This window comes from Sparus aurata, chromosome 9 (genome assembly GCF_900880675.1).
Source record: "Sparus aurata chromosome 9, fSpaAur1.1, whole genome shotgun sequence".
Classification (NCBI taxonomy): domain Eukaryota; kingdom Metazoa; phylum Chordata; class Actinopteri; order Spariformes; family Sparidae; genus Sparus; species Sparus aurata.
In genome coordinates this window covers 6,149,848-6,294,026 of record NC_044195.1, presented here as the reverse complement: position 1 = coordinate 6,294,026, position 144,179 = coordinate 6,149,848, and the positions used below count along the sequence as shown (strand labels likewise).

The 144,179-nt window shown below is 41.2% G+C and overlaps 4 protein-coding genes across 11 annotated transcripts; 1 reads left to right on the top strand and 3 right to left on the bottom strand.

The window, feature by feature from the left end:
- Positions 1–17,008: 17,008 nt before the first annotated feature.
- On the bottom strand, positions 17,009–23,493 carry LOC115587596 (uncharacterized). 3 transcript variants are annotated; one of them, XM_030427512.1, is made up of 6 exons: positions 23,424–23,466; positions 23,198–23,306; positions 22,485–22,608; positions 20,713–20,924; positions 20,259–20,398; positions 17,009–17,642 (listed from the first exon to the last, which is right to left on the bottom strand). In XM_030427512.1, exons 2-6 carry the CDS (start codon positions 23,268–23,270, stop codon positions 17,550–17,552), a joined length of 642 nt encoding a protein of 213 aa, XP_030283372.1. In that variant the 5' UTR covers positions 23,271–23,306; positions 23,424–23,466; the 3' UTR covers positions 17,009–17,549. The 3 variants fall into 3 exon arrangements, with proteins under 3 accessions (XP_030283372.1, XP_030283374.1, XP_030283371.1); XM_030427514.1 differs by having other exon boundaries at positions 22,485–22,605; positions 23,424–23,440; XM_030427511.1 differs by having other exon boundaries at positions 23,198–23,493.
- Positions 23,494–31,734: 8,241 nt separating this feature from the next.
- cd28 (CD28 molecule) lies at positions 31,735–36,673 on the bottom strand. The gene is made up of 5 exons (XM_030427562.1): positions 36,283–36,673; positions 34,299–34,519; positions 33,307–33,463; positions 33,044–33,207; positions 31,735–32,903 (listed from the first exon to the last, which is right to left on the bottom strand). The coding sequence occupies exons 1-5, from the start codon at positions 36,353–36,355 to the stop codon at positions 32,805–32,807; spliced, it is 714 nt and encodes a 237-aa protein (XP_030283422.1). The 5' UTR covers positions 36,356–36,673; the 3' UTR covers positions 31,735–32,804.
- A 19,172-nt stretch (positions 36,674–55,845) lies between these two features.
- raph1a (Ras association (RalGDS/AF-6) and pleckstrin homology domains 1a) lies at positions 55,846–130,815 on the top strand. Of its 2 annotated transcripts, XM_030428191.1 has the most exons (20): positions 55,846–56,090; positions 77,669–77,733; positions 91,595–91,729; positions 91,906–92,014; positions 92,126–92,265; positions 92,983–93,228; positions 94,096–94,248; positions 94,536–94,712; positions 101,691–101,765; positions 112,194–112,271; positions 113,533–113,607; positions 114,245–114,329; positions 118,268–118,389; positions 118,552–118,617; positions 119,363–119,506; positions 119,609–119,719; positions 121,310–121,408; positions 121,596–121,716; positions 121,958–122,088; positions 123,867–130,815. In XM_030428191.1, exons 3-20 carry the CDS (start codon positions 91,595–91,597, stop codon positions 126,231–126,233), a joined length of 4,434 nt encoding a protein of 1,477 aa, XP_030284051.1. In that variant the 5' UTR covers positions 55,846–56,090; positions 77,669–77,733; the 3' UTR covers positions 126,234–130,815. The 2 variants fall into 2 exon arrangements, with proteins under 2 accessions (XP_030284051.1, XP_030284052.1); XM_030428192.1 differs by lacking the exon at positions 101,691–101,765.
- Positions 130,816–132,428: 1,613 nt separating this feature from the next.
- On the bottom strand, positions 132,429–141,927 carry LOC115588344 (collagen alpha-3(IX) chain-like). Of its 5 annotated transcripts, none has more exons than XM_030428914.1 (15): positions 141,819–141,927; positions 140,572–140,658; positions 139,937–140,049; positions 139,780–139,821; positions 139,656–139,682; positions 139,501–139,572; positions 138,511–138,576; positions 137,346–137,372; positions 137,220–137,264; positions 137,101–137,136; positions 136,942–137,022; positions 136,394–136,490; positions 135,295–135,404; positions 134,398–134,517; positions 132,429–133,395 (listed from the first exon to the last, which is right to left on the bottom strand). In XM_030428914.1, the coding sequence occupies exons 2-15, from the start codon at positions 140,645–140,647 to the stop codon at positions 133,378–133,380; spliced, it is 930 nt and encodes a 309-aa protein (XP_030284774.1). In that variant the 5' UTR covers positions 140,648–140,658; positions 141,819–141,927; the 3' UTR covers positions 132,429–133,377. The 5 variants fall into 5 exon arrangements, with proteins under 5 accessions (XP_030284774.1, XP_030284775.1, XP_030284776.1 ...); XM_030428915.1 differs by lacking the exon at positions 141,819–141,927 and adding an exon at positions 141,487–141,551; XM_030428916.1 differs by lacking the exon at positions 141,819–141,927 and adding an exon at positions 141,510–141,545 and having other exon boundaries at positions 140,572–140,654.
- Positions 141,928–144,179: the final 2,252 nt, after the last annotated feature.

Sequence of the window (144,179 nt, the reverse complement as noted above, 5' to 3'; positions counted from 1 at the left end):
CGAGCTTTGTGAAAGCCTTATTATGCAACCGCTTGAGGCAGGAGAAGGGGGCTGTTATTTGTAACAACATGGGGGAGACGACCAGTAAGCCCTTAAAACTTCCATAAGTCTATGCAGTAACATAAAAGTAATTTTGAGGTTACAATCTTAAAGGGACAGCGTGTAATATATCAAGTATTTAGCGCCATCTAGCTGTGAGGTTCTACATTGCAACACTCCTTTGCTCACCCCTCCCGTTCTGAAGACGTCGGAGACATTCCGGAAGCTACGGTGGCCCTGACGGACAAGAAATTCATTTTCAAAATATGGACTCTTTCCCAACAGCGTGGAGTATTTCTACTGATTCAAGTAATGAGGTAAAGATGTAGTTAGTTATTGTTATTGTTAGTGACGAGCGCTTTCGCTGAGCTCCCTCTCAGTTCCGCAGTCAAGCTGGCTCTGAGCGAAAACACGTTTAGCCTTACTACGTAGTACCACGTAGTGCTTTGAGTCCCTCTCGGCAGTCCATAGTGTTTTTTAAAACTGGAAAGACATGGTGGCCTTCATAGAGCTTGCGCGTGCTATGTACTGTATATTCAGATAGGTAATTCTTCGCTCAGGAGGATAAGTCAGATTGTTGGCAGAGGTAATTGAAGACTTACTTGTGAACGAAGACGTTGATTTGAGTTAATAAATTACCTAAATCGTTACACACTGTCCCTTTAACTACTAACCACTGAGAAACATCCACGTTCATTCTTGGCTGCTGATTTTCTTCCTGAGCCCCTTCTTGTTCTGTGTCAGACTCCAGCTCGAACATGTATGGTTCTACCACAGTTTGTTGTCCGGCAGCCATTTCTCCCACAAACTCAACCGTTGCCATGGTCACACCATGCCATCCTCATGTCTTATGCAAGGCAGGAAGAGGTGGGCAGCGCAAATACCGTCTTCAGTCAAGAGTACCCATCTGCAGTCAAGACGGCCGACAAGGGCACTGCCATATATCCAATACATACTGGGGGGGGACATCAGTCATGCTGGTTGTTTCTTCACCTACCAGGGATCTTCAGGGATGAGAGGGGCATCATGACCAACACAGTGGCCCCAGACAAGTGTGATGTTCCTGGGTCTGGAGATGTGTTCATTTTCATGTGTAACTATTAAATGACTGTAATAATTAGACTTTACTATTGTCAGATTGTTAGTATTCTATTAATTCTACTTAATTTCTGGAATACAGTTAAACACAACATTACACTATCATGCTGGCAACATCAATAACTTGACTCAGACTTTTTTTGACACATGTTTAATTGTGTTTCATCACCAAATATTCCAAAGTAGAAAAACAAACATACAAAGAAATAAAGCAAGGGAAATACATCCACACACTAAACACTCGAATCTGAAATAATAAACCAAAACAGAATCAAGCTTCCACTGGCCATCATGACCTCTACGGGGTTAGACCTAAAATAGGGTCCTACTGGCCATCATTATCTCTGCCTGCAGTCGGGTCCGGCCCTCTTCTTCCAGGATTTTGATGAACACCTGAAAAACTGTTAAATGATTCAATCCTACTTTGTGATGCTCTAAAGAGTGCACTGTTTTATATTTATATTTTCCAAACGAATAAAATATTGACCACAATAACCCAATAATTTCCTTCCACTGACCATCTAAACTCTGGCAGCATAACATGGAACACAAAATCTAGGAGTCTTATCTACCCTGTCTTTATCCACGCTTCTACACCTGTGACCTGCTCAATGACCCTAAGTAGCTTAAAGATCTATTGGAAAGAAAAGTACAAATCAATAAATTCATCTTTTATATGTTATATCTGTGTGAAAAATATACACATGACTGATTGACGAATACTGCATTTTAGTATTCATCGAATACTTCCCAAAAGTCGACGAATAGTCAAATTTGTTTTTTGTTTGTTTTAATCTATGCGGCACCGCTGCTGCCAGACCTAACCCTCATCACTGAGTTTGCCTCCTCTAACGACCATGAAAACACAACGTAGGCCGGAAAAATGGATAATGTCCTTAAAGCCATTTCCAGACACTGCAGCAAGCGGTCGCATATTCTTCACAATGAAATTCACCAACAGACCTGTTATTTTACTTTTTCTTTGGTCGGATATCTGACGTGTGGAGAAGTCTGTCATTGTTGTCTGTTGTTGGTGCTTCTCTCCGCTAACGCCGCCGCTGCTGTAGCTAGCCATGACCGGGTGTAGCTTCAAATGGTTATGTATTGTAGTCGTACTGCCATGGTACTTTAGGGTAGCCTTGCATATATTGCAGTTAACGGTTTTATAAAGTATTTCCAGACCGTGGATACTTGCAGGCGAGTATTGAGAGCCGCCTCAGCCATGTTACTTTCATTCTCCTTTCTCTTTTTTTTTTTTTTGTCTCCTGTCTGCTGCTTGGCGCCCCTTGCGTGTTGACGTCACACACACGCACACACACTGCACTAGTCTCACATGCCCCCAGCTGCATATCTGCGTTAGATCATTAATAGTTAGATGCCTTTTCACCACTTTATTACAGCACCGGGCTTTTGAAAAAAAGAAAAACAAGAAAAAGATGAATACTCGACTATCGCGCACAGCGTCGAATAGTGGTTTTGATAGTCGAATATTCGATTATTCGTTGAAACCCCTAATGACTGATGACCATTTCATTTACCCACTGGTCACTAAGGTTCAAGCCTCAGTTTCAAGTGCTGTTCCAAATTAATTGACGTGGATGGGTGCTGCCATAGGAACATCCTGTTAGAACGGATCGTTTCATTGAGTAGACCATGATATAAGCTCTGTAACCAAAGAGTAAAGGGTGAACATGTAAACACTGTTATGGGGCGTTCAGACCGAACGCGACAGACGCGAATACAATCGCTTCAGACGCTTCATTCACGCCGTGTGATCATTTTGGACTATTCGCGTCAATCGCTTCATTCGCGCTTGCCCGCTCATTTTTGAATTGGTATTTCTCAACCCGCTGTCTTTCCACGTCTATCATGGCTGATATCACCACTGTTGCTGCACTGTACCTGCTGTACAAGTCCCAGAAGTCCTCCGGAGACACACGGAGCTGGGGGAATTTCACTGCCTCAGTCTCAGTCTCAGAAAGAACAAACAATACAATAACAACCACAACAAGGCTTCTGGTTCAAAATCAAACACTTTTATTTAACATCACTTCAAGGTTATCAGTCAGCGGGAGCGGGGTTGTTCTCTGTCTCTCTCTTTCTCTCTTCCCTTCTCTGCTGTGATGGGGAGAGAATGGAGGGGGAGAGATTAGCATTGAAATTAATTTCTAAGAAGACTAAGGCGTGATCTGCGTCTATCTGTTTGTCTATCTCCCTGCCACTTTCACATTTTTGTTTTGTTTTATCCCTGCTTGCGCGCACAAGGCTGCTGTCCATGGTTCTGAATTCACAATGAGTAGAATGAAGTGTTCAAATGAATGATTAACAATTGCCTTACCTTATTGCAGTAACATGTGGCGTGTTGCCTTGGCATCGTAGGCATTGATGATCTGTTCTGCTTTTAGTTTATCAGAGAGATCACTCTCTATGTGCGGCAGACTCAGCGTAGAAAACCTCTCCTGGCCCATTTTCGTCCTCAGCCAGTTGCATATGCGCCTCATCGCCGAGAAGGGATCGCTCACACCTTGCAGTGCCGACTGGTAATGAGAGAACCAGTCTGTACAGTTTCTCGTAGTTGGGATGATATCCAGCAACAAGGATCAGATATCCATGTTGGATTTCAAAAATCACGCGCCAAAGCCATTATAAAGCCATTATATTATAATGTGTGCATATTATTATACATGATTTTCACAATTTTGGGAAGGCTCAGCCTTCCCTAGCCTCCATTACCCGCCACCCATGGGGTGGCTGACAGAGTGAGTTGTCATTGCTGATGTGGTGGTTGATGGCACAGTCTTTAAAAGGTGTTTTTTGTGTCTGGAAAAGGTGCCACTTGGCAATGTATTTATGAGCACAAGATGCACGCACCTTAGTGCAGGGACAATGCCAGGTGTTTTTCTTAATGTAATGTGTTACAAAGACTCTCCCCAAAGTGTTGTAATGGTGTAACTTTGGTTCATGAATGGAAAGGCAAATATGATTATTAGAACCAGTAAGTTCAAGATGTAATGTGTTACAAAGACTCTCCCCAAAGTGTTGTAATGGTGTAACTTTGGTTCATGAATGGAAAGGCAAATATGATTATTAGAACCAGTAAGTTCAATGAGGACAGACAGGGGGACATGTGCTTCTTTTGCTTCTCGTTGTCTTGTTTTGCACACTGCTACTTCTTGAGTCAGCAAAAACAAAGTTTTCCACCATTTCCTGGAGGACTTGGTGGTCCAGTTATTCCTTGCTGGCAGTGGTGTTGCAATAATCTAATGAACAGATGTGATGGCACAAGCTGTGAGAGAGGCCACTTCGCTGTGCAAGCAGGTGGTATTGCCGGGAATCCTCCATCTCACATCTAGTCACATATTGCTGTTCCCATGTCTTACGCTGCACATGCACTGGAACACTCAGTCCTCTGGAAGTTTTTCTGACGGCATGGAGGCCGTTACTTTGGTCAACGGATGTACTTTGTAAGTGAGATTGTACTGTCTTTGACTTGGACATGTTTTCTTTGGATATGTAAAAACAAATTCCCTTTTGTGCAAAACCACTGGGCAGTGCGGGCACCTCACATAGGTTAGTGGCACATCCCCCATTTACGTCTTCGGGGAGGCTGTTTGTGTGTAGGAATGGTCAATTTTGACGGCTGACACAGAAGGTGGGAGTGTGTATGAATGTTCCACCCTCATTGATGATAAAACAGTAGGGTGGGTCTCTGGTGAGGGCGGTTGAGAAGGTGTAGCCAAGGTGAGTTGGGCCATATCACATTTATTTTCGCACTGTATAAGATGGGGCATAATGGTGTCTTTCCGGATTATTGTAGTTCCACAAAATAGACAGTGAAAATGGCCTCCATCTCTGCAGGGCAGATTGCATCTGTAGATGATCTTTTCTGAAAAGGGAGAGTTATCATACAGTACCTGAGAGACAAATATTTACTTAACATCCTATACAGTATATACATATGTATTTTTCCTTAGTGTAAACAGTTATGTGTACTTCAAAAAGGGAAATAACTCCACTGACTGCTACACAGTGACGCGCAAAATATAGTTTTAAAAAACTTGCTGTGGTTTATTCATTCATTAAGAGAAGGAAAACTTCTTAAGCTCATGACTGTTCTATAAATTTGTTTGCTGCATGATTTCAACATTTCTATGGACAAAATCATTAAATTTGCACATTTCCTGTTCACATACATGAGAGAACGGTGAGTTGAGGCAGCGATGAGCCGGGCCTCACCTCTGATGGCGCTGTGCCACACACACTGACTAACGCAGGCATTTGGCGCATGCCCATTGCTGTCTCTCTTTATATCGCCATTAAACATGTTTGATTACACATGTGCTACACATGCTGACGTTCCGAGGTCTGTCTGATATATTCAATGAATGTGTGTGACGTATTATGTCTTCCCGATCGGCCGTAAAGGCGCAGTGAAAATGCCCAGGGTGAGGCAGAAAGTGCTGACCTGATAGGGGGCAGTGTGGAGCTCCATAGGCACAACGCACATCGCTGGTTGCTCTTCTTCTACGTAGAGAAAATTTAAATACAGTGGTGCCTTGACTTACAAGTTTAACCTCCTTAACCCGAGCAACCCCCGGTACCGGGGGCAGCTGCGCAAGTTGCATCATACACCCTATAAGAGCATGCTAACCATGTAGCAACATATTAATGCAGCACACCCACTTAACGAGAAGAAGCTTGGCTAAATACTCATGATAACCATTTTCACCTAATCGAAACACAATTCCGACACTAAGCAACTAAATGAGCACGTAGAAAAAACACGCTTAAGGGGCATGTCCACAAAATCAGCGCCAGTGATTACACTACTTCATGCTCACGATTAATAATGACAGCATGTCATATGAAAGCTGGGACTCTACAAATTCCAACGGTATAAGTCTCATCACTCTACGCCCCAAACTCACTGAAAAAGCAGCCGAAGAACAGCAAAAATAAACATCACTTTATACAGACATAATCATGAATTATGTGTTACATTGGCTGTTTTGTGATTATAAATTGTGTTCGAGTGCATGACACCGCTGCACCAGCTAATCCAATCTGTCTGTGTCACTTTGGAATGATTCCTGACAGTTCAGGAAAGGTTTCGGTTGCAGGAGCACACGTATAATGTGGAGTAGGTAGGGCCCTTGTCTTCGCACACAGTGTATTAGTGGCATTATCATGGACTTGGGGACTGCACTTCGATTCTATTGGCTCTGATGGTTCGATAGAGGTGTCAATCATCCAAATTGATCAATGGTTTCCCAACATGTCGCTAAGTCTAACCTGTTGTAGGTTGATTGACCTCTGCCCCCTATACGCACCAAAACACAGAGAGCACAGCGGAACACTTTCTGCATCAATTTTTTTTTTTTTTTTACATACGTTTATACATATATATACACACTATATTATTAAATCTGCTCCAGTTGCAGTCAAACCAGTTCCTTTGTATGGTTTCTTTGAATGGGAAAATATTACATTATATATATATATATATTATGTGTACATTAGGTCGCTGTCGGGCAGAATCCTCGCATCTCCAAAACCATTATTTTTCAGGATATTTAGAAAACGGCATATTTTTTGAGTTATTAAAAATTGCATCGTTAAAGTTTGTATTATACCTTACCTCAAATGTATCTTACCTAACTATTTTCACTGGCTGTTGTCTAAAAAACAGAGTTATCCAAAGTAGACAGTAGATGGCGCCAGTAGACAGCCCTTTTTTCTCCCATAAATTAAAAACCTTGCTACTTGGGGTATTTCACATGCACATTGCCAAGAAAGGCATAGTCTAAGTAGGTCTAACAGCCGAACTTCGAGTCAGTAAAACAAAAATAAAAACAATTTAATGGTGGTACTCAAAACAATCAATTCAAGTATTATGTTAGATACGTTTTAAAACTTCAATGAACACAGATAATAATAATAGTGATAATATGCCTTCTAATAGTAACAGCAGATATTTAACATTCATCAATAACTGATAACTGATATAACTGATTAAATCATTGTTGAGGCTTGCTTTACTTAGCCCATTACTGAGATAATTTTGTGTTTGTGAGTAGGGTGAGCCTTTATCTGTCTGTGTGTGTTGTTACATTGCCATCATATTGACTGTGTTAATACTGCATCCTACATTAAGCTAGTGAAGCAAATTGTCATAGAAGCTGTGAAAGTCCTTTGGGATGACTTCCTTCAGGTCTTGGAGGTGTTTGAATTTCAGCTCTTTGATCTTCAGGCGGTCTGAATAGAGTGGGGTGACTGTGTGGCTGTCTGAGGTTGAGTTTCAGAGTTGGTGACTGGGATGTGGATGCCAGTCATCAGAGTGATTGATTTTGAAGTCCATCATTCCATTGCTGTTGTACCTAATAGCAAAAAATATAACACGACAACGTAATCACTGTGAGATTTCATAAAACAATATGCAACATCCTAATTTCATGCCTACAGTATTTGTTAAGACATAAGATTTACATTAGTAATTACCTGATGGCTCTGATATCATGGACAGTTGGGTCACCAGGCCTTACTCCAGGGCGCACAGACTTGCAGAGCCTCAGGTCGGTGAAGTCCTGGAAGAAGGTGTGGTCGATGTACTTGACCTCATATGGGTGAGGCTTCACACGGGCCCTCTTCATCAGGTTAACATATGCCGCTGGGAGATACACATCCTGGTCCCTCAGACGCCTCTCGATGACGCTGTGAACCGAGTCTCATTCCATCTGATTATGCCCCTTCTCGAGGTACTTCTGACGGACTACTTTGTTTTTCTTCATGGAGAACAGAAGAAGTGCATTGCTTAGAGCTGCATTACAGTTCTAATACCCGCAGCCAGTCACTCCACAGATAACTGGATAACTTTTCGGCGCAAGCCTCTTCCTCTCGAAGAAGATGGTGCTGCCACTTGTCATCAGGAAAGTTGCCGGTCTTGAGGGCACAACAGATGTTGCACTGGTCCTTTTTGGGGTGATAGAGGCCTAGGTTGAGACACTTGAACTTATCTGTGAACACTTGCCTTGACAAAGGTGTTACATTCTTCTCTGCTGCAGCGCGACAATACACTGCATACAGATTAGCCATCGACTGAAATGCAGGTTTCAGATACTGTTTGGATGTTGTGGATCTGCAGTAGTGTGAGGGCACCTTTGGGAGGTCCTGCAAAAAGTTGCGAATTAATTCATGGCCTGCCACTGAAAGACATGCGTTGCTGTGTGTTTGTACCTCTGTGTCTGCTTGTGCGTGTCCCTCCTTTGCCCGGTTAGGGTAGACCACTCGCCTATGTCTAGGGTAGACAAAAACATACCTTTGCAGACACGTCTTCTCTGCCCGCTGACCTGTAAAAAAAAAACAACAGGGAATTTGATCTTTGGGAATTTTCAGCCCCCCTTCTCCTTTGCACATGGACCACATCAATTAGACCACGCACATACATCCTCTTCTCCTCCCAGGTCATATGTTGCCAAAAGTCCTTGAAAATGTTGTTCCTCTCGGGCTCACCGATTGCACTGCAGTGATGTTTTGCTGACTTCACACAAGCTGCTGATGAACATCTAGGCTGCTTCTGTTTTCCAGTGTATGACTCCCCAACCATTCTTCTTTTCTTGTTGGTAACTTTCTTCCAGGTGTGGCGATACCAGTTGAACTGCGAGTTGCAGATCTAGAGAATCGATATAACACCAACAACGCCACCTTAGCACTTGCACCTAAAGAGTATACTCCTTTAACTTTAATTTCTCTGAGGGTTTCCCAAAAACCACCCATACACAGGTTCGTACACAAATGAATACAGGCACGATGTAAAATAATTTAACCAACTTTATTACTCACAATAAAACAATCTCATTTGTCAAGTTATGTCTCTAAAACAAACATTTATATAGTTATTATCTTTAATATCTAACACATGTGATGTTCCACTCACACCAATACAGTGGTTCAGTTAGGAAGAGGAAGGCAGACTACCACAGCTAGCTCTGGCAGAGGTCACTGCACTCGACTAATTCCGAAAAAAAGAAACAAAACAAAATACTTATTTACAAATCACTGCAAACTCAAAACGGAAGAAGAGAAACCATACAACAGGTATAAATTTGGCAGGTCCTCCACTATAACTGCTGCAGTAACCCCTCCCACTCCCACTTACGTCTCGCGATCTGATTGGGGCGGAGCACACTTGAACTCAACTACACTTTTTAAGAGAACGTCCAAACGGCGACAACAGAGCTACTGTTTCCTGTCAGCTAACTAGCAAGGCAAGGCAAAAAGAAAGAAAAGAGGTTAGAGGCAAGGCAGGGCAAACAGCAGCCTCATGCCAGACAAGCTTTAAAAAGAAACAAAGTCAACTGTTAGTGACAACACCTAACCACACTAGCAGACACAATAGCATTTAGCTTATAGCACTGCTTACCTGTGTCCCGTACAGATCAGTGCTTGTAGCTGCTAGCGGCTACGGCAGCAGCAGCAGCTAACCAGACGGGGACACACATACACACCATCTCGGCCCAACGCGCCAACCCACAACAGAGGACCGTCAGCACAACATTGTATTACATCTTCACATCACGAGACTGTGCTACATACCTGCGGAAAGCACACGGCACATACACGCCTGGACACTACGGCGTGGCGGAGCTGCAAGCCAGCAGCACTCGCTTTGGCAGAGGAAAGAGAAAGACTAAACGACGGGGGGGGGAATATGAACCGCCCCGCATTAGCAGGTGAGGACGCGGCTGCACTACAGGTGCCGGTAAGGGGCGTGTCACCCACCTGCCGCGATCGCCATACCTGCTGCCAAATAAACAGACTGAGGGACACCAGAGAACTGAAATGCATAGACAACATAAACCATCTGGTTACACAGGTGTTTTCAACTCTCAGTCTCTTCCTTGGAGGTGTGTCTTCCTCAGCATCCGAGCATGAACTCTCGCTGCTGGATTGACACAGGTAGGTTGACACGAGCATGAACTCTCTGCATCTGAGTCCTCTACGCTATCACCATGGAAAACTTCAAAATACACACACAAATCAAACGTGCATGAATGAGTTACATGTTTATAAACTTTCAACAGTGAGAGCTACTGTATAGTTGAAGGAACTCATCCAATATAATGAGAAATTGTAGAAAAGCATCTAACCTACCTGTGTCAATCTGCACCTGCTATGCATCCAGCAGGGAGGCGTCCTCTCCCTCCAGACCACCAGAGGAATCTTTTCAAACACATAGTACAATTAATTATTTTAACAAATGTCTATGGTTGTGAAATCCATCTGCATAAAACTCATCCATTTTGGCATGTGAAATTATGAGTATCTCTCAGAAATTCACTCTACCAGCATGCACCACTGTAGCCCCCACCACTGTTGCTTCCTCTCTCTCTACACTCTCTCCATCAGAGCTCTCACTCTCTATTAGGGCCCTTGCCTAGTCATATGGCACATTGGCCATCTGACAGAGTTCCTTTAAGGACACAGACATGGTTGCTGCAAAAAATAAAATGAATGAAGGTCAAATGATCGTTTCCCTAAGTTATACGGCATGTTTACGTATGATAATGAGGCAGGAAGCCATAGTTTGCTTAATAGACAATAGAGACAGTGAAAGCAGCAAACCCCGTGAAAAATGCAACAATGAAACCCTGCGAAAGGATGTGTATCAGCAGGATCCGGTTATGGCCGAAATAGGTCAAGTATTACCATATTTTACTTGTCTTTTGTGTAATTTGTATAAAAAACTATTCTAAATTAAAACACAGAAACTTTTAGAAAAGGTCATATAACCGCAGTACTGCATTTTTTCATTCAGCAAAGTTATTGCACATATAAATTTGAAAACGGTCAAAATGACCGTCTTGGCTGTTCTAGTGTTTTGCCCCACGAAAATCACGTTAGCTATCTCACCAAACATGACGACAAAACCTAGTGGTTAACGAAGTCAACAGCAAGCATTTTTTTGTGCTTAGATTCATCATCCTTGTCAGAAACAAAACCATGGGAAGATTTCAATCACCAAGTTGGCTACCATCTAATGCTGGACCTAGCAGAAAGAAACATCGACTTTCGACTTTCCATCTTGAGAAAATATGACATAATGCAGGCCTAGGGTTTAAGAGGTTAATTTGTTCCGTGACGGAGCTCGTATGTCAAATCAATTTGCTAACGTGCATGTGTAGGTGGGTAAGAATATCGATTCATCAGTGCATTGCAATACATTTTTTTCCCAATTCAATATCGATTCAGAAAACCCTCTGCCAGCAGCAAGCAGCGGCCCCCGACCACCCGCTGTCTCTCGACTGACGCCTCTCGGTTCCCGCCTCCAGCAGCTGGAAGCGCCTGTCCCGCGACCTCGCTCGAGGGTCGGAGGATGATGCGCTGCGGAAACACCATCGGAGCTGCAGAGTCAGGGAAGCCGATGTCTGATGCACCACTCTTTCGGAGACTGTAAACTCCCAGCGCAGGGTAGCACTCTCCTCCGGGGAGAGGGGGGGGGGTCAGTGTCAACGTTTTACCCCCTCCAGTCTAGCCAGAGGGCGGAGGGACGGTTATGTCTATGTTAATGTCAGACAAAAATAAACACATTGTGTGCCTTTGTTTACATTTTAATTTGAACTAGAACTTCCTAGAGGAAAGATTTATAATTTAAGATTTAAGATAAGATTTAAGATAAGCTCTCTAGTACCATGACCGGCCAGTGCTCTGTGTCCTGGTCCACAAGTTCATTCTCTCAGTTCAAACCCATTTCTGCTGAGGCCTTGGCCTCAATGGTTGCCGCCTCAAAACCAACAACTTGTTCACTAGATGCCATCCCTTCTGACCTCTTTAAGGAACTTTTTCCTATTCTGGATGCCCCTATACGTGCCATCTTGAACACTTCCTTCTCTGATGGGTGTGTCCCCTTAACCTATAAATCTGCTATCATTAAACCAATCCTCAAGAAACCCAATAACGATCCACTGGTTCTTGACAATTATCGACCTGTCTCCACTCTCCCTTTTTTATCCAAAATACTTGAGAGAACTGTTGCTGATCAACTGACTGCCCACCTTTCTGCCAATTATCTCTTTAACAATTTTCAGTCGGGTTTCCACTCCTGTCACTCTACCGAAACTGCCCTAACTAGAGTAGTTAATGACCTACTTGTCACTGCTGACTCTGGATCAGCCTGCTTAATTTTAATTCTTGACTTAAGTTCAGCCTTCGTAGATCATTGTGTGATCACCGACTGGAGCATTACGTTGGTGTTCACGGGCTGGTGCTCTTATGGTTCCAGTCCTACTTATCTAGTAGAACCCAATGCGTTAGTTTTAATAACTCTTTGTCTGAATGCTCTACGGTAACTGCTGGTGTGCCCCAGGGGTCTGTCCTGGGCCCTCTGTTCTGTATTTATATGCTCCCTCTGGGTAGGATAATTGCAGAATATGGTATAAAGTTCCATTTCTATGCTGATGATACACAGCTATACATGCCTAATGACCCCTCTCAAATACAAAATCTGGAAACATGTGTAAACCGAATCAAGATCTGGATGAGTCATAACTTTCTCATGCTTAATACTGCTAAGACCGATTTGCTGGTGATTACGCCTAATAACTATAAGTTCTCTTCCGAGAGTCTTTGTCTTAATATTGATGGTTGTTCGATTTCTGAAAGCATGCACATTAGAAACCTAGGTGTTATCTTTGATCCAACCTTGACTTTCCAGACTCACATCAAGGAAATCACCAAGACGGCTTTCTTTCAACCGCCCGCTTTATCCTGGCATAGCGCCAAGGTGGTTCTTCATGCCCTTGTGTCTTCCCGTTTAGATTAGTGTAATGTCCTTTTTTCTGGCCTCCCCATCTGTACTACTAGGAGTCTTCAGCTTGTCCAAAATTCAGCCGCCACCCAGAGGAAAATTTTACTGCTCAAAGCTTGCTCCTTTATGGCTATGGAGCCGTAAAGGAGCTCAATGAGTTCTCATTTCAGTCTCGTTGTAGTCTTTTTTGGTCTCAAACATTTCTCATTTGTTTCTCCTAAAATTCCTTAGGAGCAATAGGTGAGATTTGAGACTTTACCGCTTAAACCTTGCTCCTTTCCAGCACTGGGGAGACATTCTGAAACTTCACTGAGAGCTTGATGAGATCTCCTTTGAAACTTACAGGGAGCCCAAGTTGAGATTTTCTGCACCTGTTTCTCACGAGAAACAATTGAGAAACCGGAGAAATCAGCCACAGCCTCACTTTGGTCTCACACAGATCTCATAGTTGTCTAGGAGAAATGAATGAGACACTACTGAGATCTCTTTTCCAATTTTCATTTCCCCTGGGCAGACTTTTAACAAAAACAAGCAGATTCTGTCACATAACTCCTGTCCTGGCATCATTACATTGGCTGCCCATTCAGGCTAGAGCCGATTTTAAAGTTCTTCTTTTAACTTATAAGGCTTTAAACGGACTTGCATCATCTTATTTAACTGAACTACTTTCTCCCTACATTCCAACACGCCCTCTTCGTTCTCTTACTTCGAACCTCCTTGTCATCCCATCAATCAGCTCCTTTTCTATGGAATGGCCTCCTACTAGATATCAAAGAAGCTACATCCACTGCAATTTTTAAGTCCCGTCTTAAAACATACCCCTTTACCCAATATTTTGGTTTAAACTAATTCTTAACCGTTTTATCATTTCCCTCTGGTGTTTTACTATTGTCTGTTATTATTGTACATGATTTTATTGTAAAGTGTATTGAGACCATGTACCATGGTGATTTTGCACTTTAAATAATAAATTGATTGATTTATTGATTGATATGCATGTCTGTCTAGCTATCACGTGAGACACAGGATGCTGGGCGGATGTTACAGAGTTCACTGTGGCTTTCCTACGCCATCTTAGTGGTGGGGTATCTGAAGCTGGCTCGTAACCCGAATTTTTAGCGTGCATCTCAATGCAAAAAAATCGGCTGTGAGACGGCTCGTATCTTGAAAAATGCTTTAGTTGGGACACTCCTAAGTCAAGGTACCACCGTATAACTTTATATTATGGGTTCATATTTGGGTTCATATATTTTTACATCTGACTCCAGTCAGTGCCTCACCAGTCTTGAACCTCACCGCACGTCACCGCTGCTACAAGTAGGGATCCTTGAAAGTAACTTGCTTGTGCTTGCTTAGCTTGCTGTGCTAAAACTTATCCACAGGCCTCAAAGGAGTGCAACCTAGTATAACACTGGTTACAATATGACCTTAGACATGCAAAAACACAAGTATCATTCAAAATGACATGTAAAGGCATATGATCTCGAAAAGAAACTTGATGAACATACCCTTGAAATGCACTGCATTTGCCACATGATTCAGCAAGTGTCTCTGGATGACACTTTCACTTGTGGTTGTGAATTTGGGGCAGACAGGACAAGCAAACATAGATGGCGACATGGTCGTGCACTTCAGCTTGTTGCCTTCCTCAATTATAGAAGGGTGCATCTGGAAGAAAATAATATATATAGATATACATTTATATATATATATATATATATATATATATATATATATACATATATGGTGATTTATATGTTAGCCTGGACAATCCAGTCAAGCAGATAAACAGCCTTCGCGACACATGACACTTTAATTCTTCGATGCATCGCATTTATAAATATACAAATTACATCTTAGACACCATACCACACTCATTGGATTATAATTAAAAGACTATTTCTCTTACCGTTCTCTTGCTCTCTGTTCATAATCAACTAATCAGTATGGACGCTGAATAAGCAATACATTACACGAAGAAGAAACTTCTTCCAGCATGGATTGGATATATGGCGGCGCCCTTGTGGGCCATCTTGACTGCAGATTGGTGCCTCTCTCTTTGGTCGGCGCACGCAGTTGCTCATTAGCATTTAAAGGGAAAGGTACTCAAACCATCCACCTGGAGCAGGGCTGTGAAACTGGTGTTTATAGTATAGAACCCTGCTGTGCTCAATACTTGACTTACTTTTTGGAGCAAAGCATGTTACTAACATTCCTTTCAGACGTCAAGGAACCATGTCGAGAAGCAGAAATGAGCCTAAAATGGGACCTTTAAGGACAACTACAGGAGCAAGTGTCAGATCCAGTGCAAACCTTGTGTGAACTTCGAATAAAGGCCATTATCAAGTGCGTGTAGTTTTAAGTACTTTTTGTGATGATTTAAAAAGACGTGCATGCAAAGGTAGAATAAGAAGTACACCTGTTATATATTAGACTAGCATATGTGTGCATAACAGATGGAATAATTCCATATTCTGCTGCAGTTTATAGTCGTACTTTCAGTATTGTCCCTATTTTCTTTTTTTTTATTAGTTTTGTATTGCATTGTATTGCATTGCATTTATTCTACCCCCTGCTTAAATCTATGATGTATTTTTTTTTTCTATACTTGATATTTTTATTCTTTTAAAGAATGCCTGTGATGCCTGTGAAGATGTGGCTAAAATAGGAGAACATATTTTTAGTAAAAGCATTGAAAAGAAAAAAAAAAAAAAACCTGAAATGGCAGCTGATATTGTCTTGTGTCTTCACAGTATGTGATGTACTGTGTGTGTAGACACAAGTCTGTTACATAAACAGTGTCTCCCTCTGCTGTCCATTGTCGATGTTGCATTTAAAATGCGACTTGCTGCTGCCCTCTCACCTTGGTCTTATTTCACGTTATTGTCTTATTGATTTGTATTATAAAGACACTGCAAATTTTCCAAAGGGTTAACATATCTGGCAGTAGTGTGGTTGGTGTCCAGTCTTGGTATGATCCAGATCAGGGGTGCCCAATAAGTCGATCGCAATTGACCTGTAGATCGCAAAGGTAGTGCGGGTAGATCCTATCTCCGAAAAGCGAAATTGAATCTATGCCACCTGATTGAAGTACAGGGCGGCCAGTCTGAGATATCTTCTTTTATCACATGGCTCGTCTTAATGCTTTAGAATGCTCCATTCACTTGAATGGGCCTTCCATATGTTCAGCGGTCAAATACTTTTGTATAATTGACCGCAGGTAAGCATGTTTGACCGTCGTCAAGGAAACTGGCTATTTCTCCTCGTATTCGCATATTTCGTAGCACTCCACGCTCTCAAATCTTTGCTCCGCAAATAGTCCGGTCACTTATCACCCCAGCGTATTTGGTCACTTAGTGACATCAGCTGGTCTGTAGTCTACTTCATATTGGGAAAAAAACGTACTCCTAGGGCACTAGTATGGATGAGTTTCACACAAACTTTGATATTTTGGAAAATACGGTGATTTCGAGTCTTGGCTGAGTTGTCATCACCGGTCAAGAAAAGAAAAAGAGGGGAAAGCAGCGAAGAGGGAGAGACAAAATGGTGTCGGTTTGGCAAACTATATTTCCCTGCTGAAAAACACTATGAAAGGTAACACATTTTTTTGATTTTTTTTTCGTGTTTGCAAGTAACTGTGTAATGAGCGGGATAATGTATAAGAACGCCAGTCATTATAAGGAAAACAAGTCCCTTCAGGACAAATCAGACCCTTCCGCTTCGCATCTGGACGCAGTTCTTGCTGTCAGGACTTTTTCTTTTTTTTTAAAGACAACAGAACATTCAGACCTCAAGACAAAAAAGAAGGAATAGTTGATACATTTGATAGTGAATACAATTACAGCAACATAGAGGAAGGACAGTCAAACTTCATTTTGATGCGTTATCTTTGCATTTATTGGAGTCCTCCACTTGACGTTATACTATTTTTAGTGACAGAATCGCATTGATCAACACCCAGACATGTAGTGGGCTGGCCTGTTGCAGGTCTTTCCACCTTGAGTCACTACCTATCAGAAGGAGGATCATCCACTTATGAGTAAAAGCAGAAATTTTTCCAAAAATTGCTTTGTTTTTTTAAGAATTTTAAACTTTAATGTGCAAGTGTATAAACACAAAACAATAAATTGTAATACAAAAAATCTGAATCAGAAAAAAAATGTGGAATTATAAAGAGATACAGATAAATAGAGATACACATGGTTGAGTGTAAGCATTATATACAGTAACTTCCATTAAGATGGATGTTTGAAACATTGATTGAAAAGGTTAATATCAACAATTGTACATATCTATAAAGAAAATATATCATGGATGATACCATGGTTGAATTGCATACAACTGTAAAAGCAGAGACAACAGTAGCAGACAGCGCGGTCTCTTCAGACAGTCTTTGTCTCACCCTGCTGTTCATCTTAAGTAGTGCAAGAGTTTAAACTCATGTAAAGTAAGCGATGAGATGCAAAGCCAAATCCAGCAAAAGTTGGGATTTAGAATACCAGCTGCATGAGAAAAGCAGTCTCATAATGGTTCCAGATTCCCTCCTGAGATGACCGTGTTTTCCATCTCATTACATCCAGCATGAGACAGGTGATGAAAGGTGACTCTGCTAACCACAATAAACGTCGAAAGCTGGATTCCTTGGCAGAGGAGCTTTCCTCATGATTACATAGGTGGAGTTCTCCGGGCCTCCGTTGGTTAACTGTAAGTAAGAGACAGAAAAGGGACAAATTGGGATTTTTGTTCTTAATCATAGGTCAAATGTTAGTAAAAAAAAAACAAGCCTCCGATTCTGCTGAAAAGAATATTCTCATTGCAATGTTGCAGACAACCATTGCTGTTCTGTACCTTTGATAGAGTCATGGAGGATTACTGAGTCACAAGGTATACGTTACTACATGTTGTTACAATTGAAAGTTAATGAAAGCTTGATAACGGAATAGCAAAAAACAGATTTGTTTTGGCTTCTGGAGTGCTTCTATTTTAGTGTTTATCTAAGTTATTGCCCTGTTAAATTTTAAACTTATGGATAAAATGTATAACATGTGGGCTAATATCCATAATGTGCAATTTGACATATGTGTTCCTCTCCCTGTTTCTGAGTAATGTGTATAGTCAAAGCCTCTTCAGAATATTGTTATGTAAAGGGGCTGAAGCCTCCAGCTATGTTTGTGGTGACTAAAGCGGATAGTTTAAGCCCAACATTGCATTTTCTTAACCTTAGATACTGGTGGCCCCATGTTCGAATAGACATTGCTAATGTGCGCACTTGGAAGCCACTTTGGTTGGTAAAATATGATGTAGTACCCTTGATGGTGGCCTTAGAGGGAACCAAAATGACATAAAGTGCCCTCTAGGCTAACCTTCAGTGGGAAAAGTGTGATAAAGTGCCCTTGAAGTGGACAAAATGTGGTGAAGTGCCTTCCAGCCAAAAATAACTTGGAAAGTGCCCAGTAGGCTGGCCTTCCAGTTTACTACAAATGTATCTAGACTGTCTGCACGATGGTGCCCCTTTTTTTCGCCCCTGCCCCTCTATGGAGCCAGATCAAGGCCAAAAGGTTTGTTAATTCAAAAATAAAATTTGATTTAAAAAAGAATACTTTGAAACTCAAAGTTCAAGATCTTGATCTATGAAAATATAAAAAAAAAAACATTTTCAAAATCAAAATGAGTGTAGGAAAAGGTTCATTTCAATTTAAATATAATTTTGATTAAATTCTGATGATCAAATTATGTATTAATAATTTTAATTCTTAATTATGTATAATTTCATATTCGAGGTCTTATTTTTCTCAGTTGTAGATAAATGTTTTCAGATTTGTTTCACTTTCAGTAGTTTCAGAGTTTGAGCACTGATCTGGCATTGGGTGCGTGGCATCCACTGAGAGGAGCGTGGTTTGTCAGTGACAACATAATAAAGAAGGCCCTTCTTTATTATGTTGCCTTCAAGAAATGTGGGGTCTTTGAGAAACATATTTTTTTTAATCATGGCTGTTAAACATTTATTGCGCTTATATATTGACAATTGCCAAGAGTGGTCTAAAACAGCTTGTTTAATGTAACTTTGTCTAGAGCATCACTTAATTCACTGCTAATCATGTGAAAACAGTGTATAGAAAGTGTTGAGTCATGTTTCTCAAAATACCCAGATTTCCTGAAAGCAACATCATTTGAGAAGGTCCTGAGCCTTCTTAATTATGCTGCCAGTCACAACTCACGCCCCTCTCAGTATATGCCATGCCCACAATAAGAGATCATGGCCAAAACCCTGAAACTTAAAAAAAAAAAAAGGATCTGAAAGTGAAAAAAAAATATCTGAGACCGAAAGAAATTTGATTTGAATGCAAAAGAAAATAAGATTTGAATCTGGAAACATAAAATCTGCAACTGAAAAAAAAGACCTCAATTATGAAATTATATATAGGTATTAATTTAAAATAAATAAGTTATTCAAAAGAATTTCAGAATGAAATCAAAATTATATCAAAATTGAAATGAACCTTTTCCTATTAATATTTTTTGTTTTTAATTCAAGATCAAAACTTGAACTTTCAGTTTTAAGTTTTGAGCTTTTTACTCACATTTATTTTTTTTTTTCAAAATAACTAACCCTTTGGCTTTGATCTGGCTCCATACCCCAGCACACCAGATCAGCTCTGCAACTCACACTAACCAGTGAGTTTTTGTGCCTACACCTAACCAGACTATAAGCATAGCATTGTCACAACATAAAACTGAAAACTGTACCTGTAACCAATATAAAGCTGTCTGTCTGGCTGTCCAGGCATGTGAGTGCATGTGTGTCCCTTCCTGTCCTCCAGCATCCTTTTACAATATGGCAGCTGGGTTACAGACTTTATATATAAAAGCTGAAACATTAACTAAAATATGTTTCTGAATCATGATTTATTGTTTGATCTATATAGTTTGAAAGTTTGATCTGTGTTTCATGAGCGGTGTCTTCATATGCTGTTTTTCCTTTTTTTTCCAATTTTATTTTGGTCTGAGGTGTTGATGGTCACCTAGTCAACGTGACTGTCATATATTGAACCTATAAGAAGTAGTAGTATTATTATTTAGTAGTATTTACGTATGTAGTGAAGTAGAAGCATCACATTGCTTAAAGTATAATATTTGATTTCAAGTACTGAGTTATGCTCTCCCATTGATTACATTTAGATTAACATTTATGGCATTTAGCAGACACTTTTGTCCAAAGTGACTTACAATAAGTACATTTGCCAAAAGAACCCACAACAACAGAAAAAAAAATAGAAACAATGATTATAGACATTAAGTGAGAGGGACAGGTAGTCACCCTCATTCTGATGTAGAAGGAGGTGATGATACAGCTGTACACGAGTATCAGAGCCAGCAGACCAATCAGAATCCACCTCAGGTGATCAGACTGAGGAGTAGGAGGAGAAGGATGAGCTGTAAAGACCACTTCCTTGTCACCTAATAAAAACAAAGTCAGGTGATTTCCTGTTTGTGCTTTACTACTTTACACAAGTGCAATGTCAATGTGTATGACAGATGCATCATTTACTTTTAGTACAATCTCAAACACAGTTCTAGTAACATTGAAAAAAAAAAAAACAGTGAACTCAGAGAGGATTTCAGCTTTTAACCAGGACTTAATAACCAGGAAGTACATATTTAAAATAAAATGCAATTAAATATTTAACCCCCAGGAAACTATTGTAGTTCACGTTATTGTCTGACTGATTTGTATTATAGACACTACAAATCTTCGAAAGGGTTAAACCTACCTGGCAGTAGTGTGGTTGGTGTCCCAGTTTTGGTAAGATCTACATCATTTTCCTTCACTGTGAACTCACACTCATATTTCATGCTCATGGCCTCTGGCCCGATGTTGAATATGATGAAAAGACACTTGTTGGGACTCTCTAGATCCATGATAATGTTCTCACATTGGTCTTTGTCTCCCTTCTGGCAGAGCAACTTTTTCGGATCGCTTGTCCTGAAAAGTACATGAGACTTGTTAGACAGAGTACAACTACCAGAAGGGCCAAGTCTTCAGTCTTTGATTGGGTTAGGAGATGATTTAAAGGAATAATTCAATATTTTGGGAAATACACTTTCTTGCCAAGATTTTGATGAGAAGACTGGTGTTCAGCGGTGAAATGTAACCAAATACATTTACTCAAGAGCTGTACAAGTGCAATTCTGACATATTTTTACTCGAGTATTTCTATTCTATGCTAATTTATACTTTTTTTTTACATTTATGACCCCTTTCCTACTTCCTGCAGGGAAAGGCAGGAACACACTGGCCCAACCATTGGACGTCTGAGGCGTTTGGGGATACTCGGACAAGGTCGGGAACAAATCTGTTCGGTGTGTTCAGCTGCATTGGTAGCTTTTGGAAACGCGCGGACGTTGTCTGCTCCAATTCAACATGCAAAGTCTGAGAAGGTTGGCTGTTGGCCGTCCGAGCCATTGGATTCTCTGATTGGTTGTGTGCTAGCGAATCAGCAGGGCGTGTGGGAGGCGCGGAATACTGTGTGCGCTTTGTTTTTCTATGCACGTACACACTACTGTGGAGTTAGCAGCAAGTAGAAGCGGTGTGTTCAATGCAACTTTTCTGCCGATCGGTTCAGACGAGAGGCAACGGAGTGGTCGGATAAAGGCAGTTGGCTGTTGGTTTGAGTGTAGGCGGTGTGTGGGGGCCTTAAGGCAGCCCGTCTTTGAGTTTTATCTGAAGCGCTATGTTTCACGTCACCAGTGCACTGTAAACAGTTGTAACTGAAGGGAAAACAACAATAGACCACATCCCATGTCTACTGCAGAGTCAACTGACTTGGATCATAGTGGGTTTAATGGGATTTTCGACAAGTGGTAAAGGGGTACTCGCAAGGAATGTAGCCATGTTTTAGTCCAGTATTTTCATACTTTAAGTACATTTTGCTAATAATATATGCATCCAATTGATCATTTTAAATCAAAAGACTTCAAGTAAGAAGTTTAAGAACTCATGTTTATAAGTTCTGAAGTTGTCTGAAAATAAAAAAGATTGAGTTTCATTAACTTGAAACAATGAATACTTCTATATTTAGGTTGTATTAGTTGACTCCAATAAACAGTGTGTATATGATCTAAGTTCTTCCACCATCAAGAAATAGTCCCACATGTAACATCCAATATCCAGTGTTTGTGCTAAGCTAAGCCAGCAGCTTTAGCTGAGTGCGGACATGACACTGGTATCAATCTTAGAAAACATTTGGACTTTCAAATACAAAAAAACACAATAAAAAAAAAAAACAGTATATGCACTTTAATGTGGAAAAGCATTAATTCATTTTTAAGGATAAGTTCATCCAAAAATAAAAACTCAGTCATTATCCTACATTGCTTTGGAGCATTGGAGCATGCTGTTTTGTGGACACAGAAACCATACGACATTGGAATCGGGGTGAGGCGATAACCCTTCCTTTAATTTTAATTCATAACCTATTATGAACTACTATTAATATGATGAATTACTTAAATACTATCAATTGAATTACACCAGGATACATACGGTGGTATTCCAAAGAGTCGAATATCTTCCACAGAGGTGACGTTTGCGGTGTGTTCACAGCTGATGGAGGCTACCCGGTCTGAGTTTACAGTCTGACTGTGTGGCTGAATCACCTTAAAGCCTGCTGAATGAAAAGGATTCATTTCATCAAAACATTAATATCTAACTAACTTTTCTTTTTTTTTCTCTAATTTTCATCAGAAAATAGTTTCAGATTTCATTTAAGAAGTTAAATCAGCCTGTTTAAGAAATCGAAGGGCATTTTCAGACTGAACAGGGTCATGACTTATACTGTATTCACTATGTTAATGTAATTCTAAGTGCTACGTTGCAGGCAAGTGGACTTGTTTCAGTTTCTTGAAGACGTTTCACCCTCTCATGCGAGAGGCTTCTTCAGCAAGAAGCTTCTCGGATGAGAGGTGAAACATCTACAAGAAACTGAAACAAGTCCCCTTGCCTGCAACGTAGCACTTAGAATTACCATGAACTGGACAACTGAGAACCTTCATCAACGTATGTTAATGTAATGACTGTGTCTGAAATGATTACAAAAAAATTTACAACAAAGCAAACGCATATGTAAAGCAATGTTTGATCAGGGAATTCACATTCAGTCGTTAGATTAATTACTATTATTGGTCCTATTAATACATAAAGAAGAGAAAAGAACTATGTGAATTCCTATTGGCAGATGGTGAAATGAATAATCCTACCATTGCTTGGGTGGAGGATGAAGCTCAGATGAATTGTGAAGATGGTGAAGATGTTGACGCTGCTACCTGACATCTCAGCGTTTCTGCTCCTCTTGCGGTGTGTTCAAAACTGGATCACAGACACCAGTGGTAGCCAACGTAAGTCACAAACAGCTCATTCTGATGCTGACCTCATTATTAAACAGTTTAAAGGAACTTTTGAGGTCGGAATAAATGCTGATCTCACCACAGTCTGTGCTTCTATGGTGCCTGTTCTTAATTGCTGTCATACCTCTCACTCTACAGTTATCAACTGGAACTCAGCTTGTTTTTGTAGTTTCTGTGGGTGGCACTGTTTCCTGTTGCTAACTTTCGTCATGCAATGGCTTCTCATTTTCTTTCTTTTTTTAAGAAGCAAAAGGAAGCGTAAATCACACAATTTCCTGCGGGGAGTGTCAGATTTCCTGCAACTTAGAGGCATCACCACAATCACATATTCAGAGAATTAGAGCTAGCTATTAGATTTGGCGGGGAGGAGGCAGGGGAGGAGCAAAGGACCACAGGAGGGAAACACAACAGTGGGCACTACTTTGATATCACTACAAAATAAAACCGAAAATAATAAACCACAATGCATTATAACACTCTCCCATTGCATAAGGGTCTAGATTCTCTCAGTGTTCTGTTGGATTGTGCAAGCTTGATTAAGCTAGGACCAATCGTTGATATTGTGTGGGTGGTTAATTTGTTAATATTTACTTGTTTTACTATATTCTTTTTTCCCATTGTCCAACACTTTGTTTTATTAACTGTTATTATGAACACTAAGATTATGATTATGCTTTGTATCACTCTTGGAAAAAGATACATCTTTCATTTTCTTTCAGTCTCCTGGCTGAAATAGCATTGTTAATGCAGTCACAATTTCATGTTGTTGGGCCCCACCACATGGTTCTTAAAATAAGGAAGCCTGCATGTAAAACTAAAAGCAGAACATGCAGTTCCTTTGCAAAGTACTCCTAAACCACAGCTGTCCAGTAAACCTGAGTCATCTGCTGTCATTTACAGAAAAGATTTTAATGGCACGCCTGTTGTACATGGTAGTTTTACGTCTTTTGAACATCTTGGTTTTGTGGTTCACTCAAAGGTTTCAGTAATAATTTTAGCACTCTACAGACCGCCCAAACCAAACCAAAGGTTGCAGAGCTTTTGTCTCATTTGATGACAAGGTAAGACAGAATTCTTCTTCTAGGTGATTTTAACATTCGTGTTTGTTGCTATCCTCAGTCTTTCACTCCAGATTTTATGGATATTCTGGAGTCTTTTAACCTCACCCAGGCAGTTCAAGAGCCTACTCATTCAAAGGGTCACATCCTGGACCTGGTTCTGTCCAGTGGCCTCAGTCCAGATAATCTAACTATTAATGATATTTGTGTGTCGGATCATAAAACTGTTTTATCATTTAAAACCAGACACCTTTTAATCACAGCGCACCAGTCCGCGGCCGAGTTTTTAACACCAGCTCAGCTAGCAAGTTTTCAGAGCTGTTAAGTGCTTCTTTGACTGCTTTGATTTTAACACACAGGAGCTGGTCTCCTTTTTTAACCATCCCTGTCAGTCTGCCCTGGACGTCATCGCCCCCTATAAAAACAAAAAAAAACAGTAGAGCACTGTAACCCTGGCTAAATACCCACACTCAAGCAATGAAAAGAGATTGCAGGAGAGATGAAAGAAAAAGGAAAAAGACAAGCTTACACATGTTTTATCAGACCTGGAAAGATGCCATGAGAGATGATCAAAAAGCAGTTGGAGAAGCAAGAACGTCATTCTTTTCTAAATTAATTTTAGCTAATCACTCCAACCCCAGAATTGTAGTTAAAGTTATAGAGTCACCCCCCCAGGCTAAATATCACCCCCCAGACCGAATCTTACAGACCAGCAGGGTCCTGCACCTGCTTCTATCAACTACGCTCTGTCTGTAGAATAAAACACATGTTCACACCCCCCGATCTGGAAAAAGTCATTCACGCATTCATCTTTTCCAGACTAGATTACTGCAACGCCTTTCTCTCCGGCATAAATCAAAAATAACTCTCTCGTCTCCAACTGGTACAGAATTCAGCAGCAAGGCTTCTAACTGGTTTTAACAGATGTCAACACATCACTCCAATACTAGCTTCCCTCCATTGGCTCCCTGTCTGCTTTAGAATTGAATTTAAGATTTTACTGATCACTTTTAGAGCACGCTCAGGTCTGACGCCGGGCTATATTACAGATATTTGAATTCCCTATGAGCCAGCTCGCAGCCTTAGATCCTCAGGCGGGGCCCTCCTAAGATCCTCAGGCGGGGCCCTCCTAACGGTTCCAAAGTCGAGACTAAAAACTAAAGGGGACTGTGCCTTTTTTATTTCATTTATTCCATCTCTATTATTTCACCTACTTTATTCATTTGTGTCATTACCTCTGTTATTTCAGCTATTTCATGCAATCTATTTTATCGTCCTTTGTAACTGTTAATTGTATTCTTGTTTTGTTCTGTCGAATCACTTCGTAAACCATTTTTTTTTATTTGCTATACAAATACAGTTGTTATTATTATTCTAAAAGAAACGGTATAAAGCCTATATTACCTCTTTGTCATTAAAACCCTGATGTATGTAAATGTGATTTTTTTGCTTTCTTCTTCTTCTCTCTGTTTTATATTACTGCAAATGTAATAGTTTGGGTAAACAAGTGATTTAAGATCCAAGTGTCTTCTAAGTGTGTGGCAAAATTACAGAAACAATTTGGAGACAGACCTTTTTGTTTAATAATAAGTGATCTGTTTTGTTAGCGACTTCTTTGGAATTCTCACAAGAGGTAAGCTTGAGCTCGAGTTTACCTCAAGGAATGTGGGCTAATTTGATGATTTTGATGGTCTACATGAGACAAAACGTATCTTTCATAGCAAGACTTCTCTGTGAGCGAGACTTGTGTTTCTGGTTACAAAAAGGATTATGATACTTGGCTTCAATGTCTATCTGCATTAGGCCTGCAGGAGGCTTTGTAGGGTATTAAGAGACAAACATCGTCATTTAATATCGTCAATAAACCCACAAACGTAAAAATCTGCAGCATTTAATGTAATAAACCCACAAATGTACATTTTCCACAAGAGCCGATGCTATAAACGTAACACACGATTTCCCACACATGTAATAACTATTACGTTTGCAGGGATTTGTTTGTGGGGACGTGAAAATCTTTATTGGAAAAACTTCCCACAAATGTAATAATACAATGAATAATGGTCATGGTGGTTGTTGTTTGTTTGTTTGCCCATACATCTGCTAATACTACTGACCGTGGGTGCAAAATCCAGCTGCTGACTCTCCGCTGTCACACAACGGATCCCCCGTGACCAAAGTGTCAGTTGGACTTCAGAAGGGCCAGAATTCAACATTACTAGAACTGCCGTAAGCGATCATTTGGACCGCTAGATTTAAACTCTATAATCTGTCATGTAAATACCCAACTGAGTGATGAATGCATTCATTGTGTCATGATATTTAAAAAACTAATTAACACCAAAGTGTACATTTTAATAAGTTTAATTACAATCAAACTTATTAAATTGTACACTTTGGTGTTATTTCGTTTTTTAAATGTATATATTGTGTGCAAGGATGTTGGAGAAATACTTGGCCCCTCTATGAATATTGTGGCCCCTTGATGGCCCCTTACTCAGAAAAATCCTAGATCCGCCACTGAGGAAAGGTAAAAGTCTTTACTACACAGGCTGAATGGGTCCTGTCAGCCTTATTTTGAACAAAATAAATAAAAAAAAAAACATTAGTGTGCTTGTTGTCCCATCACTTGGATGTTTGAGCTTGTGTTGTGACATCACAAGTACTTTGGAGTCCAGTTGTTGTTCGTTATGGAACTTACGGTATGTGGAATGTGGAAACTCGATGTGGAAACTTGAAACTTCCAGTGCACATATTTTGGCAATTCACTTTTCAGTGATCTAGAGGACATCTTTTTTTCCCAAAGTTAATCTTCTGAAATGATATTTGTATATTCATATATTCTAGAATTTTCAATGACTAACAATAAGTGGATATCATTTTAAAGGTCCAATTTGTTAGAATTCCCAACTCATCAAGCACTAACCCTTTGGGGATTGCAGCCAATCCTACTTACAATATCAACACGTCAGGATTTGACCAGTTGGGAATGAGATTAAAAAGTCAGCTTTCTTGCAGTATTGACCTTTAAGAATTTAGAAAGAAGGTAATTAAACTTCTTTAAAATATATATATATATATATATATATATATATATATATATATATATATATATATATATATATATATATATATATATCCAAAGCATAGTGTACTTAGGAATCATTACTATTTCATAAATTATTTATAAATTTACTGCACACCATAGTGCATATAAGGGTGTATGTCTTATTATAGCTGTTTAAAATCTCAGTCTAAAAATAACTACATTTTTACTTTTAAATGAATGTACAGATGAAGAAATATATATATATACATATATATGTTTGACCTTCACTTGTGGATTGCAAGTATGCAGGCTTTATAATTTGAGATTAATTATTAAGTGGGATAAAATGGAAATTACAGTTTTTGTTTGTCTGTTGATGTGGTTGTCTGCATTTTAGACTTCCTCTAAGGAAACTGACTGTATTCAGAAAAAATCTTAATTTGAGTTCTTTTGCTCAATCTGTCACTGCTATCTGTGGAATCTGTAAGTGTCTATTGTCTATATCAGCAACAAATGTCTCAAAAATGAACTCTTTGATATGATCTGGGGTAACTAGTGTCAGCAGTGTTAACATCCTGTTTTTCAGTGTTTGTGCTTCTGTGAAGTCTTTGTTCGTGAGAGTCAATGACAAGTAAAACCACAGACACCATCAGTTTAGGAGCCTGCTTTTTCTCTGAACTTCATTGTCCATCACTGGGTTATTTGTATCAGTTTTTTATATTTCGATTACCATACCAATTTTCCATTGATAGGCAAGTCAAATGAAACAAATTCAATGCTGGGGGGACATAACCACTGATGAGTATTTTTTTAGCAATGCTGGGCTCGATGACATCCACTAATCACAGGGTTGTCGACTTATGGCCCTTCCCAACTGGCCTAGGCCATCAGTGAGTTTTTGTTGTGTTTCACAATGTTCGGATTCATTCAATGAATGCATGAGCAGGGAGTCAGAACAAGAAAGGAATAGCACCTTCAGCCTCCTGTCCTTTCCTCTCCTGAAGCCTCTCGTTTTCCACTGTAAATTAACTTCTCCCTCACACACACACACACCAGGGTTATTATAGGTAACTGAATTAAATTCCTAGATAAAAAAACAAAAAAAAAAAACTAAATTAAAATGAAAACTCATAAAAATGTTAAAACTACAATAACTCTGTCACACACTAGCCCAATTCACATTGTGAAGCCGCATTATCGCCGCAGCGACGGTTCGCCAATTCGCCACCGTTGGTCATTCATACAGAGCAAAGCATCTCGCCTTTAAGACAAACGGCTGTGTAATTCGTACATCTCCCTATTTTTCTCCTCTGCCCCTATGCCAGAGCTATGACTTACTTCGAAATAAGCCATCTGTATGCCTGGACCCTCAGTCAGCAAGTCAATGTATCTTGTGCAAGAAACCAAACTCTGTTTCCCTAATGGTCTGACGAGCATGGTGGCTCACTCACTGGGGTGTATGAGTGTGTGTCTGAAAGCTTTTTGGTTAAAAGTGGAATGAAAACACAACACAAACACAAATTAGAAACTGAAACAGAGATAGTAGCAGTTGTATAACTGCTGAACATCTGCATGTAATTATTGCGATTGTGAGCATTGTTAATGCAAAAAGTGTTCACAGGTTGTTTTTTTCTAAGTCAAGTCTCAAGTCTCTTATGGCTGTAATGGGCATTCTGTCATTGCTGTATGCCATGTGGTCTGTTTAGAACACTGCATAACTATATATAAGCAATTCAAAGCATGTATTGTGTTATTATCAGTCCTTTATCTAATGGCATGCTGCTGCTGTTAGCAGTGATCAGTTTTTTGGTATATGATCACTTTAAACAGGTGAATTGCGTTTCAATATGAAAAAAACACAATGATGTCCTTTTGAGTTCATAACTATATTTTGTGTTCTAACATGAACATACAGCTATAATACAAGTATTGAGGTCCTATTTAGCTACTTAGCGAGCAGATGGTGGCAGCAGAATGTTGACTATTAAATGACCTAACCATTTTTACACTCATGGCAAAGCCAGCACCGAGTGTTGCAAGCAAACATTCATCTTTTCAAAGTATTCAGCACCTGAATGTCAATCTTGATAAGCATGCTATGCTAACCTTAGATAGCTTATTATGCTGAGCTAGACATCTTTGCTAACCATCCTTGATAGAAAGATTGTTCTATGTCCCAGATCATTAGTCCAAGTCCTTTGCATATGAGTCTGTTGAAATATTTCCAACGGAAATATATAATATTTATAATAATGTCCTCGACATAACCACCATAACAGTTCACTGAAATTGTTCCTATTCAAAGAATATATAAGCTTCTATCATCATCTTTAATTCTAAAACTGTTGAAGTGAAAATCTGGAGTTCCACAAGGGTCAATCCTTGAAGCTTTTATTTTTGTTTTACACATGCTCCTTTTGGAAACATTAAAAGGAAAACTCCTCTCCTTTCATTTTATGTTTCAATTCAGTCTCCTCCGATAATCATATTCCGAGAACCAAGCTGGTAAACTGTACTGATGATTTTCATGACTGGAAATCAAGAGTTGACCTGTGTTTCTTCAGTGCTTGCTAATGGTTAAATATCTTTGACCTGGAGGTGAGAGAGCAGTCAGGGTTTGAACACTGTAACTCTTTCTCTCACTTTTTGTTGTGACAAACTGACACTATGAATGTCTTCTCCCAGAGTCTCAAAATGTGTGATAATGTCCTTATTTTAACTATACCACAACTCCTCTTTTCACTCTACCTTAAAGTGTGGCCTTTGACACTTTTAATTTCTGATGTCGGACAGCATGAACTAGTTCTAATGCAATACAATAAGACTGACATACTTTTGGTAAAACCCAAGACAGGAAGTTCATTCACACAAGAGTCACTGTGGCTGGTAAACAGCCAGCAGGTCAATAACCCGAAAGTCACGTCAGTAACATAACCAGGGAAACTTTAATCAACTGAAAAAACATTGCAGAGGTTGAATAACTCGCATCTCAAGCTGATTCAGAGGAAGTGGTTCATACTTTTATCTCAAACAGGTTACAGACTAGTGTCATGCTGTTTGCTTGATAAGCCACACAAATGACAGGAAGGCTCCGGCAAATGCAGCAACCCTCACACAGGGGCTACTTGCAAAGCCAAACATATTCTTCTCATGGCAGTGTAAAAGAACGTTCTTGGGGTCATTTTGATCAAAATGATTCATTCTTCTGAGGAATGTGGATGTGCTCTTCAAGTTCTTTTGACCATGTGGAAATAGATTAGGGTCAAGTTTGTCTTACATCATGCCTCCTTTTACAGTCACTGTCCTGATTTCATTTTCTCAAATCAGTCAGATTTCTTTATGTTTACTGAGCCCTTGTTAAACTCAGGCGAATGAGTTGCACTCAATGACACATGTCATCGTCTGTGGTGGAGGTGGACATGCTGTGGTCCACAGAGAGAATTTTTACTTATTTTCCAGGAAACTTTTCCTTATTTGAAACACTCAGTTAGGCGATAACTGGTGACACCTCTTCCCCTTGTGTTTTAAAGATTATGTATTGAGATTTTGTATTTAGAAAGCTACTGAAAATCCATCCCAAACAGCAGATATACGGCATAATACAGTGAATGGGGATACAGCCATTGTATGCTCGAGGGAATGTAGTCCCAAGGGAAAGGTCTGTCTATGTATTGTAAGTGTGCCTCCTTTTAGATGGCTAAAATATGTCTTTTTTTGTTGGTGCCGTTTAGCAGTACAATGCCCTGTTGTCTTCTCTGTTGGTGCTATGCGCTGCTTCTCCACACAGGGGGAGAGCCGATGGTCATCCACTGCAGGTAATACACTGACCAGGGATAAGTACCTCATACAACCCCACATCAGAAGACCCCAACTATCACTTTAAGAGTGAGTGTGAGAATACAGTAAGGTCCCAACTTTTTATTGAAGGTCTAAGTACCGCAACCTTGTTGTCAATAAACTTCATTGCAAGTAAAGTGGTCAGTTTCCTGATTTTGTCGGCCTTCGGTCTTCTCCTACAAGCCTGTTGACCTTAAGGTGAGCAAAAGCTGCACTCTGTGAATCCACAACCCTTACGAATGTTCTGCAGCTGCTACTTTGAAATTGAATTTGAAATCACTCTGTCTACAGTATCTTCAAATCATGTTTTATGCTCTATGTGCAGGAGACAACTGATGGTAAAGATTTTGGATTGGATTTAAGATCTGTGTGGTTCATCCCTGGGCAAGTTGATATTTGGTATTGGTATTTGTGTTTTAACAAATAATAACAGACAAACACAAAAATACATTTTAAAGTCAACAAAACTTTAATTCAAGAAAATATCCAACATGAATATTTGCCTAACATTGCAATGGCAACAAAAAATACAAATAAGGTAACTAGCAATACGATCACAGGCAAGTTGCTTCAATTGCCATGATGCAGCCTAATGATATGAAGCATTTACATTTTCAAAGCTGAAGCATGAATTCAAATTAAATTGTTCAGTCTTTAATCAAACAACTATTTTGTACATTGTATTAGCCATACAAGCCTTCCTAGCTGCAGTTAGGATGAGAGCTCATAGGTGCCTCCACAACTCAAGTCCACTCAAAAGCTTCAGCTTTTAATAGAATTTGTGTTTACGACAATGTAAACATTATATTTATACTTAATAAGTAAAATATGCACAGACACTCAAGTATCATTTTGGTGTTTCTCCATAAAAGAACCTCAATCATAACAGAGGTGATGTATCACAAACAGCCAATACTGACTTACAGGCCTCTAACACTACATTTAAAATCAATGGTGTTCTAATGCTTCAAAGAAGATAAAAAGTCTGATTTGGATATGCTGGCCCCAAGGTGACTTATTAGAGATTTGGAAAGCACTGACGCACAGTTTGCTTCCAGCCCAGTCTCATGCCAAAGTGTGTAATAGACCAACTGATCCACTAGAGGACAGTGTGAGTATGACAGTTTTCCTCACCAAGGAATGAAAAGTACCTGTGTGTTTGAAGGTGCATTATCAGTAGGGGGCTTAATGATTTGGGAGAGGATTATTGTGATATGAAGAGGAGGTCAGGGGTTGGTTGATTGGTTGGTAGGTTTATTAATTAGACTTTCCACTGGGTAACCAGGGTTTGAGTCCTGTGTGAAGCCAAGTCTCAAAGGACTGTTTTGAGGAAGCAGTTATTTTAAGCAAAATCATGATCTAACCAAGTACTTTTGCTGCCTTTATTTTGAAATTGTAACCAGACATTGCATGTTTGTTATTGCTAGCCTGACTGTGTTGTTTTGAGGGGTAGACGAGGGGAACGGGTGGACCTTGCGGGTCTATTACACTGTTTGGCGTGATACCAGTTTGCTTTTCATGCAATGTTTTCATTGCATGAAAATGCAGCAGCATCCGCTTTGTGAAGCACACCAGGCAAGACCATCTCCCTCTTCCTTCCTTGACACTGGAGAGTCTGCAAATGGAAAACACACAGGTTTCAATCAAGTAAAAAAAAAAAAGGATTACCTTATTAAGATGAAATGTTTTGTTTATGTTCTTTTATAATGTTATTTTATTTATGACATAAATAAAAAAATATGATAATGCTCTGACCTGAAAAGAGATGATGATGATGAGGACAATGATGATCATTATCATCAGTGCACCCACAGGAACACTAAATGTTGCCATCTTCTCCTTGTCCTCCTCATCCTGTTCTTCATCATCCTGGGGTGCAGTCTGTCTGCGTGCCCCCTGCATAGGACAGTCAGTGTTTCCTGTGGATAAAGGAAATGAAGGACAGAAGGTGAGTGAGCTGTGAGCTCAGTGTGTAGACATGCAGCGGAGCATCCTAATGTCATGTGTGGGGGTCTCACCTAAGACATGAATGAGTGTGCCGTTGCCAGTGAGACTCAGGTATGGTGGTGGGTAGAAGACTTCTATCTTACAGCGATACATATCTGTGTGTTCGGCTTTCAGTCCAGACACTGTCAGCTCCACAGCACCCCCTGTCACCTGAGCAGAGCACTGCAACTGAAACACATGGGGAGAAAAAAAACACATTAATCCTGATTTAGATTGTGTCATAAATTGAAGTCATGACATAAGTTTATGCAATTTTAGTCCACAGATTTGTGACTGCAGACAGAGAGACGATGCAGAATCATTGCCAAGAAGAGCAATATTAAAATAAATCAATTTATTGGCACAAAAAACAGATTCAGATACTTGATCAAATTCTGAATATCAGATCAGATGATTGGCCAGGCCTCTCATGGACAGCATGGAGGTAAAGTTGACCCTACTTGACCGTCTTCATTCTGCCATCATTTTAATAAAAAATGTATAATTTTTATAAATCTCTTGCTTACTTCTTCTTAATCAACTTAGGCTTCGAATCCCATCAATATCTTACACTAATAATGATTATTATTACTATTATAATATCATATATAATATAATAATATATCATATGATTATTATTGTTGAATTTGTATCATTGTTTTTATTATTATCATAATTGTTATTGTTTTTATTGTTATTATTAAGTGATTGCGCGTTATATTATGATATTATTGAGCAGATCAAATAAAACACATGATTTACAGTTTAATCACAAAAAATCAGCAGAACTGCTTGATTAGATTAGATTGACAAAAGCAACCACACAACTAAAACCAGATTCTGATTTGAATTCTGCAAAATCATGACTGGTGCAATGGATGGATGGTAAGTGATGTCATCTAAGCCCTGTAAACTTCAGAAACACAAATAGAGACAACCTCTAATGGAATATTGAAAACTGTTCTCACTTTAACAAAAACATGTGTTCATTTAAAAGTATGTGCGCTGATTGAATGGAACTCACCCTCCCATCTCTCTCCACACCTCCCTCTCTCTGCTGTGTGAAGTTGCACGACCAGACTTCCTGGATGTTGTGGAGACCTCTGAGCAGAGTCACGCGTAGCACCTCGGGGTTAGGGTTTTGGTCATAGAAGCTCTGGTAAGATGGTTGAGGTTGGATGAAGCATTTGACTTGAGCTGTACCATCAGTGCTCACCACTCTATAGGGCTGGATCACCTCCACAGCTGGCAGAAGAAAGGGAGAATTGGGTGGAAGTAGTTAGAATTGGACTCTTTAACTGTATGGATAGTTTTCAGAGCAGGATTACACAGGAGGATGGGTCTCAGCCCAGAAAAGACCACATTAACATTAACTTAATTTACACATTTTGTTGATTTCTCAGAGAATAATGCATGGATCCTACAGTTGTGCTCGGTAGGTTTGAGGAGTAAATTTCAAACAGTAGAGCACCATTCTACTTATGTAATGAATCTAAAAGACAAGACAGACAAGGCCTCAGACCTCATCAATCACCTCAGCCAGAGTTACCTTTCCGAACAGAACAGAACAGACCTGATAGCAGCAAATATCACAGCCACCTTTTAAGTTCACAGAGAGTGGTGCGCAATGAAACATGTTTTGTCATTTACTTCAAAATTGTAATCAATCATTAGATATTACAAATTGACAATGTAGTCACACGCTGTACTTATTACTCAACAGCAGAAGTTATTCATTTAATTTCTTCGCTCTGTCAAAAGGGACTTTCAAAACCCTATATCTCCCGACACCTACAGGTCACTTCCTCTGTGTTTAATACATATAGACATTAAAAATGAAACGATGTGGCTTTACTGCACACAGCAGCTCTGCAGAAGTCCTGCTCTCACAGTGAATCTAAGGGTTCACACACACTTGCTACAAAACAAGAGAATTCCTAAGATAGCCCGATGGCTTTATTGCTTGTCTATATAAATATAGACAAGCTATATAAATATAGACAAGCTATATAGATATAGACAAGCGATATGTCTATAAGAATATAGAAATATAGTGATTCCTTAATGTAGGCTAAAGGCTGATATAAGGCAGCTCTTTTATCAGAGCGGACAGGCAAAGAGTCTGCAGGGAGGGCAGCCTCTCCATACAAACCCAGCTTGAACAATTTGGTTTCAGCAAGCCTGCTACCGGGCTACTCCTTGGGGGGGCTGCCTGCCCCTCAGACATTCAGCTTGTCCATTCTCTCTTGCCCTGAGACACTCTGGCAGTGAAAGAGGCTCCAGAGGAGAAGTTTGATCTAAGCAAATCAGCAGCCAACCAGAAACTAGGGACTGCAACAACTGAAGAGTGCAGTGTGTTTATTGGGGAGGCTACAGGTGACAACTCCCATTCCCAGAACCTACAAAAGGCAGCCGTTGTGGTCTGCCTCGCTACAACGTGCAGTTATAATTCTGGGGAGGTGAGCACCAGGCTACAGCATAGGGATTTGTTATGGAAAAAAGTTTACACAGCATTAAATCAGTGTGTATCAACCCTGAGGCAGTGAACTGCAGTGCTTTCAGGTTCCAGTTCCACAGTAGGACAGTTTAAAACTATGCCCACTAAGACCAACAGTTAATTCTAATATGACATCTCGAATTGATTGAACAATACCGTTCAGGTGAAAAGCAGTTTGATGAGACAGAAAAGTTTATAAGCACTCAATATAAATCCCAGTTTCTACATATTATTTGTGAAATCTTTTTAGAAATGAACTCCATTCAGAGTGATTCAAGCTTTGGCTAAGGTCAGTTCATCTCAAACTGAGTGTCTGAGAGGTTCTGGAATAGATTAACTTAAGGCAAAGGTCACCATTTAAGTTGAACGAGCCTGCAGCTGTCAGGCAAAATGATCTGATAATAGCTTGTTGACCATACACCTTTTGTCACTTGATAGTTGTGGATTAAAACAGAGCAAATACAATGTCACATCACTTTTCTCACAGCAGGAAAAGTCTTGTTATACTCACCACACAACACAGGCAGGCAGAGGCTGAGGATTGTCAACACAGTCCAATCCATCATACAGTGAGCCGGGAACATCCTATAGTCACTCTCACAGTTACACGAAAAGCCACAGACACTTAGAATTCACAAAGATGCGGTGAGCACACACCTTCACAAAGAACAAATTTCAGCAAAATACAGCAAAAACAGTAGAACTAAGCTTTATAGTGGTGTGTTTCCCAGCTGTCATGGAAACTCTGTGCCATCACAGGAAATGATGATGATTGCCGGTAAAGAGAGACAGCAAGTTTAACCGGCTGCAGTACTGCAGGAAACCTGAGAAGGACAAATTTCAGACTAACCACTTTAACAAACCAGAAAACTCCTGAAAAAAAGAAGAAGCAGCTTAAAACGAAATGCACATTAAAAATAATGTGTTTGTCAAAAAGTATTATTCATAATTTAATATAAACAATATTGAGTCACATAAATAAATACAAAAATGGCCAAAACATTTCCACCTGGACAAAGGTTTTTCATTCAAAGTGCTGAATGTTGTTTTCTCCTCTTGCTCTATTCAGATGCCTCAACAATGCTCACTTTGAAAAATCTCTTAAAATTAGTGTTGCACAGCACAGAAACATTTAGGCAGGTTACATTTTTGTTTAAAACGCTTTGGTATTAAAATTTCCCAACTTGGGTTACTTGTTGCAGGTCAAATGTGTCTACAGTGTAAATGATCAAAAGGATTAAATGTAGGTGGCAGTGCTCCCAATCGACAACCTCATTATTTGGCAGCCAGCTGGAGCTGGAGTACTGTGGAGGAGACAGCCGTGGGCAGAGACAGGGCTTCCTGAAGGAATAATAATATTTTTACTTTTGGGATTACAAAGTGGATTTATCTTCACTCTTGCTTCTGAATGTGTCTGCAGCAGCAAAATCCATCGTCACGTGATGTAATACTATCTCTGAATGGAGCGGAAATGTACCTTACTTCATGAACGTACCTTCGAAAGAAATCTATTCAACCTGGAACCAGGTGGAAAGAAATGTATCGACTTGTTTGTGTGGAAACTTTTGCAGTGTTAATACTTAGTTGGTGATCACTTGACTGAATCTCTGTGAAATTTGCAAGATTGTGATGAAATGGAAAATATGCATATAGGCCTATAAGAAGACAAATTCAAATTCACAGCGGTTTTGATTGAACAGTCACATCCGTTTTCATTTTTTTGTCGCCATGACTGATGTGTTCAACTTTGTGAATAATGCACAATCTTCCTAAAGTGTAGTGGTGATTATACCACAACACATCTGTAATCTTCTGATGATTTCATCTTGCGGTCGGAACAAATATATCTACATATAGTAAAACAGCCCTCTTCTTGAGTACGTAAGGGGAGTCGAATGTCTTTCAGATGGATGCATCTTCACTTCAGTCAGTATTTCTCAGAGCGAATGGGAATCAATCTAGATCAATCATCTAGAGACCTAATATTCAACTGAAGGGCAGCATTCACCAGATTTGCTAAGGAGCAGAATGAGATGTTTCCTCAGCATGAGCAGAGAGATGCAGAGAGAACTCCTACGCCACGCCACAGTCACTTACTCTGGCTGAGAAACGTCAGTAACAGCTCGTCACAAGCAAGAAACTATTACTTAAAAACCTGGAGGAATATTACGTAAAGTTTTACCTGACAATGACAGCTTCAAGATCATTTGGATGGTACAGGACATGTAGTAGAGTGCATTTATCACTGATTTTGATGAATCTGGAAATTTGATCATTATAGACATTTAGGAAGTTTCCTGCCTTGTGTTGTTACACTTGCTTGGTGTTTTGCTGTGTCAGCAAAGTTGAGGTTCGACTGGTAGCGTGGTACAGCCAGGTGTTGATGTCTCTGGTTCAGGTTACGTTTGCTCGGCATGCTGTTATTGTTCTGAGTTGTAGGCCTACGCAGCGCTTGTACATATTCTGACTGCATGTTTACTTCAATACATCTGCTTTAGAGACATAACCTAGTTATGACGTGCCAAGTTTTGTTTATGGTAAGCGAAATAATGTTACATTACATCTGACAGATTGTCACAGAAACCTGGGAACTGTATTTACGACAGATGTGTGAATAAAAATTACAACTCAATGTTGTTTTAAAGAAAGGAAAGGGACCATGACATAATAATGTCACATGATACATCTGGGATCCACAAAATACCATCGGCTCTGGGAGAGGGCCATGAGAAGTTAGCTGATTAGCTTTTATCTGCACATGTGACAAAACAATGGGTTGTAATGCATCAGTGGGTATAAACGATGATTGCGCTGGTGAGATAAATACAAATGATCGAATGCGAATGTTGAAGGATGATGGTCATATCATCCCCAGCTCTATAAATCTGGTAACGTTGTTCATGGGTCTGGTACAGGTTCAAGAGACAGGACTGGCAGGGCCCTCTTATGTCTTGAAGTTGGACACCATCAGCTTTAAATTTTCCCTTTAATGAAGTAAAACCTTTTTCTAGACAGTAAACTCTATGTACAAAGAGTTAACATTATTGCTTATTTGTTAATTAACATCACCTGTCACTTATTGATAGAGCAAAAATAGCTAGATTATTTCTCTACATTTAGACCACCTGTAAGCCTTTAAACAGCTTTTAAAAAGAAATCCTGTCATTTGTAATGTATATGTTGTATGTTGAAATTGAGTGTGTGTGATGCAATCAATGCTAATTTCACATGTTTGAATGTGATGGAATGTCACAAGCCGTATATCAAACAGTTTACGTTATTAAATCACTAGTCGTCTTTGGAATATTACAATCATTCTTGCTCTTTCATCCGTCACACTTGCAATGATCATTTGCATGCAGTGGAAAATAGCTAATTCTAGTCACTGTGTTTTCAGATAGATCACAGTGGAAGTGCTGATGTTATGATATTTGGTGCCATCCTGACGTCACATCTGTGTTTTGCCTGGAAACACTCTGTGGGGTTAAGCCCCATTCTCACAGAGCTGACTTGCAGAAGCTGCAGTCAGCACTACAGTCTTCACTCAGCCGGAAAACAGTGGTTTATTTTTGCTGCTGTCATTCTTTCAGTATGGTTCAGTATGAAGTGCAAATTTATCAGAAGCTGTCAGTAAGTCTATCTGTACATGTGGAAAATTCATCATGAAGCTAATCTCAGTGCAGTTCACATAATATCTGATCAAAAAAAAGAAGAATCTAACAGCAAAAGCACGCTTTTCTCATGTTAAAGTTCTGCGTTAATGCTTGGTTGTTATGAACTGAATTTAAAGCATATCAAGGAAAAAATGCCTTGAAGCATGAAGCCTTACGTAATCGGAAATTGTGATGAGGGAAAATGCATTTAGTGCAAAGTAGCAGCTTGAAAAATGCTAATTAGCCAATAGAAAGTTGACAAGGACTGTTTGTGCAAACCACGGGTATGTTGAAACTCTCCATCTCTCTATGTTCAGTTTTAAGTTTTATTATTTTGACAACTGTGATTATGATCCGATAAGGTTTAGACATTTGCCTGTTTTTTTGCCACAAACACGGCCGGAAAATGTCCCAAAATTGTCCTGACACACTTGACACTTGATATATACCTGGAATATATGTTTTAGTAACACTAATTCAGTAGAATTTGAAAACCTTTGATAAACAAGTGTACACAGTACGGCAACTGTCAATTTTCATACAGCTGCAACCATGTATACATGTATATGACACCTATTGTAGAAATTGATAACATACCAATGACAGATTGTATCCTTGCTTTGCAGAAACATACAATGTCAACATTTTATTTGGGCGACTGGCATGATGTGCTGGTACTTTACATGTCCAAGTGTAGTGAGCTGTTTCCAGCCAGCATTTCACTGTCTCATTGCATTGTTGAAATATAAAACATTCCTTAAACAAATTAAGAGAGATCAGCAATATTGGATTCATACTATTGTCTGTGCTGAGCGTCAGGCCTGACATCCGTTCATTTCCTGCAGAGGCATGAGAAGAGTTCTCTCAAATAGTGATAACTTGCACATTATTGCACCCAATCTGCATTTTCATCATCCACAAAATTTCTTACAATCATTTCTAAGTAAAGTGCCGCATGACACATGTCAGTACTGTTCAAGTTGTGATTTGACTAAACATGAAGGAAAATGAGTCATGACTCACTGTAACCAGATAACCAGATAATTAAATCCATTTTGCAAGTACTCAACAATGAAGGTGTTTTTTGATGAATCTAAAAAGGATTAAACTTAGAAAGGTTCAGTGAATGCTTTACAGTTAAGCAAAGCTGTTTTAATCTGTTTCTATACTGACGTTTTGTCACGTTGTTTAATGTTGTGAAACTTTCAGTTTGGTTAGGTTTAAGCCATAAAACTACCTGGTAAGGTCAAGGAAAACTTATTGGTTTGGGTTAAAATTAGGGTCTACAGAGCAGGGGCGGTTCTGGGGGGGCAACAGGGGCCAGTGCCCCCATAAATCCAAGTCTGGACCCCCCTGTGGCCCCCCTGACAGGGAGTCTGCATCAATAAGACAATGACAGATTTCTTGCAATGATTTTGTTTTGAAGGGAAAGGCAGAAATAAAGTGTCTCAGCAGTTTACCACCCAATCAAAATTGCTGAAATTGTAAACACTGTTTTGTCTGAATGAGGGATTTATCTTTTTTTCCGGGTTGTATATGTCCCCTAACAAAAAAGCCGGCCCCAACCTGGCCCCACTATTAAAACTGGTCTATAACCGCCACTGCTACAGAGGCCACATTATCAATATAGTTCAGAGCTGATTTGCTCATCTTCTGCATCTGTTGCTAGGATAAGTACATGTTTGTAGTTACTTGACATGTCAGTCTAGTCAATTACACAGCACTGCTTACATATATATAAAGAATAGATAATATTCTATATATTATTTTGAAGGATGGAGCTTAAGTTAAATTTAATGTGGTTGTATTTCTTTTAAAACACTGTTTTCTGTTGACAGAGCTCATAATATGTTTAACAGCAGTGCTGTGAGATCAGCTAGTAAGCCAAAGACATGGACAGCAAAAGTCAGCAAAACAAAGAGTCCTGTGTTTGACCCATCACCTACCTCCACCTTCTTCCTACATGAACTTTATAGCTCTTCATATCACCTGACTTGCACAGAGCGCCTAACATTGCCACAGAGGGGTTAACACTGGAGTTGTAAGCCTGTTGTGACGTAGTGTGACAAAATGTCAGTATTTAGTGATCTAAGAATGTGAACAGCTTGGTATCACTAAAGAGAACAGGATACTAAGATTAACATGTTAATATTTTTATCCTTCAATTATAATACAGCATACACACGTAATAAAAGCTGCGTCAAATAACTTACTAAGGCAGCGTATAATTATTTTTGTTAGTAACATTTCAGCATTAAATAAAGGTCAAGCAGCCCTGGAAAAACACAGATCAGCTCACTGAAGACACAAACATCAACTGATCAGATTAAGTTTTTAACTGTAACTGTTGCAGCTTTTAAACTGTAACACCAGGTACTGATGTTTACCTACGTTTGTCAGCCCCTTTGACACACTATGTTCAGGACAACTGCGCTGTACTGACTCCAGCTGAATGCAACCCAAACAGATGGGCAGGTATAGAAAACAGATGGATTGATATTGATGTTCATTTCCCTGTTTCAGAGAACATTAACTCAGTAGCCTTGGTTCAAAACACGCTTCAAAAATCCCTTTTTACACTGACAAAATGTATTTCTCACAAATATTATAAACATTTACATATTTTTTAAAATTTCTTTCAGTGGTAGGTAATGGCGTATGAAAAAATATGTGATTATAGTTGCATTGTCTAGCAACTGTATCTGACATAATACAGATATAGCAGTTCTGGACACTTTGTAGATTTTTGAAGTACCCCTTCACAAATGACTTTTTGCTATTGTATTGCACAGTTATTACAGATTCTGTTTAAGTAACTATACTTACCTTTCCTTAATATGATGCTGACTTACAGTAGGATCACTTTTTAAGGTACCTCCTTATTTAACCCTATTTGTGATGCATATTTTTTGTGTATTTATCACTTTTTGATATAAAAACTAAGTAAAATAAAAAATTCAAACATGTACGGAGTAATTATCACCTATCATCATGATCACTTTACAAACTGAAAAAATAGACCTTTAATGTATATTTTTACATGTTTTGCATTCAAAGTTTTTCACAAGCACTAACTTCCCTCGCTACACCTGAGGATGTGGCTAGTGCCTAGAACAATGCAATAGAAACATTTTTCACTTCTCCACCAAATAGGATGATCCTTAGGTACGACTTCAACAAGAGATAAACTAGTGTGCTCTGCTTATGGTACCTTTTGGCTCAGCTATTAGCCAGAAAGCTAACATTATGCCACCAAGCTTCAAAGTCAATAACACTTCATGCATCTCACTCACTGTAAACCTAATCTGAAAGTATGTATAAGAACAAGACTAGCTGGCTGCCGGCCATGTCACTGTCCCCGAATCAAGATCAAGATTTTCACAAGAAATGATCTTCCATGTATGCTGTGGGCCACGGTGTGAAGTACAGAGTTGACTCATGTGATGCTAGATGATGCTTGTGTTCAGAGGGACAGTGTCAGCTACTTCCTGCAGCTTGTGTGTTGAAGGCGCCATCCTGTGGTGTTCAGAGAATGAGCAGTCTTGTGTCTGTTCCCCTGTCCTCCTGTGTGTTCCTGCTGCGTTCCCCTGTGGCTTTCTGGTTTGTCTTCAGTTTTTTTATTCCTCTTCAGTTTTTCTTGGATTCTACTTTGCCCGCCCTTTTGTTTCCGGCCTATCGTTATCTGAATGACTACATTTTGAATAAGAAATTCCGATTATATACAGACTTTAGAACAGCGAACTGACAGTTTCCCTTGAACTGCTTAGTTCCAGTACGATTAATTATTACAATCATCACAAGCTCTCTAACTATCCTTCAACTACCAACTACCAGTTTTTCATAGACCACATTCATAGCACATTTCTAATATCAGCAGTGGTCATACTTCTTTATAATTGCTGTAAGCTGTTAAACTTTGGAGGGTTTCCTGATCTCTCCCGGTCTGGTGTTAACATACACACATGTATCCTCCTCATCTGTCTTCAGCTTTCTCTGAAGAATACAAGAGAGAAAGAGAAAAGCATTTTATGTTGGAGTTTATCAAGCGAGGACCCAAACGCCAAAGACACAGAGGAAGGTAGGTAGACAAAAAAAAAAGGCGAGCTCTAATAACATACTCCAAAAGACAATTCAATAGCAACTAAGGAGTACTACAAAAACCAAGGAGAAACCAGAAAGCCACAGGGGAACAAGACAGGAACACAGAGCACACAGGAGGAAAGGGGAACAGATACAAGAAAGCAGACAAACCAAGAGTGAAGGAAGGGCACAGACTTTCAGGAGCTAATCAGCAAGTAAAACACAGGTTAAGACAGGAAGTGGGAGGTAAAACATGACTCATAGGGAGAGACTTTAAACATAAAACAGGAAATTCCTTAAAACGCCATGAAACTCAGGACTATAACGTTTCACTTATAGTTGCAGGTAGTTTACATAATGTGTGCAAGGAGAATACATGAAGTCAGTCCATGTTTTTTTTACTTACCCATAAAACAATGGTAACACAGGTGATTGTCAGGCTGTAGACAAATAATACACCACATCCCGCCCACAACACCACGTCTGGGATGAATGGAGACCTGTCTGGACAGCTCTGATTGGCTACTGGGATGTTGCCACTGATTGTTGGCTGTTCTATGAATTAAATAGAACACAATTCATTGTACTTTAATAAATCACATACTGTATGGATCAATATGACAGTATGTCAAATAACTGAGTATATGTGAGTTGTTGGTCTTGCATTTTACCTGCCACTATGACTTCAGTGGAGAGACACTCCTCTGCGTATGGTGGAGGATAAATCACTTCACTCTTGCACTTGTACTTGCCACTACTGCGGACTGTGACTTCAAACTGACCGGAGAACAAAGCCTCTGCAGAGCCCGACTGCTAAGTAAAGGAGGAGAGAAGGAGAGAGTCAATTATATGGAGGGACATTGATTGCAGACAACTTGTGCACAATTTGTGATTCGATGCATCTGTTGATCCCTGTAACCATACCGAAGTGTGAGGTCAGGGTGTTTTGACCACATCATGAGAACATGCCCTCATCCCTGCTGCAAACTTCCGGCAATTCTGGCAAATGGCAGATGGGTCAGCCCACTGAAAGTGTGGGGAATAAAATATTTGACCTGCTGGCTGTGGCCTAGGCTGTTTGGAAAAGGGCAGGCACCTGGCAGGTGATTGCACAAACAGTCACTGTCTTTCACCAGATAATTTCAACCAATCAGATCAGCAGTAGGAGTGCACCCACCATTGTAGCCAGTTGCCAGTGCCAAAGCCAGTCAAGAGAAGAATAAAAACATCCTTTCCCTCGAGTCAAACAGTGTCGTTCTTTGCTCTTCTTTAACTGAACTAAACTCTCCAGTTCGGATATGACTAATGCTACAGCAGCTATGCTAACCTCTTGTGGAGCCTCCATTGTTGTTTTCAAATGAGCTTCTCTAGCTGGCCGTCGCATCTCAACCACACCTGTAGTTGCCAGTAGTACTTCAAAGGATGCTGATTATTTCCACCACTGTGTGTTCAGCAACAAGCGCAGCGCATGAAACCTGGAAAATTGTTAGGGTTAGGGGTTAACCTCACATGATCACGTGATTTCGCGAATTAAGCTTCCCAGCCCATTTGATTTTGCAGAGACCATCCTTTTGGGGTTACACTATCCCAAAAGTGTCAATAGGCTACCCACAGTATGTTGTAAGGCAGGTGCAGGAAGTGGTACTGACCATCGTCACCTCCGTCCACTGTTAAAGCGCATCTGTCCACGCATGTAATATCAGAGGTCAAGCAGGAAATAATCAAATATAAACAAGGCGGAAAGAGCAGAGTATGCAGTGAAAATTCTAATGAAAAGAACAAAGGGAAAAGGTGGAATGAAAAGGTCAGAGACAAAGAATAAAGACTTCAGGGCTGACGCTGTAGAATGTTTTAAATGAACACAGTTATTATTCATAAGACACATTGCCACTGTCAGCATCGTGTGCCTGCAAGCTGCAGTGTTAACATTAAAGGGTAACTCCACTAGTTTTACACATCAAAGTGGGCTTTATGGTCATGTGGAATTCTACTACATACCTGAAAAAGGTAGTATGAAGCCTGTAGTGGCTCCAGAGGAAGCTGCAAGTAATCTGATGAATTAGCTTCAGTGACATCACCCAGTGGTTATGGTGCATTGTGGGAAGGGCTGTCACTTTATCAGATTTTTCTCTCCGTAATCATTAGGGTCAAACAAATTCACGACAGCAATATTATCATGAAATCTATAGAAGATTGAAAACAAATAATACTATTATTCAAATTCATCTTTAACCCTGTTTACATCCATGTCAGAATCAATAAAGCAGAGCCAGGGATTTTATTTCATTATTATTTTTTTATTCCATTTCACACATTCTTTTTTAAAACCTGGAGCCTATGTTACCCACAATGCAACTCAGCCACTGAGTAACAGAGTGTGTAGTCAGAGATAAACCTTGTAATTCATGAGGACCAGTGCGGTCAAATGCATGCAAGAGTTCTTGTAATCTATGTGAGTCAATGTTCACACAGTTGCCCTCAGGGGGTTTTACAACCTATACAGCTAACCCCAAGTTGCAGGAGATGGTAGTGCATTGCAGTCCTGGAGCAAAGGTGAGATAGTGTGGCTTCCTCCTGTTTGTCAGGGTTCAGCACGTGTCTTTTAACTTGTCACTCAAGCTCAGTTAAATTTGCTTTGGTAAAACAATCTATCTAAAATGCACAGTAATAAACTGTAATGTGTTAGTTGTGGCTGAGAAAGCCTGATGATCCGTTTCACATGTGCCAAAACCCCATTAACATGACATGACACATAAAACTGAGGATATGAAACTGGAATGATACAATAAAAGATCTGTGAAAGGTTAGAAAAAGTCCAGAATACAGACGCCTATCAGCACAGACACACACACACACACACACACACACACACACACACACTGACTGACTGACCTTATTCAGGTGTATTTCACTGATGCAGCTGTCATTGAAGTACAGCAGGTACTTGATCTCTGAGCTGCTGGCCTTGATAGATGGACAGGAGATGTATGCCTTACTGTGATTTGACACCATGATAAATTCCTCATCTGAAAGACAGAAAAGAAGCACATAGATGTGTTATTAAATTACTAAAGAAATCATAAAGCTCAGCACTGTCCACTGTATATAATAATTATGCTATTGTCACTGATTTTTAGTTAAAAGTACGGGAACGATCAGACTCTCACCTCTTATAGTACAAAGTTGTTTTATGATACGGGACCGGGCAGGGCTAGCACGCTAATGTCAATAGACATTGCTACAACAGAGTACAGAGACAAATTTGACATAACATCAGCAATGTTGTATCTTCACTTCCGTTTTTCATGTTTGTTCACTTTTTTAACCAAAATTCTGGCCATATTTTACAAATTGCCCCGTAAAATATGAATCCTAGTTTCATCATATTTTCAAGTTTTGCCATTCTGATTTGTAACTTGCTAATGTCTGGAAACACTGCAGACACAGTCCAACGAAGCAAGAAATGCAGCCCTTCAGATGATCGGATAAAACCAACCATCAGCTTCGATTGTCAGATTATATAAAGCACTTTATCTGGATCATCATCTGGGGCATCCAAGAGGACACTTTATGACATTTTGTCAATTAGACACCCTATATAGGGCAGGTTGGAGCATGTTAAAAAATGTTGTCATCGTTGTGTGTCGAGTCTACTTAACCGGCCCTGCCAATCTAAGTCATGCTCATGGGAGAAGAGGAGGCGTCACTTCATAAGACTGTCGCTTAAGTTCTAATTGGGGACCCAGTTTTCTTGCCCCCCAAAAACATAAAGCAGCAAGGTAGAGTGACTGCAGCTCATGGTTGTGTGACATCTGTATGGGAGCAGAACTGAAACTGTGCTGCTCCTGTGGTGATGTTTGTCGGTCAGAATGGCTCTCTGTGCTTAGTAGAAAGCAGTAGACAGGCTGGATCTGCAGGTCTCCTTGAGCACCCCAATTTGCTTGCTGTCACCACATAGAGAGAGAGATATTCACCAGAATGTGTTATCATTGTAAAGGAAAGCCATGCTAACGGAACTGACTCCGAGATTTAATCAAGGTGTTACTTTGGTGTGTGTGATAAATTTTCTGTAACAGCCTGAGCAGTATTTATTGATAGTGTTGTCCAACAATGCAAAGCACGGAAGTAGCAGAGGTCATAGTCAGCCGCAGCTTTCCATTGTATAGTTTCACAGCTATCATAAACAATGGAGTGTGGAGAGTTTGTTCCGTGTTTCTTTTTTGCAATGAGGAGGAATGAAATTATTGCTTTGGATAATCCCTAAACGATTACAAGCATTATCATTTTAAATTGTATTCTTCTCTGTTTCTGAGGGTTATGAGCTGCAGATCTCGGAGCACTGCGTTTGAAAGGATCCACTCAGTATTATTGAAGCGAACGGAGAAATGATTCAATCGCCGGGATGTATTTCACCAGCTCCACTTTCCCGGTATGTTGATCTGACTGTAGATTATTGAGCGGGACACATGACATGACAGTCCTTGTAGTCATTCTGAAAGTTTTGAAGTTAAAAATCTCCGTCTCAGCAGTTTCACTTTTAACAGTCTTAATCCAGAAGCAATTTCACCAATGAAGTGCAATCTTACCTGAACATCCTGTGACCTGTCCATCACTCAAACATGCCATCATCATCACCAGGACCCCCACGCTCATCTTGTCCTCCTGCTCGGTTGCTATTGATTATCAGTGTTTGACAGTGGTCTGCCCGGAGGGAAGTTTTCTTCTTTCCTCACAAAGGTGCAATAAGGTAGAAACTGTCCCCTCTGTATAAAGGTAGCCGGTCAAAGAAAAACCCATCGCTGTTCAACATTACAGAGATGTGAGATTAAAGTGTGTCAGTCTGGTAGGGGTACTTCCTGTGTGAAGCTGTGAAACCAAGGCAGAAACCCACACACCCCCACACACACACACACACACACACACACACATACATGCTTACAGGTAAGCCTGCAAACAAAAACACAAACCCACACACACACACACACACACAAACACACAAAGATATACATTTACACGTCTATGTACATGCACAAACAAACATGCATGCATGCCAACATATTAATGTTCATAAGAAATGTGCATGCAAAACATACAAATATAGTCTTACTTTGAAAACACACGCATACAGAGAGATAGAGGAGAGAGTGGGTGAGGGGGGTTACAAACCACAATATCGTTTAACACTTACAATCACACTATATTTCGAGAAAAGCATTCTATCAGCCTGGTGAAATGTTTTTTTTTTTTTCCTTTTAAATTAGTCATTGTGCAAACACCATTAACTCTTTTTTAACTGTTGCCTTAAAAAAAATAACACATTGATACAGGTGTTGGGTGGGAGGATGAACGTTGAGACTCAAGTCTTTCTCTGTAATGGGGGTGTTGTTATTTTTATTCTTTCCAGAGAAAGGAAAATAAAGCACAATGATGTAAGAGAGTAAAAACAATACTCCAAAGCACCTTGTCTGACTTTGGCAAGTGGAGGTTTATGTTGCAGACAGCACTGCACACACATCAAAGTACAAGTTACATTTATTGTCATTTTTTAATGGGGTTTAAACAAAGGGATACATTTTGCAACACAGACAAGGTGTAATGTTATGACCTGGGAGTATGCCCACTTGTATGTGTACTGTCAGTAATAGAATGTAACTAATTGCATTCACTTAAGTACGGTACATAACAATTTTAAGGAACTGCACTTTCTATAAATATTTCCATTTTCTGACATCCACTCCACCACATATTGGAGGCAAATATTGTACTTTTTACTCCATTATATGTATTGCATACCTTAAATTAGCTACTTTGTGGATGCATGCTGGATCTGAGCCAAAGTAGCACATTTTATTATTAATTTATCAGCAATCAGTTAATAAAAAAAAAACATAACAAAACAAAGAAACCAATTCCAACCATGATTAAAATTGTGAATATCTGATGTAATAATAAGTCAGGCAGCTAATTGGTTATTCCATTGTATAAAGTATATATACATGCATATAATAAATGTATAATTTACTTTTACTTGTACATCTAAGACTAAAGTACACGTTAAACCTTTAAGACCTTTTAAAGAATGTATGTATACATGATATTTTTTAACACAATATTTTACTTTTACTCAAGTATGACTTTTGTGTACATACTCTGTAAGGCAATTGCAAATATTATACTAAAAGAAATAAAAGTTAAAGTATGCGATTGCAGCTAGGCTTTAGGCTATAGGGAAGTTGCTCTATGAAGAGTAACTACACAACATTGGCATCGACAATTATAACACTAACTCAAAATAAATGTATTTTCTCTCAAAAGATTAGTGAGTCTTATTTTTCAGCCAAATCCTTACATTTTCAGGGATCAAATGTTAAAATCCTGCTCTGCTGCCATCTATTGGTTGATGTAATCACTGTCCACACCCTCTGCAGCTCTGCACCACTATGAAGAAACTTGTGCTTGTCACGTCAGTGTTGTTTGTGGCCGACCAGACCAACTGAGATAACGGCTGTGCCCAAAAGTGCAACCAACTCGAACCTTGTAACTAAGTAAGATCATTGTAGCAATTCTTTCCCCACAAGTTAACTGTAAAAGTAGCTCTTTATATGATACATATGAGAAATTGATTTTCATCTCTGTTATACCAGTTACTATGGGCAGGCCGTCCATCTCGTTCGCCATACCTTACTATCATAGCTGAGTTTAAGGGTATAGTCATGCCATACATTGTTAGAACGCTTAGATTCTCATGATTCTATCAGGGAAAACTATTTCAAGATGTAAATGCATAGGCTTGTCTTGGTTTTTCAGTAGTGCATCAAACTAAAACTAAAACTGCCTTCTCTTATTCACAAATGCCCAGAAGATCAGTTTTAGTAACACATTTAGTCCACAACATACGAGAACCTGAGATGACAGCTGTTTAATTCGCAGCTCATTTTAGCAGATATGAGCTTCTATCCCGGCCCTAGAGTCTAAATCGGTCAACGAATGATTGTGTAGAAAAATAACCCAACTCTGTCTTCAGTCTTCTCCTTCCTGAGCCACTTACACTCTAGGTTTAGGTCTGAGGTTTTAAATCCAGTAATGTATAGTTTATATCAGTTTCTAACTTGGAAGTTATGCAAGTTTATGTAGGTTTATGCGTTTTGCTCTTGGAGGCGGCAGTTTTTTCATATAAGCTCATGTTTTTGACAATTTTATATGCACAAAGTTAGTGTAAATAACAAAATAAAGAACTATAATTAAATGTTGTTGTATGTTGTATATATCATAAAATGTCATTTTTAAGCCAGGTGCCTGTTAAGCAGCCATGTTTAATGATACTGTAAGTAAATTTGAACTTGGACCATGTAAGACTATATGATCTGGACCCACTGTGTTTTCCAGCGAACAGTTGCAGTTACAGGTTATGCCCAGGCTCATTTTTGCATTAAAAAATGTAGGCGAACAATTTAACCCAAATAATTCAGTATGTTCAAACGCCTATACTTTAATGCTAAAACCATATCTGTATTCCAAATGGTTCAACAACAGCTTTGAATTTACTTTGAGATAGACTGGGATAGGCGTTTTAGGATCATTTTACATATATTCCAATGAGAAGGGGCTCAATGTGTGGGCCATATGGAACTAGACCTGCTGGTGACAAAATCAGCTGGCCGACAGAGTGCCCTCAGCAGCTCACCTGGTAGAGTATGTGTCCCATGTGGACTGTGTCACTACCACAGTGGCATGGGTTCAGTTCCAACATGGGCCACCTTTGCTGCATTCATCCCCTCACTGTTCTCCATTTACTGTCGCCGTGGCCTATCCTTTCAAATGAAGGCTCAAATAAGCTCAAGGCTCATTGATTTATCATTCTACAACACAGCATTTTAAACAAAAAATTTAATTGTAGTCCCTTCATGCAAAAATTTTAACTTGAATAGATTTTAAATAGTGGAGTGTTGACGATTAGTTCAGGAGTGTGACAGCAAGAGGTAAGAAGTTGCTACATAGTCCATAGTCTGGTGGTACAGCAGCAGATACTTGTGTATCTGTTGTCAGGTGGCAGCAGTGTGAACAGACTGTAGCTGAGTGGGTGTTGTCTTTTAGTATCTTGGGGCTCTGTGCAGACATCTCACTTCACTGATGTCGCTGATGCTCTGTAGATGGTACCAGTGATGTTCTGGTGGTTTGAATCAGCTGTAGAGCCTTCCTGTCTCGGGTCGTGATGAAACATGTCAGTTTGTGATGTTTCCAGGAAGGATACTTTCTACAGCAACTTTAGTTTCCTTAAGAAGTACAACTCTTTTGTCCTTTTTTTTTAAACCAATAAAGGGAAGAAAAAAAAAAAGTAATGCTCACCTAACGTCATGAGATACGTCATGCTGATATTTTTTTCTGATTTAAAGGCTTTCTGTTCTACAGAAAACACCCTTGTGGAACAATTTTAATTCCTTCACCCTTCAGTTATTTGTAAGCCACAGGGAACGTCCCGCTTCAATTTACTGCGCCTCTAGATTTGAGTCCGCCCACCTCTGTGTCTGTGTGCTTGTATAACCTGCGGCTCCTCAGTGTTGGGTTTTGAAATGATGGAAAAATTAAGTTTTTGTTTGACACGGCGTCTCTTTGCACTGAAACATCAAGGTGATTTTAAGCTGTGCTGAGCTGCACAGGTGGTTGAATGTTTTGATTTGAATAACTTTCGTATAAATTTCCAGGGAAAAGGTCAACACCAATGAGGTTATGGCAACAATGACTATTATCCCCACCTCCTCAATGCAAAGCAAAGCAAATTTGCACATGCACACACAAATGGTTTGTTCATCTGTGGTTTCTGGGTGCAGCTTGTATCACCTCCTCTTCCTTCCTCTCTGCTGTCTGCTTTGCTCTGCTGTAGGATACCTCAACACATACAAGTGTACAGTTAGTACATTGCTGGCATTGACAGAGGAAATCAGATACAGTCTCTATAGTGTGTGTTCCTAAAACCTCGAAATCAGTTAACATTTGAGCACTTTCGGTTCCATCTAGTCAAAGTCTGTGAGTTTGTTTACTTGGTTTTCAATGAAATGCCTGAAATAAGGTCTGTTACCACAGGCTAAAGATATTTACACATTTCGTTCTCCGACATTAAATACATCATTAAATGTCCCACAATCTAATGACAAACCTCTTCCGTGTCTTAAAAACTGCTATTGCTAACAAGTGTCCAAATTAGACTACAGAGGCTGTCTGGAACATGAAACGTCAACACAGAGACTCATCTACTCACTAGTCCGTCTTTACAGGCTGACTTTAGTAACAAACTATTCTAACTCTGACTTTACAACTTGTACATTGATCAGTTTACGGAAAATGTGTATAGTAATTGTGTAGTAAGGCGCTTAGTCGTGGGGACGTTGAAGTCGTGATTGTGATGTTGTCCGTTTACAGGCTAACGTTAGCTTTTTGCTGCTGCTGATTTAAGTTGAGCTTTCAAAATCACAAAGTGGTGTTCATCTTTGAAGATTATATTGATGAACAAAAAGCGTTGGATCATAAACTTGTGTTTGTCACAGAGATTATTTTCGGTGATATTCAAAAATCCAATTCAGAAATCCCATAGGCTTTTTGTGTAGGGAACCAGGGCGATGCTCAGTTCTTTGTTAGCCAACAAACCTATGTCATCCATACACCGCTCTGTATACCAGTACATCAATATCACAGTAATATGTTGTGTTCAAAGTTAATGGATTACATTTAATAACTGTGCAATGAGTGATGCCAGGTGCAAGCAATTGAGAATACAGTCGGAAAAAATGACACGACTGTGTTACAGCTGAGTTTGCTGCACTGTGATTAAAGTCCCCCTCCCCTCAAAAATGTGGTTTGATTTGAGCTTCAAAGCGCAGACAGAATAACGTCTGTGAAGGGTTTGACACCAAAAGGCTGTTTCACTTCCACCTGCTGAAGGTGGAAAGTTTCTCTGTGCTCACCTTAAAATCTCTGTCCGAGATGTGTGAATGAGCAGGGTTTCATGACGTCATTACTTGTCATCGTGGTATAATACACCTATAAACACCTCACACAAGTGTAATGTGGAAAAGCAACACCTCCCGCACAGATGACGTGCTGTTAACATTGTTATATGAAAAAACATATACATTAGGATTATTATTACTGATTGATAATACTTTTTTTTTTGGGGGGGGGGAATGAAAACAATCAGATATTAATATTAAACTGATACCAAATGAATGTATGCACCAAAGAATAGTTTGAGTTTAAGATACTGATATGATACTCAGAATACCTCAGGACTTGTAATTATTTTTGTTTTATACCAGTATTGATTAGATTTGAACATTACATTGCATTTTGCTATATATTGTCCTACATGTCAAGGCATGCAAATTGGTTTTGGTCAGTTTTTCATACATATACAGTTTAGATAGACAGCAGAGATGACTCACACATACATATACGATACACATTCATACTAACACAAATTATGATAGCTGATAGATAACATGACCCTGACACCTGTCCTCCTACGTGTCTTTGAGAAGAGAAATTTAAAAAGAAGGGGAAATGAAAGGCATCCACAAGACACTATTTTATATATATATTTGTTTCTGTTTTGAGAAAATGCATGAAAGAATGTCAGCCAAAAGAGCTGAAGAGGCTGTGCTATTCAACAGTGGTTTGTCAGGTTAAAATCTTATGACGGTACATTGATAGTCCAAGAAAAGGGCAAGGTTCAATTGTCCAACATACAACGTCTAAACAAACTTTAAACATAAAGGACCAGAATGCTATTAGCTTGTGACATGACCAACATATATGATCAATTCCAGCAGGAGCTTGTTTTGTGTCACAAATAAACTCAGGGAACATTTTTTGAAAAGCTTTAAATAGCAAAACTGAGTAAAGTGACTTCATATAAACTGAATAAATGGCTAACAGAATGAGTGATGTGTTGGTGGGGCAAACTCATTCCTAATTTGATCAAATGACATAAGAAATGTCAAAACTCCCCTTATGGACGACAAGTCAACTGCATCCTCTGTGAGGGAGGCTAACTACACATGCAGCCTCTCACCACTAGAGGTCAGACTGGTGTAGAGAGCAGCTGAAACACTGAACAAGGTGCTGACCAACAGAGAGAGAGAGAGCGAGAGAGAGAGAGAGAGAGAGAGAGAGAACAAGAGAGGGAGAGGGAGACAGAGAGAGAGAGAGAGAGAGAGAGAGAATAAGAGAGGGAGAGGGAGACAGAGAGAGACACACACACACACAGAAAGCAATAGAGAAAGAGTGAGGGAGAGAGACAGAAAGAAAAAAGAGAGGGAGAGAGCTCATCTAACCTATATATGAAAACTAGACCTATATAATAGCCTCTAATAAAACGATATGCTAGAATAGAATAGAATAGAAAAGAATAGAATGACCTCATCAGTCTGATTGGTTGAGGCTGATTTCTGGGTTGGGCAGGACAGGAAACATGGCACCGGGAACGCGTATCCATGCCCTGCGCGTTCCCGGCAGAGATTTTGGGATCCGGTGTAGAGAGAGAGAGAGAGACAGAGAGAGAGAGAGAGAGAGAGAGGGAGAGTGTGTGTGTGTGTGTACGTGTGTGTGTGTGCGCGCGCGCGCGCGTGGAGTTGTGTCAAGTCAGACTCTAGAAGACCGGAAGTGAGAAAATTTCAGCTATAAAATAACATAGAATTTGACACTTACCTTGTGCCTGAAAAAGGGTTTGTCATTTCAATAAATAAGCCTCTTGGCTTTTATTGTTTCTACATGCTGGTTTAACCTCGCCATACATATGGAGGAATTGGATATTATGATTGGTATGGGAAAGCATAAAATAATACTTTTACCTTTTCCCTTTTTTTTTTCCCTTTCTTCACCTGGCTCAATTGAGGTCCATTCAACTGGAAATGCATATGACAATGCAGGATGCAGTAACGAGTTGAGGAATCAATGAGGCTTTCAATCAATCAATCAATCAATTAAGAGAAGCATCTGAAGGATGTTACCGTCGTGACAAATGTAATATAAGAATGTGTTGCACAGAGACAAATGAAGGTTATGAAATGGTGCACTGTGGTACAGAAGACACATCTGAGCTTGAGGCATAGCACCGTGATGTTCAAAGTATTATAATTTATTGGTTTTATTATAGGCTATTAATATAGGGTTACAATAAAAATACACATAAATAAATGAAAAATAGCGTTGATTTGAAGAGTTATGGGTCGTTCTTGTGTTTTTTTACGTTTATATAAAATAAAATATTTTATTTTATTTTCTTGAATAACTAGTTGCTAGTGTCATACAGCAGTGGCGATGGTTTATTGTGAAAGTCTTGCCCGGAAGTCCTCCACCTTGCCTGCCTCTAGCTTGACATCAGTGTGTTGGGATTCAGTGTGGCAGCAGGGGAAATCAGGGAAATCTGGGATATCTGGGAAAGCGGAGTCGGTGAAAACCGGGAATAAACCGGCAGATATCCCGACGAAGCCTTGACCGTCGCACCGCGGGGCTCCCCGCCGGACACCTCTCCTCTGTCTTCCCGCTGCTGGCTGCGGTTTTTTCCTCCAAGAAATCTCCCTGGATCCGCACGGTAAGTAGCCCGATTCCCCTTCACCTAAACGCATCTCTATCCCACCACATTCACCCCGCTTTCTCTTCCTCTCGCTGCTGTTTTTTTCTTTTCTTTTTTTAATGTCTGTGATGAAACTGGCCGAGGCTAAAAACCCCGACATCGGCCCTTTATGCTGTGAATAACGGAGAGCGGAGCCGTTAATTAACATCCGCTGGAATAAAAGCCAATTAATCCCGTCAGCGGCTGCATGTGTGCGCAGAGAAAGGAGAGGGGTGGGGGTGACGGAGAAAACCACCAGCTCCACAGAAAAGCGGCTCCGATTCACTGAATTCTCTCCAGTGGCGGCTGCTGCATGTGCACACGCAGGCTCGGTCTGCGGCCGCTTTTCATTGTGCATGTGTGTGTGTGTTTGCGGCGCTGCATTAATCGCCGCGGGGCCTGCAGGGCACACACTCCCGGCCTGGATGCGCAGGTCGGCCGGGGAGCTGCAGCCGGCTGACAGCGCCTCTCCAGCCGGAACATTGGCGTGGAGCGCTGCAGCTCGGAGGCCGGGCGTGCTGAGCTGACACAAGCAAGGCGTGGCATTCATATAGCATTACACAGCCATGGGCGTGTTCCCCGCAGCTGCCACACAACTGACTGACTTACAAAATGTCTTAGTCGCTAATCAGGCGTTAATTGCGCTGACGTTGAACCTGCATATGTGACGTCATCGTTGGTGTGGCGTCTGCATCTTTCATTTTATTGTATTGAATGAGCAGCCAGGCCACAGTTCTGCCTCAAGACTCATTTAAGGATCATTTAGAATTCAGCATCATCAGACATGCAGGCCTGCCATCTGTCTGTCTGTCTGTCTGTCTGTCGGTCTCTCTTCCGGCTGGTCAGCCTGTCTCACCCTCTTGTCCTCCAGCTACAGTGTACTGTACACTGTTTCAACTGTCTCACTTCTAAGAGGTTAGCCCGTCTGTCTTCCTGCTGGCAGACCTGTTTCTGTGTCCAAATGAGGAATTCCAACATGGGAGGTCATTGGTAGAGATATTGTGATTATTCTGCCACACTGAGCATTTGGCTTTATTAGATCACTTTGTTATGTTGGGATAACGGTCTTGGATTGGATACATGATAGATACTGGATCAGTCTGGATGCAACAGAACCCTCTGCAGGGTTTGATATTGCTTCAAAGCCTTCCGCACTGGGGAAATGTTGATCCCTCTTATTTGAATGAGCATTTTTTTTTTAAGACAAGGCCAGACTTTTAGTTTAAAACATTTAAAAAAAAAAAAAAAAAAAGGTCCAACATTCACAACACAAGTGTGAAGAGACAACGCTGTCAACATGATGTCCAAGGCGTCGATGTTCTGTGTTTCAGAGATGTCTACTGGAGTTAGCATGCTAACCAGCTAGCCCTGACCAGTTCCGTCTCCAAATACCACTTTGTACCTCAGGAGGTGACAGTCTGACAGACCGTAGTCTGTAGTTTCAGCTGGGAGATGGAAAAGCGGCGACTTTGCTACTTTTTCTAATAAGTAAAATTGCAAGAAAGGAAACATTTTTACATATATTTTCTTTGCTAAACAGAAAAAATACAACTGTCCGCCTGCTGAATTTAAGTTTTCTCTCTGTTACCGAAATGAGATGGGCTTGATTTCCACATTAACTCATCGTTAAACACAATCACACAATAATGCCCTCTTTACTGTATTCCTCTGCCTTCAAACCTGCCTCAGAGGCCATGTTCAGTCCCAGTCTGGTGTCCGGTCGTGTCCACTGGAAGGCAGCTGAGTCCCGTTGTGCGGGCAGACTCCACTTGGCTGATATACCCACTTAGCTTTAAGGCTATCAATGCTACTGACTGATGGCAGGTAGTTGCTACAGCTAAAGCTAGCTACACCGAAGAGCAGCAAGTCAGGTAGAGTGAGCAGCAGATTGTGGTCATAGTGCCCCCTATTGCTTTTGATCTACTTCTTTCTGTCCTAATTTCTTTCAAATTAAACGTTTTAGTGGTAATTAAAAAATCTGACTTTGATGTTTAAAAATGTAATTTTTCGCCAATTTCCTTCATTTACCTAAAGGACCAAAGTTCTCAAATGCTACATTGCAAAACGTTAACCTAGGAATTATCTGATGGGTAAATTAGTACCCATAGACTTGAAAGCAGCTTTCAGTACCTGACAGTTTTTTAATGTAGAACAGACACATTTAGGTCAGCACCAAAGAACTCTTGAGATTTTATGCACCCAGTCCTGACCCCCCTTAATGGAAATTAATTAGATATTAGAGGTTGTATGTGGGAATGTTTGTTCTTTCCATTGAAAGTGGCCCTTGAACATATTTATCTGCCTTTTGTCCAAAGCAAACTGGAATAGTCTTTGACCTCTCTGTGGCCTTTTAAAAGGGGAAGTGGGCACGGAAAATAAATCTTTCCGTGCATTAACACATATCCTTGTATACAAGAGCACAGGAAATAATCACATTATCTATCCCATAGAACTGCATTGTGACTTCAAGTGTGATTTTGAACAAAGCAGATAATTGTTTCTTCCAGCGTGTATTACTGTGTCTGAATATAATGTACATTCACTGGTGATGAGACATCCTCTCTCAACACTGATGTCTGCAACCAGACCCATCAGAGGTGAAGAGTAATCATTCAGACAGTCTTGAGACGTCCCACCTCTGTAACACACTTGCGTACTGCAAAGTGGGGCACTATCTCGCAGTGGGTTAACTGGAGTATAAAAATCCCTGCTGCCCTACTTCAACTGAAGGCTGCTCTGACTGTATCCAACCAGCCAGTTAGTCTGAGCCTCACGTCTGAGACCAGCAGGGTCCTGGTTAAGCGATCCAGTATCCTTCACTGTTCCTCCTCCCAATGGCCCAACTCATGCTGATCCAGCAGTGGGGCATTATCTTTTGGGTTATCTGTTGATTGTGTTGTCAAAGGTGTTCTTTTCTTCACATTGATGTCATTTAAGCAGCTGGTTATCACTAATAAGAAGGCGAATGATGAGAGAAATCCTAATGGAATTTGAAGATGATTACTAAAGATGTTAATTATCTATTATGATGTAGTGATATTGTCAATTGACAAGTTTCTAGATCTATCTGGTTACTTCTGGTCCTAAAGATGGCAATACTAGTCCATCACCTGTGCTTCAAGATATAATGGCAACCGGCTTAAGATTGCCTTACAATTTGCTGTTTGTATTTGCACTCCCCTCATGGTGATACAGTAGAGCAGAGTTTTTAAAACCCCACCAGCAGCTCAGAACAAGTTGTCTCAGAACCACTTAAGTCTTGCTATGCTGTTGTCAAATGGAACAATTGTCCTGGTGGTCACGACATGGGAAGTCATGGACATGATATATGCGACAAATGGCCTCTGCCATTTCTCAAAACATCATCACAAGATCAAACTCGTCACAAGTTGTGAACTCAGAGCTTTCAGAAAAATTCAACAGACGAAGTCATGCAAACCACAATATAGACTCGCCCGGACTCTTCCAGTGAACACTAAAATTGACCTCATTTGAATTTGACTGCAGCATCAACATTTGCAGTAGATATTCATCTGCTGTGGCCAACCTCCTCACCACATACTAATTATATGTAGTGTGTACTACATAGTAAACAGTTTTTTTCTCTAGTACAGGGTAAAAAAAGTCAGTGTTTTGCACAGACAGGAAATGTCATGAGCCGACGTCAATCAAAGTGTGACTTTGGAATGTCAAAGACAGCTCTCTAAACAAACTAAAGTTTATTTCTGTTTCCAAGATTCTCCTACAGCTCCTCCATTTCCTGTTTGTATGTGGGAAAATATGAAAAGTGTTTATTAATATGAATACTGGTATTTATGAGCATCATTTTTTGTCAATCTTTCCAACATAACACGACCACCTGCGTGGTAAGTATGTCGGACAGAAAATAGGTCAGTGAACCTTTATTTACTGTTGTCTGTTCCCTTCTGGCCTTTTACGTCCACTAATACACTGGAAATATCATCAAAATGTCTGAGTAGTTGACATGAAATGAATAAGCACATTCATGCTTTCTAGAGGATGATTTTAAATCCCAACATCGCCTATAGATTGAGCCACAGATCAAGATATTAACAATATATTACAGTCACTGTCAAGGTAATATGCATATTCAGTTTGGACAATCCCCAGCTATGCTCAGACACTTAAATACATGACTGCTGTGGGAATTGCACATCTGCATTTCCAGGCTGGCCTGCGAGCATGAACAGACCATGTGGGTCTTGTGTTCTTCCTCTGGCAGCTCTGCAGCCATCTTGTAAACATCAGACTCACTGCGCTGGTTACATCTGTATCAGCTGCTCTGGTGCAGTTCGTCAGAAGATTCTCACTGGTGGCTGCAAGAGGTCAGCCCAGGTCACCATCTGATGTTGTTTTCTTCTCCCTCTCTGTCTCTCTTTGTGTGTCTCTTTTCGCCAAGTGTATGGAAAAGTCATCCCTCCTTCTCTCAGGAAATTCCTTCTAGTCCCAAGGGTGAGACAGACGGAGAGGGTGTGAGGGAGCAACAGAGCAGCTCTGCTTCAGAGGGACACTCCAGGCCTCGCTTTCTTATTCATCTTCAACATCTTTTATTTGGTTGCATTCTCTGAGCATGTTAAAACAGTTGTAAAAAGGGACTGTGATGACACTTTTCAGCCTCAGTGCATTCAAGAAGGCTCTCAGACGCTTGAGATTCAACATTTGGCCTCTGCAAAGCCGTGAGTTTAATGCACAAAACAGTCATCGCTGTAAGACAGCAAGTGTGAAATGAATGTCTTCACACAATTCACATGATTATTACCTTAAATGAGATAGAAAACACATTAGCACATATATGTAAACAGCTGTAACCTTCAGTGCAGTGTTTTAAGCTGTTGAGTACACTATAGCGTAATGCAGCACTACTGTGTAGTAGTCTATAGTGCAGTCTGTTTTGCTGCGTCAGTGCTAAACCTGCAGAGACACTCACACATTAAACATTGGAGCATGAAATTGGAGAGAGAGAGTGTGTGTGTGTGTGTGTGTGTGTGTGTGTGTGTGTGTGTGTGTGTGTGTGTGTGTGGAGTGTGTTCGTCATTCATGGCTATGTCTGTTGGACTGTGACCAGTTAGTCTGGTTGGCAGCGATGTAGAGTAGAGTGCTTATCTGCTTATTTCAATGCTATGGTAAGGGTTGCAAGGCATTCTGGGCAGATTAATTCAAGGCGCCAGACACGGCAAACCTACATCAAAGATCTAGCTGCAGTGAAGGCTGACTGTTGCGTTCGCCTCGCATCACCTGTGTCCCGATGAAAAGCTGCACTTGTTCACGCCGCAAAGACTAGAGCTGACAGTCAACTGCTCTAACTAACTCTGTAAACCACCAGGTGACAGTAGTCTATATTCGTCATTCCTAACGGGAAACTGGAAGACTCAGGACAGCGGATATGCAGATTGTGGTTTGATGGAGCAGCGTTTGCATTTTCACACCATTTCTGTAATGTAGCCGCTTCTAATCGAGGAAATGTCTGGACAAAAGTTGCAAATTGCACTAGCAAAGAGGTGACAAAGAAAAATTAGGGGAAACTGCACTAAATGGGTGAAATCATGGATTCTGCAGCGCCAGGCTCAACGAGCTGTCCCTTTCCTCTGAAAGCTGTAGACAAGGGCTGACTAGTGCTGGTGATGTGGGACACACAGCAACAGCCATGCTCACCGACGGTCCGGACATTGGCCCACGGCGTACTGTTAGTCTAGTGTGTCAGGGCCTCGAGGCTTCTTGGCTAACCAGTCTAATGCAGGGTGGCTAGTATGGTTATTTTCAACATGGAGGTCAGTCACACTGATGGGCTCACTCAAATGCTACATACTGTTTGATTCAATGATTGTCATTATTGCCCGCCATTGCTTCAGTATTCATTGTGAATATCTGTCTTGGTGAATTTGATTGCATGTTGTCTTTCTTATAATTTCAACTAATTTTAATACACTCAGTTACCAGTTTATCAGGTGTGCCTCGTTAAAACGAATTTAGCTGAATACAACAGCATTAACTGCTCCCATTGTAAAGGTTTGAATGGTCGGTATATGTTGAAATCATTTTAGAAAGGACTTCATTCAGCTTTATGCTCATTTTGGTGGCTGTTTGTGGTATTTTTTAATTTAGTGTTATGTGTGATTATTGCATTTAGAGGTGTTTCTGATATTTATTTGATATTCCCATCGAGGGTAGACTTTACTGAAGCAATTGGGAGTGTAGCACCTTTAGTGGTGTTAATAAAGTGTTAATGGTTGGTCATGTTCCCCAAACAGATTTTTCTTATTTTAATGGACTAAGGTAACCTTTGCAACATGAGAGTGCCCAGACCAAGCATTCTGAGGGTTTTTGTGATTATCCATCACATCTTCTGTTGCCCATGTGTCTACTAAGTTGTACCATTTGTATTTCTGCAAACCAATAAAAAAAATAATAAAGATGTCGAAATCAGAAATTCTGGCTGCTTAGAAGCTTTTGGTTGTGGCTCAGCGTTTCAGAGCCATCAGTGTGGGTGACACAGATAACTAAAGCACCTTGATGGAGTCTCATGAGCCTGAACCAGCTGTCTACCCTAGGTAGATTAACAGCCATATTCACAAGTATTATAAAAATGGCCTAGTTTCAGTCAGGTTGAGATCAGATATTGGATTAAATATTAAATGAAAGCTGGAGTAGAGGCTGAACAAAGAAGCAGTTTAATTTTTTTATAAAGTTGAAATCCAAAACAGGTAAAATCTAAACAATGACAGCATCAATCAGAACCAGTGATATGTTAAGCTTAGCTGTGCAGTAACAAATGCATTAAAGTTAACTTGTTATTAAAAAACTGTCCTCATACGATGCACAAGAAGGTCAGAAAGCAAAAGGTAAATAACTGATTATTGTTGTTTAAAGACATTTCAGGACATGTTCAGGTCACACAGTGTTATTTCAAACACTGTGCCCTCTGTGTAGACTGAACCTGACTGTGAGACGAGCAGTGTGTTTGAGTGTGTGATTCGCATCTGTATCTTGTATCTTCTCTATCTCATATTAATGTCGATCTGCATGTGTGTCTGTGTGTGTGCGCACTGATAACAATGAATGCTTTTTCTGCTGTTTGTTGTTGAAACAGGCAGCTGGCAGCTGAATGCAATGACTCAGCCTGTGTGTGCGTGCGTGTGTGTGTGTGTGTGTTTGTCACTGTGTGTGTGTGTGTTTTCACGCACACACACACACACACACATTGACAAACACACTATTAATGGAGTATCCAGATGAGGTAACAGTACTCCAGTTTCCTCTGTCTCCCCTTTAGTTAACTGCTCTGTAAACTAAACACTAGGAACAAACAGTGTAACAATATAAGAGCCTGGTGGTGCCTTCACTCACATAGTATCTTAAAATGTTTGTACATTTTTTTGTAAACTGTGACGAGGTGATAGGATTTCACTGGTTCTGTGATACTGTTATTGTGGTATGTGCACCGGGGAAACCCTCAGAAGCCCATCAGGGTCCAGAGGTCAGGGATGCCATTTAGAAAGCTGGTGCTGGTCTGAAGAACATTCCTGTAATAGTCTCAGTGACGTGGTTAAGAACAAGGAAATCTGGGAAAACAAACTAAAAGAACTGGATGTTTCACTGGTGGGCGCAGTCGTCACTATGAAAAATCCAGTCAGCTGATCATACAGCCAGCAAAAACACAGGCAAACAGATCAAAAGACCAAAAAAAGAAGAGTTCTAGATACTCAAACAGCACAGCATTCTTGCTTTTTTCAAATCTGATTGGTATTTAACAAAGAAGATGTTATAACTGATGTATAAGAACGTAAAGTTTTGGATCAGATCAAAGAGTGTGCAAATAAGGACGCAACAGATTTTTGGGGCCAGTGCTGAACTCTGACTCTGCTGAAGTATTAGGGATTTAAAAATTCTGGTATCGATATAACGTCCAATATTCCTGTATACACACGATATACATAAACACACATTTCTGCAACGCTCCTTCAGATGTGGTAATAACACATGTGACAAGAGGCAAAAAAAACCAGTTCTTACCAAAAAATAAAAATTGGGATTTGATACCCAGCCACCAGTGTTAGAACATTCAGCAGTAAGGATGTTGTGTGTCCTCACGTCTGTGTCATTTAATTATCTAAATTAACTTAATTCTATTAGTCCATTTAAAAAAAGATTAATTTGACAGTTAAAAGAAAATATATCTTCTGTATATAACAGCATCATGGCTTTACTTTGAATTTTTAAAACTTCCCTTCGGTGACTTAGTGTGGATCTGTTGTGGCAGGAAGCGTTGGGCAGGATTTTGTACAGACTCCCTTCATCATCATTTTGAAGAAAACAGCGAAGTTCAAACAGAGTTTTCAACCAGCAGCAGCAGCAGCAGCAGCACTGTCTGTCTCTGTCTCTCTTTAATTCCAGACAGATGTAGAGTCACTCTGGCTGCCGTTGCTGTGGTACTGCACAGCCCTCGTTGTTGGAAAATTTAATCTCATTTCTTCTTTTCTGTTTTTTTTTTTTCTATTCTTTTATTTTCCCTTTCGTGTTTTTCCTCAGCTGCATAACTCTGGCCAAGGCACTTTTTCGCTCCTTCCCTCTCTCTTTCTTTGTCTTTCTGTGTCTGTGTACCTCGGCCCTCATGGAGATCCAGGAGCAGGCTGTGCAGCTGGGGATCAGGACTGTCATTTTGACTGTGTTGAATGGAGGCTGACTGTCTTCCCCTCTGAATACCGTCTATGAATTTTCTGCCATAGCAGTTGAGGAAGATCCTTTACTCGAGATCCAAATTGAAGAAAAACAAACGGTGTAGTTAGTGAAAGTTAGTAATGCCACAAACTAAAAAAGGAAAAAAAAGTTTGAGTTTCTGCATTGAGAATTGTACTTTTGTTAAACAAAAAATGTAAGGAGTAAATGTATTTATGAAGGCAGAATAGCTGCATTTTGCAAATATTACAAGTGTGTAAGACAAATGTTAATGTATCTGGCTGGAGTGGAGTACAATGGCCAACATACAAGGGCCAATTAGTAACGAGAAATTGAAGCACAAAAAATGGGCACTCCACCAGTAGGCACTGACATTTGTAATTTCCAACAACAAATTTTGCAACTGAAGAGAAGAACAAGAAGAAGAAGAAGAAGAAAGAGAAGAATGTAATGGATTGTAATTTGTCTCTTCTTTTGAACGGACAGTCCAAAATGTAGGGAGCCCTTGTAGCTTATTAGCTCTGTTTTATTGAACCTCCTGGAGTATAAACTGCTCCACAAAAGTAGCATGCTTGTAGACAGTAATCATAGAGGAGTTAATTGTAGAAACACTTTTCTTGATCCGCCCTAACCAGCTTGCTGCCAACTAAACGGTAGCTTACTAGCTAGTTGAGAGAGCTAATGTGACATTAGAAGCATGTTCAAGTTTAGCTAGCATGTTAGCAGTCACCATGCCAGCTGTGCCTTTTTCATGATGGTGGTGGATTATTTTGTATTAATTGATTCTGTACTTTGCTTATGTTGTGTTAGTTTTTTTAAATCAAATACTAGGGCTATAACATTGTCCAAATAGTCGATATCAGTATCTGCCTCAAAAATGTTACCTCCACGGTTCCGAAAAAGACAAAACAGATGTTATAAGGACATTATAGTACAAAGATATAAATCAAGTCACAGAAGGGCAGGTTATGTCTTGAGCGCTGCCACATAACCTTCAATGTGTGCGTCTGTGACGTTTGAAGGAAATAATGTTTTTATAAAGTGCGTGTGTGGTGGTGTGTTTATGTGTGCGAGAGGGCGAAACAAAGTGAGAGTGTGTTTGGGGTTTGTCGGTTGGTTGGTCAGCCTGGTTTGAAGTAACTGTTGACACAGTAAGTTGTGTGTGTGTGTGTGTGTGTGTGTGTGTGTGTGTGTGTGTGTGTGTATGTGCGCGCAGGCTTGAAGAAGCTGTTGATACTGTAAGCCTGTCTGTTTTCCATTGCTCATACTAAGAGAGAAAAGTACAGGCATTGAACCTGTGTGTGGGTGTGTGTGTGCGTGTGTGTGTGTCTGTGGATGTGGTTGGATGTGTGTTAATGTTATGGCTTGGAGTACGCCTGGAACAGCTACTGTTTTTCTCTGCTGGCTCTTTCATACATGAAAACACACACACACACACACACACACACACACACACACACACACACACACACACACACACACACTCTCTCTCACACGTGAACTTAGTCCAGACCAAACCACAGATACCTTCTATATCCAGACAGCTCTCCAGTTGAGATGGAAAGTATGTGAGCCTTCTTTCTGTCTGCTGACTTTTGTCCCAGTGTGAATCAAAACAGTATGGCTGTGGATTTATTCTGCGAGGCTCTCTGTGCTCTCCGTATGGAGCGGAGTGCCGCTGAGCTGTGAGACGGGATGGGCTGTGACAGAGTTCACGATTCAGACCCACACCACTCATGGCAGTACAGAGACACAGAAATTAATCTACATTTTTGTCTTGTTAGTTGGGGAAATTGCAGTCGAGTCGAGTGTGTGTGGCTGGCTTGTGACTGGAGGGTTGCCAGCTCAAATCCTCTGGCCGTTTTGGAAAAATGTGGGGATGGAAAGTGAATAAGGAATATGCTCGCCTACCTCAGCAATTACTGTGTAGGTGTCTGTCAGCAAGTCAGCCCAAAAACTCGTCAACTCTGTGAGAAGACAGTTGCACTGCATTCAGACCCTGTTCAGCAGTTCAGCTTATGTTGCCTCCTCATGTGGTAAACCAGCCAAGTACAGGCCTATAGAGCTGACCATGTGGCTCCATATCCAGCAGTTACATAGTGCCATATTTTTCTCATGGTTTGATATCTGTGTGACAGTTCAGCTGATGTGTATTGGTAGCTGGATGAAGCAGGTGGTTGTTGATTGTGATCATCACACTTAATTGGTTGCGTCTGCCTATAAAGTGTGAGCTGGCTTGGATCGGGGCTTGGTGACGTGGCCCTCAAATATTATTTCAATATTTGTAGGCTATATGGATCTTGATATTTTTAAAACCTCCGCAAAAGCACTTCCCTAATTCTTGGACTTGGATTTCAAAATACCTTGAATGTTGTGACAATATTGTAGGGATGACTGTTGTCACTTTCACAATATATGAATACAATTATATTTTTTTGCAAGTATAAGAACAAGTAGAACAGTCTGGTTAACTCAGAAAAATGACATCACTCTAATGTGGTGCAGCTTTTAAAACAAGAAAAAGAGAACATTTATGACATATCATGATATAAAGGAGTCCAAGACAATAAATGGTCTCATGTCACCATGTAGGGCTGGGCGATGAATCGAATTTTGATAGCGATTTCGATTTTGGCTTCTCACGATCATGAAAACACTGTAATCGAAGAAAAACGATTGACGTGCCGCCGCGAGTCGTGTATGCAAATTACTGCGCTGTAAAAGCACAGTGAACGCACCTGTGTCGCCTGCAGCTGCAGCAGTGAGTGTGTGGATCAATTTGTGGAACGAGCGATGGACAACATGGCAGAAAAGCAGCCTGAGCCTGTAGTTGAAAAGAAAGGTAGGACAACTTTGGTCATTTAGAGACATTTTGGCTTTAAATCGTCGGACGTGGAGTAGAAGGAGATAGTTTGCAAAGTTTGTCACACCGTCGTGTCTGCACCCCAGGGCACATGTATTTAACCATAAAGTGGTCTATGACAAAGTATTGAAGGAGCAAAAGACCCAAAAAAGTGCAAGAGCGCCAACTTCAGCCACAGCCACTGCAACACAGTCCTCCACTGACGACACTCTTTACAATGCCGCTCCATATCCCACCGGCTCCAGGCGACAGCGAGAGATACGGAGGCTGTGACGTTCATGCTAGCTGAGGACATGTGCCCTATCAGCACAATTAGAAACCCAGGCTTCAAGACACTGGTCAACACTTTGGACAAGCGGTACGTGTTGCCATCGCGCAAACATACAAATATTATCATCATTTACTTTTTTACTAATCTATCTGGTTGTTTTTCTAAAAGTTATATTTAAAGTTGAGTTTTGGTGGCTCAATAAATAGGCGACTTTTTTTGAAATCAGTGAATAATCGTGTATATTAATCGTGATTTCAATATCAATCAAAATAATCGTGATTATTATTTTTAGCATAATCGCCCAGCCCTATCACCATGTAATATCATGATGTATAGAGTAGAGTAGAATAGAATAGAATAGAATCACTTTATTGATCCCAGACTGGGAAATTATTTTGTTTTAGCAGCGGTGGGTCTGCAAAAAAACACTCTGTACATAACATAGACAGAAAGTAAGATAATAACATAGATAGAAAGTAAGATATACACACTGTATATATACAGTGCAAACTATACTGTAAACAATAATACTATACATAACTATACAAGAAATAGACAATTCCTATGAATGTGCAATAGCAGGACCACAGGTAAAATGAATAGATAAATAGACTTAAAAGAACATAGAATATGCAGATGTAAACATATTGTATACATATATCACCAAGTCCTAGTTTTGGTGGTTTCTGACTAAGACGATCGTTATAAATGAGTACAACATCATAACTATTTGAATGCTGAGGAAAATCAGCAGTCTGGACCAGGTTTTGATGATTTTTACTGAACGGGCATATGACAGGGTCCACAGTGAAACATTGGAACTGATGATGACATCATTGTTGGCAGATGGGGGTTACTTTATGTTACTGAGTTTGATCAACACTGACACTCAAGCCCCAAGGAAGAGCACCAGGCCTTGAAGGCAGTTTTTTAGTGTCCAAATCATGTAATTACATCGTCATGTGATGCACTGCCGCCCAGAAAGACGTTTTCCCATAAGCTGACATGGTGAAAGAAGCGCCTGTGAAACGGTAGATACATTTTGTAAGCGCCACAACCAGCGTGGAATGAAAATCATAAACGGGAATGGAGACTTAAAGTTAGTGCATTAAGCAGCAACAAGCTTCTTTTCCTTTTTCCTGCTTGTTTGTGCTCTGTGGGGGAGGGCCTGTTTAATCACAATGTTACGATGGAGCAGGACCTGGTAGTTGATGAACGTCAGTCATTGGCAATTAACGATGGCATCATCCATCGTCCCAACCAACTGATGCTATTGGTGTGTAGGAGGCATACGAGGCTGAGGTAAGTGGGTTTGGGTACTTTAATTCTTTATGACAGGTAGGTGAAGCCAGCCTGGGATGGCTTAAGCTGCGGACTTGTTAGAACTGGAGCTGCTCTGATGGTTTTTAGCTGAGTCAGGCTCAGTTGCCCGTTCTCTGCACTGTCATTATACGATTAGCTCCATTACTCTGTACAAGTGTGTGTCATTTCTGTGAATGGGTTTATGTGTCTGAGCAGGTTTTTATACTTGAACTGAACATTGCAGTGTATGTGTGTGTGTCCTTCTGTGTTGCTTCTAAAAGACAGAAAAAGTCTCATGGTCATACACATTTCATACACAAATTCAGATTTGTTAAGAAAAAGTGTACTAAGTACCCACAGAACACTTTCTGTCATTATTTGTTCACCCTTGTCCTGTTTCTCTCTTGTGTTGAAGAGATTGTCGTTGGTTCCTACTGCAGATGTTGTTTCTGGCAATGAACGTTTCAAATGAGGACAGACAGAAGTGGAAAGTTTTACATTTTCATACCGTGAGGAATTTAGTTTGGGTGTCACTGTGTGTGTGTGTGTGTGTGTGTGTGTGTGTGTGTGTGTGTGTGTGTGTGTGTGTGGTGTGTGTGTGTGTGTGTGTGTGTGTGTGTGTGTGTGTGTGTGTTGTGTGTGTGTGTGTGTTGTGTGTGCGTGCGTTGAAGGAAAATTCTACTCTTCAACCATAGTCATGTAATAAGAGCTAAAATTGGTCTGTTATTGGAGGTTTTTGGTGGGGTTGTTTAATGTCGTCAGTGTAGTGGGTGTTTGAAACAAACTGTTGGTGTTTGGGCTCATTCCCATTTCCAATTTTGACCCTTAACCTTCATTTCTCAAGTGCCCCTCAGAACAGAGTTACATAGGGTAGTGGTTGAAATCTGCCACTATGAAATGGGACACTGTTCAATAACTTAATACGTGATCAGAGATTTTTGATGGCATAAAGATGTTACATTTTTAGTATGCTTTCTTCAGGTGTGGTGATTTCTCTTCTGCGTTATTGTGGCAAACCTGGTGTTATTTGCCATTTATCTGATGGAGATAGAAAAGCATGGACACTTACAGCTTGTTTACAAGTCATCAGTTAAAAAAGAACATTGCTTCATTGCCTGAATATTAGTCAAGCTAACATTAGCTACCATTAGCATTCCATGCTAGACCAAGTCCAGCAACTTTGCTCCTGAACTCAGGTTCAATTTGAGGCATCACATGCCACGAAGATGGGGAATGCAAAATGAAATCAAATACTTCAGCAGAAACAATGTAAGATTAGCTAGCTAGGTAGTTAACTACTGAGACTTCAGCAAGCTTGTAGTGATTGTTTTATGCTTGTCATAAAGGAGCATAGTATACAGTAAAACACACTCATAACCCTGGTGTGAAGTTTGTCTTTCACAGACCTCTAGTTGGAGGTCCATGTAGCCTACCCCACTATCCCAACAGGAATCGGCACACCCTACTCCTCTTTGCTCTTCCGATATTTTTAATGTTGATTTGGAGTGTGTAGTCCATGTTGCCACTAAACAGACTAACATAACAGCAAACGGCGATATGTTTTTCTATAACTCAGGAGAAGATCAGATTGAATTCCTTACAATAAAAGCTCTGTCGAACAGCGACTGAGAGTGTTTCTGAATCTAATCAAACAATCATGTAGAATGGGGCTTGCTGTATTTGATTGGTTCATACTATGCAGGGTCCATCTTTACATTTTGCTATCATGTGTGCTGTGTGTCCTGGATACGGTCACAGATGCAGTCAACCTTGCAGTCTTACTATCTTTCTCTTCCTTGCTCTCCTTCCCCTTCCTCTTCTTCACATCAGTTTAACCCAGTAGCTCATTGACCTTGTATAGAATGTATGAGGGTGTGTGTGTTTGTGTATGTGTGTGTCTGTGTGCGTGTGTGCGTGTGTGTGTGTGCGTGTCAAGGCAGCAAAGCAGAGTGCTGCGATTGTTCCTGACAGTTCTGCAGTGCGACCGACTCTACTGCAGCAGCGGTAGACTTGTGTGTGTGTGTGTGTGTGTGTGTGTGTGTGTGTGTGTGTGTGTGTGTGTTGCCTTCCATTCATTTTTGCTGTTGTCGTAATAGTGATTAAGAGGGAAACCTTTTAACAGCAGCCTTGGTTGTGAAGGATTTTGTGTGGGTTCAAAGTAATGTAGGCCATTCTGAGACTAGGTAGTTTTGCTGTGTTCTCACTGCAAGACTCAATCAGCAGTCACCCATCACATTTCTGTATGTCACCATCATCACAGCAGGGGGTCGTTATGCTAATCCTTGATATTGTGGCGTTGCCAGGGACAAAGGTTTAAGTTCCTTGCCCTTACTCAGGCTGTGCTGATATGAGGACTACAATTATAATGAAGCTATGTCATATTCCACCATAGAAGACAAGGAACGTTTTGAACTTTTTGTAGTTTCCAAAATAAATCCTCAATATACAGAGGAAGATCTACATGCTGTTGTCGCCTTCTGCCACTTCCTGTCCCTGCCTGCCATGTCTTCTCATCCTGAAGTCTTAGACCTGGCCAGCACCGGTGTAAATCCCCTCCATACTGTATCTTCAAACTGACCTCTGTCTGTCTTAGAGGTTGTGTTCAAACCCAGTATGGTGTTCAGCTGTGTTCAACTGAAGGCGGCTGAGCGAGGTTGAACTAAATTGAATCAGAACTATATTTTCTGCTTTCTTGTCAGTCTATAGAGAGATGAAAATTTTGCATATGTGACCTTAGCCGAAGAAATATTGTTCACAATTTTACGTGTCAGCAAAAGTTTCCCGGAAGCTGCTATGCCTGCTTGGACACGGAAGAAATGCCACAGCACATTTACTAATGGCTTTCAGCCTGAACGCCCTCTCACTTCCTGAAAAGTTTATGTTTTGGAGATGTTTTACACCAAACAGTTACAAAATCAATATTGTGAAACTGTGGTGTCATTTTACGTTTTGCTCACTTAGCACAACGTCTCATTTTACATTCATTTCATAGTTAAGTTCCACTGAACTCCACACTGCACTGCCAACAGAGCAGGACCGCTTCTGCTCTCTTCTATTCACTGGCCCTCCGGTGCTGGCAGCTTGTGCACTATTTGAATAAAACAAATCAGGCTGCAGATTTGACCAGAGGGTGTGTGTGTGTGTGTGTCAGTGCAGTAGGCCGTGCTGTGGGATGTGAGTACGTGTATTAGCTGGTTACCAGGCACACCAGTATAGAATAACTTCTTGCAGCACAGCAGCACAGCAGCATGGCGCTGACTCTGACAGGGTTGAGGGTTTGATTCCCACCTGTACTGTTATGTACTTGCGGCAAATAAGAGTTCTGTTTTTAAAGCTTGCCTCAGTAACGATGTCTCATAATTTGACTATTAACTATGATTTACAGCATTGGAGACACTGTGGAGGAGGTGGCTCCAGATTTAAAATGTCAACCTGTCTCTGGAGTCTGCAGCCCTCAGCTGCTGCAGACTCCAGAGACAGGCTAGGTGTGTTGGTGGTTATCTACTGCCCATATTACTCAAGGTTCTTCGTTGCAAGTCTCTCTCTCTCTCTCTCTCTCTCTCTCTCCCTCTCTCTCTGAATCATGGTGTGGGCTGCAACACAATGAAGAGATTTGGAGTCACAATGAGCATACTGGAATTTACTTTCAGTTACCCCCAAACCTCCCTGGACATGGGCTACATGGATACAACCCAAAATATTTTTACAGTGAGTTTTATACTTAAGTCTGAAACTTAGTCAACTTCTTACTGACACACTGTTCTGTTTCTCTGAATGTTGAAGCAATGCAGGCAACAATGTCTGTATTGTTTCTAAGTAAAAGTTTCCCAGTTTGCCAGTTATTCTGACAATTGATTGTGGAAAATATAATCATGACAATCAAGACACAATATTAACTGTACAGCCCTCTTAAATCAGTGTTCCAAGTCTCATTATGAGTGAAATAATGGAGAGGTAAAGCTGTTGTTTTCAGTCCGAGATTTTAAAGCCTCTGTTTTGGCTGGCCATGTTGTTTCATAATATCCTTTAATGCGGCCTGTTGGGCAACAGAGGAGTCATAAATCTGCTGGGAAGGAGAAGCAAAGCTTCAGCATCATAAGCCTCAGCCAGCATATTACAAACATATTATTCACGAGGAGCAGATTATCTCAAAAATTGAAATATGAATATATGTACCATGAGAGGTTAGCTAGCTCAGAAGTAAAGAACTGTTAAGTTGTTAATTGTTAATAAAAGAATGAGCAATTGTTGTTACAGTTGTTTACATGATTTATAGATAACAATGCTAAATGTTCTCTGGTTCCACCTTCTTCAATGAGAGGATTTTCTATTTGTATGTTATATGATAGCAAAGTAAAATGTGTTTCACTCTTTCCTGATATTTAGACCAAACGATGGGTTGATTAATCATAATACTTGGCAGATTAATAAACAGTGACAACAATAGTTAGACACAGGCCTAAATAAAAAGATTTGATTAGAAGACTAAGTAAAAAAAAATCACCCATGCACCCTTTTAAAATCTAAGTTTGGCAGGTTTATAAAAACTCATAATTCATGTTTATAATATTTACCAACCAAGTTATCAAATTCTGAAAAACAGATGAGCAGCAATATTTACCAGGAGCTCCATCTAAAAATGGTGTGAGTTTGGTTACTTATGTGAGATTGCCACTGGACAAAATGAACCTCCATGCAAGCTGTTGACTGCACTAACAATGCTTAGGTTTCTTAAAGGTCCCAATTCACTTTCCATCTGACCTTTCTGAGGTTCAATAAATACAATTGCAATTAAATGCAATTTATTATTCTATCAGCTGATCCCAGACCTTTCTATTAAGAATATTGTAACTGTAGTAATTTGCCTTGTTCCACAGAAAATCAAGTGATCCTGCAGTGTATACTGAAATAGAATCTTTGAAAAATCTATTGCTTGGTTCACCACAAAGCAGAACTACAAGACAATATCACGTTAGTAGTACAAACATTACCACTATCTGCGAAAACTTAAGCCAGCACATTAAGTCCAATTATAAACTCCTGTCTGGACTGTCAGTGAAGGTTTGAAACTAAGGTAGACTGGCATCCCTAGCATTGCTTTCAGTGTCAGCTGGCAAAAGTTAAAGAAACTGAATTGTGAGCCATTTCTCAGCTGATATCAGTCATTAAAACACGAGTTCGATAATAACTACACTCTGTGGAAATTAGCAAAATGTGTTGCTTTATAAAACCAGCAAGATTGAGTGACATCTGTTTGTGGCAGGGTAGTTGTGTCTGGTTTTGAATACAATGTACTTTTTTTTGTGTGTACTTTTAGAGTTAGTTAAACCCAACAGAGAGGTACAATTATCTAGCTGTTGACTCTAAATCCTGGATGACAAAGTCAATAAACAAGCCCAAACTAACAAGCCAATAAATAAATATTTGCAGAAAAGATGATTCACAAAGTTACTGGGGAAACCCTGAGTCGATGATAATCATTAGGAGGGACAAACCGCAAAAGAATGATATTTATAGAACCAAGAGATTGTGATTAACCCACAATCAAAGACATTAAGCACACCAATCCCCTCAGAGTTATTTACAGAGGGCAGATGGTCAACCACGAGCTGTTTGGAAACACTGCTGTTGGCTAATTCGTCCTAACACTTCCCTGTGAAGTAATCGGTTGCAACACAGCGGGGTGAGGAACTACTTTAAATCATTTTTGAATCCCTGGAATGAGAAGGAAATGTGAAGCTGTGTGTCACAACCACATTAGTCCAACTGAACTTCACCACATCAAGAAAGGACACATCAAGTATGACAGATCATGGAGGGTTCAAATTGTTCTGGCACAGTAAGTTGCCTCTAATTCAATATTCTGTTGCTATAGTAACCCCCAATGACACAGGTCCCGTATAACTAAAATGGACCTTTTAAATTAAAACATCACATTATGGTTCCAACATATTTGGTGCTGGATTTTGATGGCAGCTGTATTGAGGGGAGATGCATGGAGAAGCAGACTGAATCCAAGGCTACTTTACGATGATTGACAGGGCTACGGTAATAACTACTAATAATAAAATACTAAGAATGATTAATGTAATGGGGATATTACACATTCAAATGAAACATTCACAAACCTCCTTTGATTATTGATTGTGTTATAAGCTAGCCTTTAGCTGTCAAACAACAAAGGTAAACATTGTTAGAAACTTGTAGAAAAACTTAAACGAGAAGCTTCAGGCCATGAATCTAATAGTTCCCCTAAAACACATGAAACATGAGGTAAATGACGACACACCAAAACATCATCACCCAGACTGGTGATATGCGAAACTGAGAAGGGAGAGATTAATTAGTGGTCTGCGCATTCACCACTATAGTAAATGTGCTGAGAACAAACAGGTCTGGTACGAGTGATTTAATCACCCTTCCTTCTTTTATGGAGGGCCATTTTCGCCCCTTCCGGTTTCCCTTCCTCTGGACCTTATTTCAGAAATAGATGTATGGTAGTGTATGAAGATAGACAAATAATTTGTCAATCCTGTTTGATGCACGACCATGTGGTTCACTGAGCGGTTTAACAAAAAATTTGATGATGTCTTAATTAATGAGAAACTGGCATTCTTGACTCGGAAATAAGGTCCCATGAGGTGCACTTGAATGGGCCTGAGTTTGGCACTCCTGATCAAATCAAATATATTTTATTTTTATAGCCCAAAAGCACAATCAGTGTCAGTGGACTTAACAATCCCTACAGTGAATTACATCCTCTGTCCTTAAACCCTCAAATGTTATACGTATACTAAATACATTAATGCATTGAACTCCCAGTGGTGATGCGTCAGCCTATCCTTTTGTGAAACTAGTTGTCTTGTTGCTCTGCTTTCTCCAACTCTATTCGTCAGAATTGTTGTAGTCATTGTCGTGGTTTTTTTCAGTACTGTTTTCACCACTGGTTCGAGCGAAACCTTGAATGGCCAACCCATCTTCAAACTTCAGTGGAACTGTGTTTGGCTTGCATAGCTGTGCACTTAGAGGTATTATGAGCAGAAGAGCCATTCTTTGTATCCACGTCTGATCTTTTTATTACTTAGTAAAGCCCTTCAGGCTTAACAGTGGATACTTTTGTTATGTAATAGTTTCTGGTCAACAATGAAGGGCTATGGCACAAGGCCAAAAGCTACATCAAGTCTTTTTATAAGATTTGTTGACAATAACAAATAGTTAAATAATTCCCGCATTGCATGTTGCAGTCAGTTGTCTGGGTTTGGGATGTTGCTTGTCACTGGACAGGTTCTGGTTTAGTCTATGATGAGAAGGTCAATGAGTAACACCGGTGTACTGATGTACCCATGAGCAATACACTGGTAAAGAGCAGACAGCTGTGTGTTTGTCCCAACAACACTGTTCTTGTTGTTTCAGCCATCAGCTACTGATCATATGAGAGCTGCTAATGATCTTATGCAAGCAAGGATTGGAGTGTGTGTGTTTGGACCACAGTCATTTTCTTCTGTGCATGTGATGTATTAACATTTTTGTGTTTTTGCACACTGTTTATCAATCTACCCACAAACACATCCATGTGATAGATGAAATCATATACACTAAAATTTAAAAAAAGTCAGACACACGCATATTAGTCATTTACATGCTGTTTCTTCACTCGTTGTGTGTATGAATTCCCAAGAAAGGTCGGATTTCAGCATGACTGAATTTGCCTGGATGGATTTATGATAATAACTGTGCTGATATCAGCAAATCCAGACCAAGAGAGACGCACTGAAGGAGAGTGAGTGAAGAAAATGAAAATGGAGCGAAAGGGCGCAGAGTTACTGTGAAGGGGGGCAATGGGTCGAGAGAGACTGAGACATATTGGGAGAGAGAGAGAGAGCGACTACAGCAGTGTATTATGTATGTTTTTGCCTGTCAGTTATTTTTAGGTCACACACATCCAGCCTGCTCAGCATGACAGAAACCCACACAAACACTAGTGCCACCTGCTGACAGTACATTAAGTGTAGACAGCTGCTAGGTGTGTGTGTGTGTGTGTGTGTGTGTGTGTGTGTGTGTGTTTGTGTGTGTGTTTGGAGTTGTTGTAAGTTGCACCTTTTTACCTTTAATGGAGCTAGGCTAACAGGTCCCTCCCCTCCTCCAGCATTTGTGCTAAGCTAAGATAAGCTAGGCAATAGAGAGATCTCTGAGTGAAACACCAAATATGCATTTCCCAAAATGACGGAACGTTCCTTTAAAAACTATGACTACTTTCAATCCCCGATATTTTGGTATCAACCTTGCCATAGCCAATAGTTTGAGGCCCAGTGTGGTTTTCCTCCATTGCTGTCGGCAGGAAGGAAGAGTATGTGTATGCTTCTACGTCCTTCCAAAGGAAATCTGATCATGTATAATGAAACATTTTCCCTCTCTGTGTCTCTGCAGGGTGATCAAATTCATCCACTCTGTGCTGTGTTGGAACTGGACTGAGCAGTGTTAGCAGACCAAAGGTAAACAGCATTATCATTTCATATCTCACTGTCACGTGGATAGTTCTGCTCTGTGTTTGTGTGCGCTGGTCTGTGCTGGATTCCTTGATAGTATTCACTTTACAGACCCGTGTAGACGTGTGCTCTGTACATGTCCTAACAGCTTTTCTGTTGCACTATATACCCATTAAATATGGGAATAACAAGCTCATCCTAACTCACATCCTGCACTGTTTCCCTGTGTTTCTGGGAGCCAGGCCTCTCCGATTACATATAAAAACAAATTTAGAACTTTATCCACTTATTTGGGTGAACTGGATCGTAATTTAATGGAGAAAGTATTTTCTGATATTCTCCAGCTGCTCTGCCTCAGCTCAGGATAGATAGTTTGATTTGTTGTGCTTGTGCTAAATTAACTGATATGTACTGCTGACCACTTAGAGTACCAAGGCGAATTATGGAGGTTTCCGATGGACTTTTCCTGTAATTTTTGTTGCTAAAGAGATCACTAACTGTGACAAAGCACTTTAGTTGCCCTAACCCTAACCTGGGGTGCCAAATGCCAAACCTGGCAAGAAAAACCACCTCGGTCCTGTATTCCCTGGTGTTAAACTGGCCCCTGTCTCCTCGGAGGCTGTCTTGTTACATCCTGGACTGCTAGCTCCATGAGGGGTGGTGTGACACACATTTAACAACTACAGGCTACTGGAGACGCAAATCAAAATCCACAAGTCCCCGTTAGCTGCCTGTTTTTAGATGAAGCACGTTACTATGCCGGATTCATGGAAACTTAAATGATACAATATAGAATTATATTTTTGGACGATACTTTGTCGGTTTGGGGAACCCACTCTCCTGTATCAGCATAACACTAACCCTGTGTAAAAAGCCTGGTCCATGAAGAAATGGTTTTCCCAGTTTAGAGTGGAGGAACTTCACTGCCCTGCGCCGAGCCCAGTCCAGCAAGTTTGAGATGAACTGGAATGCTGAGTAAATCCAGGCTTTATGGCCCAACGTCAGTGAGTGACCTTGCTAATGTTCTGGTGGCTGAATGTGAGCATATCCCTGCAGCCAGCTTCCAGAATCATGTGGAAAGCCTGGAACATTTGAAGGCTCTTATAGCAGGAGATTAATGTCCACATTTTGGAAAGGAGATATTCAACATTAATTTCAAATATGGATATAATGTCTTGGCTGTAATATTATTTAAACTGGCCTTTGGTGTCTGGAAAGGTTTTTGCTGACATCTGGTTCAGACACACTGTGTAATATATGTTATTATCCCACCAGGTTCGTCGTTGAGGCGAACCCAAAGTACAGCATACAATATATTCCAATTAACGGCCTGCACGTCACCTCTTCTGTTTCAGTGCGTAAATATCAAACCAGTCGTTAAAAAAAACAATCAGGCCAGCACTCAGCTGATGGTTAGAAAGCTATGTAGAGGTTTCCAAAATAAATGCACTTCGAGTGACTTTGACTATGAATCACTCCGAGCCTCTTGTGGGCTCCTGTAGTCTTTATGCTTATGTTTCATCCCTACTGAGCTCTGTTGAAAACCGAGTGTCTCTGTGGTGAGAGGCTCCAACATTCATCCACGGCCAACTCTTGAATGCCAGAATTATAAATCTGTGGTCGGTGCAAACTAATTCCTGGATACATAAGACAGAAGTCATGTCATTTTAAGTCACAGCCTAGAGGGTTCTGGTATAAATGATGGAAAGTCACATGATACCCTTTGTGTGTTGGAATTTGAGTTTGTCTTACTGACAGTAGAGTCTTTCTTTTCCTGACACCAAAAACAGCTCACTGTGAACATAAGTTAATACACATTTAGCCTGTATTTGTGTTTGATTTGAAGAAATAGGTTTAAACTGTAAAACGTTTTTTTTTTAAAAGGAATCAAGAAAACATAATAGGACACAGTATTCTCAACAGTAACACAGGGAAACAATCTGTGTGCCAGTCTCAGTCGTACTGAGGTCTGTGTGCCCTGAAGCCTCGACTCCACCACCTGCTGACAGCTTGCATCTGGTTACTTTCATCACTGACAGCAGTTTGGTGAAATGATGTGAAATGTCTGTAACACCAAGCTCTAGTACTTTGACCCCAAACTGTACTCTGCCAAAGTACCTCAGTTCTTTTATTCAGTGTAGACTTGTTCTCTTGTCACATGGTGTTGCACTGTCTAACACTTCATGTCAAGGCTTTTGCACACCAGTCCATTTTTTTCGAATGCATTTTTTGAATCCGTCAGGCGACAGAAAAACATTTCACACAGAAATCTTTCACGCTGAGTCCCCCGCTGATGCACCGGTTACTGTATTTGTTGTGAAAATTCACAATACGAGACATGATAGAGTCATCAAGCAGTGAAGATAATTTTGTGGTCCTCACATCATGAGAAAAGAAAAGACAATCGAGATCTACTACATCCGTCTGATCCGGTAAACAAGACATGAGCAAGGAGAGTTTCACCTGCTGATAAAGGAGCTGTGAAATTATCCTGATCACTTCCTGGTGCATTTCAGGATGTCAGTGGTTCGATGTGATACCCTGCGAGCCGTACTGGAACCACACCTTGACTGACAAAAGTCTGAGTCAGCGTATAAACATGATTGACACAACATGAGGTTGTACTTATTTTTAAATGTGCAGCAGTTTCTGATGGAAAAAAAAGCAACCGGGGGTGCAAAGGCCTTTGCTTTATAGAGAACCTCTGTCCTGCTGTAAGCTATTAGCTTTGTTAGCTGTTAGCTCCTTTAGCCAAACACACTGCAGGTCTCTGCTGCTAACGGTCAGCTACCTCTACTACTGCTGATTTCAATATGGATTTGCAGTGCCCTTTCGGTGTAATCAACATAACACATTTACCAGGTCCTGCCAGAAAGCAGTTTGTGACTGAGGGGACAGATGGACCGGTTCCACAAAACATTTCAGTAGCCGTTTTTTGACAGGGCAGCAGCTCGGTCCGCGGTTTTAGACAGAGGCCGGCAAATTGGGGGTCTGTTTTGGATCGCCGATTTTCCGCCTCGGAGGGTACACTTATTTCCGCCTCGCCTGCTATCTAAATCCGAGGTGTCAATGTGCCGGCCCCTGCGTGAGGTGGGCGGAGGTGTCAATGACCTGCACTGTTGTGCGACCCACAGCCGGGGAGTTTTAAAACCAGAAAACAGCTGATCACAGCAGTCAGTCCATCACTTCATCCGCGGACATTAAGATGAGCAACTGGAGAGCCGCTGAAATCCAGTAGATGCTAGCGTCTCCTCAGTCTCTGTAGCTGTCTTCGTTGTCCACTTGTTGTTGTTGCGGCAAGCTAGGAACGGTCGCTACTTACAAATTAAAAGCCCCCCGCTAAGAACCCAGTTATAAACTCCAATGGGGTGAAATGTAAAGATCTTATTTTGAAGACAAATTCGTTGTCACTGTTCACAGCCCAACTTCGTGCTTCACGTCACGGAAAATTCAGATTCCGGTACTGCCCTACTGCATGAATCCTAACGTGAATAATTAAACGTAAGACAAAAAGTTTTCTCACTACTACTTCCAAGATTTATGCCAAACAAAAATCTACTTTTGTTTTGGGAATGTTGTTTTCTCTGTGGAGAACAGTCTGTTCAGAAAAGTGTGTGGGCGTGTGTGTGTGTGTGTGGGCGTGTGTGTGTGTGCGTGCGTGCGTATGTGTGTGTCGGGGGGGGGGGGGGTTATGGGATGCTGCCCTGTTATCATTCAGTTTTGAAGTGTGTTTAGCTGCTCACACACAGCTGCAGATACTTGACCGCGTGTGCTGTACTGATGATCATATCAAAGTGATGCGTGTATACGTATAAATACACACACTATATATACGCAGTGTGTGGTTGTGGGCATTTGTGAAGGAGTGGCCGGTGTTTCCACGTTTATTATAAGGAGCTTTATGGGTTTGGCAACATATAGGAAGGTAAAAATATATCGAGTCATGTCCAACCATGGTAAAACTGTCTGAGTGAAGCTGAGGATAATCGCAGCAGCACACATGCATGTTTTTTAGCCAAGCTATAGTAACACAGGTGCTCCATTGCAGGCAGTGTCCGTCCAGCATGAAATATTTCAACAACTTCTTGGGTGGATTGCCATGAAAATTGGTACAGTCATCATCCCAAGGGTTAAGGATTGCTTAGTATTTTCTGTAATGCTGATATAATGTCACAGTTGTAATGCAACTGAGGGTCCTCTGCTTCTTAGAGGAGGGGTCCAACTGTAATTTAGTCTGTATTTTACCATTCCTCTGGCACTACCCTGAAGGGGAAGGGTCAAACCAGAAAATGGCACAGCAGAATTCATCTACACTTTCTTTAAAACTAGCCGGTGTTTGCTACTTTGTCATGTTGATGCCTACTTGCAGAGCTAGTTACTGTAACTGGTAAGCTGAATACTAACATGAACTTGCTAGCCTGGCAACTATCAATCAGCCAGCTCATTGGCTAAGTCAGTGAGTTCACACAGTTTTTGGACAGGTTTACAATCGATTCCTGTATCACAGCTGACAACCCGTTCCTCTTCTGTGTGAAGCAGTTTATATTCCGACAGATGAGGCTAAATAATGGTGGATGGTATCGTGCCGTTAAAAAGCTACAAAAGCTTTCTCCATTTTGGACTCTCCAGTTCTCTCTTCCATCACAGGCCAGCACAGTCAGGAAGACAGTTGGGCAATCGTCAGTGGTGAGGCCGATTTACTTCAGTCCTGAGAGAATCCACTGAGCATGGCCACTCATACAGATGTATCTCATGTATATCTCCAAACATTTATCGCTTACCAAATAAAGATCCCTTTTGATTCTCCAGTGAGCTTTATCCATCCTCTGACACCACCCTCAGGGCAGCTCTTACGTCTTTGTCCCCAGTGGTGTTACTGTAGGGACCTCAGAATAGCAGAGTTGTGCCTCCCCTTTCCATCTATTACATGTGGAGCGGCTCGTAAAGTTCTGCCACTCAAGTAGTGTCAACTTCCAGCCTCAAGTGTGCAAGGGAAATGTTTCAGGCAACAGGAGCAAATTGGCAGCAAGGGCGACTCTCCTGCATCATATCCAACTTTAATACACCCATGGTAAATCCATTCAGCTACAGTAGAATCAACTTCCTGCTGCCTCTTGTTTGTTTCTTTTGAAGCAAAAATAGAATTCATTTGTTCTGTCTCTAAATGTGGAACGTGTGTGTGTGTGTGTGTGTGTGTTGGTTCATGTTCATGTATCATGTTACACAGTGGCAGCTGAGGACCCCTGGGATCTGCTTGGTCCAATGGAATACACGCACACGCAATGGGGCGTGATTTGGGCTAACTCGCATGCATGCATATATTAATACATATGTGTGTGTATCTTTTTTCTCAGAAGTGTGCTCGTGCCTAAGCATATGTATGTGAAAAAGATGAAAAACGAAAAAAGCTACAGACAGGAACAAACTTCATATAATTTAGCCCAAACTAATAACATGTAGAACATTATAAGCAGCTGGTAATAACCCTTTGTGGCCATGCCCTCGTGGACTGTGTGTGTGTGTGTCTGTGTGTGTGTCCCTATCACTGTGTGTGTTAATTCAGCAGGTTTAGTTGTACCCGGCTGTCAGCTGTGGGAGTTAGGAGACAAAGGAAAACACACTGAGGCAGTGACTCAAAATATACAGCGATGTAGGTCAGCAGCAGGTTACAGTAGTATGAGGTATTCAGAGCACAACACGGCTCAGTGTAGTCGAGCAGAGTCAAATAAGAGCAGCACGGAGCATACAGTCTGTCTCTACCTCCCACTCTTTCTCTGTATTAAGCTCCCTTCCTAGTATTGAGAGACGGAGGCAGATGTCGATACGAGGCAGGCGAACAGAAAGGAAATGATGTAATCTCTACTGTTGCTCTCAGGGGAAGTGATATCATTGTAGCTGGATCAGCAGGTGGCTCCACGCTCGTCCTCTGCTTCCTCTGCCTCTCTTCTTCCTGTGTGATACCAGCAGAACGTTTCTGCTCAGTTGTGCCAAAATTACACCTCTTTCAACAAATTACCATAAGTAATAAAGTGTGAGTGAAAGGAAAAAAGATGCTGGAGTTTTTTTTTTTTGTTATTTTCTAGCTCGTTTACCATAAAATTTGTTTAAATGACATCAGTGATGACCATTTTCAGAAGCAGAGGGAACCTGTTTGGGTTTTCTGTGTCACATCTGTTAAATGATGTACTTACATTATGGCAGATGTTCAAACCTAGAGACATCCACAAGTTTACCCAGTGTGTTTCATTTGGGTATAAAGCTATTTTAGGAGGATAGTAAGACATGTGTTTTTTTATATATATATTTTTAAATTGTTTTTATTTATATTACATTTTTTTTTATATTTCACCCAATTAGTATTTTAAAAAGCAACAAACAACAATTTAAATGACAAAACTACTATCATATGTCTAACTATCATAGAGACTCCTGTAATGTGCAGGTGGCCTGTATGAAAGAGAGACCAGGAGGCATCAAACAGTTTCACTGCAGAATCACTGTCTGACTTGGCAGGCTTTCAGGCCTCGCAGACACACACAGGCTAGCTCCTGTAATTGATGTCACAGTGTGAATCCTCAGGCTAATTATGTACCCTGGCGAGACACAAGCACACACACACACACATACACAAGGCTCTGTGTGTGGTTTATTTACAGCATCTAGTTGAGCGTGAAAGATGACATTAAAAGTTAAAGTGTCTGAGGAAATAAAATAAAGAAGGTTGTGGTGGAACCATTTACTCCTTCTCCTTGGTTTGTTCTCTAATGTCAGAAGTGATCGCACTCACACTAAAGTGGGAAACACTCCTGAATGAATTACATCAGAAAGATTTTTGATTAAGTAAAAAAAAAGTGTAAAACAAACTCAACTGCTGACTTTGTTAAAGGAGCTCTCTGTAGTTTTGGTGAATAAATGCTAATGAGAAGAGACGGATCTTCATTAACTCACAAACTAAATAAAACTGTCTTTGCTGTCATGGCTGAATAAACAAATGGACCTTAAAGGACTTATACTGTTTTGCTTTGTTTATATGTGGCGGACCCTACCACCTTTTTAGTCTCAAACAGTGTTCTGGGAGCTAATTTTCTTCTGAGAACAGCTTGTTTATTCAGTCATGGAAAAAAATAATTAATGATTAATATTAAACTGGTGATTTTGAATTTCCAAAATTACATAGAGCCCCTTGCCTATGGTCGATTGTTTGCTTCTAAAGCTGTTGTTGAGACAAATGAAAGAACTGAGAAAATGAAAGGAAATATAATAATTTAATAAATTGCAATAAAACACTTTAGTGCAGTCCTTCTCAGGTCTCAAGTTTGGTCCTTGAGGGGATTCCACGTGGTCTCTAGCAAAAAGGGAATCTTTTCCGTCCATAAATAACACAGTGCTATAATTTATGACTATGATGGTCACATGCTAATATACCTTCTATAATAAAACAAAGAAAAGCATTTTTTTTTGTGTGTGTGTGCGTGCGCTTGTATTTGGGTATGTGTGTTTTGGGTGTGAGAGAAACATCTCAACATACTGTCTGGATTCACTCATTACTTCTTTTTTCTCTGGATCTGATTTATAGCATTGCTTCACAAAAACCCAACAACCAGGCCTAAAAATACCATTCTGTGTGTGTGTGTGTGTGTGTGTGTGTGTGTGTGTGTGTGTGTGTGTGTGTGTGTGTGTGTGTGTGTCTGTGTGTGTGTGTGTGAAAGAGAGAAAGTGTGTGCGATGTCCTGATATAGAGCCGTGGGAACGGGGGCCACACTGAATGCAGTTGAAGGAACTTTAAAGCCTTTTCTGTTGTTGTTTTGTTCTGGCAGAGCACCAGTTGAGGCTCTGTGTTGTGCTGTGGGAAACTGAAAGCTGCAGTGTACAGATGCTGTGTGTTGCTCAAGGGCACTAAAGCAGCAGATGTTGGTGGAGTCAATAGGGAGGAGAAATATTTTCCAGCAGTATAGGATCTTGGTTCTTTTAAGTCCCTCCTCTCCTCTCTCCTCTCCTCTCTCCTCTCCTCTTTCCTCTCTCCTCTCTCCTCTCCTCTCTCCTTTGTCCTCCCCTCTCCTCTTTCCTCTCTCCTCTCTCCTCTCCTCCCCTCTTTCCTCTTTCCTCTCTCCTCTCTCCTCCTCTCCTTATTGCTACAGGAGATAAAGAAGCTGCAGTAATACATTTTGTCTTTACCGTCTCACTCCCCCAGATTAAACTAGAGGCGATGAAGTGGTGGACAGGGGGGAGGAGGGGGGGTGAGAAGGGGGTGGAAAACACGGCATCAAGGAAGTGACCAGGAAGGAGGGAGAGAAATGGAGTGAAAAAAAACAGGGGAGAGGTAGGAGGAATGAAGGATGGGAGTATGATTGCATGGTTTGACTCTGACAGACAGGAGGAGTGTGGCTGCTACAGTAAAGTAATTACTGTTTACTTTGGGCGCACACACACACACACACACACACACACACACACAGCACTCTTGAATGTAGATCCCATCACTATGACTTGCTGTCTCAGCTCTGTTTGACAGAGTGCTGCTTTTAAGGCTTGCTCTGCTGGTGCGTCCAACTGAATCTACAGCTGAACAGCCACCAGTGTAAAGAGACGGTCAAATTAGAAAAGAGCCTTTTTACAATTTCCATGTTTGATTTCTGGCTGTTAAATTGACCCTAACACTGCAGAGTGTCCATGAGGTCCCTGGTTGCAACTACATTATCATGAGATGATGAGGTCTAAGAAACATTGAACAGGGACAGACACAGTGTGGCTGTCAGTATGAGGACTTTGAAGAGATTGTGACGAAACTTAAGTCTGTCCAGAAGGTAAAACCGCACAAGCTTGGAAGAGGTTGCCACATGAAACATATTTCAACTTTATCCTCCAAATTTCAACTTTTATCTTGAAGTGCATAAGGAAAACACTTCCTCCTTTCATTTTGTTTCTCATCCCTGGCCCTTAGCTCTTCTGTGTGTTTACTATTACTTTCTCTGTAACTGAACATACCCTACTGAAATAAATTGAAACCAGTCGCTACCTGTAACAGGCTGTATACGCCATTTATCTTGTGAATCTCTGGAGGGGCCCGACCCCTACCTCGAAGTATATAAAGTAAATACAGCTACAACAGAATTGATGCAATATTAATAATCCAATAATAGATGATTTATTGATATATCAGCCACAGGACCAATATTCTACAGAGCAAGTTTTAATTTTGATGCTTTTAGTTGATTATACTTTACTTTTACTGAAGCAGGATTTTTGACTGCAGCACTTTTACCTCATTGTTGTACCTTCATACCTTCATTGTTGTATTGCTACTTTGACTTGAGTAAAATAATACTTCTTTCACTGCTAGGTCCTTGTGAGGGAGCTCCTTCATGGCATGACCCTCCTGAAGCTGACCAAAGTTTCATATATTTCATTTTGAGTTTTGTTTGCTGGTCACATTATAGTGTCTAAAGGGTTCTTTCTCATAAACCTTGCATTGGGTTCATCTCCCAGTTCATTCTCTTGTGCTTTGTTCCCACCCTGCCTATTTGAATTATGCTGTAGTGAGAAGGAGTTACCACAAACTAAGACTGTTTAGTTGTGCTATCTTGTCGTACATCCATCGGGCCATTCTTGTCACTGCGATATCTCAAGAACGCTTTGAGGAATTTTTTCAAACTTTGCACAAATGGCCAACTTTGTACTTTTAGCTCTTTTTTTTCCTCCACCAACTCCTATGAGAAATATAGGCCTGTTGCCTGTGCCTGTTTATGGATCACAATTTCATTACGATTCTATCAGTTTATATGGATTGGAAGCAGATTTAGAAGGTCGGAGCATCCATGCTCTCTCTCACCCAGGAAGCAAACTGAGTCCAGATGAAACGTGAAGGGAATTTTGTTCTCCTTCAGATTGAGCCTGCAAAGAAAAAAGCTCCATTTGTTGGCCTGTGAGGAAACAGCAGATTGTTGTACAAGAGCGCAGCTGTGAGAGTTTTCACAACGCTCCTCTAGTACCTCAGCAGTCCCCAAGCCACACACACACACACACACACACACACACACACACACACACACACTGGCCTTATCCTCCGGTCTAAATGACAGACCTTGCTAACCACAGGGATCTAATTGTAGCACCGCTCCTCAGTGTGTGTGTGTATGTGTGTGTCTGTGTGTGTTTGTGTTTCAATGTGTTTGTATGTGGGTGTGTGACACTCTGCTCTCTAATCTTGTGTGTGTGTTGGCTAGCCGTCTCTCCCCAGAGAGGGACAGGGGGGCGACGACAAAGCGGCTACCCAGGAATAGCACACTGTGCTCTGGGCAATGCTCTGGGGTCGCCTGGGTGGAGACCTGTAGGAGAGGAAAAGAAGGGGGTAAGGAGAGGGGGAAGACATGATGAGGAGGAGAGTAACGAGAAATGGAGCATACATGAAGGATGTGAGACAGGAGAGAGAGGATGGAGGGAGGAAGTGCGGAAGTGGGAGTTGATGAGATCAATTACATTATTGATCAGATTATAGTAACCATGCTGCTTTGGAAATCTAAACATTCTTGCTAACTGATATCCTGAGCACACTTCTAGCCCATAATATGACTACACTCTCTACTATGACACACTCACACTCACATCTTTTTAATGCTCTAATGCACTTAGATAGCTGCAGTGGTCAGCTGGTCGTCTTGAATCACTGGACTGGGCTGAGCACTAGACTGATACACTGGATAAATTCATTCATATGCTCTCAAATTCAGGAAGGATTTAGTTTTTTAAAGGACAAGAAAAAATATATATACATTTAAGAACAACTAAAACAGGGACTGAGGAAAGCTTTAAAAAGCTATTGTGTCAAAGAAGAAGTTTGACATCTAGGAAAATGCTCTTATTGACTCACATGCCGAGAGTATAATCAAATGTATACTACTCTCATGTCTGTCTACAGCCAAAAGACTAGAAACATGATATTTACGAGCTGCGCTCTATCTAAAGGTGAAATCAAATCGTCAACGTGATGACAAGACACTGTACAGCACGATCGCCTTAAAACCATAAATATAACATGTTAAATAGTGAGCTCGGTGGGCAGGTTTTTTTAAGCGTTGGACAAAGCTACCCTCGCATTTCTCCCCTGTATCTAATCTTTAGGATACACTGGCTGATACCATAAGAAAACTGATTAAAAAGTGGAAACTGTAGTTTATAATCACCTGAGGGTAAAGAAGTATGAAGTAAGGAGCACCTGTAGACTTGTCCCTCCTCCCTGAGCAGAGCATGTGCTGCAAGTGGCAGTTGTGTTGTCTTTAGGCATGTCGTGATAGTCGATGTTCGCGGTGTTACATGGTGGTCGGGATTATACAGATTACATTACTGGCCCATCTCCCCGTTTTTCTAAAAATCAATATTGGATGCAATATTTGTCTACTCGCTGCAGCACCGGGGCCAGCAGCGGGGCCAGCAGCAGGGCCAGCAGCAGGGTCAGCAGCAGGGCCAGCAGTGGGGGCCAGCAACAGGGTCAGCAGCAGGGCCAGCAGCAGGGCCAGCAGCAGGGCCAGCAGCAGGGTCAGCAGCAGGGCCAGCAGCAGGGTCAGCAGCAGGGTCAGCAGCAGGGCCAGCAGCAGGGTCAGCAGCAGGGCCATCAGCACGTTCAGCAGCGGGGGCCAGCAGTGGGGGCCAGCAACAGGGTCAGCAACAGGGTCAGCAGCAGGGCCAGCAGCAGGGTCAGCAGCAGGGCCAGCAGCAGGGTCAGCAGCAGGGCCAGCAGCAGGGTCAGCAGCAGGGTCAGCAGCAGGGCCAGCAGCAGGGTCAGCAGCAGGGCCATCAGCACGTTCAGCAGCAGGGCCAGCAGTGGGGGCCAGCAACAGGGTCAGCAACAGGACCAGCAACAGGGTCAGCAGCAGGGCCAGCAGCACGTTCAGCAGCAGGGCCAGCAGCGGGGCCAGCAACAGGGTCAGCAACAGGACCAGCAACAGGGTCAGCAGCAGGGCCAGCAGCAGTCACATTTCATCTGTAACGTGACAATAGTGAAGAGAGTTGACCTACAAGACGACAGCTGAGATTTGTTGTCAAAGTGATAAGCAAAATTGCCTATCTGGTAGCATTTCAGATTTAATCCCACCGATAAAGAAAAGCTGATCATTTCAATGATGGGAAGGGGGTTGTTTACCTCAGAAGGTACATTTAGAATCTGCTGTCTACAAATGCTGATAATGGCCACTGTTTTGCTCTGTAGATACATTTTGATGAATGATAGCGGCGCTAACTGAACACATTGCACTTCCTGTGACTAGCCTTCTTCAAAATGAAAGTCAACTTGTGTTTCACCAGTTAAAAGCTTTTAATGTGAAGCTGCAGCAGTAGGAAATGTTGGTTTGCTTCAACAGTAACGGTAAAAAACACAGCGCTTTATGGCTAGTGAAGGTCTTTTAAAAAAAGGCAGTATGCCAGTTAAATGTGGATCTATTTTCACATTTACTTAAAGTCAAATCAGCATACAGACTGTTTGCTTTTCATGCACTAAATTTTATTTGCCTATATTGATTGAATACCTGTATAGACTGATACTGCTGAGTTGATAAGTCAGTGCCTAGTGCTGCCCTGTGTTTATAGTTTGATAAATCATTTAAAAGCCTGGAAGAATATTAGCTACTGGTTATTAACACAGAGAAGAGTTCAGCAGCTGCTGTGTGCCTTTGTCTCTGATATGAATATATATGGCAGCTCAATCTGGAATACGTGTGTGTGTGTGTGTGTGTGTGTGTGTGTGTGTGAAGGATTGTTATTGGTGTCATTAATCACAGCAACACTCTCCAAAAGTGTTTTGACATGTTCTCAGTGTAGTTATATAAATAAATGGTTCACACACACACACACACTATCACACACAGTCTTAATCTTTGGTAACCTTTCCCCTGCCATGCCTCATGTATTCTTTCATTATAAATCATGTTTACGATTATTATTTTTAGACTGTGGAGCAGACCGCTCTGTCTTCCTGCAAATATCAGCAGTCTGATGTTAACATATTGTTAAAAGCCTCGTCATCTTTCATAGCTCTAAATATGTTCAACATTATTGTTTGCCCAGTACAAAGCCAATATGGCCGCAAAACTGAAGAAAACGCAGAATGACTTCTGGAGCCTTTAGTTTACTGAGTCGTACCAATCCATAAATATTCTCAGTAAAACTCATGTTAGTCTTTTGGTTTCGGTATTTTTTGTGAATGAGCACACCTGCCAGTAGGAAAAGTCAGAGGTCACCGAAACATTGGGATCATGATTACGTCAACAGAATTTTTGCAATATTGGGAGTAGTTTGGTTGTCTCTGGAACAGAGTACAACTTGGAAGGATGGACAAACCAAAATTGGCATTCTTGTCATGGAAGACTGTCTCTGCTCAGCTCTTGTTGCTGTCTCGTATCCCTCCGAAAAGTTCAAATGTCTGGAAATGTCACTAATGTGGAGTGTCAAATGCCTTAATGGGTCATGTTACTGTTCAAAGATATCAGTCTCGTCTGAATCTTATCCGATTTACTAAATACGGCTGGAGTTTATCTCTTTTACTGTTAAATTCTTGCAGTTGTTGTCTTTGATTTTGTTTTAGTGCCGTTTTTAAATGTGGTTGTCATTTGGCTCTAGTGAGTCAGGAGCTGTGACCCTTCACTTCTTAATTGTGTTTGCTTGTGATGATGCTGATCCAGGAGGTGAAGCACCTTCTGCTGTTTACTTCAGAAGAGAGACACTGAAATAACATGAAATCAGAATGTAATATGTAGCGTAATGCAGTTGTGGGCCACTAGATGGAGATGATGGATCATTGCAATAAAAACAACCGGCATGTCTTTTTCTTTATACCCTCTCACCTCTTCCTCTTTCCGTCCTTCTGTCCCCTGCTTAGATGGAGCAAGTGTCAGATGAAGAGGTGGAGGTCAGGGGGGAAGAGGAGGAGGAAGAGGAGGACAGTGATAAGGAGGACCAGGACCTGGACAAGATGTTTGGAGCCTGGCTGGGAGAGCTGGACAAACTCACACAGGTACTCTACTAAGTACAGTCTAAGTACTGTAATAAGTTACACCAGAATGTGACCGTTGTCTGTTAAAAAAAATACATTGATGAATGAACTCCTGTCACACTGTACCGAAATGCAAACACGCTAAAACATGAAAGCGGTGTTGCACACATGAATTCTCTCCTTCTTCTGTCCACCAGAGTCTGGATGATGGACGCCCGGAGCAGCCCCCTCAGCAGAAAGCTCCCCTCAGACAAGAGACTAACATGGCCAACTTCTCCTACAGATTCTCCATCTACAACATCAACGGTCAGCCACACACAGACACACACAGTCTCTGGCAGTCTGACTTTAGAACATATTTCCTCTCTTGCTCTGTTTGTGGTCTTGTCTCACATCCTGATGTCTCTGTGTCTGCAGAGGCGTTGAACCAGGGTGAGAATGTGGATCTCGATGCGCTCATGGCCGATCTCTGCTCGATCGAACAGGAGCTCAGCACCATCAACACCAAACCCAACAGCGCTGGCAGTTTGGCTCGTCTGGGGCTGACCGACACCAAGGTAAACACAGTTCATGTCGTGGATTTTCTTTAAAAGAACACAACAAAAGTAAAAAAACGTCAGATGTAGTCCAAATACTTTTTTGGTCCTGAATATTTTCATGTTGCACCCTCTATGCTAGATTGAATCATTTTTGTGATTCACTAAATGCTTTTTCACTGGATTGTGTTGAAATATGTCCCGAACATCCAAGACAACTGTAAGGATTCTTTGCAACATGTGTTCACATTAACAGTTGCTGCACAGTGTTTACAGTAATCTGTTCTCTGTAGTTTTAATATCAGTCTTTCACTTCCAAGAAGTTATTTTAGCTTTATAAATATATATAAATAGTTTTATTTGAAAGTGTTAATAATCCCTGTACATACAGGTTTTATATCTTTGTTGGATAGCTTATTTTTGCTATTGTTTCTGTTCTTGTAATATGTTTCTGTTTTTGTAATATTCTGTCGCTTCTGTGACAAACAAATTTCCCCGTCTGCGGGACATTAAAGGATTTCTGATTCTGATTCTGAACTATTGAGTCTATTTTTCATTGGGTTCAGTGAATATGCTGTTGCTGTCCATGATGACATTTTCCAAATATTAAACACAGAGACTAATTCAGATTTTTGTACCAGCTCAGCAAGGAACTCAGTAAAGTTGGAATAAATGAGGGACGATCATCCTTGCGATCAGCCTCTTCTCACTGGGTCTATACTTACTCTTCTGGTCCAGGTCCGTCAGAAGCCTCCTGCAGGCCGCAGCAGCAGGCAGCAGCCAGCAGGGAGCAGCTGTGGCAGTGGTGGTGGCAGCAGCAGTAACAGTGTCAGTGGAGGCGGGGGCAGCAGCGGGGCGAGCAGCAGCAGCAGCAGCGCTCGAGCATCCCCGGCTGGAACTATCAGAGCTCCCACCGGGCATCATGGGAGACCGCCGCTGGCTTCCAACTTCAGCCTGGATGACATCACTGCCCAGCTGGAGAAGGTGACTTTTATTGTAAATATAAATGTGTGTGAGGGACATATGGACATTCATTTTCATTATATGTACTGTATATCATGGTGTTTTTACAGTATATCACTGATTTAAAAAAAAAAAAACTCATGTCCTTCAAAAACACAGACTTTAGCTTTGTAACATATCAAACAGAAAAGTGTTGTGATGTTTGCCTGAGGGGGGCGCTATGAGGCAGAGGTAAACGTTTCAAACTGTGAGTAAACTTGTCAGAACAATCAGCCCTTCATTAGGCTAATGGAAGAAAAATCCAAGCATAAGGGGGCTCTCTTGATACTGCAGACCAATAGAAATAGGTCAGGGAGATCTACAAGCTGAGCCTCGTGCTGCTGCTCGGAAAGGAAGGAACAATACGTTTCCTCCCAACTGTGGTCAGTATTTTGCTGCAAACTCTTGGATACCAGATGGTTTTTTTTTCTTTCATGTGCAATAGTCTGGGATGAAAACCAGCTCTCTGATGGAGGAAACAGCGGTGTGTTGAAACATTACAGTGTTCAAATCGCTGTCAAAGCTCCAAGGCGCAAAATCTGCATTACCACATAATTACAGCAACACATTCTGTGTTCACTGAGAACTGTATGAGGAGGATTCAAAGACGTGCAGTTATGCACTGCTACACTGATAATAGTACCAAAGATTTGCAACAAGGTCAGTATAGTTTGGCAAATATTGCAGTGGGGAAATTTCAAATAGAAATTGAGAAGCTAGGCTGTGACAGCAACACAAGGCAGAGGTGCAGGTGGGGAAGGTGAGCTCCCAGCAGAAAGCCAATGATGTTGTTAATCACTTAGTCATTTTTGCTCTCTGAGCCCAACCTTGTATCTGCTCACCCATCAGGCCTCTCTCAGTATGGATGAAGCTGCTCGCCAGACGTCCTCCCACTCTCTTAGCTCCGCCTCCTCCTATACGTCCGCCACGATGCGACGGCCTGGATCCTCTCAGCGGCAGCATCGACGCACAGGATCAGTCGGCACAGTCAGTGAGCACGAGGTAAACTAAGCTTCAGAATGGCCGCAGCCTTTTCATTTTGTGTGGTTTTGGTTTGACAGTTGATAGATAAACTATGTGAAATGTTTATCAAAAGTTCGACCCACAAAGCTTGGAAACACTGTTTTGCATACTACACCCTCTAATTATAGAACCAAATCAATATTTTTAGATATTCAGCGTTAAATCACTGAAATGTCACCTCTAGGATTTGGAACCTTAATGTCTACACCTTATTGTTAATTCTGAGCTGTGGTTTGTCTTCTCTTTCTCTTGTTGTGTCTCATTAGGCGCGCTCCATTGTTCACTCCTCGCGCTCCTCCGTCACCTCGGCATCCGGGGTTTCTGTTAACTCTGCTTCTTCCATGGATTCACTGGACAGTGTTCTTCGCGCCAATGAGTCAGACAGTCAGCAGCCTTCAGTGACTCCCTCAGCTGGAGCCAGTCAAGGTCACCCCAACACAGAGGTACATGCCCACTTTTTATGAACAAATGGATTAATGATTTGTATGTTTGGCTGGCCCTCACTGTGCTTCTTTCAAACATTGCAGGACAAAGGGAATTCATGATATTATGCCTAAATGTATTTAACATTATGATGCAACTAATATGTCAATGCAGGTACCGAGGTCTTTATGAGGTATTGTAAGAAAAGATCACATTATATACGTATACATACATATATAAATATATATAATGTAACCATTATAGGTCTACTGGAGGAAGCAATCAAATCATTAAAAAATCTTTTTTTTCATAAAGTGATAGTTGGGGTCTTTTGATGTGGGGTTGTAGGAGGTACTCATCAGTGTATGTCCTGCAGTAGATGACTGTCAGCTCTCCCTCTGTGTGGAGAAGCAGTGTGTAGCACTGACAGGAAAGCTGATCACTGTACTGCTAAACATTACACACAGCAAGATGTATTTCAGCCATTTAGAAGAAGGCACACCTAAAAATAAAATCTGTTTTAAGTGTTAGTTATATTTGATAGTCCTCGGTGCGTTACATACAGCCCTTTCCTTTGGCACTACATTCTCTTTACCGTACAACGTCTATATTCCTACGCACAAGTGCAGCTGTTGTATTACACCGTGGATAAGGTATTTGGGTCGGACTTTCAGCAGCTGTCTGACTGCAATTTAAAGCACCAAAAATGTTGTAAACATTGCATAGACTTAAACAGATATTAATATTTTTAGGTGGGCCTTCTTTTAGGTGGCTAGAATGCATCTTGCAGTCTGTGCTGTTCAGCGGCACAACGCTCTGCTTCCCTGTCAGTGCTACACGCTGCTTCTCCACACAGGGGAGAGCTGACGGTCATTGACTGCAGGTCATACACTGACCAGGGAGAAAAACCTCAGACATCCCCACATCAGAACTGTCACTTTAACTATCTTAGAAAATGTTGCATTATTGAGAGGTGTTTATATTATTTCGTCCACTATATATCAGTGATAGTGGGCTAAATAACAGAAACAGATTTATTTCAGGACTGTTATAGTAGACTGCATTAGTTTCAGAGGGGTGTACCTAATATTCTGGGCAACTTAGTGTCACATGGAAACCAAACCACAGTAAAGACCCCCCCTACTTAAACAGCTAGCTAACTGGCTATCCACCTGTTTCCTCGGGAGCTTATGGGTGCTGCCATGACAGATAACTACTTCCGCCGGCGGTTTTCTGTTTCCTGTTGCCTTGCAACTGCATGATGGCCGCTGCCGCTAAGCTAGCCCTAAACAACTAGCGTTAGGTCATAAGTGCTAAATTGTTTTTAAAATGAGCTCAGGTACAACATGTGCCGTTGTTGGTTGCCACAACAATTCATGAAAATTTAAGTTTTTTTCAGAAACGTCTCGTGTAGTACATCAACCACTGAGACAAACTTGTCCGTGCTGTGTTTCTTCAACAGTACTTTCCCTATGTTGTTACTGTGCAGGTAGTTGTATGCTTTCTGTGCTTTTGTAACTGCGTAATTCTCCGCCGTCAACATCTTCAGAAAATATAAGATAAGCATTAGACCCATTAGCACGGCATTAGCCCGACGTTAGCGATGTAGCTAACGTCGGGCTAATGCCGTGCTAATGCTTCATGTCATCTGCCCACTCTGTGAGAACTGTCCTCACGACTTATTAAAACATCTGTACTGTGTATCCACCTCCGATTTTTATCCATTCTGTCGCTTTCTTTGTGTTAAAAGCCGGTTTTTAGAGCGAGCATAAACACCGAGGTCAGCCAGTTCAACCGGAAGAGCATAACCGAATACCGCTATGAACCATGGGTAAACTCACGAAGTCAGGAATAAGGTGGATAGCTTAAGCATCAACAGAACGCATCAGCTAATGCGCTTGTTAGCAGAGCAGATGCTATGGTTAGCTAGCCAAAGTGGTCAGTGAACATAAAAGCTACAGAATAATTCTCATAATGCTGGCATGAGAGTCCCATCTGTTATACATTACTTTTATTTAACCGCCTGTTGTTTTTCAACAGTTTTTAGATGGACTTCCTATCTTCAATTTATTTGCAGAAACAAGTAACTATTGTCCAAGTGACTTTTGGTGAAATTGTGATGCAGTAACGACATTTTCAAACCGATCTGCATCACCATGTGACAATCACACACAGCAGCAGCAAAAAGGCTTGTCATTATTAAACAGCTGTCTGAAATGTGACGAAACACATTTAAAAGATGTTCAATTCCAGTATTGTAAAATATGTGCTGTTTAATCATGAGGTTTTATAACAACTTGCCTTTCCAAAGAGACACATCTTCGACTTGATGTGTTCAAGTCAATGTTTCCCTGCTTTACCAGTATATTTGATAAGTAAATAGGTCCCATTCTTTCTTAGAGCTGCAAATCGGGTTTTCTCCAGCAGTCCAGCCTTCCTTGCTGTAGAGTGTACGGAGGTTGTTTTAGGTTTTGCTGCAGCGGTGGTTCGTGTTGGTTGGCGTTTTCTGCTACTGCTGGCTGTGCGGCGCTGACAGTTTCTTCTGCTTCAGGCTGTGTCCTCGCTTCTTTGAAGATCAAAGCCGCTCCGTTTTTCTGTCTCAGAATACACTGAAAAATAAAGCCTGGTCACAATCTTCCCTGCATCACCTACATAGTCAGAAAGAACACTTTACCGCTGTGCTAGCAAAATATGAACAGGATAATGTGAAAAACAGCTCAGACAATTAGAGGGATTGTTCCTCACATTGTATTTTCAGTTTCACAAAGCTTTGGGGAATTTAGTTTATTTCAATCCGTCATTCATTTCTGACACTGGTGGCTGCTGAGGACATTAAACCCCTCAACCCTAAATGCTCATGTTAGTGCCTTAATCAGCCCCCAAAAAGAGATCCAATGAGCTGCAATGCAAACATAAACACTGTTCAGTGAGGAGGAAAACTGGGTTACTGCTCCAGTTCATCCAGTGCATACACAGATAGTTCAGCAAAGCCGAGAGAGGGAGTGAAGGAATGAACAAAATTAGAATAATGAGATGAGAGGCAAGAGTGAGTCAGCATGTGATCATAGATAACAAAGAAACAAGGGGAAGGCGATGATATAAACTAAAGGGCGCAGAGAGAGAGATGCAAGGAGTGAAACAAATGAAGGGAAAAGAAAGAGGGACAAAGAGTCTAAAACAAAAAAAGCGAGGGATGAGAGGAGAGGATGTTCTGCTCCCATGAGTCCAGCTCATTAGAAACTGGGACTGCTGCAGTTTGAATCACTGAGTCTCTCTCCCCCTCACACGCTCGCTCTGTCTGCTTATTACACTCAAAATCAAAAAAATAAAGCTTAATCTCCACTGAACTGTTTGCAGAAATGAAGGTTAGATATGTAACAACAGTATTGATCTCCAGATATAAGCTGTGTGTTCAAAGGAGTGCTGTGTCACAGACGCTTTCTTGAAGTGGGTCCAGGGAGTTGTGTTGTTTAGTATTTAAGTATTTATCCATCTGGACTCATCTTGGAAACACGCTTTTGGGTTAACTGCTCGCCGCCATCTCTCTGTTCAACTAGCAGACAGGTTTAGATGTCTTACTAATGAGCCTGCACATAGTAGACGGCCACCGTTACATATTGAAAGCCTAATGCACTTTGCACCATACCCAGCTACCAGGCTTTAATGCTGCATCCTTGTTTCAGGTCTGTTCCATCAGTTCCACTTCATCCTGAGAGAGTTACAGGCACCTTCTCTTTCAAAGTACATGTTAAAAAAATCGGAAGAAAAGCTGACTCAGACTGTTTCTAATATTGCAGCTGGCAAAGTCAGCTTTACACACAACGCCCACGATTGTAACCACAAACCCCCACGTGTGTCAGGATGACACACACACACACACACCAGCAAAGTCTTCCTATATAGTATATGGCAGTTCTCCCTGCAGCTCAGTGTCCTAGAGAGGATCAGCACACCCACACATGTGCACACATACAAACACTCACACACACACTGTAAACTGTAATCACGCGCGTGTGTGTGTTCACGCGCGCATATGTGCGTCTTTGTATGCGCGTTTGACCTGAATATTATATTTAATCTGTGGTTATCAAGAGAAAACTAAGGCTTTCTATAAAGCGGTTTTTAGTGATTGAATCACACACACATACACACACTCTCGTGTGATTGAAAGATGAGATGATGATAGTATTTCTTGTGAGTATAGATTTGTTTGTTTTTCCTGTCTGTCTCTCTTACAACACTAAACGGGTGCCAGATTTCAACATTGTCTCTGGTTGGAACAAAATGAGAATCAAAAATGGAAGTATATTAAATATGTCTTTTGAGGACGTGGATATTTTGATCAATCAAACTGGAGCTGGACCAAGTTTTAACGAAAGTGAATATTTTTCTCCACCCTTACAGCCACAGCCCAACAGTCCACCACAAACGTCTTGTTTCTCATCGTCCATTAAACAGAGCAGAACCACTGTGGCTCTGTTCTTGACCTCAGTCCTCTCAGAAGGAACCTGCTCGGGGTGAACTGGTGACTCACAGCACTGCTCACGTGCATTAATGTGGGATTATAAACAGCTCACTGAGCTTCAGACTTGGCCCATGTCTCTGGAATTCACATTGTACATTGTCAGTAAATAGGAGTAATATACTAAATAATTTAAGAAATAAATAATGAATGAAAGTCTGCTTGGTATCCTGCTGGTATGGAGTTGAAATCCTGTGTGTGTGTGTGTGTGTGTGTGTGTGTGTGTGTGTGTGTGTGTGCGTGCGTGAGTGTGTGCGTGCGTGAGTGTGTGCACACCCTGTTTGGCTGTCTAGCCATTCAGTCTCCTACGAGTAAACCCTGTGCAGTAGTAGTTGTATACTTCTTTCTATTTGAATTATTTAACCTTTATTTACGAAAGAGAAAGGCTCCAGTCCACTTTAGTTTTCAGTCTCAAGTACAGTGAGATAACAGACTTCACCGGGACACCTTACATGTCTCCCCACTGGTTTTATCTGTGTGCACTTTATCTCAGCACACTGAGACAGTACAGTTTGCAGTTTCACTATTTGACACTCTTCTGCCAAAGACGAAACAGTAACAATGCATGTGTCTAGATATGTAGACGGCCAAGTGTAATTCTTTTTGAAAGTAACATTTATACATTTGAGTACATGGCAATTTAGGAGTTACACAAAACTCCTTAAAATGCCATGAAGTTGAAATGCTGGTTGTTTTTTTCCTACATTCTTTCATTTCTTAGTGGGTTTGTACTTCCATTTATCTCCAGCAGTCAAAATCGAGACTCATTTTAAAGATCCAGTGTTTAGCATCTGGTGAGGTGGCAGTAAGAAACCAACTGAATAGCCCTCACCTTACCCTTCCTTAGAGTGGTGAACAAACGTGAAAGGCTCTCTCTAGAGTCAGTGTTGGGTTTGTTTTGTTCTGGGCTACTGTAGAAACACAGCAGTCCAACATGTCGGACTGTGTTGGAGAGGACCTGCTCCCTCTGTAGTTGTAAAAGGCTCATTCTTACGTAACGAAAAACACAAATCTTAGCTTCAGGCAATTTCACATTGTTACGAGAATGAATGAGTGTCTAGGGCACACTCATTCCAGAACACAAGTGCATGAAGACCAGGCTGGCTGGAAGTGTATGGTGTGGGCTTACTGCAAACAGTGTCGAGCTCCGACTGACAGCTTACCACGAGCAGCCAGTCCCAGTGATGTCAACATCACTGAGTCTTGTTTTAGATTAACAAGATTTATCTGAAATCATTTTTTAGATAATGGGTGTCTTCATGGCAAAATAGTTGCTCTGATGCCCAGTCAGAGCTTCACTTGATGAGGTCATGCAGCTGCTTTTATTGGACCAGATTGTCCTAACATGAGTTGGGTTTTAAGAAGATTGCTCCACAATTACATTCTCAAACATTAGTTCATCTTTTGGCCTCTAGATGTCAGTGCTAAGAAAAGTCAACTAAATTGAAGTGAACAGGAAAACCCAACACTTGTTTTTTTTGTTTGGTTTTTTGTCAGGAATTTTAGTCTGCTAACATAATGAAATATACACATATTGTAATGGGAGTTCTGTATTTTCGGGGTCAATTATGAAAAATCTTCAGTTAGGTTTAACAAGGTTTATGTCTGGGAAGTTATTTGCCTGATTGACAGGGAGTCTCAGTTTATCACTCTCTGTTGTTGTGCCTGCCACCTGGCTGCCCCACCTCAGCTCCTCATGTGCTCCGCCCCATTTGAAGTAGGATAATCTGGATCCAGTAACCAACAAAAATTGCAGTGAGCAGCAAACCAAAACTCCATCTTAAAAACATCCACAGACACCTCTGGCTGACTCCAACTGTGCATCCATGTATAGACCTGGTCTTGATCAGTATAAGCGGTTCCCATATGTGTCCACAAGCTCGAGAGGCTGACCAGGTAACATGAAGCAAACCTTTTCATCAAAATGCCATGATTTCAGTTCGAGCAAGATGTTGTTTTGGTCTCATTTAAGTTACCCTTTCCTCCTCTATGGATTTTTAAAGCACATTCTAGGAAAACAACAGGTTCAATCTGAGTAGAAAGGATGACGATAAGTGAGCTCCCCAAAATGAAATCGTCACGACACTGCTTAAGTGTGTTGAACATCACAGATGACATGCAGCAGTTTACAGGATCAGGTGGTTATTCTTCCTGAAGTCCTGCAGGGCAGCTAATAATGTTAGCTATCTGTTCTGGGTGGAAACAAGCTGTGAGGTACTTGATACGACTGTGTCCTAACATTTCCTCTGCAGCCCAGCGTACCTACTGTACATCATTGCTGTGATCTGTGTTTTATGTGTACACTTCTCCTCCACAGGTTTCAGTCTCTGACAACTTAATCAGTGATGATGATGTTTTCTGCTGCTGAGCTCTGCTTCGCCACACAGCTTGCTGCTAAACTGCCACTTGCAGCCAATCAAACGCCAGATTAATTCACCAGGACTCTCTCTCTCTCTCTCTCTGTCTCTCTTTTAAGCACTCCTATCTGGACAGGGAAACTTCTCTGATTCTGAGAAACATAGCAGGAAAACCTTCCCACCTGCTGACCAAGGTGAAACTCTATTCACTTCTGCACGCCCCTCCTTTCCGCTTGCATGGCAACACCCTCTCTCCCTTTCTCTCTCTCTCTGTCTCTCTCTCATGATTGCGTAAGTAAATGAGCATGCATGTCCTCTTGTGATGCTGAATCATGGCCAGTGGGGATGTTAACTTCTTTTCTATCCACCTCCTCAGTAAGACCCCTCCTTCCGTTTGTGTGTCAGTGTAATGCACAGTGCCATGACGTGTCGTGTTGGCAGCACTAAGTCAGTGTATGATCCCAAAGCTTTACAGAGACAGCGATACAGCTCAGCGTCTCTATGCTGTATAGCAATACTCCCACTTCCATGGTAATTTAGCTGAACCAGTATACAGTAATATATTATACTAATGCAGCCTAATTAAAACAACCAATCGTGTTCGTTTGGTTTGTCATGATGTGGAAGGTGTGAAAGCCTGCAGGGTAGTAAATGTATAGGAAATGTCTGATGCATTAAGCTTCTAATGTCTCTGAAATAAAATAGAACAGCAACTTTATTTCCCTGCCTGAGCAAACTGTGACGACTATTACTCTGTAGAGGACAAAAACATCACATTACTCCTTTCATGGCCAATAGAATGTACAACTTTTGCCTCTGTTTAACTTTCACCTGGTTTTATTTGTAACTGGTCTGACACTCAGCCAAAGCCTTACATTCCTATGTTCTACTCACTCATAGAGACCACCCGCCTAAAAACATTTTACTCATCAAGATCCATATAAATATTTCAACAGGATATGCGCTTTTGACATAAAAAAAAAAAAAAATCCCTTTATCCCTTTGTGTCCCTTTATCCAGATCAACACAAAAAATCAATGGGATCTATTCTTGGCTGAGGCCCATCCTCCATCCAAGTTTCATGGAAATGTGTGTAGTAGTTTTTGTGTAATCCTGCTGACATACCCAACCAACCAAACCAAAGCACATGGAAACAGTGAAAACATGACCTCCTTGGCAGAGGTACAGCACAAAACAGATTGATAAATGTGCAGTTTTATGTCTATGATTATGGGTCATAACCGACAATGGCTTACCTTTAAAGCCTTGTTTAAGGAATGAGTGTAGCACAAAGTATAACCATGAGTGGTTCACTATCACTGACACTGTGACTTGAGACAGTTATTCCTTCCAACAGTTGTTGTGTAAGAAATGCCCCCATTTTGGTCATAGCATGACCAGCCTCGCACTGCCATCTCCACAGCGCTGTCCCAGCACTAATAGGGCTACTGTAAAGTGTAGAGTGCACCAACATAGATATAGTTTGAAAGGTTTAAGTGGGTTTCAAAATGGGAACGCCATAGCTGCACTGTAGCTATGGCTATCTCTATTTGATACCATTAGAACCAGAAAAACGTTAGTTATCGCTCTGACTTCTTTCTGTAAAGCTTTGTGAACACTGGCCATCACTGTGATCACCTGTGCATTTGTGGGGACAAATATTCCTCATCTAAGCAGAAGCATGTGACACTACATGACACTGTGCCTGAGTCTTACCCAGCGACCCTTTGGCTCTTGTTTTCTGTGAGGCATGAAGGTTTGCTCTGTTGAAGAATAAGAAAAGGCGTGTGTGAAAGTGTTCCCGACTTCCTGTGCGCTGTGTGTGACGTGTGACACTTTAATTAATATCATGTGCCAGTGGCTGACGGGACTGAAGAGTCTTACAACAATGCGATCACACAGGAGTCAGTGTAAACACGGTAGACGGTCTTCACCAAAAGTTCTACCACTCTCTATATATGTGTGAGTTGCGTATTCAATCACGAAGGCCAAACAGAACTGTTGTACATATAAACCTCACTGCAGTCTTGTATCCGGTAAGACTGTTTTCTGAAACATACATTGCAAACCACCAGAGAAAGTCTACCTCACTAACAAACGTCCTCTGTGATTCTGCTGTAAGACTGCTTCAACAACAGTTTGAAGTTGAATTATTTACTCATGTTTCATGAATTTAAGTTCAGGTAAGTGTGACGGTCAGCGAGCGCTTCTGTGTCTGCTTGTATTCACCAACACCAGTGGAGTGATGCTCGTATATTTACTGTTTACATTACATTAACATTAAAACTATATCAACAAACGGATCAAATCAAAGATTGACATTGGGTAAGATGTGTGAAATGTTTTGTTAATAGGTTTTCAAACACAATTCTTCATATGTGATTGAATTCTTCATACATCCGAGTATGTGTTTGGACAGTGCAGTAATCAGTGTTAAGAACATATTGTCCTTTCTACAGAGCACATCATCTAAAGAACATCTAGAGGGAATTTTGGAATTTTGGGAAGTTTGGTGCAAACGTCCATTTGGACTCAAGAATGAACTGATTAGAATTTGGTGGTCGATTCCCATTCTTGTGACGACAATATTTAAGGTTTTGTTTTGTGATTGTTGTTGCACCATGTGATGAAACTTTCTATCATCCTTCTGCACTCATACCGTATGTAAAAAAAAAAATACTTTCACCAGGGACTGCATTTACCTTTTGATGAGTCTGGACAGACATGGACTGCAGCTTGACTTGTGCATGGAGGCGTATGATCGCTAGGCTTGATTGCTAGTAATTCTAGTCTTCTGTTGCAGTGTTGGCTTGTTGGGAGCTTCTCCAGTTTTGCTCACATTTTGTGCTCAAAAAATATACTGTGTAGCATTCTGACCAGGGGTTGACCAATATGTTTTTTTCATGGCAGATATTTATAATTGATAGCTGAAACCGGGATACATTTACAGGAAAAATAGTAGTCTGAGTATCAATGTCAAGAATAACCAGTAATGAAATGTAACCAACTCTAATTTACTCAAGTACCATACACATGTACAATTCTGAGGTACTTTGCTTCAGTATTTCCGTGTTCTGCTTGCAGTCAGAAAGTCTTGTGGACAATGAGACCACAGAGTGTTGATCACTAATATAAAGGATGCTGCAATAGAGTGAAAGTACTGCATTTGAATGTATTTATTTTATCGGTAATCAGACACAACATATGGATAATTGAACAAATGCTGAATATCAGCCCTGATTGTCAGCCAGAGCAACTAGCCTACCCCTAATTCATTCAGCCTTTCCTTGTTAATGTCTGCTAAAAACATCCAAGAAATGTGGCTTGGCTCTGTTCACTTTCTGTGATGGGAAACCATGATTCCTTGTCCATGATCCTTTTTATTGCACTCTTTTCTAAACAGTAAAGCTGAGCCTAAAGGGAGGCATAACTTTGCTTAACTGTCAGACACAGTATGATGAATATCAATGAATTCTTCTTCCCCCAAGAATCATTTAGTTCAGTGTGTAGTCTGCAGCGTGCAGCAGGGACCTGAGAGTAAGTCGTTAAGCAGCCTGGGTTTGTTCTGTTTGGTAATGAACATTTGGAGCTCAGCCAGTTGCAGTAATGGAGCTTAGCAGTTGATCCTGGCGCAGGCTAACACCGATCAATGCAGCTAATGGGACTAGCTACTACTGTAATTGGTGTTGTTGTTGTTGTTTTTGCTTTTGCTGCTGGTGGTGGTGGTGGTGGTGGTGGTGGTGTTCACCCCAGTGGTGCAGATCAGTCTTTCAGGTGTCTTGATGCTAAATGTCTCATATCTAATCTCACAGAATGCGTTCCCCAGTTTCAAAAAGGTTGGGGGGCTGTGTCAAACATAAATAGAAAAAAATGTGATGATCATTTTTTACATAGTGAAAAGGGTATCACAGACTGATTTTGGAAAATATATCCTAACTCCGAATGTGATGCCCACAACAGGTTTGAAACAGGTAGGAGCAGCTGCGACAAAACACTGAGAAAGTCGTGGAATGAAACGAAACAGGCATCCTCGAAAGCCAAGATGGGGCGAGGCTTACTATTTTGTGAATGACATGATTGTATAACGGATAATACCTCATGGGCTCGGTCTGTTGCCAGCTACATAATGTTCATGAATGTCCTGCGAGAGATGGCTCTTGATAATGTGTGACATTAATGTTGGTTAAAGTCTCGGCTGCTCTTGAGCTGTAGGCTTCTTAATGGCTAAGGGCAAAGTTTTATTTATCTGTGTGTGTTTGTGTGTGTGTGAGTGGCGGGGGGGGGGGGGCATTAGATAGAGAGTAAGTAATAAGGCTTTCCTGTGATTGGATCGGCGATGTCGTGATTTGATTGGATGATAAAGCGGATGAGGCAGTTTGATTGGATGTTATAGGAATGTGCCAAATCTGTGCGGATAATCTTCTTTGGTGCAGAGAGGGGGTGATTCCCTGTAGCATCATATATATACACACGTGCATACACACACTAACAGCAGCTGGCTGGCAACGGGCTGTCTCGTTTGCAATCCTCGGCTTTGGCTGTCTTAGTAAAGGAAGCGTAAAGACGTATAAATCTGCTCCAAGTCCTCCTTGTTTAGCAACCAGTTTCAGTTTGGAGGTGAGTTTTACATGAAGCAGATACTGTACCACTAAGCTACCATAATTTGATATAATCTGGTAGACATCCCATAGTTATCAAATTGCACTCTCTGGACTGATGCATCATTGTACCAGACAGTGTTGGATTTTTAGAAACAGTGCAATACTGGCTCCAGACATCAGTCTAGGCTCAGTGGGTCCAAATTAAGTGAATATAGTCAGATTAATGCTGTACTTTTAAGATCCGTTTATCTCAGAGCAGCTGCCACTGGCCTCAAATCCAGCTTTTACTGCCGCAGGACAAGCCCAGATGACCCATCTGATCGTCTCGCAGTGTTTCCGTCCTGCAGTAATTCTGACTTCACCAATTCATGGCACAACACAACTCTGGGCTGCCTTCGAAAACCTGATTTTGTTTTAATTTGTGGTCCCAGATTGATTCCCAGAGTGGGTGGAGCCTCAATGGGCCCCGAGATTCTAGGCAGCTTATGAGCAACGGGGCCAGTCTAATTCCTGCAGCAGTGATTAGGCTGCGGGTGTAATTATCATACGAATGCACTTGGCACCAAGGCACAGCTGTGTGTGTGTGTGTGTGTGCTTGTGTGAACAATATATGTGAAGCCATTTGCAAGCAATAAGATGTGTGTAGATGTGCATGGAGCATTCTCTCTCTGTGTCAGTGTTACACTGCCTCAGCAATAAATACAATCCACCCACGCACTTTCCCCTCACACATACACACACTGTTGGCCCACTTCTGCTGCCTCTATATAAGTCCCAGCGCTGCGCTCTGTTTGAGCCTATGGCGGCTCAGGAGGGACACATTCCTTATAACTTCAAAGGCAGCAGGATCTTTCCCGGGCAGAAGCTAATTTTAGTGGTTTGATAATGTAGGTCAACTGAATATCTACAAGATGGAGAGAAAACGTTTACGCTGCAAGCTGTAAATGATGGTGACGACTGTGACGTCTGTGGTGGGCGGTGCAAGGATACTGCAGAATAAAATCCTTTATATTTAACAGAAACAGAGCATTTTACATCTTAATGAAAATGTAATACAATGCCATGAGAGAGCGTTACAGGAAAAAAGAGGCCAGTAAAGGCAGATTTAGGCTTAATGCATACATTAATGGATCATTATTTACAGATGGGTTAGATTTAATTGGTTTTCTGAGTGAATAAAGAGATTATTTTAGGTGACCAATTAATTAATTACTCTTTAAAATCCCACTGAAATACTTGAATTAAATTAATGTAAATGGGTAAGTGAATGGTATTTTGAGGAGGAAAAATTAAGAGGTTCGGTTTCATATCGATAGAGGGTTTGCATAAATTAAGAATGATTTTTGCATATTGATAGATAGACACAGTGTTTTTGAGCATAATGGACCCTGTTAAGACCTGTATTAATCTGTCCTGGGTCATCTGATCACTAGTGGACAGCGTTAAGCGCGGGTTTGAACGCCGCTTGATTTATGAAAGACAACACTTTATTGTGGGTAAATGTATTTTTGTGTGACAAACATCATGTCCGTCATTCCAGTGATATTTATGCTCATTTGCATATAGAGCGGATAGCAGGTCTGAACGGGGCCTTGTAGACTAAGTTGACGTTTAACATTTCTACATTACACGCTACATTACACGCCACATTACCTCAGAATCACAGTTGAGACAAGAACAGGTGTAAGTTATCTTCTAAAAAGAAACTCGGGCTTATGTTGGAGCATCATCATATTTTCTGCATGAATTAAACACCTCAAGGGGGAAATACATCAGAAATCTGTCGAGGGGGAACCGCAGCAGAGTTACTTCTAGGCTTTAAAACAACAAGTAGTAATACTTATATAAGCATAGCCAGATCTGCATCTCAAGCTGCTCTCTTGGAACAGCTGTCCTGTTGGAGAAACAATTTATTTGATCCACAGTCGCTACATTTTATTTGAGAGATCAGATCAGATGTATTGGAGCCAAGATGTAAGAGTTTCAGGGAAGTCAGCCAGGCTCCTCTATTGCTAACATCATTATTCTAAATATGCTCAATGTTGCATGTTTAATATGTGTAACCCTTAAATGTTAGCATGTGCAAGTGCTTTGTTTAGCAATACATTTACATTTACATTTATGACATTCAGCAGACACTTTTGTCCAAAGCAACTTACATAAGTACATTTGTCACAAGAAAGAAACCATAACCAATCACCATCTATAAAGTAACAAAGAACAGCTGACCAGAGTTGAGCGAAACCGAAATCGACCGAAATCATTAGCTGTTAACATAGCAAAAAAATAACAAGATTATTGATAATACAGCTGCTACTTCTGTTAGCCAGTGGGAAACAGTACCGGAAGGAAAATAATTCAGAAGTAAAGAATCAAGATTTCCCTACATTTGAATATGAGGAAATCATACTGGTATCCCTGGTCAGTGCCTTGCATTAGCGTGCCCTGTGAGTGATGGTGAACATGTTGGAGGCAGAGATGAGGGGGACAGTAATGATTGTGATGGCTGTGATGATGATGAGAACTGACTGCTGCTTCAGGCACGTGATATTCTGTTGATTAGGAACTGCAAATGCAAGCTTAAATGATCACTGTGACAACATTGAATATCATTGTCAGCTAACATTAGAAATGCTAATGCTAATTCACACAGACTGGTGAATCAGACTGGTGCTTTACACTCCCCGGCTACCTCCAATGTGAACTGATTGACATTGTAACATGCTAATGTAAACATTTAACAAATATTTTTAGCGGCATTTAAGATGTTGACTCTTCTCTCACAGTCACTCCTTTAGCTCAAATGTTAAATAGCGCTAGCAGATGGTGATATTATGCAATATATTTTGTCATAATTAATCCTCTGCCTTTTTGTTCTTTGACAGATACAAATCTCCACATTTTAATTTTAGATGTATTTAACTCAAATGGGTGTTATGCAAGTCAAATTCCTGCATCACAAGTACTTCAACAACTGCAAATTGACAGTGTTATGTAATGGAAATTAATGTAGGCATACAATAACATGTAAAGTTTGAGACTGAGTACTGTAATATTGTCAGACGTGAACTGATAACACCCTTTACCCCTGCTGTCTTTTCAGGTTCCCCCATTGTAAATGCTAACAGTCACTCATAAATGGCCAAGGGCAAAACATTCATGTACATGTATTTGTCAGATTACATTGTAGTTGACATTGCTGGCAGTTATTGTTATATAGGCCCGACTGATATGGCTTTAAAATAACGTTGCGGTGCGCCCCTGTAGCTCAGCTGGTGGAGCGTGCGGCCCATGTACACAGGCTGTGTCCTCACCGCAGCCACCCAGTGTTCAAAACCTGACCGGTGCCTCTTTTCTGCACGTCATCTCCCATCTTTCTCATCACATCCCGTCACTCTTCAGCTATACTATCAAATAAAGCCATGAAAAATACCAGCAAATTATTTAGAAAATAATAATGATGTTGCACTCAGTAAGTTCAGAAAATGAGAAAATGGGAAAAAAACAATATACAATATAACCATATCCAAAATCTAAAAAGATATATTGTCTCTCATCATTGTTATACCGTGTATTATTGACAACAAAACTGTAAGATTTATATCCTAGCATTAAAACAGCATTGACCATTTTAAATCTATACTTTTTCTACACTTTTTTAGCTTATTTTCCACACACATCCCATGTAACGCCTCTGAATAGTGATGATACTAAATCATAATAATAATGACTACAAAAAGCTGATGATGACATCTTTTGTGTGAAAATCTATACATCACAATAATTTCAGCCCCAGCTGAGCCTCCATCAGCCTGAGCTGCAGGCGTTAACCCCAACCAACAAAACATAGGCTCGTCATTAAGAAGCTGTTTATGAGCTTAATGCAGTAGGATCCTCTGCTGCTGCTGCTGCTTGAGAGTGTGTGTGTGTGTGTGTGTGTGTGTGTGTGTGTGTGTGTGTGTGTGTGTGTGTGTGTGTGTGTGTGTGTGTGTGTGTGTGTGTGTGCTCGAAGGGGTTTTGGGGGATGCCGATAAGGAGATTGACTGCTAATCTCCCCTTCCTCCTCCCCATCATCTTCCTTTCATTCTGCCCTTTCACTCGTTCACAATACGGATCCTGTGTGTGTGTGTGTGTGTGTGTGTGTGTGTGTGTGTGTGTGTGTGTGTGTGTGTGTGTGTGTGTGTGCTGTGCGTAAGCTGACCGGCTAAAGTGGAGCACCTCCGCAAGGGCATGCACGGACATTCAGGCAGTCATGTGAAGTGACTGGAAAAAGATCCCCCTTAAAAAGGAGATCGTTTGAGCCAGCGAGCGACGACAAGTGAATTATAGAGTGAGACGAGGACGGAACGAGGAGGAAAAACAAATCTGATAAGCGGAGTGGGAAGACGAGAAGACTACTGCGCCGCGTGGAGCGAGAGAGGAATAGAGAGGCTGCGAGGAGGGGGCATGAGAGCTTGAGATAAAGAGATCAGTGCCTCTGCATGTAAGTTGGCACAGCAACAACGCCCCTCCCCCACCCCCGTCCATCTCTCCTTCCCTCGCTCTCCCTCGCATTGCCTCTGTCTCGCTCGGCCAGGGAGGATGTGACAGGACAAGGTAGCATCTTTCACTTTGAATTACCAGCTAGTCGGGGAATTAGTCGGTCAGTCAGTCAGTCAGTCAGTCAGTGAGTTTAGAGAGGGGGTCAGCAACCCAAACGGCCGGCTGCATCATTAATCACAGGGTCAGTTAGTGTGCTGGTCAGTCTGTTGATTTCCTATTTAATTAGTCCAGCAAACCTGGCGCTCAGTCAAGGCACGAGTCAGTCAGTCTGTAAATCAGTGGATAACTAGATTAGTCAACCTGCAGCTCAGTCACAGTGTAGACCGTCAGTCAGAGAGTGGTCCGCTCAGCGTTTCTCTCTTGCTCTGTTCGTGTCTACTTGTCTTTCTAGTTAAACTCTCATCTTTGCCTGCAGATCTTGTGTCCTTGCTTGCGATCGGCTCTTCTGGAATTAATGCTGGAATCTGACGACTTCCTCCACTGCCTCGCTCAACTCTTTATTATTCTCAGCTGATTGTCTCGGCTCCATTGTCCCGTTGAAGGTTGACAAGCCTTGTGACTGTGCGGAATTGAACTGAGAGAGATAGAAGCTGTCACTGCAGATCAGAGCGTCGCACTGCTCGGAGGAAAGCGGACTGGACTTTGTCACTTTCCCACGCCTCCATCAGTCCTCCGGTCGGTCGACGGCAGCGACGGACGAACGCTGGCACAAATTGCATTTTGAGTGTCTGTGTGTGTTTGGGAAATCTGGATAATCCTCCTTCAGAGAGACATTAACTATCTATCAACATGTAGCGTCCGAGCTTTAATCCAATCTCATTCCCCTGCAGTCATAATAATACGGAGATGATGATGATTATGAAGAGGAGGAGGAGGAGAGGCAGATTTTCCAACCAGACGTGTCTGATGATTCCTCACAGTTTTGGCTCGTCGGGCAGCGCACCTCTGTCTCGTTGGGACTAACCTCAGGCTGCTGTTTGACGGGAATAACCTCTGCTTTCACATCCTCTACTCATAGCTCTTCCCTCACTGTCAGGAAACTATTAGCACGATGGAAACAAATCTGTCTGGAAGAAGCCTAAAGAAAAAGGAGTAGTGAGTTAGGAGTTGACCAGCTGACTATACTGCACTGATACTTTGTCCAATCTCTACTAATATAAACACTGTGGTTTTCTGGACTTTCTTTTTTTTTTTTTTGTTCAATCAAAATGTGTGGTTTTGTTTGATGCAAAGCAGACACAGAAGCGTTGGTTGTTTTGAGAGGAATCCACTGAGAATAAACAATGAATTCCTGTTGGAAGAATCAGGTGGGTGAGAGGACAGCATGTGTGTCCTTAATAGACACTGAGAGCGAGCGAGTGCTGGAATGTAGGAATGTATCAGTCAACACTATCGGTTCGTATCGACTGACTGGTGTATCGTCTCTCCTGTTGTCATCAATGTGTGTGTGTGTGTGTGTGTGTGTGTGTGTGCGCGCAGGAGGAGCAGGCTGCCAAGCTGAAGGCAGACAATATCCGAGTCGCCCTTGAGAAGATCAAGGAGGCCCAGGTGAAAAAGGTGAGTGTGGTTCACACACACACACACACACACACACACACACGAGAGCAAGGCTGCAGAAATATGTGTTGCATGTGTGTGTGAACTGCATTCATGTCCGCCTGGCACGTGCCCAGCGGACTCAGTTTTTCTGGGTCAGGTCAGTGTTACTCCACATTGAAAGCCCTGGTCAATAACAGCTGGGGTCAGCCCACCCACACACACACACACACACACACACACACACACACACACACACACACACACACACACACAGAGCACTCAACATAATGACCATCGCAAGTTAAGTCCCCATCCCATGGAGAGAGAGTGAGGGAGAGAGAGAGAGAGACTGGATTAACAACCTGGATTTATTACACACAGAGAGACAGAACTCAGCTACCTGTCTGTCTGTCTGTCTGTCTGTCTGTCTTGTGTCTGTTAAATCTAATCGTCTCTATGTTGATCCTGGAATAAGCCCCAAAAAAGTGACAGTGGCTCTGTGTGCACCGTCTCTATCTCTGTCTCAAACAAAGATTTAAAGGATGAACAAAATTACATGTCAGAAGGTAATATTAGAATTAATATCATGCGACCTACAACCTCATTTATACTATCAACATGACAAATACTTTAATTTCATTGGCTTATAGGTGTTAAATTTTTAGGTGCTGGATGTATAAATGATGCAAAAAACACAAACACAACATTTTTATGCCTCCACACCAGTGATGGCCTTTGCAGGAGGCTTGATGTTTTCTGGTTGTCTGTTCCATTCTTGTGAACGCGATATCTCCAAATTTGGAAGAAATGTCCACTCGAGGATGAACTGATTGGGCAAAAGTCACTGTGACTTCACAAAAAAAACACATTTTTTGGCCATTACTCAACAATTCACAAGTATGACAAAAAAACATTTAACACACATGTCTAATAAGTTACAAGATATTGTGTGTAAAAGGTCAAATGAAAAATGTTCTGATCGCTGTTCAACACCACAGGTCAGAAATGTCAACCTGACTGGTGTGGGGAGGCTGCGACAAACCACAATGTGCTGTGATGATGTGTACAGTCACTTAGGAATTAGCGCATCATACACAATACATTGAGGCACAATTACACAATATCTGTGTGTGTAAGCGTGTACAAATACATGCGTGCACAAAACATGCACAAACCATGGTAGCCACACAATGATGTCACCAACAGAATCCAGAATTTCAGGACTGATGTGCCACAACTTGACTTCAACAATCTGAATGACCGTCTCCTCTCTTCTTAGCTGGTGATTCGCGTCCATCTGTCAGACGAGAGCTCCAAAACCATGATGGTGGATGAGAGGCAGACAGTCAGACAGGTACGACTGACTCATATCACACTTACAGGAGGGATGCAGCAATGTTGATGTAGCTGGAGCAGTAGTGGTAGCTCTTACAGTAGGACAGTGTTTTTCAGCCCTGATCCTGGAGGCCCTCCTGCCTCCTGCCCCAACACGCCTGATTCAAATGATCAGCTTACCATCTGATAACCAGCCTTTTATTAGGCTCAGGAGGCAGGAGGGTGGCAAGGAACTGGACTGAAAAACACTGCAGCAGAAGTAATAGTAGCTGTGTCAGTAGTATTAATATAATAACTAATTTACAAGTATCTGTAAATTAGTTATTTATGTAGCATTAGCAGTAGCTATTGCTGTAGTGTCAGTAGTAGAAATACCAGCAGTAAAAGCAGAAGGAGTAAAATCTATAAGACGTAATGGTTTTATGATGAATAGCAGTTGTATTATTTAACGGCAGGTGCAGTAGTAGTATTGCTGTCAGTAGCGGTGATTTTAGTCAAATTAGTGGCAGTTTTACTAAAAGTAATGTCTAAGCTGTAGTAGTCATATTAGTAGTATTTATGTTAGTCAGCAGTAGTTCCAGTTCCAGTAGCAGTAGTATTAGCATGTAGCATCATTCACAGTTTCAGTGCTGTGCTCACAGTCTTCTGTTCTTCAGGTTTTGGACAGTCTGCTGGAGAAATCTCACTGTGGTTACAGTCCAGACTGGTCACTGGTGGAGACTATCAGCGAGCTGCAGATGGGTGAGTGCACAAAATTCGCGCGCACACACACACACACACACACATACACATAGGAGAATTTTTTAAAATCAGCTCTTGTGTAAACCGATAACCAATGTACAAAATGTTGGTCATATATAATCAAACTTCATAGATCGGGTGAAGACCTTTGTTGCTGTCATGAGTAGTCCAGAGAAAAGTGCATGACAGTAGCTGTTGTAGAGGTTTTCAGGACATGTTCGTGGGATTCAGTCTGATTTTGAGCAAATTAGGCGTACTTAGGCTATTTTACATCGATTATTCAGAAAGCTTTATGTCACTGGCTCAGAGAGAGTGGAGGTAAATGTTCAAACAGACTGCATGTTTCAGCTGATTAAATGAATAATTAATGTGTAACATGAGTGGCTAGCTTTTGAAAGCTTAGTGTAAAGTGTAGAATGAGACGGTGAGCCTCCACTGCAGTGCTGTTATAGCTCAAACGGCTGACGTGATGTCAGTGTTCACGATGTTAATGCCTCGTGCTCTGATATTTTCCAAGATGTTTTGTGACAACAGATCGAAGTCATATCTGATCATTTAACCTGCAAGGACGGCAGTTTTTTTGAATGGTGCAGCCTAGTCGACACAAACTTCTCCACATTTCCAGGTGTGATGAGGGAAGGCCTTTGTTGAGCACGTTGGTTCTTGTAGTCTGAACTATTGTGCCCAGCAGTGACTATCACACAGCGCAGATATTCACACACGCACACACACACATACACACAGAAACACATACCTCCCGTGGGGAGTGAGATGTGTGCTGGCCAACACACACTGTACTACGAGCTTCAACTCCACTTAACACTCTTTGACACACACATACACACAGACACACACACATACACACACACAGTCTTTATGTAGGTCCTGTGCAGCGATGCGTGTGATCTAACCTACATCTTCAGGGCTTCTGCTGAACAGCCCTGTACGCATCGTTATGAAAGAGAGAGCGAGAAGGTGAAGAGTAGCTCGTTCTGCCACGATCGGCCAAACGTAAACCTTTCCTCACCGGCACAAATCTGCTCCACGTGTGTTTCTAAAACCTCGGCTGACGGCCAGGATGTGGCCTTGGGAAGATTTAGATTGGCCTATGTGTTAATGAAGAGAATTAGTTGTGTCTGTATCTGCAGAGGGGAGGAAAAACCTTTTGACAGCCCCCCCGCCCTCACACACACACTCATGAACAAACCGGTGCCACCAGCACTACCAGCACCCTGCTGAGTGCCCTTTGGCAAGAGACTGGCTTCCTGTCGGATGGTAACCTCTACCCTACAGGAAATCACAGTGGAACATTAGAATTATGTCTAATAATTACATAATAAGAACTATTACTTTCAGTATTATGAGTAGTAGTGAAAGTTGTAGTAGTTTCATAAGCTGCATTATTTACTGTTGGCAATAGTGTTAGTGTTAATTGTAGTATTTTAAGCCCATGCATGCCCAAATGACCACATTAATCAGTGTTGTTCCTCATGATTGCTGAGTTATAAAGCACGTTGGTATCTTCTTTGGAACCTGCAGTAGAAGGCGGGCTGCCTCAGTGTTACATTACCTCTAGGTTCCCCTGGGTAACGTCACAGCCGCGTCACGGCATGCTCATGTTTCCACCAGCTGTGCCACGGCCCGTCTCAGCAGTGTCCCAGAAGCTCTTTGCTCTGCTCCGTGGAGAATATACGCAGCGAGTCTATTTTTTACGTAGACAGACGAAGTCGCGTCAAGCTTAGCAGAGCAGAACTGTGCCAGGCAGGATGTCACATGCAGAAACAGCATAGTGCATCCGGTCAATTTTCAAAATAAAACTTGCTGCTCCATTTCGGGATCATGTTTCACTTCACTACATCGAACATTTAGGTGGCAGCATGCTCCGCTTCTGTAAGCAGTCGGCGTATAGACATAGACACATCCCAAATGGAAACTAGGAAATAGCATTTTATGACTGAAAGTAAGAATTCACCCCAAAAATCTAATTTCAGTCACAATTTCATCCCCCACACTGATGGACAGTCAGGTAAAGTTTTGCAGTCCACAAAATATTCACTTTTCAATCAATTTGAGATCTCGGGGCTCCAGAATTGTTTTGTAGAATACAAAACATAATATGACTTTCCATAGGTATTGGGACTGAATTTTCATTTTTGGGTAAACCTATCCTTTAAACATAATAATGGTTCTTGAAATGAAGTGGCGAATCTCCCAGACTGATGTGTATATTGTGTGATAAATGATGACCTACTGTAACTGATACATGCGTCACATTAAATAAGTAAAATTGTCAGGGAAAGTTATTCTTATTCTGTGCCAAAAGGTCTTGGATCTTTTTTTTTATTCTCACATCATAGGTTACTGAAGTAAACAATAATAAGAGCCGACAATATGTCCACTGAGTGCTGCTCACATGCTACTATATTACTTTAGGTAATATTACTTAATATGTTTATCATATACAAAATACCAAGTGTTCTGTCGGGTATCCCAGCCATGCTTCATTTCATTGATTAATGCATTTTATTTGATATATTACAGTATTTAGACACAGTACTGTTAAAGTTCTGATCCGTAGCTTTTGGGACATTCAAATTAGAGAAAACATGATGGAGTGTATGGTGTTGCTGGAGTGCAAAACCAGCTGACCAGCATGACCTGCTGAGGGTTGCAAAGAAATAAATGATCGTGTAATATGATGGGTCCATAACTACTATCACACTGCCACAATCTTAAATAAGTTATTATTGTGAAATCTGTTGAGATGTGATGCAGTTGGATGTTATAATTAGAAGGGAAGTGATGTAACAGGCTGAAGCAGGTGTATAGTAGCAGGTTAGCTAACTGTCAGAAACAATAACCACTGTCAGTCACCATAGGAGTTTAAATGTTGAGGTGCATTAAGGTGTAGATCTGTACAAATGAGCTCTGCAACAGTGACACTACATCCTACTTACACAGGTACTGACTACATACATCTTGCCCCAGTTAAAAAAGGCACGTCTTTATTAGTGAGGTCAACACAGTCATCCACAAACTGAATGTGGGTCATAGCTGACATGGTTTTTGTCCACTTCAGTCCTCAGAGGCAAAACATCTGAAAGCCACTGAGAGGCAGCTGGGCTGAGAGACGCTGAGCTCTGCAGAGAGGGAATAAGGGCAGCAGACTGCCGCGAGCAGTGTTGCCTCTTGGTTATGCAGAGATATGAGCGGGGACGGTCCCTGCAGTAACAGGCTTCTCCATTTTTATCATTTTCTCATTCCCAAATAGATTAGAATATGTGCTCAAAAATCACAGGGTGCATTTTGGCAACATGGAATAAGACTCAGACTCCACTCCAGTTAGAGACTGAACCCAGCTGACCAGTTAAAAGCAGCTTATTGTAAGATTTTGGATGTGATGCAGTTATTTGCTGCTGAGGAGACATCTGTGAACATTTGGTGACAAAACTCTTCTTATTCTTACTGGTGGACACTATAGTGGTGTTTAATATCTGCGCTCAAATAGTAGTACTGTTACTTTTAAATAAGAAATAGTTGTTCAATAAATATGGTCATTTTCTCGTCTGTTAAAAGTTATTGTATGAAAATACAGAAGCAAGGAGAGACAGATCAAATCAGTCTTTGCAAAGCCAAAAGTGTGGATTTGTGGATTTAAACTGTTTTTGTTTTGTACAAGGATCTTCATATTTGACCAACACAACCTGAAGATAGCTGATTTAGTGGTACTTCGGTTTGAGAGTCCTGCTAGTGTTAATGTTTGTAACAGTTTAGCTGAAACACATGGATGTAGTCTACAGAACAGTGTTGAGTAAATTGCGAAAAATAAATTTTACTGTAATGTATTTCTGTATACTATGTCACTGATCCACGTGTATTATCTTGGTATAACTGACTCAACTCTAAATTAACTAAAATATCCAAATCACTGTCTGCAGAGCGGATTTTCGAGGATCACGAGAACCTGGTGGAGAACCTGCTGAACTGGACCAGAGACAGCCAGAATCGCCTGATGTTCACTGAACGCATCGAGAAGTATGCCGTGTTCAAAAACCCACAGGTGAGATGGATGCACACATTGCTTTAGGTAGCAACATATTGAGGGGGGTGTCAAAATCAGCTTGTATAATAAAGCCCATACAGATGTTTTTATATTGCAAACCAGCTGTTTGTCTGTCTCTCCTGTTTCTTCTGTCTCATACCTGCTCCCTGTCTGCTACAGAACTATTTGTTGGGGCGGAAGGAGACCTGTGAGATGGCTGAACGAAACAAAGAGGCTCTGTTGGAGGTCAGTTTGTTTTCTGCCCTTGCACACAGGTGCTTCCTCAGATCCTCATCTCGTAGTGTTGAGAATGGCAGCCAGTGCTGATATTTCTGAAGTGGAGGTCCAAGTCAAACACACACAGTGTCTGACGGGACGCGCTTTCATCCTGAGCAGGCGTACTCGTTATGAAGATGCTGGAGTAGATCTGTTAGTAACAGCTTCTGTCTGAGCCGAACATACAATATTTGGCCTTGCAGCTGTCAACTTTCACTATCATGCTGTTAACTTGTTTGCCGTTAAACTCCCGTGCATATGTTTTCTAAAATAAAGTCCAGTGGGGCACAGCAGAAGGGGCAGGAGTTTACCTACACTCTTGTGTCCCTCTGCTCAACACTCGACCTCTCTGCTATCCAATACTTTTGTTGATGCAATTTTTGTTTTTCAAAGCACGAGTCTTAATTCTGTTGGCCCGTGAGCGTTCAACACTGACTACTGCCACTCTGCATTGGTTTAATAGCCTTATGGAAAATCAGAGCTATTGGTATGGATGTAGAAAAAGCAGTTAAATGAATTCTATCTGAGTTCATCTGAATTAGTAGTGAATCTAGAAAGCAAACCTGTGTCACAGTGGTGAACAGTTATTCACTGTGCTGTTGCACAAGTCAGCTTGTCAAAAAAAGGTGCCTACATGTTCTTTAGTTGAGCTGGTGTTGTGTGGTACAGGCTGAACTTGTTTCTCTATGTGTGTGTGTCCGTCTGTACGGATCAGGAGTGTTTCGGCGGCAGCTCGGTGTCCGTCCCCGAGATGGAGGGAGTGTTGTGGCTTAAAGAGGACGGGAAGAAGTCGTGGAAGAAACGCTACTTCCTGCTGAGGGCTTCTGGCATCTACTATGTCCCCAAAGGAAAGGCCAAGGTGGGTGTACTGAAACCCATCAGGAGTTTATATAACAGCATAATATTATTTTGTTATTGTTTGAAAAAAATCACTTTAAATTGAATGTGTGTGTTTGCGTAGGCATCCAGAGACCTGGTGTGTTTCCTCCAGTTGGATCATGTCAATGTGTATCTTGGCCAGGACTACAAGAGCAAGTACAAGGCTCCTACAGACTACTGCATGGTGCTGAAGGTACACTCTCAAACACAAGCCTAAACCACATCACAGAGGAAGGAGGTGTGGGATGAATGACTGCTGTCTGGTTTGTGGCGCTGTGGTCTTTCACTGCCTCCTAGTGGTGTGACAGAGTAGTGATAGCTTTGTTATTGAAAGAAAAGACAGATACTATACTGTTGGCTAATAAAATAATATTTTTGATAAATTATTACAGGCATTGTTTTGATTTTAATTTCAGACGGTAAAACTCCCCCCCTACATTCATAATCCAGGTCCCTTCATTTAAAATGCAGGCTAGTTGTCTATCCCTGAATAATGTTAGTTGTTATTCTGTTTGTTTATTGAAAAAAGCATGGCATTGAATACCGCAAACAGATTTGATTTAACTGGACAGTTGGAATACCATTTGGCCCATTACTAGTCTTCTGGCGAGTAAAATGGTGATGTGAATAGAAATTCTGTTCACAAATGTTTTTAAGTAGGTCTCAGTGATCGAGAACAGCAGCCAGTCTGAAATGCCAAACACAAAGCAGTCTTGTTAATCAGAACAGCGTACCAAGGAGAAGTCTGATACCACTGCAAAAAAAAGCAGGAGGATAAGTGGGCTATTCCAGGTTCTAGGTTTATTTAGACTCTTTTCCTTTCTCTAACTGTTCTCTGCAGATTGTTAGCCTGCCCTATTCTGCTTTCTTTATATTTACAATGCATATGGACCTATGTATTCAGACAAGTCAACACACTGCCCCCTATTGAGAAACACTACTTTGAAGTGTTTGCAGCATCAGTGGTGATACTTGTTGTGGTAACAGTACAAGCAGTACATCCAAAAGTAGTAGTTATTATTCCAGAATCCTTTAATGAAAGATATTCTACAAAATCACTGTTACTGGAAAACAACATCTTTAATGTTGTTCAATCACCCCATGTAGATGTTGCAATGAGGAAGAGCACACATCTCATTTTTATTGTGCATATGGTGCCGGACTGTGGACCAAAATCCAAAATTGGTTAATGCCATTTTTAAATTTACACACTGAAGCATTATGTTGGGGAGTCCAGATGACGCTTGTCCCAAGATATTAAACACAACCATTCTGTTGGGTAAAATATTTAGATTTAAATCACAATTCAGAGCCAGGCGTTTTTTTATATATATATATATATATATATATTACTATGACAATTTATTTTTGGAAAGATAATAGCTACAAACCTTTACAAAGTAGCACAACATGATGTTTAAAGAGAGAAACTTTGTTCTAGAGGAGATTGAGAAACTGTCATGTTGCTTTTTTGGTTTTTGTAAATAAATTAGTTTGTCTGTTTGATTATATTAACTGCTGAAGGGATCTAACTACATTTATTTTACTTTACTTTTCCATAGCTTTTGTGGCCAACTGTCCTTTTGTGAGGACTTATTGTATGTCATCACAGTCATGTGTTCCTGTGTATTTTGCCTGTTTTAAATTACAGAATAAGTAGTGATAACAGAACTCATAAACAAAGTGTTCTTTCAAGTAATAATGTGTGTGTGTGTGTGTGTGTGTGTGTGTGTGTGTGTGTGTGTGTGTGTGTGTGTGTGTGTGTGTGTGTGTGTGTATGTAGCACCCTCAGATCCAGAAGAAGTCTCAGTACATCAAGTATCTCTGCTGTGATGACATCAGAACCCTCCAGCAGTGGATCAACAGTATTCGCATCACCAAGGTAGTAACTCATCCTGTGGTAAAACATGGAACGCTGCTGTTTGTATCATCTGTGCTTGCCTGATGCTGTAGAAACAGTCATGTATACACTCCACGCTGCACTATGCTTAGCTCTATTGAATCATTTCAGGATCGGATTGCTTCATTGCAGTCATATTCATGTTGCTGTCCGTCTGTCTTTCTGTCAGTATGGGAAGCAGCTGTACATCAATTTCCAGGAGGCAATGAGAAGGACAGAGGCAGCCTATGATTGGTCCTCCCTCTCTTCTTCCTCCATCAAGTCAGGATCCAGCTCCTCCAGCCTTCCAGGTCTGTCTGTCTGCTTTGGTTGAGATTAATCTAGGGCAAGTTCAAACGCCAAGTTAGATTTTTAGAGATTTTTTACAGTTTAAACAGAAAAACATGTAAACAAAAATGAACCACAGTTAATTATCAAAATAAAGTTAAGTTAATATCAAATAAATGACATTTATTCATTTTTTAAAATGAATTGGCATTATCAGTAGTAAAAGTTCAAACGAAACTTCTGCTTGTGGCCTCACACCCCCAGAGTCCCAGTCCAACCACTCCAGCCAATCAGACAGTGGCGTTTCAGAGATGACATCATCAAGCCACACCCGCTCCCAGAGTGTCGTTAGCTCCATCTTCTCCGATGCGTGGAGGAGAGGGACGCAAGGAGAGGTGTGAACACACAAACACACTCTGTCCTATCCTTTCCTATCATTGTCCTGTTTACTTGTGAACTACATTTCCCATATTTCACCTCTGCTTCCCTGCCAGCGGTCAAAGGTGAAGGGACGTATGCCAGTTCCTCTTTGTGCAGGAGGAGGAGGAGGGAGTGGAGGTTAGACAGGAAGTGATGTGACAGGCATGGTAACAGTTTGGCTGCAGCCTTTGAAATGCTAAGCTGTTTGTGCCGATGTTTTGAAGATGTGATCACTGTCTAGTGCTTTAGGTAGCAACACAGGGGTTAATAATGTAATTCTTGATTTTCATATTAAGATTACCTGTTGTTACGTAACGGAGCAAAAACACTGCATGTAACAGACAGATCCATATTTTACAGTTTACATTAGAACAGTTAAGTAAAAAACTAAAAACCTGTCTCGTGGAGATAATTTTGTTAGATCTTCAGGTGTTCTAATTATCTTAAAACTGAGCAGCACAAAAATGATCAATGATAATACAATGTTAGAAAAGTAAAAGAATGTAATACCTATAGCCATATGAGTATATAGTACACACACACAGACACAGGCGTATGCACATTTGATCTCTACAGGAAGTGGATTCTTGAGTTACGGCTCTTACAGCAAAAGCCGATCCCTTCTGGTCACAAAGATTTGACCTGTATTTTTCAGGTTTCATTTCATGTCATGACCAGTGTGAGGTGATGTCGACTTTCTATATAAGTAGTTTGAGCTGTCTGGTGTAGTGGGTCTTTTAAATGGCTGCAGCTGAACTGTTGATTTGCTCTAACCCTGTGGTGTGACTGAATGTCCTAACCAAGTCGTAATATAACAAAAACTTTGGATGGTTAGGCTGTAAACTAGATCTTGAATGTGACAAAAGTTCCCCTGTTTGAGTCAGATTATAGCCAATTAAATGCTATTTGGCATCTTGTTTACAAACCTTTTGACAGTTAACCAAATAGCTGAGAACCTGTTTGATACCAGGTAAAGACAGTCTGATAGAGGCTGGTGCTCTGTCATTTAGCGTCATAGCTGCAGCTATGTCAGATTTATGATAAAGTTGCCATGAGATCCGCCCAACACAGGGTTTCTGAGAACACAACATGATAATTGTCTGTTTAATTATTATCAGGCCCAGCAATGGGATTTGGGAGACCACATGATTTTGTTCTGGACAACACAGGTTTCAATGTGCATAAAGTGCAGCTACGCTAACAGCCAAAAGCCCTCTTCATCTTAGAATCAGTTCAGAATGTGTTTGCCAACATTTTAAATCAGTTAAACATTAAGCTTGGTTAAACGGTTCAGTAAATGGACGGATAGATGGACTAACTTCAGCTGATCCATAGTACCATCTTCAGTTTCCTTGAAGCTGCCAATGAAAATTTGACCATGCCCTAGCAGAAATATGAAGTCAAGATGATTATTGATTAATGATAAAAGGAAAGGTTTCATGTTCTGATTGCTAATTCACCTTATTTACATGTTTGGAGTTGTAAACTGCACTGGTTGACTGTTTGATTTATTGCATCTTGTCTTGGATTGTTTGGTTTCACAAACATGACATTGGTCCAACTGTTTACTTGTTCTAATTTGTCTTTCTCCCTCCATCTCATCACCCCTTTCTTTTGTGTTTTCTGCTTTTCTCTCGACTTCTCTACCTATATGCTTCCTTTTTCTCACACGGTTCCTCCCCCTCCTTTGTTTACTCTACTCTCTTGTCATTTTCTCTTTCTTTCCTTCCTTCTTCACCATTTCTCTCTCCAGATGATGAGGATAGACCCTATCAGTAGGCCTATCCCTCTCCAGATACCTTCCCTCTCCCCCCAGCCCCTCCCTCTCTCTCAGCCTCAGACTCCTCCCTCCCGGAGCAGCTACACCGATGGCCTCATCCCATCTGACGATTCCTCCCCATCGCCACCGTCGCCTCCTCCACCTCCGCCTCCCCCACCTGTCGCGAGTGTGGCCCATCAGTCAGCACCTACCTCCTCGTACATCAAGTACAGCACGCTGGCACGCCTGCAGAGCCAGAACCAGTCTAGGACGCAGCCAGCAGGAGCTGCCCCACCTACCCTTCCAACACAGTTTTCCAAACCCAACTACAATACCCTCCCAGCTGCCTACAGCACCTCACCTCCACTACCACCATCTCCTCCACCTCCTCCCCCACCTACGGTGCCAGCTCCGGGCTCAGCTATGGCCGCACTGAAATTTGGTCCAGCAAGCCCCTCTGGTCTCCCACCTCCACCCCCACTGGAGGAGGACGTGCAGGACATCCACTACCTCCCACCTCCTCCACCGGAGAGCCTGGAGACCAATGGGTTGCCTCCACCCCCGCCACCAGAATCCATCCTCAACCCCTGCGCTCAGCTCTCCAACAGTGGCCTCCAGCAGTTCCTGGCACAGAAGTTTCCCAACATGGTGTACGACTTCGGCGCACCAGGTGTTGACAATAATTCCCCTCCTCTACCACCTCCGGCTGAGCTCTCTCCTCCTACCTCCCTACAAGTTCTCCAACCTCTGTCCCCCAATGCACCCCCTCCTGCACCTCCCAAAACATTCACTGGTGTTTTTCCCCCTCAAACTGCCCCCAAACCCTCTGGTCCTTCTTCCCTTCCAATGGCCCTCTCACCTGTGTCACCAACACAGCCCCAGAGCGGCCACGGGCCAGTAAAAAAGCAGCAAAGTTTCTCGACAGGACATTCCCCAAATCAGCCACCTCCCACTCTGCCAAAGCAGCACAGCCTATCCTCCAAAAACCTGGCCATCTCTCCCTCTTCCTCCTCTTCTTCAGTCTCCATTGCAGCAGCTACCTCCTCTTTGGTAAAACAGATTGTCAATCAGTTCCCTGGAAACTCTGCCCCTTCCTCTCTGCCTGCCTCCAACTCCATGGAAGGATCTAAATTCTCTGCTCCTCAGTCCCCTCCAGCGGTCAAGGCCAAACCAAAGTGGCAGCCAGGAGGCGTCATGGCTCCACAGTCCCCAGAGTTCCCTCCACCCCCTGTTGACACCTCCCTCGGAGATTTCCCTCCTCCTCCTACTTCGTCCTCCTCAAAGACAGGCTCACCCATAAAGAAGTCGCCTTCCACCTCGTCAACAGGATCAAGCAAAAGGGGGCCTCCACCAACCCCACAGAGAGCTTCCTCCATCCGGGGCAGCTCAGGTGATACCCAGGATGAGAGGCCAAAGAAGGTGGAGAGCCTGGTCAACAAATTTGGCCAAGCTCCACAAACGGGTACTTCGTCTAGCTCCTCATCAGTGACGGGGTCTCCATCAAAAGAGTCTTCTGCTGCTGCTCCACTCCCTAAGCCGGGCAAGCTGAACTTGGCAAACCTACCGTTGGCACTCCAGGGGCTGCAAACAGGCCAACAACGTCAGTCCTCTGAGTTCCCATCCCCTCCTCCCCCACCTCCCCCCTCCCAGCCTCCTCACGTTGATACATCACCTGACTACTTCCCACCTCCCCCTAGTGACTTTGAGCTTTTCCCTCCGCCTCCCCACCCATCAGAGTTCCATCAACCACCAAAGGTTGCCGTGGTGAACCCCCAGCCTCAACAGTCGGCAACATCTTCCTTGTCGTCGTCGTCATGGAAACAAGGCTCACTGAAAAAGGGGGTAGCAGTCCCCCCTCCAACACTAAATCGGCGGACCAGTACCACAGCCCAGTATGACAATACAACTTCAATGCCCCTGTCTCCACCTCCTCTATCTCAGACCCCACCTCCCTCCCTGTCCTCCTACTCCTCCTCCTCCTCTCCTATCCCCCCCACATCCCCGAAATCAGCAGGGCCGGGCTCCCTGGCACTGAAGCCTCTCTTCCTGGAAGACCTCAACCGCACCCTCAAGAGGAAGTCTGTAGTCCGCCATGGCTCGCTCACCTCCTCCAGCCTCATCCCCTCCTCTAAGATGGAGCCTGTGGGCACCATGGACGACATGGCACTCCTCCCTCCACCTCCCCCTGAGCTCCTGCAGCAGCAGGGTGTCCGAGGACACTCCCAAACATTGTCTCGCCACCACTCGCACTCCCACTCCACCAAACATGCCAACATCTCAGGCTATGCAACGCTGCGGCGAGGCCCGCCTCCCGCTCCTCCGAAACGGGACCAAAGCACCAAACTGACCAGTGACTGGTAGGGTGTAAAGACCCTGAGTGGAGCCTAAAGAACTGAACTGACTATTTAGGCCTCATTGTTCCTACAGAGAAAAAGTAATCAATGTCTGTCTTGACTTGTCCGTCTCTCCTCATCCTAAACCATCCCCCCCTGGATTCCGAGCAAGTAGCAAGACGTCTTTCCTACTCTTAATCTCAGATTATGATTGTTCCTAATATCCTCATTATTATTATCATCCTCATCATTACTATCATCACCAATACATGTTTAATCCAATGACATGAGTAAAAATATATATATGTATATATATATATATATCTGTATACAAGCAAGCCAGAAAAATCACCTATCAAGCTTTTTTCACAATGTCTGTGCAGCTTTGCATTGAAATATACAAAGACAAGACTTGAACGACAACGGCAACAGAGACAGTTTGCTGCAAAATAACTGGTACTGCATGGAGCCGTGGCAATGGAAGTAGCATTACTGATGAAGGGAAGGAGGGATCAATGGAAGGAACAAGAGATGCAAAAGTGGAATGGTGTTTTTTGTGTGTATGTTGTGAACTAGGGGTTCGGGAGTGTTGCCATTTATTTCAAACTTTTTTGTGTGTGTTTTTATATAAGATTATTTAATACTGGAAAGATATTGTTATTATAATTATTTTAAGTTTTTAAGAAGTGTCACAAGAGAAGGAGTTCGACTGGACATAGGTCGGTATTGTCAAAATATGTCAAAGTGTTGATCTGGGTGACCAAGATTCAAGATTAATTTAATTGTCCTTACACGATTGTATGAAGAAATTTCTGTTCATAATTCCCTAAGATACATACATACATACACAAAAAACACTGCAGACTAATCAATAAATTATAATCAATTCAGAAAAGTAAACTTTTCAAGGTGGATTGCTAAGGATGAGTTTAGAAGCCCCACAGGGATGAAGCTGCTCTGTAGTCTGGTGGTACAGCAGCAGATACTTCTGTATCTGTTGTCAGATGGCAGCAGGGTGAACAGACTGTGGCTGGGTGGGTGTTGTCTTTTAGTATTCTTGGTCTCTGTGCAGACATCTCACTTCACTGATGTTACTGATGCTCCATAGATGGGTATTGCCGCTGTAGAGCCTTCCTGTCCTGGAATATGATGAACCATGCCAGTTTGTGATGTTTCCAGTCAGGATGCTCCTCTGTAAAGGTTGACAAAAATAAGGCGTAGGACACTAGTTTTACTGATATTATATTTCATCAAATCTTATTTTCTTTAAATTCAGAGCTTCGTGGCTGATTGGTTGGAGACTCACAATGGATAAGACTTCCTACTTAAATGTATACTGAATAAATACTTCTCATAAATCAGCTACAGAATGAGCAGGTCAGGCTTTTCTCAGATTACAGGTGTTTTGACATCCTTACCAGTCTTAGAAATCAAATTTGCATCAGACAGTATTATCACAGTTATAACATCAAAGGGAAATATACACCAGATTGTTCTGTACGTATCTCTATAAAGCTGGATGTTTTGAAGGCCATGAAGACAAAGCTTGTGCATTAACACTGTGATGGGATTTTCTTTCTTGAGGCTAAAGGTAAAATGTCAGTTAGTTTATGATCCCTTCATGGACAGACATGGCAAGGCCAAATAAAATAAATGTTGCACTTCCAGTTGTTGTTTAGATCCTGTTTGTGAGGCTAATTTGTGGAGGCATTCCTGTGAACGGGTCCACTTGTAACTGAAGACAGTTCAGGAAACTTAGCAGAATAAATCTGAAAAGTGAATTTAAACCTTACCAGAACCAGGAGACGAATGAAACCATTGAGGTTACTTTTCACGCATTTATAAACATGTAAGGATTCCATTGGGTTTTGGAATCTTAACCAGAAAATATGCTTACCTAAGACACATTGTGTTATCCTTATACTCATAGAAGACAGTCTGTCTGTCTGTCTGTCTGTCTGTAAGCCAAGTAAATCATATCTATTGGCCTTTAGCCTAAAGAAGGGACATTCGTTCACACAGACCTGCCGTTCTTTCATCTCTACTGCCTAAATAACCCATTCAGATTTAAATGTTAACATCCATCAGTTTTGCATTATTATTACACTAACCCTACTCAACCAGAGCCACCTCTGATCTGAGCTCAGCCTGATCAACATCCGTACAGCTGGCCAATCTCTTCACTGGTCAGTCATCAAAGGTGTGTGTCCACTTAGCATCTGAAACGATCAGAGGAAATCCCAAGGACTGCCCTGGGGAACAAGTGCCTGAAAAACAAATCACTCAAACTGCTCACGGGTGTGTGGTGACATCATGCGCTGCAGACTTGACTGTAACATCTGTAATGTCGACCATTAATCTTCTGACATTTTGAAACCAGGAGTTTTCCACACACAGCCATCTTTATCCGATACTGCAGCCAGGAAATTCAAGTGCGTGTAAAAAGAAGAGAGCATTTTGAGGAGCTGATGTGGCAGTAGCATGAGTAATAGTAAGGCCGAGACAACTGATAAATACCCCCTTGTATGCCTTAATCATCATTAAAGGAGCACTGATTCTGAGAATAGCTACACCAGACATTTACAGGAGTCTCCTGTCACGTTCTTTACTGCCGCAGAACTCATGAGCTTCATATCCAGTTATATTTCATGACTTACCTGGGGTCATTTCTGTATTTTGCCTCTGTGTCCGCTGTGGTAAACAATACAATTGTTTGTTGTGACTCCTCCACTGTGACAGGTGTCTAAATGAATCTCTGTGAATTTGTATGCCCTATTGAAAGAAATTTGAAGTTGAAATTAGTTGATCAACTGATTCATTAGTCAGAAGGAAGTTAATCACTGGTTGCAGCATCTCGAATACTAAAATATACCGGTTCCAATAGTCGTCTATGTTGATGAACTGAAAACCCTTGGGGTTGGACTGTTGTTTGGACAAAATGATCACTTCAAATAAAACAACCTGGGCTCTGGGATCGTAATGCATATTGTTCATGAATTTTGAGCCTATTGACATTAACATCAAGTGTTTGCAGATAACCACTCCACAAAAAACAAAGGCCACTCTTAAGGAAAAAAGCAGAATCTGGTACCAGAACTCCAAAAGCAGTGGCATTTAGAAAGAGATGCCAGATGGATACCTCCAGTCACTTTGGCAGTTAGCTATAGTCAGTACATTATTTCAGCAACATGTTAGGCAAATGTTGTCGTCAGTTAAGTAGGTAATCCCAGTAGTATCTGTCAGTGGGCGGCTACATCAGATTAGATATCCAGCTGGATCATTTAAACCCAGTCAGTTCAGTAGTTAGTCTGCTGCTCCAACCAAGCATCCTTCCACACTCATATAGCTACAGAAACACACTCTGTCATTTTTATCTGTGTCCAGGTGAGCTGATGATGGCTTGCTACGTACATTTTCTGATCATAGTTTTCTATGTGCGCAGCTGAACCTAAGTCTGTTTCTACCTTCCTGTTTTTATCATCCGTACAGTCACTAGATTCAATTTATCTGCATGACAAGACCAGTGCAACAGCACCGATGCCAAAAACGTGATATTATACTGCCCCAGTTTGATTTTTTATGTGCAATCATTTGATTTTGAAGTACTCTGATTTTATTTGATCTTTTAATGTATAATTATGGTCAATTTATTTCAATAAGTTTAAACATCACCTCTGTCTGTGTGTGATGTTGTTGAGGGAGAGAATTCACCTGAGAGAAGTACTTCCACTGCCCACTGCCCTGCAGGATAATAATCACGAGGGCCTACATCATGGTGTATTTGAGTGACACTGAAGAACAACATACAGTTTCAAACTGATCAATGTCTTGAAATGTCTCGCTCAAGGACACCTGGCAGAGCACATGGCTGTTATAGGTGTCAAATCTGCTGTTGCATTAAAAATAAAGGAGTCAAACTGATGTGCAGATTGTAAAGTTTTTACACCAGGACTCTGAGGACTGAAAGTGTGAAGAAGGGTTTCCTGGTTTCGAGAGGCTGTGGGTTGAGCAGATGTCATCAGACTGCATGTCTGAGATGTTGTGAACTGTTGTTAAACTTTTTGCGATGTCTGATGATGTGGTGCAGTGAGATTGGCCGGCTCCTGACAGCGTTCTGTTTGCATATTGAACCACAAATGTCCAAGTAGTTAACATACTCCAATATGAAAGTGAATTTGTGTGGTCATGTTTTCAACAAGTTCAGTTCATCATGTGCTTGGCTTTCAAGTCGGTCAACAATGGATGTTGTTTTTTAAAGATGGTGTGTGACTTTTAATTGCATTTCAGTCTGTTTAAGAACAAGAAAGGAAAAGACAACAGTTTTGTTCTTAGGGCTCCAATATTTTTTAAATTGTATATCACTACTGTGAGCTATGAAAAATTCTTAAGTTACATAGTTCTGAATACAATATTCAAGGGTTGTTTATGTTATATGCACTATAAGTTAAAGGCGCCATTAGGTGAGGGTTAAACTTTAGAAAGGTCAGAGGTCAGACGGACTCATTGTGTCCATAATTCTCAAAAGAGACTTGTGTGAGCCACAAAAAAAACAAGGATCCACTCCTGTTTACTTGCCGAGATGCTTATGTTAAATAAAAAATCTAAACCAACTCCATGTTGTGTAGCTGTGGTGTCATGTGGGAAATCATCTTAATATTGATGAAGAGAAAATGTTGAGGAACGTCAGCATCTGGATACAGATCGGAATGAGACTTCACAATAGGAAAGGTGCAGGTATTATAACAGCGATGGTTCAGGAATTCACCATTATTCACTTTATTATTCACACCTGAGTTTCTGCTCTGCTGGGACAAGTGGAAATATCCCCTGTGAGAATGTGTGCACGCTGTTGGAAAACAATTTACAAGATGATGTCCTGAGAATACCTGAATCCTGTCTGGGCATATTCTGGTGCTGAACATGGATGAACTGTGCATCGTCTCCAGTGAGCTGCATTTTATTGCGCTTGGAAAATTCAACCGTCAACATGGAAAAATTCAATGGAACAGTCATCCAAATTGAGAATAAAAAACCTAACGTAAACACAGATGACATCACGGCAGTATGGCAGCATTAACAATTGCCTTCTGTCTTGTCATCACTTTTTACTTAGTTATTAGTTGTAGTTGTTTGATGTAGTTAACCTGCGTTCATAATATTAATAACCTGTCACAAACATTTGGTCGAGATGCCAGCTGGCCAGCGGTACAGTCCAAACATCCAACATCTCCAGTCCAGCAGAAACTCCGAATAATAATCAATAACTACTGGTCACTCACCAGTTCAATAAACGAGGCACACAGCATCACATACTGTAAATGATGCTTGTTTTCCAATTCAAGAAAACCAGATGCTTTTAAAAGTAAGTGTGCAGTGTGTTACCATACTGAGACTGATCAGCTGATGTTGGCAAAACATCAGATCTGGGTTCTGAGCTGGTTGTTTGTCATGTTGGTTAAGTTACTGAAAACACAGCATGTCATTTCAGCCTCTAGTCCTTCAATCAGAACAATAAAAACAACACAGGACCATCATTGCTGATGGAAATCTATCTGGTGTGACTCAGGCAGAAATGTTCGCAGACAGGTAATGTATTAAAGTTATAGCTACAGTATTTAATGGCCAGCCATGTTGGCCAGCTTCCTTCCTCACTCTTTGACGTGTCAGTTTAGCAACAGAGAGGCATTGTTAATTAGGATTCAACTTCTCCAGGTTTAAACATTGTTGGAAACATTAAGGTCAGTGATGGAGTGTTACTTAGTACATTTAATTAAGTACTGGACTTCAGTAAAATGTTGAGGTACTTGTACTTTACTTGAATATTTCCATTTTCTTTTAATTTATACTTTCACTGCACTACATTTTGGAGCCAGATACTCTTCTTTTTTATATTTTATAACTTTAGTAACAAGTTACTTTGTAGATGTATGTCCAAAGTGGCACTTGAATTAAATTAATTTATTTTGTAGACCCACTGATTCTGATGATCAGAAAAATATATTGGATCTGATAACTGAGTCAGGCCTTTAATGAGTCAACAGAATATACATACATGTACATTTATGTATAATAAATATAATATATACTTGTAATCAGTACAAGTACAAGTTTTCATCTGTACTGTTGACTTTCACTTTAACCAAAGTAATAGTTTAACATAATATCTTTATGTAGTGGAAATTCTTATTCAGAAGTGAACAAATAATAGATGACTCACACAAGGTTGTCTTTGTGTAATTTAATAAAGTGGTAAAAGCAAAGAGCAAACAGAGTTAACCAATTTCAGCTGAAAGGCCGGCCTCATCCAGCAGGCAGACCCTGGCAGAGACTGACCGAGAGTCACAGACAAAGTCACAGTTTATAGCACACTGTGAGATACCTTGAGAAAGGGAGATTTTCCCAAAACTATCCAGCTAGCCAGACAGCCTTGGATGTACCCACAACACCCGGCATGCGTCCGGGGAGCACAGAGCGCTACTGTGCACAAACACTTTCACATAAAGCAGCGAGGTCACTGTATAAAGGTGAGACAGACAGTTCAAAGTTAGGCCAGGTCATAATTCACAGTGCGAGAAGGCGTAATGAACTGTAAGATTCTGGGTCAGTACATGAAATAAAACAGTGCAAGGTAACAACAATATTTGTGGTTAAAATGCAAAATGATTTTTGATTGCATACAGACGGACAGCAATAGGTGTATTTAATAAACTGTGAGCGGATTCCATTTAGTCCACTGGGCACTCAAGAAGGAGACTGAAAAATGTCTGATATCAGTGTGAGACTGGAATCAGGTTATCTTGATCACTGCAGCAGCAGCAGCAGCAGCAGCAGCAGATACTGGGTGGTACATGACATAAATAATGTGTTCTAGATTCACAAAATAAAACTATTTACAAGAGGAAAGCATACAGTTAAAGATGGTATAAGTGAAAATTAACCCAATGGATGAGGATTGTTAATGTAATCAAATCCTGGAACAGTGAACGTGCTTGTAAATCAAATTGCAGTAATGCTTGTTACAGTTTAGTAAAAATACATCTCTGAGGAGCTGTACAGAGGACAGGCTAACCTTTATTTAACAGGAGCAGATATACTGTAGAAGTAAGTTACACACATTCACACCTGGAAGCTTCCCAGTGTAACCAGTCTGTTGGCTGTTTACTGGAGAGGGGTCAGTGTCTCGGGTCCTCCTGGTCCAAACAGGAAGTAGCATGTAAACAGAAAGAAGAGCTGGTGACACATTGACACCACACATCTGATTCTCTGCTACTTCTTCTGTGTTACTGTTACACTTACTTTGGTATTTCTGCATTTACATTCTGTCCACATTCAGAGGAAATGGCTAAAAAATCAGATACAATTTAAAATGTGTCACAGCTCTATCACTGGTTTCAGCAGTGTTCTGTCCTTTTGCTGGCACACTAAGTCTCACACTGATGTTTAACCCACGGTGGTCTAGAGCCTTTGGGGAATGGCGGTCATTCAAATCTTCTAAACCTTTTTTTTTTTTTAAATCGTCCATATAAAGTGAGCCATGAAACACACCATAGATGTGTAGTTATTAGCATGACACAAATGTCAGTAGGATTTTTTTTTACTTACAGAACAGAACCCAGAAGTTCTGGTTCCACTTCAGTTCTCTATGAATTTGGTGATCCTTTAACTTCACACTCATCCTGTGAAATATCTCCACATTTACCTCCCAGGTAAGGTATCATTAAAACTCTGCTGAGCCTCTGACTTTTGTTCTAGCGCCACCAGGAGGTCGACTTCTGTGGTTTCGAATGAGTCTCAACAGCTGTTGTGGAGCCCCTCATGATAAACTGTAATATCTTTGGCGATCTACTGACTTTTCATCTTTCTCCATCATCAGATCAAACATCAAGTTCATGTCGTAATTGGATTTATGACCAAATACCTAGAAAAATGAATTCCCATCAGCCTAAACTGCCCTCTGTGTTTAATCCTTGTTAGCAAAGATGGAGATCATGATCATCATCAACAGCATGTTATACATGCATCCGAACTCATGAATGTTTTTTGTGTATCAACTAAAGAGGAACACTGTAATTATTGAATCAAAATGGTTTTGCCAACCCCTCACTGGTAAGCCAACTATTACTGTACATACACGCATATTTTAGTTGTTTTCTTGATGCTTCCCTCCGGGTGTATTTTTTTTTTCTAGTTACCAGTACGTTGATCCATTGAGACTCAGTGTAGATGTACAGAGCTCTTCGGTCTGTCCTCAGCACCATCACGTTCTCCCCCCGCAGCCTCCTCATCTGTCTCTCTCCATCTGCAATAAAGACCTGGAGAGGGGCCGACACCAGTCTCATTTACACATCGAACATGTGAGAAAAATATCATTCCCATCCAGCCGAGGAGTGGAAGTAGCTTCTAAGCCACCCACAGTCTCATGTTTAGCAGTCTACAGATGATCTTTTCACTTGTTGTCACTTCACGTCACCTGAGCACATACAGGTAAGTACATCACCAGCCAGTGCAGTGTTTAAAACCTGAGCCACCTGCTGAGTGTCACAGCTGCAATTTCTTTTCTCTTGTCACCAGTGTTAGGTACGCAGACATAACAAAAGGGAGGATTTTTTTCTTTTTCTGGTGACCCATTTTCTAAGTCTGATCTAGATTGCTTTCTCTCCTGTGATTATAACTTGAGAACTAGTGAGGGGAAAAAAGATTTGCCAGGATAATCTTTCTAGTTCTTTATGTCAGGAGAAAACTCATTTTGTGTGTGTGTGAGAACCCAAGTGAAAACATTTCTTTAGACCAGAAACACCTGAATCATCAGAAAAGAAATTCCTTCACTTGCCTCTCTGGGCTTCCGTAGTTAGTATATGTGTGCCTTTGTTATTTTGTCCGTCCATTTATCATCTGTCATTCCATCTTATTACAGCTGAACTGAGGTGAACATTAAGATCAACCATCACACAAGAACTCACACAAGAACACGACAGTCACAACAAAGCAGTGATGAGTTCAAATAACAAAATGAGCAAATATGTTTACATTAACTGTGTGTGTGTGTGTGTGTGTGTGTGTGTGTGTGTGTGTGTGTGTGTGACACTGACCGTCTTCACTCTGTCCACCACTGGTTGTGGGGGTTGAACCGGTGAACAGTTGCATTTGGCTGATGGACCTCGATCTCCTGTGTCTCCCTGCAGGCCAGGTAGGACGTACACTACAACACAAGGTCAACAGTGTATCACAGCATATTAAAGGAGTATTTACTCTTCTGACTTAATAAGTTTCTCTTTTTAACAGTAATACTGTTCTTGATCGATTAATATTGTTCTTGATGACTTCATGAAACACACTGTTACCTTAGGTAAACTTGGTGTCGCACTGTATTCAGGACAGGCGTGATATTAAAAATGAAATGTTGATATCTTGTTGATAATCCAGTGAAGATGTTCCGCCTTGTGCATCTTTGGTTCATAACAGTAATTGACTAGCTGTTAGTAATTTTTCTTCTTGCACACTTATTTTACAGTTATAGTTACAGACGCTCTCTCTTCCTCCTTAAACACATATTTTGATTTATTTGCCCAAAAAAACCCAGTTACACACAGTAAATATGATAACAGATAGATTTGATTGCTAGCATGTTTATCGTGGATGTGTTTGTTCATGATAATCTGATAGTGTGATAGCCCTCGCCTGATCATTGATGTAAAGTACACAACGCAACAAAAGGTCTAGTCGTCTTTGTCATTTGAGTGCAGGGATATTACATAAGATATCTTTAAAAGCTACCAATGAAATTGGAGGGATTATGGTTACTGGTTTGCTGGATTGGTCTCGGCCGGCAGTGTGTAACATGATGTCCAAGATTCCTACATCTGACTGCCAGCACCATGATTTATAGTCAACAAGCCTATTTGTACCAGTCCCCCCTATCGTTGTTGTACCAATGACTCAAACTTATTGGCTTACTGTAGTTATATGTTTAGTAGGCTGGGGAACTGGGCCATGTAGTGTGAGCCCACCCATTTATAATGTTCCAGTGAGGCGTCAGGAGTTAGACATGACAAAGACTGAAGTCCGTCCAAACTGGGGGACTTTTCCACTTCACACACAGAAGCAGAGCTGTATTAAGAGTCATGTTTGTTTCTACCTTCCATCGAGCAAAATCCTTGGTTAACCTGTAACCTCCATGCTGTCATGCACCTTGTCCGGGTAGTCCAGGCTCTCCAGTCAGGCCAGGCAGTCCTGCAGGTCCAGGACGTCCGGACTTTCCTGTAGGTCCACGAGATCCCTTCAACCCCTGCACACAGTGATTGATTCAGTCATTGAATATGTGATTGGCCAAACAGTTAGCTGGTTAGGAGGTAAACAGTAGCAACCAGCTGTGTCTCTACAGTATAACGGAGGTATGTTGCTGAATTTAAGTAGATATTACTCATACTTGTGCTTGGGAGTTGGCCGTTCCATGCCAAATACATCAGTAATAGTTCAGATGGTACATAGATTCCACTTGTATAGCTTTTATAATCTTATCAACCACTCAAAACTTTGCAACACAAGTCAGCATTCACACAGGTGGCAGTGGCTAGCATGCAAGGTGCAGGAGCAAAAACCATTCATCGGCACTCAAAGACCAGTGGAGCAATTTGGGGTTCAGTGTCTTGCCCAAAGACACTGGTGGACGACCACTCTATCACCTGAGCCACAGCCGCCAAGAACAAGGCATACTAATACATCCACTTTATACCTACCATGGTTCCTCTGCCTCCAGGCCCTCCTCTGGTTCCTTGCTCACCCCTCAGACCTGCATCACCCCGCAGACCTGGGTCACCCTGCGGCAGCACAGTAAAGCATTTACTAATTTACCTTATAATTTGAACCTGATGTAATTACGTCTGGCGGTCTTCTACCTTCTCTCCCGACAGTCCTGCGATGCCTCGCTCAGCCTAATGACACAGACGGGTGGAAACATTTCAGTTATCTGTAAAAAAATATGTCACATTTCCAGCAAATGAGAGAGATTCCTCACCTTCTCTCCAGGGGGTCCTGTCTTTCCTTTCGTACCTTTATCACCCTGATGGACAGAGAGAAATTCCAAATGCCAGTGGTGTTCAAAGTGTAGAAAAACAAAATGCATCCAGCATGACTTACTTACCCTGAATCCCCTGCGTCCCTTAATGCCCTGAGAAATACACACACACACACACACACACACACACACACACACACACACACACACACAAGTCTAATTAGTTCTTTTTCACACTACCACTACACTCAGACCAGGCCACAGTATTGTTCATGCTGATGTTATCCTGTTTGTCCCAGAATAAGCATAACTCTTTATGAGGTATGTGGATGGAGAAACAGAACCATTTAGAACCACTTCCAAATCGTGCGGAATCTGTTGCAATGGTACGCTTCCAATCTTATCAGTTCCTTTTCTCAGTGCCAACATGGAGTTCAATTCCAGGAATACCAGGATGACTACACACAGACTGCTGCTACATCACACAGGCAACTCGAAAAAAATGTATCAGGCTAATTAGCAGGACTGATATTGCCTTTGGTATCCAAAAAGTCTTACCATACATTCTTTTTCATTTCGTTGATTTTTGAGCAGAGGGCAGACTTTCCCCCAAACAAGATCAGCTGCACAACCATTTTTAACCACGTTACACACTCGTGTTGTTAAAGCCAAAGATCACATCTGCTTTCCAGCTGCTGACTCCATGTGAGTAGTGATGAGTAGTACAACACGTAAGAACTGGCCACTTGTTAAATTCATACTCTGAACAAATACAGGGCAGCATATCACCAGAGTTACCACTAGCTGCACCCAGCTGTAGCTGCTATTAGCTAGTTAGATTAGTTAGCCGTGCAGCTAGCAGTCCGGGCTGGGAGCACAGAGCACTGCGGAAGGGTTTCTGCTTATACCAATATCACAGGAGCTTTGGACCTGGAAGGGCTAGCTGGTTAGCATGCTAAACATTGGAACACGTTATAACACAAAAACTGTGCTTTCTCCACATTCTGTTGATAATTATAGTGAAGTCAACCAAAATTATTGCATATTGCACCTTTAAATATTCCAGGTAAACTGTGTGACACTGGATTTTAACATGTTCTGTATGATCTGAACACAGGATTGATGAATGACAAACAATAGATCAGGTCAATGGAACATGCATCCATATAACTTTCATTTTCTCTGTCATATTGTGTGTAAATATAACAGCCTACAGGTACAGTTATGTGACATGACTAAACCAGGTTTATATGTTGAAGTCATAAAGGGATGAATGAACAACACATGGTACCTTTATCATCCCAGGAGGTCCTATGTCTCCATACAGGCCCCGCCAGCCTCTGTCCCCCTTCTCTCCCTGTGGAAACATCGAGGCACAGCATGTAAACTCTTATGCTGCATTGATACAGTGTTACTAATAACATTTAGTGACACAATAACATGTATTGTTCAAATTACTCATCACAATAGTAGTGAAAGGGAACTCTTAATGTAGAGGAGAGACATGATTTCTCTATGTTAACGCAGACAGAATGTGTGACTTTTGAAATACAGTGACCTTCTGGTTGACATTGTATTAAAGAGGAGGGCTTTTCTTACAGCTCTATGTTTCTCTACTCATCAGAAGTCCAGAAGTGTGTCACAGACATCAGTGTTATTCCAGGTTTGGCAGATTTTAGGATCTCTATGTATCAATTTGGCCATATGTGAGCGGATTGTCATGCAACATAAAAATAAGAGCTTCCCCGTATCTCTCCAATACAAGCCTGTGGACGGTTAGTTTAAGTCATTTAATGCTGCTGGACTGTAAGATCTCTTTGTGAAAGACTCAGGTCAGATTTTCCATGACAGTCCAAAGAATGTGACTTTATGCGCGTTTGCAAGTGCCTCGTCTCAGCGCCTCTCTCCGCACCGCTAACAGGGAGTAACAGTAGCTAACTACTAACTAACTAGCAGCTTCCAGCACAGCGCAGAAGTTCCAGGGTGCCTCTTTAATGTGCTGTTTTGAACATGCTTTAATATTCCCACACTTTCCACTGATGACGTCACAGTTGCTGTATTTTAGCAATTTAAAAATCATTTGCTCAGACTTCGACACCTGTTCTTCACACATGCAAGACTGGAGAAAGGACTGACAACTGGATGACTGATTTAGATTTTCTCTGTGTATTTTTCAGGTTCCCACAGATTGTTCTCAGTGTTAAAGAACAGGAGTGTCATCTTTGAGATGTGAGCCCACTGTATGATACTTGTTGATAGACATAGGGAGTCTCTGTGTGACCTTTTGACCTGGCTGTCCCATCGCTCCTTGTGTTCCAGGATCTCCCTCTGCACCCATCACACCAGGCCGGCCCTAAAACACACATAACGGTGTGACACAATATGACGTTTCCTTTCATTATACTATGTCTGAAAAACATTGTGTGTTAACTATACCTCAGGTCCTCTGGGTCCTCTGCAGCCCTTCAAACATAAACACCATTAAAGTGTTAGTGTACTGTTAAATGACACTTTTCAGATTAATAGTAGTCATGGTTTATTGTCCGAGGTCTGTCGTTACCTTTTCTCCTTTGGCCCCTGTGATGTGTTCAGTTATATCCACCTGAAGAGTGAAAAGCAAATCAGCGTAATTCAGTTTTACGTCATGCATGTGTTTTAACCATTGATACATTTGGAATTTACCAATCGTTAACGCATGTGTGTGATTGTGTCATCACCATCAGATCAGCTTTTCGTTTGACCGGAGGAAACAAAGGTGGTGGAAGAGGAGGAGGGATGAAGACTTCACATTTCCGAGCTGACCACCTGCTGTTTCTGCTAGATGGAAACCCTAATTAGACACACAGACACACAGACAGACAGACAGACAGACAGTCAGACAGACACACAGACAGACAGACAGACAGTCAGACAGACACACAGACAGACAGACAGACACACAGACAGACACACAGACAGACAGACGGACAGATGTTGGACATTTTCTGAAACTCTGAACAGACCTATACATTTTGCTCTCTTGCATAAGCCATGATAGTTACTGTCTGTTAGATTGCATTGTTTTGAGTACTTAGTAACCACATTGACAACAGCAGTTGTGAAGAAGGTGTTCAACAGTCTTTATCCCTGCACAGAGCCTTATCTGCTCCACAATCATGTGGAGCCTCTCAGCCTCTTACAATGTTGAGAGATGCTAGGTCCACCATCACTCCCCACACCGCCGGGGAACACATTTCTGCACCATCGTAAACTGAGCAACAACTTCCGAGCAGTTTACAGCTGTATATCCCTCAGTGGGCTGTTACAGTGTGATCTCAGTGTCTGGTTTCCTGTTCCTCATGTTTGCACTCACTGGTTGTGACAGAGGGAGCAGCTGGCTGGAGGCAAGCGAGCAGGGCAGTCCATCCCAAAACCAGCTGAGTCAGCATCTCCTCTCTTCCTGCAGCAACAGCTCCAAATCAGTTTAAACATAAACACACACACATAAAATACATAATGTGAATATTTGCATGTATGATAGGCACGTAGGTGCACTGTGAAGTTTTTATTTTCATGTTTGTTTTCATGACTGACTAAACTGAATAAACAAACTGACCTTTAAGAACGACACAGTTTCATACCGTTTCACTTTGTTTATATATGGCGGACCCTGCCACCTTCCTAGCTTCAAACAGTGTTCTGGGACCTTATTTTCCTCTGAGAACAGCTTGATTATTTACTTGTGAAAAAATACATATTTCTGAGTTTGTGCTATTGCTTAAATAATATTGTAAATGATGAAATCTGAGATTAAATTTCTTCCCCAAAACTACGTAGTGTCCCTTTAATGTGAAGGTAAAAAATGACCCTGTGTTTACTCAGGCTCCCTCTAATGTTATATTTTGTCTATAGTGCAGAAGAACTGGAGGGATGTAGGGTTTCTTATTGCATACAGCCGTGCTTTCAGAAAGATTTAGAGCGTGTTTCCTTCACGCTTTGATAAATAAAGACCCTAAAACCTTCAGCTATAATTCTTACTTTTTGTACAACATGAGCTTTCTTGTAGTGAACATGTCTGCACTACAAAAAAAAAAAAAACCTCATTTACTTACAAGAATAAAAGTCTGCAGTGGGTTTCTTTTTGCCTCTTATGCCTTTAAATGCAGTGTCACTTGTTTACAGTTTTTAAATCAGATTTCATCTTTGTTAAATCAATGTCTTCAGAAACACATTTAACCCTGACACAAGGCAGAAAACACAGATCACTCCACTGATATCAACAAGGTACCTGTAGATTTGAAAAGTCCTCACCCAAACTGATTCTCATTGAATTTACAACCAGCTGGTATATTGCTATAAAGAGACAATTCATTACTGCCAGTCAGCCTCAAGAATACACACATGAACAGACAACTTAAGGATGTACGTTACAATCAAATATGATTCATCTTCCATCATCATCATCCATGAAATATATGAATGTCTGTAAAAACTGCTGATCCACTCAAACACATTTATCCTGACACATAATAAATGTAGCTGCTAACATTGTACAGTGTATATATGAGAGGAGGTTAAATGACTGTTGACATGCATTGTAAGGTGTGTTGTGTGTCTTACCTCAGCGTCGTCTCCTCTGCACAGTGCTGTGGAGGCGGTCGTCCTGCGGTGGAGATGTCAGCTGGGGCTGCTTCTCTTCCTGGTCATCGTCCAGCAGAGCCCAATCTGCTAAGCTTGCACGCTGAGTCCCACTGATCTCAATAAACTGTGGAAATGCAACGCAGCCTCTGGCAGCTCTCTGCAGGAATAATCAGATAATTACTTACACACCGAGCCAAAGAGAAGCCTGCTCACCAGGCCATGCTGTAGAGGGTGAAGCGGTGAGAGCAGTCAGTGGCACCTTCTGTCATATTGTGTTATATTATCATCACTGTAATTCCACTTATGTTTGAGGCGTTTGGCCAAGTTCCTCACAGCAGTCATATGACTTGAATTCTATAAGTCCTCAGAGTGAGGTGGAAAAATCTAAGACAAGCCAATAGTGGCGAAAATGTTTAAGGACAGTGCCGCATCTAAAAAAGTGGTGGTTCATCATATTCCTCTTTATGCCTTATGTATTAAATTAGAGGAACTATTAAAGAAAGTAACAGTATAGCTGATAAAAGCTGTAAATACCTAGAAATATATCACCAAATATTGCCACTTATCTCACACAAACTGAAAGATGAATCAACAGACAACCTTGTTTTGGCTGACTTTCAGTGGTTTAGCCCCTCACCATGCTGCAGTAATGTACAGGGTACTTCAGGCTGTGTCAGTACACTGTGACAACACTATTTGGTGTAGCCAGAGGTGCAACGAGCTGCAGTCTCAAACCTCGCTGAAGAGCTGTCTGCTTGAGATGATAGGACATGATTTCCATTTATAGCTACTTAAAGGGTCACTACGTAGTTTTGGAGACGAAATTCAATCTCCGATTTTAATATTTACAATATTATTAAGGTAATATTACAAACTCAGAAATATCTATTTACCCACAAGTGAATAAACAAGCTGTTCTCAGAGGAAAATAAGGTCCCAGAGTGCTAGAAAGGTGGCAGGGTCCGCCACATGTAAACTGCGTCGCCCTTTAAGGTCAGTGAGTTAATTCAGTTTATTCAGTCATGAAAACAAAAAGAGTTTGCTTATTTGGTTGATTCAGGCAGAAAAAAATCAGCCAATGAAGATCTTTCTTTTTTTTTTAAAGATTTTTTGTGGCATAGACACCTTTATTAGCCGTAGACAGAGAGGAAACATGGGAGAGAGAGGGGGAGGTGACATGCAGCAAAGGACCTCCGGCCGGAATCGAACCGGGGTCAGCCGCGTTTTATGGCATGCGCTCTAACCACTCGACCACCTGTGCGCCATGAAGATCTTTCTATACTGATTCAAATTTCTTCCCATAGAACTACATCGTAAATCTGTATTGACACAAGAAGTTGCGTCATTTTTGTCAGCAGTTCATCGCTCCTATGGCAAGTAAACAAAATATCAACAGGACCGTAAACAAGTTAGACTATTACACACATTATACATGTCTCACAGTGGCTGGATCCAATTTAAAAATAGAGCTGTTCCTGTTGCCGAAACGTAAAAGCTGTGCAACTATGACATTAAGTGTTTCCTAGATTATAAAAACTTTATCTGTCAAGTTCCCATACGTTTTGTCATGTATGGGAAATTATGCTAAATTCAGTGAAGATCTTCTAAAGTTAGACTGTAAAACTTCTTATTTTGTTACCAGTGGTGCAAAACAGGGAATCAAAAGACTGATGTACAGCATGTAGAGCTTGACACTAGAAGGATGTTCTCACTTCTAGTGTAAATCATTCTATTCTACAAGAAAACAATTGCGGAACTTTTGTTCTAGATCTTGTACTTTTTGTACTCTTTATTCAATGCTGTACTTTGGAAAATAATCTAAATATTATCTTCCAATGTTCTGGAATAGAACATTTCACTCTGAAACAGAACACTCCATTGAGGAGCATTCTATTCCTGAAAAAAAAAGGATTAGAATCTAGATATTCTATTCCATTTCATTATTCTAGCAGAATATTACTCCATTCTGAACATTCCATGCAGACCATTCTATTCTAGAATGTGTTTGGGATTATAGTTATATCATATTTCATTTCAATATTCTACAATGGGATCCTGTATTAGAAAACAACATGTCTTCTCAAGAGACCATTTTCTGACACATCGGAACACAGCACTGTTAACAAAGTTAGTTGCCTGTAGTGACCACTGTTATCTGACAGCAGGCAAATTCATTTTACCAATTGTGTACTTACTACATTCTTGTAATTAATGCATTTTAATTGTTTCATCACAGATGCAGTCTAGATTGGTCTTCATCAGAATAGCCATCATTGTAATCTTGGTTGTTGCATTTTGGAATAGAATCTACATATTGGTGTTCATTTGTTTGTGCTGGTA

Coding starts and splice junctions, on each gene's coding strand:
- LOC115587596 (XM_030427511.1), bottom strand. CDS start 23,270: ATGTCAGGTAGCAGCGTCAACATCTTCACCATCTTCACAATTCATCTG. Junction 22,609..23,197: donor CATCCTCCACCCAAGCAATG/GTAGGATTATTC, acceptor CTTTTCATTCAG/CAGGCTTTAAGGTGATTCAG. Junction 20,399..20,712: donor ACCAACCACACTACTGCCAG/GTAGGTTTAACC, acceptor TGTTTTTATTAG/GTGACAAGGAAGTGGTCTTT.
- cd28 (XM_030427562.1), bottom strand. CDS start 36,355: ATGTTCCCGGCTCACTGTATGATGGATTGGACTGTGTTGACAATCCTC. Junction 33,208..33,306: donor CACACTCATTCATGTCTTAG/GTGAGACCCCCA, acceptor CTTTATCCACAG/GAAACACTGACTGTCCTATG. Junction 32,904..33,043: donor TCATCATCATCTCTTTTCAG/GTCAGAGCATTA, acceptor TTCCATTTGCAG/ACTCTCCAGTGTCAAGGAAG.
- raph1a (XM_030428191.1), top strand. CDS start 91,595: ATGGAGCAAGTGTCAGATGAAGAGGTGGAGGTCAGGGGGGAAGAGGAG. Junction 91,730..91,905: donor AGCTGGACAAACTCACACAG/GTACTCTACTAA, acceptor TCTGTCCACCAG/AGTCTGGATGATGGACGCCC. Junction 94,249..94,535: donor GCACAGTCAGTGAGCACGAG/GTAAACTAAGCT, acceptor GTGTCTCATTAG/GCGCGCTCCATTGTTCACTC.
- LOC115588344 (XM_030428911.1), bottom strand. Junction 137,373..138,510: donor GACCTCCTGGGATGATAAAG/GTACCATGTGTT, acceptor TGTATTTCTCAG/GGCATTAAGGGACGCAGGGG. Junction 134,518..135,294: donor TGGTGGACAGAGTGAAGACG/GTCAGTGTCACA, acceptor GCCCCTCTCCAG/GTCTTTATTGCAGATGGAGA.